Source organism: Strigops habroptila, chromosome 4 (genome assembly GCF_004027225.2).
Source record: "Strigops habroptila isolate Jane chromosome 4, bStrHab1.2.pri, whole genome shotgun sequence".
NCBI lineage: Eukaryota > Metazoa > Chordata > Aves > Psittaciformes > Psittacidae > Strigops > Strigops habroptila.
The window spans coordinates 58,106,792-58,250,970 of NC_046358.1; the positions used below are offsets into that span (position 1 = coordinate 58,106,792).

At 39.3% G+C, this 144,179-nt stretch overlaps 3 protein-coding genes across 14 annotated transcripts; 1 reads left to right on the plus strand and 2 right to left on the minus strand.

Moving 5' to 3' along the window:
• Positions 1 to 22,480: 22,480 nt before the first annotated feature.
• ARNTL (aryl hydrocarbon receptor nuclear translocator like) lies at positions 22,481 to 69,660 on the plus strand. 7 transcript variants are annotated; one of them, XM_030485420.1, is made up of 19 exons: positions 22,481 to 22,497; positions 45,895 to 46,015; positions 46,751 to 46,898; positions 49,913 to 49,933; positions 50,957 to 50,995; positions 51,329 to 51,370; positions 52,307 to 52,464; positions 53,573 to 53,652; positions 54,685 to 54,777; positions 55,710 to 55,827; positions 57,977 to 58,126; positions 59,499 to 59,745; positions 61,467 to 61,573; positions 61,910 to 62,060; positions 62,649 to 62,737; positions 64,754 to 64,862; positions 66,578 to 66,671; positions 68,268 to 68,370; positions 68,950 to 69,660. In XM_030485420.1, exons 3-19 carry the CDS (start codon positions 46,759 to 46,761, stop codon positions 69,108 to 69,110), a joined length of 1,902 nt encoding a protein of 633 aa, XP_030341280.1. In that variant the 5' UTR covers positions 22,481 to 22,497; positions 45,895 to 46,015; positions 46,751 to 46,758; the 3' UTR covers positions 69,111 to 69,660. The 7 variants fall into 7 exon arrangements, with proteins under 7 accessions (XP_030341280.1, XP_030341278.1, XP_030341281.1 ...); XM_030485418.2 differs by having other exon boundaries at positions 22,485 to 22,656; XM_030485419.1 differs by lacking the exon at positions 22,481 to 22,497 and adding an exon at positions 43,779 to 43,980.
• A 289-nt stretch (positions 69,661 to 69,949) lies between these two features.
• On the minus strand, positions 69,950 to 101,569 carry BTBD10 (BTB domain containing 10). 6 transcript variants are annotated; one of them, XM_030485423.1, is made up of 9 exons: positions 101,463 to 101,569; positions 94,077 to 94,235; positions 79,574 to 79,767; positions 78,594 to 78,879; positions 76,212 to 76,314; positions 75,372 to 75,492; positions 74,073 to 74,270; positions 72,512 to 72,622; positions 69,950 to 71,075 (listed from the first exon to the last, which is right to left on the minus strand). In XM_030485423.1, exons 2-9 carry the CDS (start codon positions 94,175 to 94,177, stop codon positions 70,765 to 70,767), a joined length of 1,425 nt encoding a protein of 474 aa, XP_030341283.1. In that variant the 5' UTR covers positions 94,178 to 94,235; positions 101,463 to 101,569; the 3' UTR covers positions 69,950 to 70,764. The 6 variants fall into 6 exon arrangements, with proteins under 6 accessions (XP_030341283.1, XP_030341285.1, XP_030341284.1 ...); XM_030485425.1 differs by having other exon boundaries at positions 94,077 to 94,201; positions 101,463 to 101,562; XM_030485424.1 differs by having other exon boundaries at positions 94,077 to 94,206; positions 101,463 to 101,559.
• A 5,264-nt stretch (positions 101,570 to 106,833) lies between these two features.
• PTH (parathyroid hormone) lies at positions 106,834 to 108,028 on the minus strand. The gene is made up of 2 exons (XM_030485429.1): positions 107,943 to 108,028; positions 106,834 to 107,159 (listed from the first exon to the last, which is right to left on the minus strand). The coding sequence occupies exons 1-2, from the start codon at positions 108,026 to 108,028 to the stop codon at positions 106,886 to 106,888; spliced, it is 360 nt and encodes a 119-aa protein (XP_030341289.1). The 3' UTR covers positions 106,834 to 106,885.
• Positions 108,029 to 144,179: the final 36,151 nt, after the last annotated feature.

Here is a 144,179-nt window from a genome sequence, read left to right on the forward strand (position 1 = left end):
AGTTTGCATCAAAAAGAAAGGAAACAGAAGAAATTGATGACTGTAACGTAACAGCACAAAAATGAGAAGGTTGAAAGGAAATGAAGAGGGAAAATAATTATTCAGAACTGGAGAAAATACACAATGCTATAGTGCCAATTACAGATAGATTTCAGCATTGCTGTGCAGCGTTTGAAAACAAAGTAACTAGCCAGTACTCAGGTGGACAGAGACCAAAATTAAGACATACTGCTAGTAAGCAGCTAGCATAAATATTATTCACAGAAACAACTAGATTAAAAACAAAAAGATTTAGCATCTGTCTGTTGCTTACAAAAAGAACAACAGTTCATGGTTTTTCAAAATTGAAATCAACATTTCATCTACAAGTATTTAGATACTGTTCTGAAATTGAGCACACCAACCAGATTGCAAACTCTTAAGTTACTTCTTCAGAGAATAAACAACAGGGTTAGTCAAGCTGCCAATCCTTTTCCGTAAAGCAGGAATATCTCATGTAAGGCAACATTCTTCCTATAAGCTTTCACTCTTCTCATGCAAGGTTCGGTTTGTCGTTCTACATTTTGTTATCTGGCTTCATGCAGTATCCCAAACATGCTGAAGCAACAGCAGAAGAATGACCGTCAAAGTAGAATTGACCAACTTCAGTTTCACCTTATTTTCCATAAATAATAGAAACAGCATGTTAACAGAATTGCCTCATTTTAGGTTGACATCTCAACATCTCACCCTATTCATAAGCTCTGGCACAGTGGAAACTGATGGACTTGCCCAGAAATGGACAAATACTACAAAGCAGAAGAGAGAGCCTGTGCTAAAAATGAAAGGTGAGGGGGTAGGAGGAGGCAGCAAGAACAGAGAAAGCTGAAGCAAAAGCTAAATGAGGAAGGAAAGAGAGTGAACTCCCTCCCTATGCCTTAGCAGACCAACAGAATTCTCCATCCTGGACTTCACCTCCTTAATGCAAATTAAAAAGGAAACTCAAAAAACCCCTTTGGTTTGGTTTTATTGGGGGTTTTTTTGGGGAGGTTTGTTTTGTTTTTTTTTTTGGTTGGTTGTTTGGGGGTTGGTTGTTTTTTTGTGGGGTTTTTGTGGGGTTTTTTTGGGTTTTTTTTTTTGTTTGTTTTGTGGGGTTTTTTTTGTTTTTTTGTTTTTTGGGGGGGTTTTTTTGTTTTTTGGGTTTTTTTTTTTGTTTTTTGGGGTTTTTTTGGATTTTTTTTTTTTTTTTTGGGTGGGGTTTTTGTTTGTTGTGGGGTTTTTTTTCCCCCAGCTGGTAAAGCATTGCCAGTTGGGCATGATCCTTTCCTTGTGTTTCATAACAAACATCGCAATATCATTTGCCTGCAAAAGCTATATATTCGCTCCTGAACACACATGAAACTAGAGCTGCCCTAAACCAGAAAACCTCTAAGCAGTTTACCCCTCAAAAATGCCAGCTTGGGAAGCAGAATATCTGATCTCAGATGGAGAGAAGGTGTGGCTGAATAGAAACTGTGTGAGACGATATTTCAGTGGGCAAAATTACAGATAGTTATGAACAAAGGATGACAGAAGGTGACATTCTGAAATACCTAAAGGTTTTACAGTTCATTTAAACTGTTAGAAAATCTTTATCATTGCAGCTCTTAACAAGTCAGAAGCTGAACAGGCCATCTTGCCTTTTAAAAGCAAGGCTAAGTACTATCCACAAAATTCACAGGAAAATAAACTCCCATTTCATGTCAAAAATGTAAGACCTGAAGAAGCAAAGTATGAAATTACACAGATTCATAGATACACATTTTTTATTAAGGTTCAGAATAAAATAAGTATGTTCTATAACCCCAAGGGAACAAACTATTGCTTTTAGAAACAGCAGAAATATGCAGGTAGAATTTCAACATGCTGGAAGTTCTGAAACAGGGAGATGCAATAATATTGATCTCTAGCAGTAGGACGTCCATTTGTTTTCAAGATACAAGAATAAAGAGTCCTATTACAGAAACACTCTAATCTTCCAAAAGAAGAAAATAATTGACATTTTCATATGACAAAGGACAAACCAGCTACTATCTGTTGTTCATGTCTTTAAATGAACATTTGAGAAGTCACTTATGGAAATTCATGAAGAAAAATTCACTCTAAGGATAACTCATATTAGGTTTGATGAGGTATACAACAATATCACTGTATTTGAGAATAGACCCTGCAATTTTCACTCATTCAAGAAGCATTTCCAGGTTAAGTTAATTTGAAGAAGTGACTGAAAATTGGATAGGGCATTGATAGTAGCTAGTAATGAAGTTTTGACCCTGGTGGAGAGACCAGGATAGTACAAATTGTAGTACAAATCTTGGGAATTGTGAAAGAAACAGGGTCTCAGCAAGCTAATTTCTCTGAAGTTCATTAGTTTACAAGGCAATTTATCTGACAGAGAAAGACAACATGAGAGGAAATGCTTGAGGCAGTTCATAACGTTTGAAAATTCCAAACAGGTAATATAAAATATGCCAGAATACAGGTGAAAGTAAGTTGAATAAATCAACCATAATTATTAATGGCTTCAAATATTATTCATTCACTAATAATTTACATTAGAAGAACATTTTGAATTAGAATTCATGAACCAAAAAATGTATTTACATAGGGGTAACTTTACTTAGTTATTATGCTACTAAAATTATAGTCAGACTGGAGGAGGCAAACTAAGAAGCAAAGAGAAATTCGTATCTTGTAATTTTCTCACTAAGGAAAGAAAATCTTCTGAAGCAGGATATGAATCATGAACATCTAGTCTGAAATAATGAGAACCTGTCACTGCCACCAAATTTTTGAGACTCAGAAACAAGGTAAGAAAGTAAGTTATGGAAAAAGTACTCTCATCATTCTAGGCTACACGAGGTCTAGAAAGAGCAGAAATCATCTTGTTTCTTTGAAGAAGTCAAAGCTCCCAGGAAGCCACCAATTTCTCCATGTTTGCTAATGTTTTGCTCAACCTTCTTACTATTATTCTGATAATATTGACCACATCTATCATGAGATAAGATCAAGTAATAACTCCATTGTCACTAAATGAGTTTGCACCTCATCTGCAAGGAGTTACAGATCCTAAAAGCAGATAAATCTGAGCAGAAATCATTGCTCAATAATTTTCTATATATAATACCTGACATGAAACACCATTTTTGTAAATCTAAGTACTTTTTCACTACACAGATGACTTGCAAAATAAGCCATGATTTTAATTGAGGGGAAAAACGCGAGCTTTCATAATTGCCAGTTATGGTATGTTTTACTTTCTTTCATACAAACACATGTCACAAAACAGGAACCATATTACTCTAGTATTAAAAGCACCCAGTGAATGAGACTGAAATATAAGAACTCACTTTTGGGCTTGATATATTAATTTTAGCAATTTTTTACTTCAAAAAGTTTAATAATGCACTTTGTATCTAAACCTGTTAAGATCCTTCCAATGAATACACTCACACACAAAGGCAAATACTGTCCTAGGTCTGTAGAAGAAAAGGCTTTTAAAGCATTAATCAGATTCAATTATCAAAATAATGTTTTCAGAAAATTATAGCCTCAGCTTCGTCTGTTCATCTGAATCATCCAGAAAGTTTACACTGAGGAGTAAAGCTTGTGTTTATTTGCATTTCAAAGAACTAAAAATTAGCTCAAGATGCTATATTTATTTGGATCCTATACATAAATTTTAGCATAGTGCTATCTTGGCCTTCAGAATACAACTCCCTGTCGAAAATTTTAAACAGGAAGTTGGAAGTCCTGACAGGTGAATTTGCCAAAGAAGACTTCATATTAGAAGCATTTTTAAACTTTAGCTGGATGCTTTTGCTAAAGTGATTTGAAGTGAAAATGAATATGGGCATAGGAATAGTCTGGTTTGGGTTACCAAATTCACAACTTGAGAACCAAAGGATGATGCCCTTCCCAAACATTGACTTGCAAATGCAAGAACACAAGTTGCACCAATTCAATTCAGGTTCTCCAGATTTGTCCTCTCACATAACACCACCATTAAAGTGACCAGCTGGATCCTGTTGCATGGTTCTACAGGAAAATGTGCATTCTGTGCCTGCACTAGATTATGGATCTTAGTTGTTTCACATCAGACAGGTGTTGGTGTTGCATCTTACAGATACTGACGTGCTGTAATGGGGTTGGTATCAAAATACTACACAACTTTACAAGTTTATCGTGTGAATTTTCAGAACAGAGGTAACATACCCCATAAAAAGTCATTTGCTATTTGAAGGACATGTCACAATCCTAGTAATATTCTTAGTGCTCATGAAAAAATAACTTTAAGGAATTATGGCAGTCATATAATTCCAAATTAGTAGAAACTACATAGTAAAACACCAATACAGTAATAAACAGCTCATACAGATGATATAATACTGGTCCAATAAGCCCAGATGCAAAGATCTGAACTGGCAACACTTTTGCAACAGAGATTCTGGAAGACCAAACTATCTTCCAGTTTGCTGAAGAGACAGCTGTTAGGTTTAGACAGCCCCCATATGATCTGCAAAGCATGTTTCATATCAAAGATTGCATTCCTGATCCACAATTTTAAACAAAAAACAAATAATTCCCTCTTTGCTTAGACAGAGGTCAATATTGACTATTTATCATTCCTAAAATAGCACTTCTACAACATAGCATAACATTGCTATTATTTGCCTCCAGAGGGTTGTTTTGCTTTTACTGTGAGTGATTTAAATACCTCCAGAATCTTTCTCCCTACTCTGCCTGTAGACTGTGAAGGTCACCATTTTAGCCATTTCATTTTGATAATATATTAAGCCAACTATGTTACTCTGTAGATCTCAAGAACTTGCTTAAGCACACTCCTGCTATTTTTTAGAATAAACAGTCACCAAAAGGCTCAAAACCAATACCTGCAGATTTCTTTTACAATAAGGTTTACTACAGCAGAAGCTACTTACCATTGGCGTGAATAATTTTTATTGGAGCATTACTATTAGCACTCTTTGATTATACATTTCAATCTAATTCATAGGAAGAAAAGCAGTAGGCCCTATTGCTAGAAAGAGCCTACAGTAATAAAGAAAAAACCGTATCAAAGCAACCAGTGAATCTCACTGTCTCCCCAGTTGTCCTTCACCCGCTCATTCCCCTCTGCCCCAAGACCTGCTCTGTGTCTGCCAACCCTTCACTTTACTCAAGCTGCAAACTTGGAAGAAGCTCAGCCTTCATTATGAAAACAACTCCACTGGATCAACAGCTCAGTTTAACCAAAGTACATTGGTCAATTTAAATCACTCTTAGTGAATGGCCTTTAAATCAGGTCCAGAAAATAAAAATAACTAACGCATTCCATTCCATCCATTCCATTAAAGTTTTCAAGAGAAATACTGGTTTTAATCTGGTTTATAACAAATGTGGCTAATATTTTATTACATATTAAAAATTACATATTAAAAATGCTTTCATTTTAAACATTTTATTCTAAATCTGAAAAGGGAAAAAAAAAAAAAAAAGACCAAACTAATTGTTTTAGAAACCAAAAGAGAAACCAGACTACAATTAAAAGGGAAAAAGAGGGAGAGGGCAAAAATAAACTAGATTCACAGTAACCTTTAATAGTGAAAATGACAATTCTGTTTCAAGTGTACACTGAATAGGCCGGTTAAATGCTTGAGTTCCCCTAGCAGTGCTATTAAAGCCCAGAAAGCATTTACTTTAGAAATGGTCATTGATAGCATAGCAGCAATGACAGACCTATGTAGAAAATACATATAAGTAGTTTCTGAAAGCTGAGTAATTTATTTTAGGTGAAAATTGAACTACAATTATCACCAAATCTTTTCATAAATCAGTTTTTCACTTATTTCCATTTAACCACACAATATAGATGCCTGCAACTCACGCGCAAGTGACTACACTTAGGCAGTTCTGCCCCCTCCTGGTCTATTCAACATATGCAAGAGATATTACAAACTAATTTCAGAGTACAGCAACAACAAAATATCAAGACTGACCATAAGGTAATTTGCTGGAGGTTACAGGGCACTCAACTGTCTTACAATCACTTCTCTGGATTCTGATATATCACTCCTTAAGTGTTTATGGATAGAAAAGAATCTTTCTAAACACAAGAAAAACACAAGCGAGGAGAGGTTAGAACAAACAAATGTTCTTGTGGGCACCAAAGAACAAAACTCTTCCAATTCAAAATGTAAATATTCTAGTAAAAGGCTTATAAACAACTAAGCAGGTAGTCATATAGTCATATTTACAGTATGGTCAGGAGTTATGCCAAAGAGGGACTTACCCCAAACTGTGAGCAGAGTCAGAAACTTCAAGTCTCACTATCATTTGAATCCCACAGAGAAGGATCAGCTGTGACCTCCCCTAAGAACAGTATCTATCGTTGCTTTTAAAGAAAATAGTCTTTGTCTTATCTTTGTCAGGGCTTTTGCTAGCATAGGCTATGATGGAAATAGAGAGAGGTATTGCTTCTTTCATCTCCTGGAGAATTACAGTTTTAGAAAGTATTTTGCCATAAAGAGAGGCCAAGGATCTTTTCCAGGCAAATAGCAAAGCTACTGCTCTGAGTGGGGAAATTTATATTTATACATATAGATTCACAAGTTACTCACAAGTTCTACTGCAGTCAGATGTAGAACTGAACAATACTAATCACTTTAGAAGCACTTCATACTGATGCAATGAAATGCTAGAAATACTAGAATATCTTAATCAAACATTAGCATATAGTAAGTTTAGAATTAAATCATTTTCAAGATCCATTTAAATTCTAAAGAGATATAATTTTCCCACTCTGGAGCCAGAAGAATCGGTTTCACCATACCCTATTACAGTTTATCATGTCAATTTACAGGATTCCAGAATCATTCCATGCTAACTAATTACACCTACCTTCTACCTTCCTTTTCTGTTTAATCCAGGCAATTACTGACTGGAACATTCTGAGTATCCTGTTTTTACAGGCTGCTGTTCTTACAGATGTACTCAGACTGCTCTGATTTCAGTAAAAATACAGTCACAGAAAAGTGGGGGAACATTTTCACCTCTCTTGTAAGTGCACTACTAGGAGAAAACTCAACAATGAAGGGAGTAGTAGCCACCAACTTTAAGACATGCAACCCTTGGTTAAAAACACCCAAACTTTTTTGAGAAGCAATCTAATACATCCACAGTCGTAAGAACTTTGAACTGGCAGAAACAAAATCTGAGATCCTAGCGATGCCACTTCTTGCCATCCAATTCAACAAAACTAGCTGTTGAAGTCACAGGTGGATCTGAAACATGCTGTTAAAAAGTCCCATCAGTAAACTCTGTTCTTTGCCACTATTACACTCCCTTTCTGAACACTTCATGGCATTTGCAGCATCCTGCCACAACCTAGTCGGTCAGGTTCAGATACCTCAAATCCTGCTCTCTGTACTCGCATCTGAACTGACTGGTCTTGACATTTGCTGTACATTATTATTATTGTTCCACACATGTAAGGAATCACTGCTGCCACCTAAAGCACTAAAGACATGCACACATTATCTAGCAATCTAACATCTGAAGTATACAACAGTTACACTCTTGACCAATGGGGAGTAGTCAGCACAATTATCATGCTAGTTTTATCGTTCCATTTTTACAGTAACTGTTCTTCTCTGTACTTGGACTGTGTTTCTGCTCAAAAGTGTTTAGATACATTGTATAATAACATATGTATCTCCTCTCATACATTGCATCTAAATATAACCACTGTGCACATTCACTCCACTGGGAGTCTGAACATTCATTAATATTCATAATACACTTTGATCATAAGTAATGTGTCAGTACTATTATCTACCTTTTAAATGAATAGGTTGCATATGATACATGCTTTCTGGTCCATTTCTCCCATTAACATACTTCTTTCTCCTATGGCTGTACTATTTAAACAACTAGTTATTTTACAGAATTACTAGTTATTTTACCATGAAAGCAGCTTATGCCCCTACTGGCAACTCAGCAATTTTAATATCTCCAACTAAAAACAAAACCATCAAAAAGAAAGGAAAAAAGGGAGTTTTTTCCTCTTCAGTTAGGAAGATTCTAGTGTATGCATTGATGCAGTAACTCTACATAGGTGATGACAGAGTCTCATTCTCTCTCCCTGGCAGAGCTTTGTTCCACTATTTGGCAGGGTAATTTTTTGCAATTCCTCTCAATGCTTCTAGCGCTGTACAAAACCTTTTTAGTACATAGGATTTTCTCATCCTATTAGAGACTTTTCTCCAGCTTTCTTTTATCACTCCCTCTCACCTCTCTGCCCTCAGCAACTCACTATCTGTTCAGCCCAGGGAAGATCCAGAAACCTCTCCTTGATTCAGAGCTCTCCACTGCAAGAGACTATAACAAAGCACAGCTACATAAGTCTGTTCTTTACAAAAATCCTCAAACTTGTTACTGCTTTAATCTTACCTAAAGAAAGCCTCTCAGAAAAACTCTGCTCCTTCCAGCTGCCTTCTCCTATTAAGCTTCTATAACATCTCTTATCCACTCATAGATAGTGCAACTCTCTGCACTTAATTTATTGGGAAGAATCTAGGCTTTGAGCAGAGATGAGGTCTGAAAGTCAGAAAGGGCTTCCTGTCAATCTTTTGCTAGAAAGAAATACAGCATTTTGAGATCTGAAATTCTTAGCCTGATTTGGATGTGTCTACATTGTCTTATTCTGCAAGTCAGTGTGATTCTTACCTCCATTTTTTCCATCTTTAGTACACATACTATTGATAAATGCTTGCCAGTGATTCATTACAGGATGGGTCTGAACCTGCATTGTTTGCTTTAAATGCACTGCCTTCAAAATCTACTGCAAATTTCAATCAAAATGAAAAGGGAAAGAAAAAAAGATCCTCTGAGTTTCTGAATAGAAACTCATCTTTACAAAATATGTGACATAGTGATAATGATGGCAAAAGACTTGAACACTTTTTGAGTGAATGAAAATGAACTTTAGAAGTTTTTATTGCAATGCTTAAAACAATCTTTCATACATATATATAGTCTAATTTTCTAATTTTATGCATCTTATAACAAAAAAAGACATAATCACTCTGCCTTTCGGGGTTAACAGAAGACTTGTGACTACTTGTAACCATGGAAATATGAAGAGCTAGTCAGAGCCCAACATCAAACTAACAGAGGTGCTGAGAGACAGAAAATAGATACATGATGAATTTGCTACACATGAAAGCCAGCCAAATCTGTAGCAACTGCATTAACAACATAGAAAGCAAAGTCTACAAAGCCTTTTGAATGCTTAAAAGCATGTAGCATTTACTATGGCTTCCCACTGAAAATAAAGGGAAATGCCTTTAAAGGTTTGTTTTTAAAGCACTGAGTGCATCTGAACTAGTTTAAAAGCAAAGACAAAATGAGGCAAAAATGGTTACTATGTGAATAGGAACAGCAACAATATGCATGAAAAGACTAAAAAAGGCCCTGTTGAAGAAGAGTTTTCTTAAGCTAAGATTGTAGTTATGGAGATGATGCAACTAATGGCCAAGTGACATATGAGTTCGCCTGTACCAAACATCATCAAGAATATTTTTTCATTATCTGGAGAAAGCCCCAAATTTAACAGACACAGAAATACTCAAGACAAGCAATCACTCAGCTGATGATTTATTGACCAAACTATTTGCCTTATAACAATAAGGTGTGTGCATTTTTAATTGCCTTCTCTGTGACATGCCAAACCCACAGATCATCACTTAACCAACCACACTTACAAACCTTTGGCATAGCCATCCTCAAAAAGAGACACCTTTGGAGAAAAGGAAAACATATATTCCTTGCTGTATTAGGCAAGCTATGACCAACAGCAGAAGAAAAATCTTTTCAGTAATACATTTCAATAAATTACATCTACTTGGAAAATAGAATTATGAATATACACAGCAAAAAAATACAACACGTGCACAATACTTACATTACACAAGTGTGCGATGACCCAAAAGAGCCAAAATGTGTCAGCATGATCAAGCAGGTACTCTCTCACTCTTACAGCACTAGCATCACTAGACAAACTGATTGGAGCTCCCTCTTTGCCCTTCTTCTTTTCTTTATCCCAGTGATAACTACAGAATCAGAACTCTCTTCCAGTCCCCCTTCTGGCTTCAGGCTCACCTGAAGGCCAAGCTCACCTCCAAGACAGAAGTGTGCCTGAGGCACAGATGATGCAAATGACAATACCACACTTCCTAAAATTAGCTCAGTACAGACGTGTATATAAGCTTAAAATCATGCAATCAAGGCATATTGATCCACAAGGCTCAATATCCTTAAGAAAAACCTGGTTTGCCCTTTCTTTTCTGTAGGCCCATAGAATTCCATACAGCATGTAAGATATGTCTGTCAGCTTTACTTTCCCAGGGACACAAAAAGAAGGATAGATTAATTCTGCAGACTTTTATGATTAACATAATGTTTTTGACTTCTTTGTCCATTTGTCTATTTGTTTTCTAGGGAAGCAAAGCACAGATCCTTAGGTCATAAATATACCGCAGATTTCTGTCAGCATGCCTATGCTCACCAGGGTTGTAAACAGTTGAGATATCAATTTGAATACAATTCTATTGGTAGTTGTACTTGCAAAAAAATATTTATAAAATGCCTTAGATAAGATGCTGGGACTCCCAGACACTGAGTTATAACTCAACACATGATTACGACTAATAGTATGCCAAAAATAAAGAGATCTTCCGGGCCTGTGTTAGCTGAATGAAACACACATTCACCATTTCTCACATGTATGATCTGTTTCACCATACTACTATCTGTTTTCCCGATTTAGTACAATTTTATTTCAAGTCTTCATGAAATTTTTAATTTAGGATCAGGTTAACACCATGAAAAATAAAGATACTATCTGGACAATGTGTTCTAGCAAATTGTCATCTTACTTGAATCTTCAGTTTCAGAGCTGCCTTGCGTACCTTTGCAGATATCTTAGTTAAGGGTATATTAATTACATTATTTATTTTAAATTTGATTATTAAGTCTATGGAAATCTCCAAATCCTATATTAAACCATAATATTTTAACCAAGATGAAGTTTGAAGAAATCCCATTGTTCCATTCTTGAAATGAATTGTACAGATAAAACACTATGCATTATGGGCTTTCAACAAAATGGTGGTTTCCAAGTGCCTAAGGTTTGGGGCTTTTTAAATTGGAATGGGTTCCTATGCTGCTTAAACACTTTCAAAAATATTACTTTTCTATCTACTTTGTTGGTGCAATATCTGGCATACTAGAACCCACTCCTAATAAGAGTTACTACTGCACTATACTAATTCCTGCAATAGAAGTGGTACCTTAGAAATATTACACAAAAATGTGGTTTATTACAAAATCCAAATGGATTCCACAGGGTTACATGAGAGGTAACTTACAGCAGAATGCATTTCTAGTGTTCCAAGAGAACCTCAGCTACACTTCATATTTCTGTTTTGTACATTATGAATTATTATTTTTTTTTTTTTAGCATTTGGGAACTTACTAATTGAATATTCATGAGAAATACCAAATACAAGAGGTAGAAATGTTTGAACAGAGGCCACATAATAGAAGTCTGGTTTTTTTTTCATTAGTGGCAAAACCTTCATATTGGCTAGTTAATATAATTACTGATTATCTTACATTATTATTTGTGGCATTTTAAGCCTTTTATCATCTGGACCTCAAGCTTGTACCTAATATCACAAACAAAAAGGCAACACAAAAAAAGAATTAGGTATACCACAACAGAACCCTGGCACAAAGAGCACGACGACAATTTGCATTTTTATCTCGTATTCCAGTGGAGGATCTTGAAAGAATTTAAAAGCATTTAAAAGGGTGCTTTGAAGCAATGCCCAAAGTAAAGTAATATTAGTCCCATTTAACTACAAGTAAACAAAAGGTCAGAGAACCAGATTCAGAAATGTTTAAGTAAGTAATTCTCTTTGAAAGGAAAGGATTTGGCCTGAAGTAACTTCAAGAGTCTGTGGATCTCTTCTGTGTCATGAGATCACCCTACAACCTTCAGCAGTTGCTACCCCTTAGCATGGGTAGCAAATATTTGTTTACTAAATAGGTATGTCCTACTAAAATACAAGAGGAGCCTAATTGTGCATTGACAAGGTACGAACACGGGCAAACTTTCAGCTCTTTTTGTGGACTGCATTTCATTACTCACTAATAACTTGACCTGCATACTTACTGTCTTTGCTTGAACAACAGTTTTGCATCCAGTTCCCAATATAACACATAACAACCTGAAAGAAACACACAAGAACCTTTCCTTCTTTCACCAGAGACCCGATCCAGACATCACTTAGGGGACTCTTTCAATTGACTTAATGAGATGTAGATCAGATTTCTAAAAAGCAGACATTCGATTCCTGATTTCAGCAAAGTGTAAGCTGCAATGAATATCTTTTATCTATCTTTAGTAGTCCTTTCATGCTTGGCATTTATAAATGCAGTGTATCTTCTTTTTTTCCCCGCAGATTTTGTAGTCATGTAACCAATAGCTGATATTAAACCATAAACAATACATTAGAGAACTGTAATTAAAATCTGGAGTAAAAGGAGCCTAATGAAACTGTACTGTTAGTGGTTATATTATGTTTAAGTAAAATTATACTAGGGATGATATAGGTATTAATTATGACAGGCTTAGCATTTTCCAAGACAAAATTAAAAGAATTACGCAGGAAAAACTGCACAGTACTTTATGCCATCAACATAATTAAGACACAATGTAAGGATTATGGGAGCAAACCCAAAGAATATCAAAATAATTGGCTACCCCAAGCTGTATTTCCAACTTGGAGTTTGAATTAATTAAAAGATCAAGTCTAAAATAACAGTAGAAAACCACACACCTAAAAGGATGATTACTCTCCTAAAAAGTCAGAGAAGACTTCTAGCATAGAATTTCTTTCTATACAAGGAAAGGAGTTACAGGTATCATACCAACTTTGACACAGAGGCAGAAACAGCTTGGTTCAGCTCTCTGACTGAAACAGCCTGCAGGAGGAGCATTTGAAGAACCACCGAATAGCATTTTATTTTGTTGGGTGTTGCAAGTTTGTCTGTCATTAAGTTGTTAAGAGACCCCTTTAATTTCATGCATTGCTTCTCAATCTCTGGTACATACGTTGACCCACAGGACACCTAAAGATGATACAAACCTTTTAAATAAATAAAGACAATTTCTCACTCATCCAAGCAAGCAAAGAAATGCTGGATGAAAATAAACACAGTAAATAAATACGCAAAGTATCTTAAATTCCATTACCTTTAAGTGAAAATCACTGAAGTAATACTTGACAAGAAGTGCAACGGAGCACTGGCATTTTTAATACAAAACATGGCAGGTTTTTGATTGTTTGTTAAAATGTGTTGATTAACATATCTTCAAGAAACCTGTTGTACTCAGAGCAAGCCATAGCCACCTGCTTTGACTGTGCCACCTGCACTGCCCTTGGCCCATGAGGCATTCTCCTGGTCCCTGATTTATCTGGCAACAATGAACATTTTAGTCAGACTCCGTGTTCGAGCTGCAGTATCACACTTTCAAGAAACTTCATCAGGGCTGCCTTAACAACAGGATGAATGTTATCCAGACTAGTCCTGTTCCCGCCTTTGCTTGTCTCCAAACACATGCTTATGGATGAGTGGGTAGATCTATGCTATGTCGAAGATGAACAGTATAACAGGTCATTTTCACGCTCTTTCTGATCCTATAGTGTTGAAGAATATCTTTTTGCTCTTCATGCTGCCTGAGAAATAGTGGGGGGGGGTGGATTCAGAAGTTAAGAGAAAAACATAATTGCTCACAAAGAATAGAAAAGTAACTTATATTAGTAGAAATCATTCTATAAAGGCACTTATTATCGGACTTGTGGCCACCTATGGAAATATGAACATCAGATGTGCAATATGCAATGACAGTTAAAATTTATGCCACTCCCAGTGACATGCACATAAGTAATAATCAGATTTCTGAAGTCACTAAAGTGGGTGTGGAGAAGGTGGGACCTGTATCAGATGTGGTAGTGTTGCTTCAAGTATAAATTTACTGCAATGCAACAAGGTCAGGACTCACAGCAAACTTCATTTCATGTGACTTGCAGACTCAGAAGCGCATACTGCACGCAGTAAAAAGCAGAATGAAGGTGGAACTCCGGGCTCTGTCTTCGACATCACTCAGTCCAGATTGTTTCGGGGCTGTAGATCAGGCAGCTGCAGGAGAAATGAGTGGCTGATGCAAGTCCATCATGAAAAGTGGAGCTGAATGACTGTGTGAATGCACTATGAGTCATATGATGCAGAACCTCCTGGCTATCACTAATGGTGAAGAAGTGGAGATTAAAGTCCCCTTGTTTTCCTTTATTAAATCCCTCCCATTAAAACCTGAGAGATTGTAGCAACAGTCCTGCTGAGAATCTATTTAGTATGACATTGGTGCTTAAGATTTCAACAACCAAGGTCAGCTAAATATATAAAACAAAACGGATGCCAGTTCACTCATGTGTGAAACAAAACGTGCGAAGTAGCTTTCCACATTTCCTAGCCAAGTTTTGCTGCTGAGAAAAGAGTCAATTTACCCTTACAGCACCTGAACTCACCAGTGTGACATCCTGGTACCTCCCAGCTCCAGTTCCCGCTCTTCACATACTCTAGTGCATAGCTACTGAGCATGCAGGTTAGTGAGGACATTGGGGCTCAAGGGCTGGTGAGGACCAGGGATGGTCTGTGAAGATGTGGCAAGACATGGAAAAGCACTGCAAGCTGGCTGGACAGGTAGCTCCACTTCATATTGTGTACAAGGGTCCAATGCCAGCCATACCTCAACAGTGTCTATACTTTGTTCTTTCTTCTCATCAATCTTTTCCCAAGCATTTTCAGGAAGTCTTTAGCTTCTGTCAAGGCTATTTTGTCATTTGTTTAGAGCTGACTGGGATTTAAAATCCACAAAGATGGAAAAGATTTCCTCTCAGCATGAACGGATAGACGAAGTCCTAGGACTTTATGGCAACAGGAAAACCACTTGGTAATTGCTAGATTTTGGGATTAGGTTGCAACTTGGCATCCATTTCGTACTTACATGATGCAAATATTTCCAAGTGAATCCAAATCATATACGTCGCTTATCTTTGTACATAATTAATGAACGTGTACTGTCTTTTCTGTTATTTGTGCTAGTCACTGGAATTTACGCCCAACATATGTTACTAGGACTCCTTTTTGTTGCCTTTTTCAGTCACTGAAACGGCACATCCATTTTATGACATACGCTGTACACACATATATTTTGATCACATCACAGCAAATCGTTATTGTGGTCTAACTTTAATGTTGTAGACACACTGACCTTTTTATTAACATAAAATTCACAGAAAATGTACGTGGGAAAAGACAACGCACTAAGAATATGAGTGACTGAGCGCAACTAGGAGAATAGATTTTACAGGATTATGTTAAGTATCCTTTAGATTGCAAAGATGTCAGCTAAAACTAATGTACCAGCTGCTGTCCAAATAGATCACAAAAGTCCCCATGCTGTGCGGGGCTTAAAATAGAGCAGCTGATGAGTAAGATGGTATCTCTTATATAAAGTTCACATTTCATGCACTACGATTTTTCACTGTCAAATATTCCTGGGGTTGCTATTTTCCATGAAAAATCTGCAAGAGAACAAAAGCATCAAATTCTTCAACTTTTCAGGCTTTAAAATGCAGTTGTTATTTTCATGCCATAGAGAAACTCCCTTCTGGTCTGCTTTGTGATTCATATGTTTGGCTGATTAACTTTCCTGGAACTCAGAACAAGAGGGAAACCTTCCCTAAGTACTTCCTGTCTTTCTACGTGTACTAGTAACAAGACAGAGTCCTCCCACCTTTCCCATATACAGCATGCCAGGCACACCTACTGGCTGATATTCCCACAAGCCTCAGAAACAGTCTGCTTTTGCTCTGTTTTGAAATAGCATGCATTTTCTCTAGGAAAAAAAAAAATTAATATTGTTTGTTAACGTTAATATGTATTGAAGCAACATTAATAGACTACTAAACTGATTGTCTGCTGACAATGGAGAAATCATAGCTCACTGTGAACACAGAAGACTAATTGCTCTTTCTTTTAAAAGATGGTTCTTGTCTATAATTAAACTTAGAAAGCATGTTACCTTAAACACTGTAAGGAGTACAGAAACATGTAATGTTGTGGAGAAGTACACTATGTCACGTGCTTAACCTTGCAGGCCTTACTCCAAATGCCTAATGAAACCAGCATGAAATCAATGCTGAATTTTGACTGTGTAAGAATTAAGTAAAAACTTCACAATAAGGTCTAGTATATTTAAAAGATGAAATGCCAAAAAATAAAATCACTGTCCCACTGTCATATTACAGCCTGCTAATCTGGAAATTGTAAAGGAATGAATCCAAATTATGCCATCTTCTACTAAAGCCATGGATTGTTAAGCTTTTATTAGAGTTATCAGCACTAACTGAACACAGAAATAAGCCCCTAGTGTTTAAATATTTCATCGCTTCTTTTCAGAATATGTGTCCTAAGCATCATGTTTTCCTTGTATTTGGAAAACAGCTAAAATGTTTTCTGTAACCAGAGGTGCTGAGTGGCTTACCAAACTCTTTAGAAGGCTGCTAGTGAGGTACGCCACTTCTAATTGTGGCTTTGCACCTGCCTTAGTATGTGGGTGTAGCCCTGGCCAACTCATTTAATCTCGTGGCCTGTTTTTCCAATCTGTAAAAGGTAGAATATTATACTTACTTAATTAATACAGTCTGTGGCTGGTAATGATTTAAAAAAAAACAGAAATTACTCTTCAAACATTTAACTGACATTTAAAATTCCAGTTATTCCTTTCTGTTCAACTGATTCTGCTTCTTATTTACCCCTTAAAGCAGAAGAAGGCTGGTTGAAAAGCTTTCTCTGTTCATTTCATTACCAAAACGAAAAGTCTTCTTGTTCCCTTTTTCCCTCACTGATTCTTACCCTCATTTCAAGTCAAAGCTGCATAGGCACTGCCTTGCTCTGGCTATTCTGTGAAATTTAGCTTACAGAATTGATAGGTCTTGCCACCATTAAATGAAGCTTTATTCCAGTAACAAATTAAGCTTCACCCTACCACAGTGGAGTGTTGTCACTCTTTGGAAATGCAGCAACTAATGCCTAACATCTTTTTTTCAGTGTACTAAGATTATCCTTCTCATACCACTGTTCAAGTGAAGCTACTACCACTCTTGGAAGGACGCAAGACAGGTACGGAAAAAACAAAACAAAGGGTTATAAAGGCTACAGCTTTCCTTGCTAGTCCCATTCAAAGATGCAGTTGCCAAAGGCCAATACAAAATTGTAACACCCCCTACCAAGAAAAGGCAGTAAAACTCTATTCTGAATCTCAGTACCTGCAACATATCTTGAAGAAACGCAGCCAGCAATTTCAGGAGTGGTTCTGATCTAATCTCTTTCTAACAAAATGGCTTACAGAATTTTAATTTTTTTGTTTTTTGTGATGGGGGGAAGAATCTCATACCAACTAACTCTAGGTTTTTGCACTCTGTATAAAAAATAGAGACATTAAAATGGTGGTGTATCAAAATTACTCCAAGAATTGATACTTTTTTTTTTTTATCAACAAAAATGGTAACTAAAACTTCAGTGAACATTTTAATAAAATTTTTGAAAAATGAAAAAAAAAAAAAAGTAGGAAGAAAGCCGCTGATGGAAAAATGTTATTTGAAAAGGTTGTAGCCTTCAAGATTTTTAATGTAAAATATTTTATTCCCTAAAATTTTATTAACATATTCAAAATTTACCATCTCTCCTTCAAGCTCAGACTTCCAGCCCCTGAAAAATCAATTAAATTACATATATTTTTAATGAAGTAAAAACTCTCAAAGTGCTTTGACCTCCATTAAGTTTGACTCCAGATAAAGATCGAAGTTCTTTGCCCTGAGCCTTCCATAACGGTTGAAAAAATACTGCAGAGAAGTACATAGAATTTGTTAACTCCCTGGCTTTAGCCTCATTTTCCTCATTAGATTCTTCTTCCTGTTTTTGTTATGCTGCCAGATATTGGATTGCCAACTCTTGTGAGTTCCTATTGAGTCTCAGAATATTAATTGGTGTTCTTAGAGACCACAGGGCTGAAATCAATGGATTGTATAAGAATCTTCTCTTTTTGTTTGAAAGAAGCTTCTAGCCCTTGAAATTATGACAAAGGTTGGGAGGAAGAAGAATGGATTTTAGAGAGCTCAGAAGGAAGGAGGCATGTGAAAAAGTCAACATTTATTGCTCTATATTTATGATTTTTAATGCTGGAATTTGGAAATACTGTGGTTGTAGGTACACTCTTCAAAGTAACAAGTGTTTATGCAAACAAAGGCAGAAAAACTCAATACTCTCCTGGCTTAGGGGTTGTAATAACTCAAGAATTTGGAGAACAATGAAAAGAATGAACAAGCAATAGCTCATTAAGACAAAACTTTAGTTTTGGAGGTGCTTCAGCCAGCCACACATGAGCTGTGACAGACTTAGTAAATAGACCACTACTGTGAGGTTTTTTGCATAAATCTGCAAACAGGCCAAGCCATAGCTTCTAGTTTCTTCTGCTCTCGTAACCGGGCTGAACCATGGCACCAGCTTTGTCTAATGCTGAGAAATACGGCTCAGTACGCCTCTGGGTTTATTAAAGTATAGACAGAAAAAGAAATCCAGGTATTCAGGTACAAAGTCTTGCTAGTTTTCTGTGAGCTATAACTTTTCCTGCTGCAGATAAGATCAAAGCTTGCATAACAACAGTCAAATGGAGGAAGAGATTGGATAAAAGTGTAAGACAGGCAAGTTAATATTGCACATCTGAAAACCTATAAACAAAAAGCAGCTGTTTGAAATGCTGTAAAGCAGCTGGATCCACACTTAGGTGTTAAAATACACAGCATATCTTGGACATATTTTGGAAGACATTAAGAAGTAAAGATGTAAAATACTATCTCAAAAATATTTTACAAAAAAATCACGCTCCAAAGACTTAGAGATTTGTGTCCCTCTGTATCTCTAATCGGGGTCATGAATTATGTTTCAGAGAAAATGCAACTAAAACATCAAAGGACTGATTTGGCAGGTTACTTCTGAACATCTGTTACTGTTCCAGAGATATACCAGGGACTGTCTGAAGGCAACCCTTGGCCAAAAAACCCGAACAAACAAACAAACAAAATCCCCTACCAGTTGTTACCATTTGAGAAACTAGATTCCTTTTTGTGGATGTAACTAGATATCTAGATTAAAAAAAAACCCAAACAAATATGAAAAATCACAGATTCTAAAGTGAAACCACTGAGACGTTACCTTATTATACCTTAGGTAGGCTACATTTAATGAAGATGATACCCGTTACCCTTCTTGAAACAAAGTGAAAACCCTAAGATCAGGGAAGTAGTTACTGTAGCATTCAAATGTGAATAAGGTAGAGAAAATATCAGTTGGAACATGGGCTACTTGTTCCAATATTCTATTAATAAAACACAATTTTCAGTAGAATCACCAAATAGCACACTCTGTTCTTGGTTTTAAACCATAATTTTAAGCCAGAAATGACTCCAAATTCTGGTGTTTAAATATGGCGCAACCACTGACTTATTAACAAAGTTAAGGAGGAAGCTAAACTCCTGCTTAAGATCTAAGTTATTACCCGCTTTAAAAGCAGCATAAAATCTGAAAATTAATCAGGTCAGAGTCAGGTTCCTCATCAGGTTAGATGAGGAAATGCTTTTGCTGTTGTATCAGACACGCCTGTGCACAGTGCCCCAAGCAGAGCACACAGCGGAGCCGGTCTTTCCAGCAGGTTCCACAATTTGTGGTGTGATCTCAGGTTCAAGTGCTCCTTCAAGCACTACCCTTGAAGCGAAAGTATTCTACCTTTGCTCAAGCCTTACCTCTTGTGTTTGCTTTTTGTGTTTAAAATGCATGATAGAGGGGTGATGCCAAATCTTTTCTGGCAACAATAGGTGAACTCAGCTCTTACTAAACTTTAAACTATCATGTCTTAGCTCTTTTGCATCCTTAAAATTTTGAAGGATAACAGTCAGTATAACAGATGCCTTACTAACCTGCAGAGAGAAATTCCCTACGCTGAACTTAAATCTATTTTAAAGAAAGTTGCAGATACATCATCATATGCTAAAAATCAGAATTTGATTAACCAGATGTTATTTTCTGTAATATTTCATTAATAGAAACTATGGTATAAAAACAATTCAAAACAATCATTTACTGGGAAATATGACATATGGCCTGTTAAGCTGCTTTCCTACAGAAACAGCTAAAGATCATTACTCCTGGCACCATTCCCTACAACAGTTACTGGCCCCATTAAAACAGACAGTGTGTGATTGAGTCCATAAGGAAGATTATTTCTACAGATGGGTAGAAACAATGACGAAAACTACAAAGAGTTGTGAGAAAGAAGTAGTCAAGGAGACTTCTCCACCTCCATAACTTCTGTGCACTAAACCAAATCAAAAACGTTGGTGTGAAAAAAAGAAAGGATGCATTTCCTCCTCGTTCTTCACGGTACACATTTCCATCTTGGTAATCTATGGCATTTCATTTAACTTGTTCTGCTGAGGGTTCTTCCCTAAGTAGGAATATCCTGATGTGAACAGGAAGTTTGCATCCACCAGGGGCCACTTGTTACCTGTGTTTAGTCCCAATTCAACTAGGTGGAAACCAAACCTTAATGATGTCATAGGCTGAGTTCATGTTCTGCCATAGTGGATTGGAATAACCACAACCATGCTGTGATAACGCTGCAATACAAGCTACTCTGGTGATGTTATACTAGTGAATGTAAACCAAACATTTGTGATGCACATTTCGTGTCCTGTGTGGCATCACAGGACAGGAAATGTTAAGACAATTATAAGGTGGCAATGATAATCTGATGTAGCAATAGTATAATCACATTTAGCAAATGTTTGCATTTGAAAGCAGCTATGCTGTGATTATGTTCTTGCAACACATCCCCTTCACCCGCCAGCACTGTTGCGTGGATTATCTAAATTTAGACTATAACATGGCAACATAGATAGCTTTACTATGTTCCGCCACTGGCCTTTTGCACATGCTGAATAAAATTACTGCTGCATACAACACTGGCATTATATGATCACATTGGGAAATGATGGAGCATTTATAGAATCACAGAACAGTTCGAGTTGGAAGGGACCTTAAAGTTCATCTAGTTCCAACCCCCCGCCACAAGCAGGGACACCTTGCACTGGACCAGGTTGCTCCAAGCCCCGTCCAACCTGGCCTTGAACACTGCCAGGGATGGGGCAGCCACAGCTTCTCTGGGCAACCTGTGCCAGGGCCTCACCACCCGCACAGGGACGAATTTCTTCCTTGTATCTAATCTAAATCTCCCCTCTTTCAGTTTGAAGCTATTCTCTCTTGTCTTGTCACTACAGGCCCTTTTATTTATTATTCAATACTTTATGGTAGTGAAACTAATGGCAGCATCATACGTGCTTCCGAGACATTCTTCAGGTGCAGCAAAGCCATAGTGTGAGGACTCACAAAACAGGGTGTTCAGTGCTGCGTCAACTTACCGACGTGATATTGTGTACAGGCACACACTGTGTGTCCTGTGAGGCAGACACAAGGCTGGATTTGCCAAGGCAGATTGTCAACATCGGGAGCCACACTGCGCGCAGCCACCACAACACGATGGTGACTCCGCAGCAGGGCAAAGTAAGGACGGAGAGCCCATGCCGACAGGACGAGGCCAGGCGACAGGTCCTCCTGGCCGGCGTGAAGCAGCCCCAACGCTCCCTGAGGTGAGCGGGGAGCTTCACCGGGCCGCGGCCCCGCGGCTGCCACAGAGGGGTGAGGCGAGGCCTGGGCACATGCTGCCAGTTACCGCCTACACGGCTGCTACGCTGATGCGAACGCCTCGCACGGTGACGCCACGGCCGACGCCACGGCCGACGCCACGGCCCAAGCCGCTGCCGTACGCCTGCCGCGGAGGCAGGGACGGGAGCGGGAGCGGAAGCGGGAGCGGGAGCGGGAGCGGGAGGGCGCTGCCGGCGGCGCCCTGCCCACCACGGGACACCACAGGCGAACCACCGCCGCCGCCACATCCGGGTCCCGGCCGGGGACTAACGACCCCCCCCCACCGCGCACGCGCCCTGCCCTCAGCCCAATCAGCTCCTCCCTCGGCCGGGAGGCGGGATCAAAACTCCCCAGAAGCCTTTCTGATTGGCTCTGGCTCTAAGAGTGCCCGGGGATTAGCTGCTTTTCAGGAGGGCGGGCGTTGTCCGCTTGCCGGTCGGCTATTGGTCAAGGCCGCCGGAGAGCCGCTCGCCGGTTGGCGGCCGGGCGCGTCCGGTGTGGGTCCGGAGGAGGGTGCCATTGGCTGGAAAGTAGGTTAGTGGTGCGCCGCTGGGTGGCAAGCCAGGCGGAAAGTAGGTCAGGGACGGGGGCTGCCTGCGCCGGGCGCCGCTCCGCGCGTGCCGCGCGCTGCCCAGGCACCGCGACCCCCGGCCCCCGCGGCGCGGCGCGGGGAGGGCGCGCGCGGAGCTCGCGGTGAGCACGGAGCGGGCGGGGGGCGAGCGGGGAGGGGGCGGGGGAGTGAGGGCCGGCCGCGGCCCCGGCTGGGGAGACCGCGGCCCCCGGGAGCCGGGGGGGGGCGGGGGCCGGTGAGTGGCCGCCGCCCTCCGGCAGGCCGCGGGGAGCTGCCTGCCCCGGCAGCGGCTGGGGGCTGCGGCTGCCCCGGCGGGCTGTCTCGGCGGTGTGATAGGACCCGGAGGTGACGGGGCGGACGCGAGTCGCGGCCGTTCGCAGCCGGCCCCGGGCCCGCCGCCGGCGCGGCGGCTCGGCCGGACCCCCAGGGCAGAGCTGGGGCTGGGGGCGCTGCCGTCGGTGCATCCTCGGCTCGGCGGGGTGGGGGCAAGGCGGCGAACCCGGGTGTCCGGGCGGTCGGTGCCAGGCTTGTTCCTCCTGCCGGGTTTGTGGAGGCTGGGGTAAGTCACCGAGCAGAGGTGTTGGTGCCCCTTCCCCTGCACCAGGAGTGGGTCCCTTCGGCCTGTCCCGTAGCTGGTCTGTCAGCAAATCCTGCCCGCTTTAGGGGAGGCCCGTGGACCGTGTGTATTAAACCCCTCAACGATGGTAGCAGTTGGAGATTGCTGTGGGTTTTGAGACTGTTGCCCGGTGGCCTGTCTGCTTGTAGTAACAGGAGCCAACTCGCCAGTCCCACAGCCGTGGGTTCCTTGTAGCCTGGCAGCGCGGCTCGATTGCCTCCTGAAGGCGTTGCGGTGAACCCGGGGGTCCTGAAGCAGCCCTCCGTGGTGCCGCTCGTTCGCGGGCTGCCTCTGACAGCTGCACGGGCATCTCTGCTGCTGTCAAAAGGAGGATGAACGGCTCTCCTCGACAGCAAGCGTACAACAGGGAACGGTAAGGTGCTTCCCAAGATCAGCATTTTGCGCCTGGGGAGGCAGGGAAATCGGTTTGCATCTTTAATTGCTGAGGTTTCTGTTACTCCAGTGCCTCAATTATAACAGTGTTGGAAAGATTTTAGTACTTGAAAATAACGGTGAGGAAACAAGTGGGCGTGTTTTCTTGCTTCTGAAGCAAATATGCTTACAGCAATTTTTAAGTCTTTTCCTAGTTTCTGAGGTTGAAAGGGTCAACTGCAGAAAGCGATCATCTTTTTAAGTGATTTCGAATGTAATCTCTTTACAAAACTCATTCAGTCTTCATGTAGATTTTATTTTTTTTTTTTTTCCGAAAATGCTGGTCCTCAAACATTCAAAATGAAACTACATTTTCTTTTTTCTTAATACATTAGTATTAAAGTACCTGTCCTGCCTGCTTAGTGTATCTTTTATCAAAAAGCCTTTTTAAATGGGACCAACCAATAATAAATACACAGGCTGCTGCTAAGTTTGTAGGGGAAAAAATAAAGGCTGGTTGTTTTAATTAACTATTAATACTGGCCAACAGTCTCTGTACATGGTCTTGTGGAAGGCTGAGGTTAAACTCTGCCCTCAAAACAATGTATGTTTTGTGCGCTGTAGCAACATGCAAATGTAAATAGCTATTTGTAGAGTCAGAAGCTGTAGACCTCTCATCTGAATATTCTAAACCACAGTTGCCTGTTAAGGAGAAAGTCTTTACTACTGGGTTTTGTGGTTTTGTATTTCTCGTGACCATTCATGGGGGTTTTTTATGCCTACTTATAGAAATGGAGTGTGTAAAATAACCGAATAAAACACAGTGGTTATAGATTAATATGTTGGGTTTATCCCATATTCTCTCCCACACTGCTCATTTCCATCGTCTGTCTGCACAACACTTGTGGTGTATGGTGCCGTGTAGACTCCAGGCCTGTAAAAGTAGTGTGTTGGGAGACTGCCTAGAGTGGAAAGAAATACCACGGAGACCCTAAGGGTAGCTGCTTTGTTTTGTTATTCTCTGCAAGGCCGTTTTGGGGGGACACAGGGGTGTCAGTAAACTAACTTAGCTGTAATTGGGATTCCACAAAGCCAGAGCTGAAGATAGGGGACCGTTGCTAAGGATGTATTAGGAAAGTGATGTTTGTAGGGGGAGTTTATTGGAGATTTATTTTTTTTTCCTTCAAATACCTGCTCTCAAGGATTCTTTTGGGAAACCAGTAGTAGGAAGAAGTGAACATTCATTGAATTTATTTGGCAGAGCTTGAAGTTGCAGACAGTTCCTTAACACTATGCAAGACGATGATGGTAAAGCTGAGACCTAATGTGATAAGCTGCAGCCTGGGTGCTTCAGATGAGTAAGACTGTTTTTCAAAATGAATTCATAACAAGGATGCTGGAAATACCAAGAGACATGTAAGTCATTTAGTTTAGACGAATACAGGAGTGCTGTTTTCATGCTCGAATTCCATATTTTAAGCTGCTTTCAGCACAGAGCCAATTGTCTGTGTGGTTACACTTTGACAGGAGGTACAGGGAAACCTGAGGGAATACAGTGTTGTTGAGAAAAACAAGGGACTTTGGTACATCCCTTAGTGACTTTCTTTTTTTAGTTCTGTAACTTGTACAGTTTTCTTTTTTTAACCTTTATCATCAGTTTTATCCATAGTTCTGTTCTTGAAAGAGGGCAGGAAAGTAGTAAAAAGCAGCTGCCTATATCCCCAAGTAATAGACAGTTCTCTGAAGTTAGTTGTCTTCAGTAAAAGATGTCTAAAGGCATATAATATGCAAATGACTGCAAAGAGAAGCCCAAAATAAAAATATTTAAGCTTGTGTAGCTTCCTTGTTTCTCAATAAGTTTACAGAACACAAAGAATATTTAAAGTTTCACTATTTCCTTTAATACATTAAACATGATTTGAAACTTTCTTTTTTGGGTGTTGTCATACTTGGAAGACTTCAGACTAAAACAATTGGTTTTGATAAATGTAGTAGCTGAGTTGATACTGACTGGAATGCAGCATCAACTTTTGCACTTGGTGAAGGCTCTGCTTGATCAGCCTAGACAAATTAGGGTCTATGTTTTGGAGGTGCTTGAAGATGAAAGTAAGGCATTCTATGTCATTTTCAAAAGCAGTGCAAGAGCTTTCAATCTGAGTTTTTTTGTTTTCTTAAGAGTTGCTGTAGATAGATTTTAGATGATGGGCTGATGATGGGCTAAAGTAAAGCAGAGGTATACTCTGCCTGTGGTGTGTGTTTGTGTGTATATAAATATATACACATGTGTATGTATATGTTTGTGTGGTAGTCTTGCACTGGCAGTTGTAAATATGTTCCAGGCTTAGTAGATCAAATACAGACTGGCAACTTTTCCGTGGTCCCATGGTGCTAAGTAGGTGACAGTCAAGACACTTGAAACAGAACAGAAAATGATGCACTTAAAAAATGAGAGTGATTTTCTTTTGAAGAGTTAGTGTATTGAGTTATTTATAAAGCCCATTTAAGTTTTGTTTGCAATTTTATTTTTTTTTTTATTGTGGGAGGAAGAGATCCCAGTTGTAATTATCAAATTATTTTTATCTGGTTTTAATAACTTTGAATATTGTCAGATGACCTGTGGTGTGTATTTAATTGACCTTTACATTCAGTGAGGTGGATATCAAGGTGAATAGCTCACTGGCATGAACAGCATATTGCACCTGCCTTTTTTTACCTCAATTTGTTGGAAAAATGCAGTAAGGCTACTTATCCAAGGCCCAGACTTCATCTCCTTGGAAACCTGATCTTTCACCAGATGTTGAGAAATGTAATTTCTTTTTTAATCCATTCAGCAGAAGAACGCAGATCAAAACAGCATCTTCAGGCTTTGTTAGTCTGGAATATTCATTAACTAAAAAAAAATAGTCTGACATTTCAGTCTTTGTCCCAAAGAAGATCGAATTGATAGTTTCTCTTGCATTTGATATTATTTCAAATTTGTTTTATCTGTTGCTAAAATTACTGTAATGGTTGTATAGTTTAATTCAAGAACTGGCTGATAATGTCATCTTCATGTGTACAGTGCAGGACTGCTTGTGTTCCCTGCCCCTTCTTTGTCTGCAAGGATTCATCTCTCTTCTCTATGTTCAGGTTGTCTTTTCTCCTTTGCAGCTGCAAAAGCTATTTCTTAGCCAGTGCTCACAGGGTTTGTAACCTTTTCAGTCTCTTGCCATTTGAGAAGCTGTTACTCAATGTCTCTGATGTCAGACACACTTCTAGGTCAGCTGCTGGTGTCAGAACAACTTGTGACCCTGAGCTGAAGCCATGCTGTAGTTTAGTAGGTTGGTCTTCTGTGGGAATGGTGCCAGTAGGCTACTTATAGAGCAAGAAATATTGTTGGCAGGATTTTAGAATGGTGAAATAACAAGCCATATTTCTTGTGGTCTGAGATGTTGACGTTCTCTACTGACTTTAAAGAAGCCCATTGATGTGAATGCAAGCAGTTGAGGAAGAGGGTTGTAGTTTTCCTGTTTATTTTGACAGTATTTTCCTTGCAAATGCTAGTAGGCTCTTTTTCCACAGGTACAAGGCAATTTAGAGGCACCTTGTATAAAGACTTTGCTAGAAATTGCTAAATGATGCTGTACGGCAGAATATTAATGGAGTGAAGTGAGAAAGGAAAGTTACTTCCTAGGGGTGGGGAAAAAAAAAAAAGATAAAATAAAACTAATAGACATTGTGTTTTGGGTGTGGGGTGTTTTTTTCTTTGTTTGTTTCTTTGTTTTTGTGGTTTTTGGGGGGTTTTGGTTTTTATTGAGTTATGAATGGATTTGTCTTTATTATCTATGGATTTTTCTTGGAACATTATGAAATTTAGGACTTCTGTTCCAATTTGAAGCAAAACTATATTAAAAAGTAATAAAACTTCTATCCTTTATGTTTCATGTATTCATTGTAGTTGTGAGTGACAGCAAGAGGAAAGGAGTTATGGCAGAATATTTTTGGATTAAGCTGTGTTTGTTTAAGAAATGAAAGATTAATTTTTTTCAAAAATCTACATAAGAAATTGATTAAAAATTTGGTTTTGATACTGATACCCAGAAGCCACAAGAACAAGCAACTTTTTGCTTTCTTCTCTAGAACTGTACAGTGGAGCTTTTAACTATTTTTTTGTGCCAGTTAAAAAAAAAAACAATTCCTTTTGACAACAAGAACGAGCAACTCTGCTACATCTCTGACTCTTTTCCCTTCCTCCTTACTGGTCCGTGTGCTTCTGGGTTTCCAGATAAACAAATATAGAAGTGTTTCAGATATACAGATCTCTCAGGAGCTCATTCACCACCATCACTTGACTGTAGCAGAGCTGAACACTTACACATCCAAGTTGTTGTCAAACTGGTAATTTATTGAAAAATGGCAGAGACCCAGCAATGTCCCCAGTTCCACTTGCCAGGAAATCTGGAGGAAACGGAGTATAGGAAGGAGACTGGAAGGAAGAAGATCTTCTTTTCCACCAAGACAATACACAGTTTGGACTTGAGTCCACTAATTGTCCCCTTTTGGGGAGTTTAAAAAAAAAAAAAAAAAAGAAAAGAAAACTTTAATCTTGGATTACAGTTTAAGAATGATTTCCTAACTTGCATAGGTCTCATCTTGCTGTCAGTTTGTCTGCACACTCTGTGTCCTGGAAGCAAAACTCTCTAAAACCTACTCGGGCTTCCCTTTAGAGAAATATTGGCACCTTAGTTTGTTCTTGGTATTCTTATCAAATAGCCATAGGAGAACTGTTCTCATCTTCTGTGCCATGAAAATCTGTTTTCTGTATGACTGTGATGTGGGCTTTAAAAAAAAAAAAAATATTTAATAAAACTCTTGATCTTAATTTGGAGTATAAATGGAAAGTAGGAAAAGGTTTAAGTTAGCAGGTAAGAGGAGAATTTGTACTTTCTACTTAAAATGAATTATTGGCTTTCCCTAGAGCAGATGAATGCTACTTAGGACCAATTAGTTGCACATCTCAGAAAGAAGCAAGATGAAAAAAAGTCCTCCATGCAATAAATCGAGGAAAAAGTGCCTACTGATATCTCATTAGAGACCTAGATAGTATTGTAGCATATCGACAGCCTTTTGTCTCGAGGTGAACTGGCCATTCAACTTTACAAGACTTTTGAAGTGCCTTGAAATGCGTATGTTAGTTTAAGGGAGTTCTGGGTGCTTTTTAGGCAAAATTAGTATGCCTTTTATAGCAGGATTTGCTCGGACAAGTAGATAAGCCTCCATGGATTCATTCATGATGTGCTATAAAACTTGTGTAATCTACATCCTTTGGCATGGCTTTCAGATGCATACTTATTTTTTAAAACAAATATTTTGTCAATCAACAGATTTGTCCTACAGTTTTAGGATATTTCTGTGGCTTGCTAGTTCCCTGTAGCCCTAAACACATGGGAATGATGGTGTTCCTTGACAAACCTGGAAAAGTACTGGTTTCTGGTTTTTGTCAATGAAGCCTCTTTTTCCTTTTTTCTGCTGAATTTTTTTTTTGGTGACAAAAAAACCTGGTCTCTTAACTGGACTTTGACTTTACTTACACAACTCGAAGTTGCTTGTGTGTGGCTTTCTGTTATCCTTTTGTCTCAGTTCTGTGAGTGCTTTGTTTGCTTTTAGTGTATGTGTGTTCTGTGGCGATGGCGACGTTTTGGAATGATGCTGTGTTGGCAACCAGGTCAGAGGATACGATTGGTGCAAGTTCTCAGGTTTGTGTGTAAGAGCGGCTGGTGAGTGGATTTCAGAGATTTTTGGGAAGCAGAAAAAGGAACTTTCCTGGCCTTCCTGCAGGAATCTTGATGGACTAGCAGGTTTCTACTTAAAGAAAAAACATTAGGGATAAATACAGTTAACTTTAATTGCCCCTTCTAGCAAAACTAATTGCATGTTGTAGTGAAGTACCATAATTTTCCACCTTCAAATACAACACAGCATATCCCCTTTAACTCCTCCCTATGATGTAATTTGGCTGAGTCTTTGTTTGGCAGCAGTACATAAGTTTCTCTTCAATCATTCTTTATGGTGTAGTTCTGTATTTTCCATGCATCCTTCCAAAAGCGTACTCGTCAGAATCATTTCCACATGTGAGCTAATCATTGTCTTCCACTCTTAAAAGGGGCAGTCAGTTCCTGCTGGCTTCCTGTATTGTGTTATGCTTATCTTCCTAGTTTTCACATTCCTACTTTTCAGCCTGTAAACATCAGTCATTTATGTGCCATTCTAATACAGAACAATGTTTTCTTAAACCTAGCTTACCTGGACATTGAATAGCTTTCATACAAGTTCTTTCTTGACTATGCTCCTGTGTATTGGAGATTGATTTAACTCGGGTCTTGATAAAAAAGGCTTCTATAAAAGGAGTAAATTTATTCAAAGCAGCAGCTCACAACATAAATACCACTTGTCAGACAGTTTCTTGAATATTTCTGTTACGCTGGAGGCTTTGTAGGCTTATTCTTGCTGTAATATCCCTGTAGTAGTTAACCTGTGTGTTCTCATGTTCAGGTGTGTGTTTGCTAGGCAAGTTATATATACAGTCACTGTTGAGCTCATCATCCCTCCCCCTCTGTACAATGCTGGTACTCGTTTAACTCCCTGAATCACCTTACTGTCATTTACGCAGATTTGTAGAATCATAGAATCATAGAATGGTTAGGGTTGGAAAGGACCTTAAGATCATCTAGTTCCAACCCCCCTGCCATGGGCAGGGACACCTCGCACTAAACCACGTGGTCCAAGGCTCTGTCCAACCTGGCCTTGAACACCGCCAGGGATGGAGCATCCACAACCTCCCTGAGCAACCCATTCCAGTGCTTCACCACCCTCACTGTAAAGAACTTCTTCCTTATATCTAATCTAAACTTCCCCTGTTTAATTTTGAACCCATTACCCCTTGTCCTACCACTACAGTCCCTAAGGAAGAGTCCTTCCCCAGCATCCTTATAGACCCCTTTCAGATACTGGAAGGCTGCTATGAGGTCTCCACGCAGCCTTCTCTTCTCCAGGCTGAACAGCCCCAACTCTCTCAGCCTGTCTTCATATGGGAGGTGCTCCAGCCCTCTTATCATCCTCGTGGCCCTCCTCTGGACTTGCTCCAACAGCTCCATGTCCTTTTTATGTTGAGGACACCAGAACTGTACGCAGTACTCCAAGTGAGGTCTCATGAGAGCAGAGGGGCAGGATCACCTCCTTTGACCTGCTGGTCACGCTTCTTTTAATGCAGCCCAGGATACGGTTGGCTTTCTGGGCTGCAAGCGCACACTGAAGCCGGCTCATGTTAAGCTTCTTGTCAACCAACACCCCCAAGTCCTTCTCTGCAGGGCTGCTCTGAATCTCTTCTCCGCCCAACCTGTAGCAGTGCCTGGGATTGCCTTGACCCAGGAGGTAGCTTTTTTAAAAAAGATATTTTTTGGTAGGATTCGTTTTAATCTATTTTGGATCTCTGAACAGTTCCCTGTGGGGTTAGGTATGTGCTAGTGCTGTATGGGAGTACACAGCTGCAAGGTGAAGCTAGGAGGTTAACAACTCCTGCAGTAATTCTTCAGTTACAAAGGGTTAATGCTTAGATTTACAACTTCTCATCTTAAAAAAAAAAAAAAAAGAAAAGTAAGAATTGTGTCACACGACTCTCCCAAAAAGAGGTCTGTGCTGCAGTGTAAAAATCCATGCAGCCCCATATTAAATAAACTAGCTAACTGATTCATACAGTTACTGTTTGTTATCTAGGATTAGTCAGTAGTGTTGTTTCTGGCAATTTCCACTTGGCTTTGTCCCTGCTGTTACATGAGTGAGGATCTGTACCTTTTATATGGTGGCAGAAGAAACTCTTGCTGGTGAGAGAGCCAAGTAGTGCAGGTTGGTCTGTAAAGTTATCACTCCAACAGTCTATGTGGCTTGATAACAGCTTTCTTAAGAAATGTATGTGCCACTTCTAAGTAGTTGCCAAACAGTTGTTTATCTGTGTATCAGACAAGATGAAGGTTTGAAGTGACTGAGGGTGGGAGGACTTTATTGACTGGCAGTTCTCAGTGCAGTGTTACAGAGATGAGGACAAATGAATTTTTGGCTTGGGAAACAAGGATATCGAGCTGGATTCAAAGGTAGTTTGATCCATGTGTTAATTATGACACAACTTTAATACTTTCCCAGACTTCATAAAGTGTTAATAGAAAACTGAAAAGAGTTAAAGGAATGAACTATGTTTTGCACACATAACCTTACAGTGTGAGATCAAAGAAACACAACTGAACTTAAAGGAAGAAAAAGCAATTCACTGGATTCATCTTTCAGTTAATGACCTGGTAAGCTTACCTAGTAGGAGAAAATGAAATGAGATTTAGTAGCTGATAGGTGGCCAACTCAAATTCAGACTAGAAAAGTTGGAAGTTTTGAACAAGAGGAGCTAAACTCTGGAACAGAAAAGATAGGTGGGTAAATTCTTGTAACAGATCCGTTCATCCAGGATACCCTTCTAAAATAAACTTTGGCCTGAATTACAGCATATCAGTTTATTGCATAAAATAATAGATGAGGTTGCCTTCTATTGCAGAAGAGATATGAATACAGGATTATATGAGGGAACAAATCTGAATGAATCTGGTATCGGTATTAAGATAAAACGTACTTATCTCTGTGCTACTATGTGCTTAAGTAGAAGGAAGTTGAAGGACATACAGCTTTAACCAGTCTGTGAAGGAGAGGGGGGACTAGAGGGACTTGTAACAGAGAGAGGGCGCATATCTATAAAGACTCTTGCAACCTTTCTTCCAAACAATTTAAAAGGTTAAAAATACTGCTGGGGATTCTCATATTGTTATTCTGTAAGGCATAGATAAAATGCAATACCTAAGAGATTTGTGCAGCAATACTAAAAAGCAAAACAAACCTCGCTTTTGGTCTGTAATCTTGCTAATTAAAAGGAATAAAAGGCAACGTTTCTCTATTTTTGAAATAAGAATATCAGGTTGTTCAGGAACAGAAGTTCAAGCACTGGTACTTGATGGAGGCAGAGGTGGGGGGAAACTTGAGGAGCTATATCTCTATTTAGGAAAACAAAGATGTAGTGATTCAACAGGAAGGTCATGGAAAAGACCTTTAAGATAATCATGTCCATCCTTTACCCCAGGACTTCCAAGCCCACCTCTACACCATGTCACTGAGGGCCTCATCTACATGGTTTTTGAGCACTTCCAAGAACGGTGAGTGATGGAGGCAAAAACTCATACAGAAAGGGTATATATTTCTCTATTAGTCAGAGCAGAATAGTGCATAAGACTCTGGACCATGCTCTGAAGTGAACATTGGAAAAAAAAAAATTAAAAAAAGATGAAAAATGCCAGAAATATTTGTACCTAGTGATTAGCATATGATCTCCTGAAATATGTGATTCTTTCTTTTCTGTTCTAGTCTAAGCATGTTTGTCTGGTTGGGATTTTCCCCATGTGTTACCAGTAACAGTTTCCCTACTTTGCTGGCTCCTTTGGCCTCTTTAAAAGGGAATTGTGAGCCCTACTTGTTGATTTGAAATTTAATTTCATACTATAGGCAAGACTTCAGGTGAGTGGAGAACTAAGACCTTAGCAAGGTGAAGCATGGGACTGCCATTCTGAGTGTTTGATTTAGGTGGTTTGCGCCTGCCAACTTTTACGTGGTTCCCTGCTCAGTGCTATTGTTTCTAAGCATAGAAATTTAGTTACTTAAAATGGGTTTGAAATTCCACTTATGAATGCAGATATCAAGCATGTAAATCTTGTTTCCTATTAGAGGATTTTTTCTGATAAGCTAAGCTTTTACATTTGCCTTGCTAAATTCAGTGCAATGTGTACTGACTGAATTTAATCTTCTACCTGGTATTATATTCAGTGATGGTATGGTGATAACTGCAGTTTCGTTGACTTAAACCAGAGGTAACCTAGAGGATTTTTTTTAGGATGTTCTATACTGTCACTGTGGGTATTCCATGTATGTCATACTTGGAAATAGAAGTTTTCTCTGAATACTAAGAGATAATGTTGTTTTACTAGTACTCAAAGAAGGCAGGAGTGACTGTTACATGCCATAATGAAGACCCAATTCTTGCAGAGTCCCCTCTGGAGCAGTGGCTGTGAGTGGCTGCCTGGTGAAGAGGAAGATTAGGGCAACCATGTGTCCTCTGATACTGGCCTGCAGCTATTTTCAGCTCAGGGACTTTCACAAGCCAGATGTGGTTGGTAACCCTCAGGGCCAATTAATGGAATTCCTTTTCATGAACTGGTCCTACCTCTCTTTGGAAACCACATGAACCTCTAGCCTTCCCAATATTTGGCAGAGAGTTTCCACAGCCTGCTGCCTCTTGTGTGAAGAGCTGTGTTGTTTTCAACCTTTCAGCCAAGCTTTGTTTGATGTCCCTGTGACATTTGATGATTTTCTAAACCTTGGTCCTCTCAATTTTCTAAGCTGAAGAGTACTAGTTTATTTCATTATTCCTTATGCAGAACTCATTGTCTGTCTTGTTCTACTGAGTAAAACTAGAAAGTTTTCCATTTTCTAATAAATTCTTTTGCTGTGGATGTGTTGGGTGATATCCAGGTTGTCCTCTGTACTGTTCAGGAGCTGTAAATAATTATGAGGGTTTGTAAGTGGTAACCAAGGGACTGCGTTGTTATTATTTGGCGCAAGTCTGCTACTTGCGGAAATAAGATCATCTAAAGCTACATAAACTTTTCTGTGGAGGAATGTGAACTGTCTAGTGATCCTTCCTAGGTCCTTTGGGATCAGACTGCGTAGGTCGTGGAATGTTCTCTTTTGGAATAAAACAATGGGTTGGAAGAACTTCTGCTTGCAACTGTTAGTCAGATGTCCCTGTGCTCTGTACTGTATCTACTCTCCATTTGGAGGGGGAAGGGGTTGTTGCATGGGTGGAACTGTGATCCAAGCAAAAGCAATAACTAAAAATCAAAAAATACAGCCTCCAGTTTTACCAATAGTCCTTTTGTGGTGTGTGTGACTGTTTTATTGTATGGTTTGGGGTTTTGTGTTTCTGAACAAGTTTTCTTTTTTGCCCATGTTTAGTCTTGGCAGGATTTTTTTATCTGTCTGTTTTGGGTTTTTTTGGTATGTGTGAATGACACTGTTCTTCTCCACGAGTTGTATTTTGTTTTTGTAACAGTCAAGATGCCTGCATAGTATAGAATTGCTGGTGTTTCCTTATCATTTCTCTGCCTTTATTAAGGGCTGTCATGATTTGGTAATGCGAGTCTTTGTTCTAAATGCAACAGCAATTTTAAAACACTTTTCCAGTTTCAGTTGTAATGTAAAAGTATGCTTTCAAACTTGACTGTTGATTTAAATTAGAAATCATGGGTTTAAATGCCTGTCTGGAAAAATCAAGTCTGAGGCTTGCATCCAGATGTATCTCTGGCAGTTGAATGTCACAGGTTTGGAAATTTGGTGGTTCTCAACATCAGCATTAATGTATATACACACAAAAAATTAATATCTTTCGTCAGCCATTTTTGGAAAGGGCTTTCATATTGCTGTAGGCCTTTCTCAAGAAAATAAGGTATGTATTCCCCCTGAAGCAATGAATACAGAGTGGATAGGAATACTCCTCTACTGTGCCTGTGTATTCATAACTTGTCATTCACAAAATGACGGCCTGATGAATTTGACACGCTGTACAGACAGGACTGTGTAAAGTGTGCTGGAGTACTGAAAGTGAAATCTGGGGGAAGGGTGACAAGGAAGAGAAGAAAAAAGGGCGTGAAGCCATCCCTTTGGTGGCACTAAGATATTTTATCAGCTGTTCTGTGGAACTTTGCTGTGAGATTTGCAACAACATCTCATGCTTACCCTGAGCTAGATAAACGCAACTTTTTCCAACCCATAAAGCTGTTACTGAGGTACTTACCACTCTGGACATGAATGTGAAAGACAGGAAATATTCTGCATAGTTTCTCCCTAAATTATCACTTGATTTGCTCCACCAAGTCTGTCTTTGAATGCTGTGATTTACAAAGCTTCAGAAGCAAAAATTTCCTAGATGCTGGCTTTAGTGAATTGCACATTGTAGGATATTTGGGGCTCACCTTGGAGATGTGTCACATTGCACGGAAATTCCACTTTATCCAAGTAAGACAAAAGGAAACAAAAAGTAGCTAGTGCTGTGGCAGAAGCAGCCAAGAGGATATCACTTACACATTCAGTGTATGTGATGATGGCACATCTAGCTTTACTTCTAATGTATTGTTAAAAGATGAGTTTAAGTCATGCTCTTGGTTGGGTGCTGAATGCGTAGTCTTCAACTATAGCATTCTGCTCAAAAAGCACGTTATCAGTATTACTTCTGGCCATATCAGGGTGTTGGGAACTTGCCCTACTTCTCAGTGTTTGCTGTTGCTGCAATTCCTAACTGCTTCATGTGAATCTCTCTGAGGAGCAGAGCATCGGATAATGCCACAGTATGAGCTGTCAGAACTCTGAAATGCTGCCTTCTCAGTGTAAGCAGCAGATCGCTAATTTAAAAAACCCAGGATTTCAGGAATGCGGGAGGCTATTATATCTGAAGCATTGAACAAGGCTGAAAATGGCATGTGTATCTTTTTTTGATGTTTGTGTCTCTGCATGTTTTACAGAAAATATGCAGGAGCTAAATTGTTGTAGTGTCTCACTTTTCACTAAGTTTGATTTGGATTTAACTGTCAAATAATGTGTGACTTCAGGAAGCCAAACTGCCGAGCTTGTTTATGTTAGTGTTTCTTGTTGCTCCACATATACCAAAAGGATTCTGGGTGCAGAGACAGGTAGCTGAGACTATTTGCATCAGTGTGTGTGTGGAGGGGTTATTTTCTTAAAACTGGACATTTGCAAATAATTCTAAGTTATAAATTTCTCCATTCCCACACATAAACTTTGCTAACTTAACACATAGAGTAGCTATGCCATTATTGTATGCTCTTCTGCAGCCTTTTTTTTTTTTTTTTAGCAGACTACCTACTCATATACTTAACAAAAAGCTGTGATGCCTTCCTATCCAAAAAAACTGTGGTGTAGTGGGAGAACGGAACTTAAGTAGGGCCTCTGATATAGTACTGAAATAGTCTGAAGGAAGAAATATTAATGTTCATGTGGGTGTCATGCATATGCATTTGGCATCTAATTTTGTGTAAAGTTAAGTCCAAAAAAGCTTTTAAGAAACCAGTGGGGAAAAATGAACCTGTCAGGGATACGTGTGCTAGAGGAAACAGTAGAGAGGCAGCCGAGTGGGGAATACCCCAGCTTGGATCCAGACAGGCTGAGAATATCTTCGTTTTCCCAAGGCTTATTTTGGGATCGAAGTGAAACTGACAGGCTGTTGACTTTTCTTTGTCATGCTGGCAGAGTGCTGAGGCCCGGGACGGCTTCTTCCAGCCAGAGATGGAATTTGACAGGACCAGAGGGAGTGCGCAAAAACTGGAAATTAAAGTATAAGGTGTAAGCAGAACCACCTGTGTCTACACTCCTTTTTGTGATATTTTGCCCTTTTGTTTCTATGCTTTTGTTCCCAGAAGATATAAAGTCTTTAATTGTAGTTTGTTTGGCAGTAGATATCCAAACAAAAGGTCTCAAAAATGTCAAATGTGTTTGGGTTTGTTGTAGTAATAATATGACTGGAAAACAGAATCAACTGTAGTCTTAACAGTTAGTCTGACTATGTCTAACAATATTTGGACCAGGTGATTCAACCCAAAGGAAAAGGCAGAAAACTAGGTTTGTCACCTTAATAAATGCACTTTGGAGACTAAAAGTAGTGAATTGTGGTTCAAAGTATTAAAGTGAAAAAATGGCTAACACCCCTGAATGGGTAAACTTTAAAAGTCAAGTGAGGAAATATTACTTGGGTAATATTAGTCATGCCAGAGCCTGAATGTATTGTCTAGTTTTGATGCCCACAAGGCTCCAGTGTGAGGAGGAGAGAAGAAAATGAAAACGACAAAAGCACAGAAGGATTTGATGACTGGAAGCTGGAATAAGTAGTGGAGTACTAAAATAGTGCTTTGCCAGTAGGAAGAGTGGCTTGAGTTAAAGCTTGTTCTCACTTTAAATCTTTAAATCAAGACATCCTATTGCAAGTTACATTAAAGCACAAGCTGTAGTTAAAAGCTTGGAGAAGAAATCCTAGAATGAGTTGCATGGTGTACCAAATGACCACTTGGACTGGATAAGTATTAGTGCAGGATCTGAGTAAGTATTAGTACAGGATCTGACATGCAGCTTCTACCTTTAAAGTAAATGAGGAAGTGTTTTGCTAGACTGGTATTTCATATGGATACCTACTAGAAAACATGTTTCTTTTAGAACTTCCTGTGAGATGATTTTGCCTTCCTGCCATTGAAAGGCAACTTTGGAGTTTCTGAGCTACAGGAACAATCTCTGCCAAATTGTGAAGATACAGGAGCTTCGCTCGGCTGCAGTAAGGAATTTAAACTTGCCTAGAGCATATCACAGTGATAATAATACTTACAATGAACAGTTGGACTTTGGGACATCAATTTGTAAGCTCTAAATTAGATGTATATTTAACTGCATGAAACTTAGCTTGTTCAGTTTGAATAATTGACTAAGATATCCTTAAAACTTGTATCTAAAGCATCTGTCTGCTACAAACTAATGTTCATATTTAGGAGTCAGATGAAATCTGGAAACAGAAAGCTGTTATCTTTTGGACTGCAAGTGCAAGAAATAGGCATTCCTAGTTGTAAGTTAAAGATACACTGATTTGTAAATTCCCACTGTCTATATAAGCATGAGGAGTGATTTAAGTAGCTTACCTGCTTCTTATCTTGTATGTTTCTCCTGCTCTGGAAATGTTGTGTACAGTCCTCTTAAGGAGAAATTCCTAATTTTCTAAAAATTTTTGCTTTGAAGTTGACTCTACAGTGCGGCACATGATAAGACATTTTATTTTGTTTACAGATCAGAAGCAATGTGTACAGGTTGGGAGACTTCACAGAGCCACTAGCCCAATTGAGAGAGTTTTTGTTGTTTTGTCGTTTGGGATTTTTTGGTAGGTTTGGGGTTTTGTTGTTGGTTGGGGTTTTTTTTGTGTGTGTAGTTGGTTGGTTGGTTGGTTTGGAGGTTTTTTAAGGTTTCTGATCAAAGCATGCTGGAAATATATGCTGACATATGCTAAAGTCAGCATTAACTTTGATTAGGTTTTTATCTGAAGCATATTAATGCTGGGTAATTGATTTACCAACATGGTAGGGTGGATTTCCTTCTGCCTTTCACTCACCCCCTTCATCTCCCATTTCCCCGTCCAAATCCTGTGGATGGCTCAGGGCTGATGAACCAAGATGGCATTTGGTGATTGTGAAACCGCACATCCTTCACACATTGGAGGCTGGACCTGGCTTGGAAACTCAGTTAAAGAACTTCAACTAAGTTTATGTTTTAGTAGTTGAGAGAGTAGATTGCTGTTTACTTTAACTGTGTATGAGTCTGTCATTACTGAAAGAATGATTGATTATGGTGTTAAATGAGTAGAATTAGATAGGACTTAGTTTCTGTTGTCTATTAATTTTAAGACTTCCCACCCTCCCCAATGCTGAAAATATCCTACTTTGTTCCTTCCCACACATGCACAAGCTTCTGAAGGACTGGAATAAATGAATATTAAGTACTATGGTTTAACATAGATTTTGTGAACTTAACCAGCATTTAACATTGGTGGACCCTTTTTTAAAACGTAAATTATAATTATTTTGTTCTGTAACTTATTCCGCAGAAATGTCTGTGGCATTGTCTTACAGTAAATTTGTTGATTTGTTTGGGTTGGTTTTTAATAATTAAACCACTTATGATATTGAGCTTAGTCCTTTTCCTACAAGCAGCTGTTCTCAGAATAACTGATTTTTATTCATTTCGGTTGTACCCATTTCCAGTGAAAGCAAACTGTATGTTTTTGATCAGCAGGATCTGTTGTCATAAGGCATCCAAAGTCATGAAGGAGTCTGCTAACTGAGAGTAGATCTTGTATTGATAGTTATATCTGGGTGTAATTTTTAGCGTAATTTTTCTTACTCTGTAGGAGATTGGCTGTTATCCTGCATATTTTGTATGAGCACTATACTTTTTGTAAAAGTCTCCTTGAAATATCCATCTTCTTGACATTCAAGATGAAATCTGAAAATATGATTTATATACCTGTGGGGCTATTGGTGCGTCTGTAAAATGTCTTAAGGCATCCAGTAAAATGTTTGCACAGCTTTGAGACAGAATTCACTGGTTCCTGCTCTGAGTAGAGACGTCTGAACTGGTCAGTCTCCTTCTGGCCACTGCGTCTGAGCTTAGGAATGACTTTAGTACTGGTATTTCTCAGTAGAAACTAGACTCAGTGTCTAGCGACGTGGGGACCAGTACTTGTTGCTTCCAGAAGGCTATGGAGAGGATATAGTTTGCTTCATGTGCAGGTAATAGCCATGTTTGGTAGGTGTGCTGCAGAAGCCCCTTGAAACCTGGTCTTCCAAGAAAGGCATGTCCGTTTTGTTTTCCCTACAGAAGTGGTTTCTGGAAGCCTGGGGTATATGTGTACTAAAGGATTGATTATTGAAGCAGGCCAAGTTCCTTTGGTAATAGCAGCATAGTAGCACTGATTTCAAGAGTGTGCATCATCACCTTTTTTACAAGGGCTTGATTAGTTCCTTTGTTTCCTTTTGATGACTGCCCAAAATGAAACATCCAAAAAAGCCAGCATAAGCTTACCTCAAAGAGTAAGAGCTCAGAGAGTCTAATCTTGTTTGACAAGAAGCTTATGCTAGATGAAGCTTTCGATAATGATTGCAAACTAGCAAGCTTTGTTGAAACACTCTCTTAGCTAACTTTTTTTAATTTACTGTGTCTGAGGATCAGCTGGTTACTCAGGATGCTCTTCTGGTGATGGTACAATCTCCAGACCCAGTGGCTATTCTGTAGAATGGTATGTTAGACTTTTAGCTATATCACCAGACGTTATGTACAAGTCCCCTTCTAGGGAGGGAAATAACTTCATCCATAGCACAGACATATCCCTTTTGGTCTAAACAGGTTTGATTCCTGGAAGAGGCATGGATTGGTTTTGGTTTTATTCCAGTTTTTGTTGTCCATGTCTCCATATATAAGGCCTTTTCATGGGACTGCACCAGCCTTGAAACAAACATTTATCTGCTTCACTGAGAGAAGAACATGGGCTAGGATTTTGAGGGTTGTTAAATCTGTTTGGGTCTCTTTCAAGAGCCAGCCTTTTTTCCTGTCTTTCCATGCCGTTCGAAGCTTCATACTTCAGAGATGCAGACAATATAAAATAGGGAGGAATGGCTGATATGTTGCATAGGTGTGCTACCAATCAGAGGGATCTCCACAGACCAGTAAAAAGGATCGACAAGAACCTTGTAAAGTACCTTTTGAAGTTCAGCTGAGAGAAATCCCAAGTCCTGCACGTGGAGAGGAAAAACACTATGCCCCAGTACAGACGAGGGGCTGACCAGCTGGAAAAGAGCTTGGCAGAGGGTCTGTGAGCCAGCAATGGTGCCCTTGCAGCAAAGGCCAGCAGCCTCCTGGATTGTGCTGGGAGTAGTGTTGCCAGCAGGCTGAGGGAAGTGATCCTTCCTGTTTACTGAGCACTGGTGAGACACTTCTGTGTTCTTGGGTCTAGTTCTGAGCTCTTCCATGCAAGAGAAAGTGATGTTAGTTACCGCTTATTCTTGGTTTTGGAGCAACAGAGAAATCCTTTGTTAAAATAGCTGGAAGTTAAAGTTTTAAGTACTTCCCCTTTTAAGCAAGGAGAGGTGGGATCTGAGGCCCCTCTTGAACTAGAAGTCTAAGTGTTGTGTGAACAAAGTAGAATTCAGAATATTGTCCTGTGGCTCCATTACCACTATGACAGCCTGGAAAACTCCTGTGGGGTCATGCCATGATACGACTCGTTCTATGTTTTCTCAGAGATGCTAGTGATGAACAGACTTGGTTTTGGTAGGGGAATGCATGTGAACAATATATTGATCTGTTGAGAAACTGCCTTTATGTTAACTTCCTAGAGCTGAAAGATGTTCTTTGTGCATGTGGAGTTTTTCTTCTGTTTATTGGAGATTTTTTTTTTCCCCCCATATGTCAAAATGATTCGTCTTGTAGCTTTGTGGCTGGTTTAGTTTCATGGGCTGCTTCCCTCCAGCTACTTTTTCCTTAGGAAAGATGGGGAGCAGCTACGCAACAGTAAGTCTCTTGAGCAATTGAAGTGCCTCTGCCTTCCACAGAGCAGGGGATACTTGTGCCCTGTTGTACGGGGCTGGATAGCAGCAACTGCTAACACGAGAGGTGCAGGAGGATCGCCGTTGCTGTGTGAGTAGTTAAGGATTGGGTCAAAACATGAGCTGCTGCTGTCATTAAGAGCTTGGGTCGGGAAGAGTTCCAAAGCTCAGATGTGGATCGTAGGCTGTCAGGAGTTGGTGAACATGCTGATGAATGAGTGGTACAAGGATGACCAAAACAAGGAAACCAGGGCAAAATCAATTCTTTGCTCCAGAGGGTGCAGCGAGATGCATCTGGATGGGAGAGGAAGCCACAGGGCTTTTTACCTTCTGGGAGTACAGAGTGTTCTTGCAAATAGTATTAGGGAGTTCAAGGAGCACAAATGTGCCATTGAAACAAAACAGTGCCAATGTATTAAGCAAATATGAAGTATTCTGACAGCTGCTTTGTTTGAAAGATCTTCCTTCAATTCCTACCGAGTATTTTGTGATAAAGACTCTGATGTGTGAACTGCTGGTTACTTGCAGCAGCCATGCCCAAGTCTGCCAGTATGTGTATTGAAATAATCATGGGGATGCTTGCAGTCCTTTGCTGAGCAGAAATCTCCCACCATTACTGAGTGCATGCACATCTGGAGTATACATACATCTACAACACCTCTTGAGGAAATACGTAGTGAAGATAAATAATCCTGTTCTGTTTCTTCCTCGTTTGTACTGTAACAGTTAACTTCAAAGATGGAATATTGCTGCGAAGGGAAGCAGATGATTTCCTTTCTGTAGCTGTTTTTGGTTCAGGTATTACGCATAGTGACAATGAGTATCTTTTCAATTACTTGTTAAGGAAACCACAGCAGTTTTCCTCTGTCATTGTGAAATAGTGCTTTTAAGATATGAGACACTTCTGATTCATAAAGCTATAAACTGCTTTTCTTCTAGAATAAGTATGTATGTGTGTTGGAGATAGTCAACTCCTGCCTAAGGGTAACTGGAACTGGTGGTGCTTGTGTAAAGAGGTTTTGACTCCTGGATGGGTGCTTGGCAGACGTAGTTGACCTACTTTAGCTCTGACCTTGATTTGCTCAGAGGTGTTTATGTACTTGTGATCAGCTTTGCTGCATGATTAAGCCAGTCACGTGGCATCTAACTTCTTTTATTTTTTTTTTTTTTTTTTTTTTAAGGGATGAGCAGTAAGATTTGTTTTTACTCTCTCATTGGCCTCGTAATAGGGGGCTGGAGAAAGACTGAATGCAAGAGAGGCGAGTCCTGAAGCAAACTCCCAAACAGCCTGTGGAGACACTGTAATGAGATACAATGACAAAATACCTTTCGATTCTCATGTACAGGAGAACTTAATCAGAGAGGGGACTACGTGGCATTTTTTCAAGTAGGTCCTTGGAGTACTTTGGCAACAGGCTGGGCATCGTAAAGGGAAGATTTGAACTTTGCTGATATGTGGGTAACTTTTGTGTTCCTTCTCGCGGAGGATTTTTTTGAGTCATTGAACAACTAACAGCTGGAGGCTGAAAAGGTAGTAAAATACTCAGTTTTTCAGAACTGTAGGAGTCTTGCAACAAAACATTTCTCTGAACTGTTCACTATTTATTATAGTGGGGCATGCTGATATTTGCTCTCATCGTTAGGTTGACATTTTCTTGACTTTAAACCTCATTTCAAGAGGCATGCTAAAATGTAGGGCTGTGGTTGTTAGAACTGAGATGAGCATTTGGGACATGGTAGAGAAAGAAAAGAAATTGAGAATTCTGTAGTTTAGGTAATTTTGTTCTGCTTAAATGGTCAAAATACTTAAAATAGATGCTTTTTAGCTATCAAACGTAGACACTTAGTTATAATTTAAAATAGCAGCGCAGTTGAATGGAAACTTGATCTCAAGATTTTTTTTCTAGAAAACAGCTTTGAAATTTTTATTTTGAGATGAACTACAAAGCAGTTTTTATTTTATTTTCCCATTTTTATTTTTATTTTATTTTATTAAAGCAAACCGGTGACTTGTGCAGTATTCTGATTATTAACCTAAGATGCTGACTGTTGCAGGTATTCTTAAAGAGAAAGGGCTGTGTTAAACTTACAAACCCTTTTTTTCCCCATTTTTTATTTTAATTCCAGCTCATCACAATCTTCTGTCTGAGTTCATCATAAGTGGTCCGTGAAATTATACTAAGCAGTAAAATGTGAGTTCAACAAGTACACTTACATGTAGAGACATTCAGGAACTTTTGAAAGTTAGTTGTGGGTGGCTGGGACAGAAATTTTAGAAACTACTTGTTTCTAGTATGTGCATTATGGAGCGCTTGGGTTCCAAGGCTGAATCGTGGATGCACAGTAATTGGCATAAAAAAAAGGTATTGTAGGTAGTTTGATGCGACGGACTTATCACTGGATTCATAGGCCTTAGCCACAGGCCACACTAAATTTAGCTGTAACTGATTTCTGCACATCAGATGAGGTTGAAGATAATGTTTTTGTATCTGTATCAAGCAAAGAGAAATGGTCAGGAACTGTGGTTTAACTGGTGGCTTATAAATTAAGCTGCAGTAATCTCATAAACCACAGTAACATAATCGAGTTTATTGTTGTTGGACTACTTTGAGTGAGAGAGACAAAGGAAGCAACTAGGAAAAGGCTGATATAGGAAGAAAGTAAGTGCTGATCTACAAGTAACTTTATTTGTGTGAATTAAAGCCTTGTAAAATAAACTGTGGTTATAGATTCAATGGCAATTTATGATTTAACTTCAACTTGTAATGATTTAGCTTTTGTCAGTGACCTTTTGGTGTCAGCTGGCCTCTTCACTCACGCTTACCAGTATTTCCACACATTTGCAAATAACCTGCCGGCTCTTTCATTTTTGAGAAAGGACCACAGGGAAGGTGTCGGGTGAGATGGACAGTGAGCTGTCAGTAGCAGTTTGGAAGCTCTGCTTCTAGAACAGCGATGACCCTCTGTTGAAAAGTTGGTGGTGTTAAGGCAGTAACTTGCCTGACCTTAGATTTAAGAGCTGTGATCTTGACTGTTACTGTAACAGGACCAGTGATTTAGGTGATTTAGATAATTTAAACTTCTGAAACAAATTCTGAATTTGCTATTCTGGCAGAACCGAAGAAAATGATATCATTGACTTTGGATTTTGTGAGGTTTCTGTTGGCTTATAACTCTTAATGTGATATAATAACTCTATGTATGTGATTCAGTAGAATTGTTTCTAATGTCGTGTTGACAGAATATTGGTTGTTTGACTTGCAAACTTCTGAGAGTGTCATGGGAGCTTGCTCATCTGTGTAGTTGGGAAATGCTGCTGTCATCATAGGTTGGAAAGAGTCATGATGTTCACAGATGCTTTAACCAGTATATCCAAAAAACTTACAAAGCTTTTTGCAGGAGGCAGAGTAAGAACAGTTTTTAAGTCTTGCATAGTAAGTTTTGCTGGAAAACTTGTTTTGTGGTGGAAGTCTGGAAGAGAAGGACATCCACATTCAGATCCGCCACTAAGTTTACAGTGTACTTGGGAGACACAGTTAAGGACTTGAGTTATGGTATAGGGTGTGAATTTTATTTAAAACTTGAAGCCTGCAGAATAATAGAATGGCGTTTAACCCCCTTTCCTTTGAAAATGCCAACTGTGCTTACAAGGGAAAATAAAATAGTAAGCCAAGCCCAAACTGTCTTACAGCTATGTCCACCTTAAAAGTGAGGCAGCTAGGAGTGAAGGGTAAGTCTGTCTTTTGCACTGTGACAGCAGTTTGACTCATTCTGGTAGCATCTGACAATAAATGTGTGCAGATCTAACCATTGCTTGTGAGATGAGGGCTTTTGTGTAAAGACCAAAGAAGGATAAGCATGGCCCAAAAGGAAGTGATGCTGAAGAGGTTCCTTCTGGTCCAAAGTTTAGTCCATGTGAGATGCACATCCCAACATCTAACCCTTTTGATGATGGATAAAGCTTCTACACTTTATAAAGAAACTTAAATTCAATCCTTGACTAGAAAACATTTTTTTGCTGTTGTAAATTGTGTCTAAAACAATTGTTCTAAACAAACTTGTTTTGAAAGTGGTTTTTTAAGCTTGGTGGTTTTCTTCCTATTCAGGTTTTTGGAAGTACTTGGCTAACAGAATATGAGGCATGGAAGAGTTTTAAGGTGATCAGCTGCTTCAGGCTGAACATCATCGTTCCCCCAGAGGATCTAGGCTTCCAAGACAAGCTTTCAGGTAAAAACTCTTCCGTTTGACAGTCGATCCCATTTAGTAATGAATGAACTTCTCACAGGGTTTCTTCCAACTATGTAGTTATTTGCAGTTTAGAGGATTAAAATGTGTATATTTTGGATGAAAAAAGCTAATTAGATTCATATGTACATTTAACTAGTAATCTTAAACCATCATTGGGTTATTTAGTTTTTTATTTGTGGAGTCTGCTGTGGTGGAGGTGTTTATTTAACCTCTTTTTTTAATGGAAATATGAATTCTTTTCCATGAAATTCAGTGGAATTAGAACTCTCAAAGCTTATGAACTTTGATAATATGATCTTCAAATGGAGAGCAACACTAAAGTTAGTGTTCCCAGTCAGCAAAAGACAGACAGAACTTACCCTTTACTTACGTTATGTAGAAGCAGTTGGCTGGCCAGTTAACATAAGAGTAAACCTGGTTTACTTAAAGATCACATTGACAATTCTTTGAAAATAATTTAGTAATGTGTTTTGAGAATGGTAGTGGTTTGTGTGCAATACTCAATACACCAGTAACTGGAAAATTGCGAAAGGAAATAATAGAACTGTGATTTTTAAAGTTTTAAAGAATGCTGATTTTGAGATCTGGGGTTCTTTTTGTTTTTGGTTTGGTTTGGTTTTTTGTTAAAAATATGCAAGCTTCTGCTTCTCTTAATGCAGTGGTGTTTTGGTTGGTGGTTTTCATTTACTTGTTTGTTTGTTTTCCTGATGTTAGACAATCCAATGGCAGACCAAAGGATGGACATATCTTCTACAATTAGTGACTTTATGTCACCAGACCCTGCTGACTTGATCTCCAGTTCCCTTAGCACTTCAGGAATGGATTGTAATAGGAAAAGAAAGGGAAGCTCTACTGATTATCAGTAAGTTGTATTTCTCTTGATTTAACGCTGCTAAAAAGAGGTAGTAACACAACAATAAAGTGGGGGAGATGATAGTAATATTTACAGCAATTTTTAAATAACCTTTTCTTGACAACCTATCATAAAGGTTTTATAAAGAAAAAAGCTACTGTGCACTAAGAGCGAAGTCCATTATTTAATAATAAAAATAAAGTCTTCATCTCGATGCAGCTAGAATTGAGGGCTATCAGATGGGTTAAGGCTGAGGAGAGAAACTTTTGGCTGATGAGTGGGAAAAAAAAACCTAATTCCAATGAAACGTAGAGTGCGAAGGTTGATTATATTGAGCATTTACATAGAAAATAAAATGTCAGAGCAATGGGAAGGAAGCTAATAAATTCACTAAAAAGCAGAACTGGGAATATTTCATTTTCTTCACCTATTTTTTTGTCTTTGTAGTTATCATATCAGTGGGCTGCCAACCTTTGCCTGGTGAAGCTATTTTGGTCGCCCAGTTGAATGTGAATCTGAATAGTCCCTGGTTTGAGGCAGTAGATCTACCTTTCATTTAATCAACTGACTTAATCTTGTATTGGTCAACTGTAGGCTATTATTCCTGACAAAATAAAAACCTGGTTTCTTCTAAATCAGTAGTAGAATATGGTTTTGTTTCAGGAAAGCTACTTCTCTTCAAGAGAAGCTTGCTGATAACAGTGCTTGGAAGCACTGTCCAAGCCATAGGTTCTCTCTTGGGGCAGGTAATTGAAATTGAAAGAAATCACACCAGCTCTGCTTTAGAATAGTAAAGGTTGTAGTAAAGTTTGCCAGATTTTCAAACATGTAATGTCTTCTGCACTAGGTACACCAAGACCAACCTACTTACTCTCAAATCACTGTGTGAACCTCATATGTATTATAACTTTACAAAGTCTAGATGCGGGGTAACTTGTGAATGGGTCCCATCCGTTATTAATACAGCTACCTACTCATTTTTATGTAACTTATCACAAATTTGATCCTTGTGGGCCTTTGGATTGCTGGCAGTTCTTTTTTGCAGGGAGGGGTAGGATTTTCAAACCATGCTGAGAATGACAATTAAGAATTAGGATCCCTGGGCTTAGGACTTCCTTTTAGGAGAACTTATGCATGAAACTTGAAGCACTATTGGAAGACCACAAACATACTGCATATGTACCTTCTCTAACATGCATTTAGTCTTCCTAAAAAGTTCATTGCTCCCTCTAGTTGAATTGACTACTACAAAATTCAGTGAGCATCCTCAATCTTACCAACTTCGTCTTCTTTAGAAAAGATTTCTCCATCTTTATTCTTCTGGGTAGGAGGCATTGCTCAAGCCCTTTTTTTCCAAAAGCAGCTTGCTCTTGTAAGTTATAATTCCACCCTTTAGGTTGTGTATGCCTTTAAAAAAAAAAAAGTGAAAACTCTGTTTCCTTGAATCCCAAGTAAAAGAAGTTTACAACAGCTGTAGTCATAGCATGGTTTGTGTTGTGTTGCAGAGGAAATGGTGACTAGTAAATATTCCTATTTTAAAATAGAACTAAAGGTAGACTTCTGTGATCCCTCCTTCTATATGTATGTGTTGGTAAAAGTTCAGAAATGCTCCTGTTCAGCTTTTGCTGCCCATTAACAAGTGTCCAGTTTTATGCTTCATTTACCAGTGAAGCCAGGTGATAACAAAGGCAGAACCTGACTGGTTTAGTGTGGTTCTTTGTTCACCTCTCAAGTACAAGCAAACATATTGATCAGCTGTGCATTCAGCTCTCCACACCAGCTTCTTTTCAGTTTTTTCTCCTGCCATTCCTCCAGGAAAATTCCTGTACAACCTATTGCTGTCACTTCAGCAAAGGTTGTCCGTTCTCCGCTACGGTCTGTTATAGTCAAGTGCTGGAATCCAAGATTTCATGCACAGGCCTGTAAACAGTTAATTTCTTTTCTTGGGAGTAGTGTTTTCAGTTGAAATAATGCATAAGAAAACTATCCAGAAACATTTGTAGCTTACCTTGTGCCTCTTTGAAATTTTACTTTCTGTGGTTTTTTTCTAAACAAGCGTCCTGTAGCTAAAGGTGGCATCACAAGTGGAAAACTGATGCCTCACTTCTGTTTCTAAGTCCTATTCTAGACCTGCATGCTAGTTCTTCGTGAGCCTCAGAAATGCTTTGAACCGTTAACTAAGACTGTAACTCAAATTTGCAAATTGAGAGATGAAGAAAACTCTTAGCATTATTTGAGCTTCTTTTAAAAGCTAATCACAAAGATAATTGATCTAAAAGTGCAGTGAAGAATGTATGAAAGACTAGCATGTTTATTTTTAAGAAGGTTAATGTCCAGTGTTGAACAGGCATAACTACTGTGTTAATGGCTAATATGAGATTTTTCATAAGGCATTTATGAAACATAGCCTCTTAACATGTTAAAGTTCAGTGGTATTTCAGATCATTTTACAATCTTGAAGTGATGCCAGCAGTTAGCTTGCATGTAGAAATTCTGTTTAATTTCCTTATGATATGATGAAGTCTGTAGAAAGTTCAGAAGAAGGACTTTAGTACTGACTAAAAGAAAATGTTTATCTGTCCTGCTGGGCAGAATCACAACCTGAGAAACTTGGGGTATTTTTCTTAAAAATTGCTTTTAATTTCTGGCCTTAGAGTCCTCTGAAATAAATCCCATTTATGTAACCGCAAGGGAAACGCAGATAAAGCACAGATCTTTCCTTTCTGAAGATGAAATGATATCTCAATGATTTGCATAACATAATTTAGGTTAGTTGTTTTACTAGTTTTTCATGTTAAGTATAATGAACTATGCTATCTTTTCTTGAAAAACAGAATTATTCTTTCAGAAAGTAGATTGATTTGAACTAGCTTATTGCCTTAATACATTCACTGCTATTGTCTTGTTTCATTGTACTTTTCATTTCAAATAGAATATAAATTAGCTTGAGAATTTCAACAGAAAATGTAAGACATAATTCTTATTTCCTATATATGGTGTACTTTATTTTTCTTTCTTTTCAGACTTGATGGCTTTCCTTTTGAGTAAGTATAAATATTTTAATAATTGGTTTCACTTGAAAGAGAGATGCTCAGTGTTTTTTCTTGCCTTTCCCTCCCGTTTACTTAAAATTTGCAGGTAAAAAAATGAAACCAGCATAAGCCAGGCCTCAGAGTGTCCATTTAAGCACAGTTGTACAGATTTAAGTGTATCCAAACAGTCTTTTCCTTATTCTTTTGTCTAACAGTGCTATAATCTTAGGCATTCAAATTTTTTTACCAGATATGGCTGTGAAAACTTATGCTTTCCTCTCATTATTTCTGTACATATGGTTTTAATATTAAAATGTAGTAAGGGGGAATCCTTTTTATTCTACATGCCGCCGCCTTCTTGTTTTGTTTTTTTCACATTGAGACAAAAGTAAGCCATGTATCTACTCTGAAAGTTGAACTAATTTAAAATGTTCGTGGTTAGTTTCATACAGTCCCTCATTCTATTGTGCGTTTGGTCATCTCCAGTGGTTCATTGGTCTAGATTATTGCCATCTCCTATCCCAAAATGAACTACCATAAGGCAAACTAATGTGTAGAACACACAAGCATCTGCACAAAGTAATTAAGGGCAATTTGTGAATTTTATGCTAGGCACTTTGATAACTGCCTCCGGTCGAACTTTTAGCTGTAGTAAATGCAAGTTAGTAGCCCTATTTCAGATGAAGGCATGAAAAATATCTGCTTTGATTTGTCCTTTTTTCCCCTCTAGTTAGCTGAAAAACATTTTTATAACAGATGATGTCTTTGAACTGCAGCATGTTTTACTGTCAAACACATCAAGCTGTGCCATTTTGTTCGCTCGAAAGGAGACACAACTAATTTAAGAAAGTGTTTTAATGTTGTAAAAACCATACAACTTCTTTAGTCCTTCCAAATTCTCACTTTTATATTCTTACTTTTGTATTTGTGATTTAAAGAGGACAGGAATACTTTATTCTCATTTTATGATACTTTGATAACAGTTTTGCTAATCCTGCTTAATTTGTGATATATTGCTTTATTCTGTTTCTGCAGGGAAGGTATGGATACAGATAAAGATGACCAACATGGAAGGTACTATTGATACAGTCGCTAAAATGGTAGTTCCATGGTACTGACATAGGATCCTCTGTAGAGATACCTGTTTTGGGTGTCACTGTGGTCATAGGTCTCAAATGTTTCTTTGCTGGCACAAAGGCTTAAGATCACTGAACAAGTTAAAAAGACAAAAGCCCCCAACACTTTGAGCCACAATATTATAAATAATAATCTTTTCAGAAGAAAGTTTAAATAAATATTCAAAGTTTTTAAAACAGATTTTAATGAGGATCAGTAGGTTATAAGATGCATTAAAAGAATTGGTTTTGGTGGTTTCAATACTATCTTTGTGATACCATTTCTCAACAGATTGGAGTATACAGACCAGCAAGGCAGAATAAAAAATGCAAGGTAATACTTTGAGCAAGTATATAAAGAAGAATTCTCTTGCCTTTTCCTATATGTGAAATATTTGCACGTTTCTTACCCTGAAAATATTTTTTTCTAGCTTTGCCCTTCTCTTCTATTTTCCATATCTTTGCACTGTTAACATTTTTCATGTGTAAACTGCATGTACTAATTTGGTAGGTAACTTGGTTTTAGTTACTTCATTAACATTGAAATTTGAAGTCTGTGTGTTTCTGAGACTGTTACATTCCTTCATCTTGTGTGTTTCAAACTCAATAGTGGTTTGTGAATGTGTTAACAGTGACTCCTTAATATGCGAAAACATAAAACAAAAATTAACTTACTTAGTGTTTATCATAATTCTTCCTGATTAGGAAGCGTTTAGTTCAGAGGTATCTCAAGTACTTGAAGTGGAAAGCTATAGGATGAGTAGAAGACTTATATTGCCACAGCAAAAGGTAGTTTTAAATACCTGGTACATTCATATAGTACAATGATTACAAATTCATAATTGAATGCTTTATTAAATATTTAGATATTTATAAATTTGTTTATCTGTGACCTTTACAATTCCAGTTATGCTTCAGTGTACATGCTAAGAACAGAAATGGTGTACAGCAGTAGAAATCTCCACATAATTTTGTACTGGTTAGGGGGTTGTTTCAGAACAGAGGATTCAGTGTGCTGTATGGCCAACATTATCTCTGTTTTCTGGTAAACTGGAACCATGTGCTGCAGCTTTACCTATTGCTTATAACTGTTACTCACCCAAATAATGAACATAAAATATCTGAAGAATGCTGTATGTGGATGTCCTTTCCGTGAGGATAAGAGGGCGACTTAATTATCAGGAGGAGGTTGTTTTTGTTATACTGGATTTTTTAATATGATTTATTTTCTCATGCTTTTCTGTTTTTCCTCACCACCCTACCTGTTTAGGGAGGCTCACAGTCAAATTGAGAAAAGGCGTAGAGATAAAATGAACAGTTTTATAGATGAACTGGCATCTTTGGTACCAACGTGCAACGCTATGTCTCGGAAGCTAGATAAACTCACTGTATTGAGAATGGCAGTCCAGCATATGAAAACATTACGTGGTAAGTTGATTGGGGTAAAAGGGGGGCATGGACAGGGCTAGGGGAGGATGGCAAAATGGGATTTTCCCCAAAGCATACTTTTTTCTCTCCCTTTCTTGCCCTTTTGCCAAAAGGAGTAAGTTAATACGTTCTGGGACGACTTCTCCCTTTTCTTAGCATTTGATGCTGTATGTTCATTTATATCTTACTGGTATGTGGTCCAATATCCTGATCCAACTGGGAAATTTGTGGATGAGAAAAAGAATAATTTTCTGTCATTTGGCCTGATTGATCACCATTGGTAGATTCAACAAAAGGAAGGCAGCCGAGGCAGGTTGGGGGGAGGAACAAAGGGCTTAAGTGACAGTGCACAGTTGAATCTTGTGTAGCACTAAGCAGCGCTCTTAAGCACGTAGTGTGCGTAGCTTGTTGGATAAAAGTTATATTTTAGATCTAAGGAGTATTCCTTCAGGACTAGTGAGATTTTGTGTTCATACCTTTAGCTGTGTGTGAAAGAATGTAGAGTACTTTGAATATTCAATTTTATTCTTTTTAACCAGTTTGTGTTGCAAGCACCTGAAGGGAAACACACAGGTTTGGAAGAGTTGGGGTCGTTGCAAATTTCTGTATGTCCAGAAGCTCCATATAAGAAATCAGTGATGATCTTGAAAGAGCTTTCAAGAAATACACCCCTGAGAAAACAGCGATGCAGCTAATGTAAAGGAAGAGTCACTGTTCTAGTTTCTAGGAGAGCTGGTGTCTTCCAGGCATATTTATCCTTGCGTTTTGGAAGGTTTAACTTCTGCCACTGTCACTTGATTAGATTAGTACTTCATAGTACAGCATTTGGGTTAAAAAGTATGTCAAGAAATACCTTTATGTCTCAGAAGACATTTAATTTGCATTACTACATAATGCAGTGTCTGTGGTTTAGCAAAAAAGCTTCATCCTTTTTTAAGTTAATAGCAACAGAGCTCATGTTGATAGTAAATCAAAACCAAAAAGCAACTTTCATTTTAAAGAACACCTGTAATGAATAACTGTATAAGAAGGAGCCAAAGGAAGATTGCTCATGTAAGTGTGTGTTGTTAAGTTTGTGATATGGGGATTGTTTGTTTGTTTTCTTTAGGTGCTACGAACCTTTATACAGAAGCAAACTATAAGCCTGCTTTTCTATCAGACGATGAGTTAAAACATCTTATTCTCAGGGTATGTTCAAACTTTTAATGAAGAGATATTAATGGCTGTGAATATAACTCTCCCAAAGCAAAACACCAGTGTTTTTCTGCCTTTTATCTCAGTTTAAGAATGTTCTGGTTATAAAGGATAATGAAGAAACCTGCAAGACTACTGCATAAAGTCAATGGGTTTTAACAATGACTAGCGTCTTTTAATTTAAGCAGAAAGATTTAAGAAGAAGATCTTAGGAAACTCTGGTATTTTGTTGGTAAACATCAGAATCTCGAGTTGCTTCATGGACTGAACCAAAATTACATAAATTGTTTTCTTGCAGACTTTCTGTCATTGGCTATCTTAACATGATTTTCAGTGCACAATGATATAACTAAAACCTTTTTTGAGGTCACTGATGTAACATGATTTAGTATGTTTGGCTGCTCGCTGTATACTTCTTTTACAGCTTGAAGAGTGTCTATCATTTGTCAATAGTTAAGCTGTTCTGGTAGCTTGTGTAATTTGTGCACTTGTGCACTTCAGTGTCCAGATGCAGCATATGCAGAATGTAATTTCTGCAATATTGTGACTCTAAAGCAATAAAATTAGGGCCTAATCCCGCATGCTTGTATGTGACTGAAAGAGTACTGTTGAAATGGGAATTACTTGCTTACAGGCGCATAAGTAAATACCCAGGTTACATTTGGTTTCTAAAAGAGGAACTATAGAATAAATACAATTAAAATAATATTTTAATTTGAAGGAATTATTAAACATAATCATAATATTATTGGACAAGACGTGGATTCTTTCTTCCCATAAAAGTGATTTTACATTCTGGGCATGATGCCCAGAATTATGCAGAAAATGTTTGTAGATGCTAAAAAAACTTTATTGTAATTTTGTATCTTGCCTGTTGACTCAGTTATCTCAAAATGTTAAGACAGCTCTCCTAGTGTAGAAATTTTACTGTATTCAAAGTGGTTTTAAAGGTTATAATGATGCAGTGAGGATGTATAACTTAGTAACTTTCTCCCCAACCCCCGCCCCCCCCCCCCCCCTAATTAGGCAGCGGATGGATTTCTTTTTGTTGTGGGCTGTGACAGAGGGAAAATACTGTTTGTTTCAGAATCTGTCTTCAAGATCCTCAACTACAGTCAGGTATTCTTTTCTATTTTAAGTAATGTTAGGCCTGAAAAGATTGAAAAGCTTTTTTTTTATGATTATGTGTTTATATGGAGGAGTATTTATGTAAATAGTCTGTCTTGAAAGCTGGGACTTGTTGCAAAGAAAGAGGTTTTTCTTTGCAATGTCATTACAGAAGATTGTTTCTGGTTTCCATTCAAGCCAAGGAGGTGAAAAGGAACTAAATTTACCTCACTGATTGATGCATTCTGATCAGGCATTTACCCTCAGGCTTGCAAAAGCATTATCTAATTGGGAGTATAAGCAAATATTGAAAAATCACTGAGGTTCTTCCAGTTGCTTCACGTGAATTTTTTTACTTAGTTTTCTTCTTCTCTGTTCTGGTTTTGCTAGAATACTTACTGGTGGGAAATGGAAAGCAATTATACTAAAGCCAAGTTTTTAATACATGCTTAACGTGAGGCTTAACTTGCACCATATATTATGTAAATAAGATTCTTCATTCTTTCTGTCATCTGCCCTTGTTGCCAAGTTTAAAAACTGTACTAGCTTCAAAAGTTTTCCTGAGGAAGCCTTTAGTTAGGTATATACAAAACACCTATTCACCATGTTAATATTGAAAGAGAACATTTGCAATTATGGGGTTTTTTTTTTTTCCTTCAATTGAAGAAAGGTGGAAGAGAAACTAGAGTATTTGGTGGTGGTGGATTGAGTGTGCTTTTTCTGCAAAGCTCTTACTAAAAATAGTGAAATAAATTGCTATCTAATGTAGTCATAACTTAAATATACAGAGAAACCATAAACATACCTTCCATTAAATCATGAATCTCAGATGTTTAATGTTCCTTTGTTAGACCTATATGTAAAAGGATTGCTTACAATAGGTGCTAAAGTTGAGAAAATACACTGAACAATTACTTTTTTTACTAAATATTCAATCTCTACAGAATGATCTGATTGGTCAAAGTTTATTTGATTACCTTCATCCTAAAGATATTGCCAAAGTCAAGGAGCAGCTCTCTTCTTCTGACACTGCACCACGAGAAAGGCTTATAGATGCAAAAAGTAAGTATTGCCACCTTTTGAAAAACAGTGTTGTGTATCCAGATTCACTGCTGCTGAATATTTGCCTGATGTCAAAAGTGTGTGTATGCTATGCTGTTTGGTTTATGTGTCATGCCAAGGAAGTTTTAGCTATGTAGATGCTAGTAGGTATGGTGTGTGCTGCAGAATAGATGCATTAGTTTAACCGGCTTCACCTGGGAGGTATCCTCTCTTTTTCCAGGCATCAAAGTTTTAATTTTTCCCGTTAAAACTTATGAAGCATTTGTTCTAATCCATCGTTCTCAATGGTTAGAATACACTTCAGTATTATTTTGGATATTTTCAAGATAGAGGATTCTTTTGGTTTGTTTATTTTCTATTGCCACTTCCATCAATGACCTAACCTTTCTCTTAAAAGGTTTTTTAGCCTGGTCCTTGAAATCATTTCCTACTCTGTCTCTTAGCTCTATTCCACTCTGGTATTTTAAAGTTGTTCTGTATCTCTGCTGTTTTTGAGATGAGTGGGTGTTTAATTCACTTTCTTAACAGGAGTCTGCACTGCTTGAGTAGAAGGTGGTATTTTACAACTCCAGATTTCCAGGTCATTAAGTCTCACGCTTGTCAGGAGCACAAACCTCTAGGATGTCATCTCCAAGAAGCCACCAGCTCAACTTGAGAAACTTAAGCCAGAAGAGATCATTACAGGGCAGAAAGCCTGGAGGCTCCAGCTGGATCAGCTGAAGTTTTTCTGGCTCCTGGTTTTGTCTGCTTGTCAAGCATGTATATCCAGTGCTGGCTCCTTTTTTTTTTGTGTGCCTCTGACAAAGTTAAGGCAAAAATAAATACTGTGAATTACAGTCTTCCCATCTGCTATGGTAGACTGATTGGTAGAATTTCAAGAACCCATATTCTTAAAGAGTACTAGTATGTATGTATGTATGTATGTATTTATTTTTATGTTGGCATGAGTGACTCAGGCACAGCTTGTACTCTCACTACTGAACAGCAGTTTAGAGTGCATGTGGTGCAGGACAGTCTGACCTCCTTGTGGTGACCTCACTCAGCTCTAATTTTAAGGGAGGCACACTTTACACTTTAGCATCGTTGTTTTCCTCCTTACGTTAAAAGCCTGCAGGACCCTAGAAGATTTTGTACATGTTTATAGCTGTTTGTTTATACATATCCCCATGCAGAAATGGTTGGAATGGATAGCAAGCTATGAAAAAGTTGCTATGTGATTGAAATCCTCCATCAGCTCTTGGAGCACTGTCCTCTGGAGGTCCAGCTTCATCACTCGTGTTGCTGATACCTGTGTTCCTGATGCATGCCAGGCATCTTCCTGGAGCTCTGTTTGTACCAGCATTCTGCTGTTGGCTCCCAGAGTTGATGTGTGTTTTGGTACTTTGTTTCTCCAGTTACTTCCCACAGAACAGAAGAAAATCGAGGAATCTCCTGCAAGAGTATGGTAAAGGCCAGGACTTATTGTTAGGGCATGGTCATATGCATTTATTGCTTTGAGGCTAGGGAGACTTCAGACACATAACTGGTGGTCTTGGGGATTTGCAGCACCTGTGTATGTCACTGCTGCCTTTTTTCATCCTGCCGTCAGAATGATGAAAACTGATATCTAAAAACACTCCAGGGAAATGGACCTGGAATGCCACTGTGCTCTTTCTGCTCTGTACGTGCATATGTGCTCTCTGAATGGGTGTTGTGATAGAAAAGCCTTCCAGTCTGAAGGGTCAAGGGCCTATTGAGTGACTGTGTATGAAATACTTCTCTGGTTAGGTGTAAATAATCTCTATTTTGATCAGTTGATTGGTGTTCAAAGAAATCACAATTTATTGCAAAACTTGTGTGAGTTTGTACAATCTTTTGCCAATCTTTGCATCTAGAACCCCATGTTCTCCAGCTCGCGTCATTGTTTTCACACTAGAAAGTGTAATCACAGGTTCTAATGTTAATGTGATCAGCTGAGTCCTGCACATACTCACTTCCAGGAAAATCTCCAAGATAGGACTTCTCTTTCTGAAGAAGGATGTAAAAGGACTTCTGTGCAAGTCCCAGCAAAGTTGAAACATTGTACAGTTGAGCAGTATGATATAATCCTTTGTATGGTTAATGTTGTACCTGATGAAGAAAGCTTCCTCACTTCCTCTCTTTGCTACAGCTGGACTCCCAGTTAAAACAGATATAACACCTGGGCCATCACGACTGTGTTCTGGAGCAAGACGGTCCTTCTTTTGTAGGATGAAGTGCAACAGACCTTCTGTGAAAGTAGAAGACAAGGATTTTCCTTCGACCTGTTCAAAGAAGAAAGGTAACAATTATGCATTTTATTGCAAATGTAATGTAATGGCCGTCAGGCTTTTTTTTATACAATTGATCATTTGCAGTGCTTAAATATTTTACAATTACTGAATACAGTCAATGTTTCTTATTAATATATTGAACTATGCCTAGGTCTGTTACTTCTTCATACCCCCCCCACCTCCCAGTAGCTCTTTCACACTGTATTAGCATATAAAGCCAAATTCTCCTCTCTGCTTTCTTGACATTTTTGCAAGCACTTTGTGCTGACAATTCTGGTGTGGTTATTGCATCTTTTTCAGATGTTGATCATATCATATTGAGTCTTGACCTTCTAGCAAATGTCTGCAACAAAGGGGAGCTGTTATTCTATTTCTCTGCTCCATCTTTGACAAGGGGTATTTAGATGGATATTCAACTTAAAAAATCAGTTTATTCTGAGTTTATCAGCAGTTTTGGTACTTCTGAGTACTGGAAACATAGCATATCTGCACCAGAATTATTTGGTCATAACATTATCAAAGTTGGTAATATTTTCTTGCTTTGCAGGAAATTATTCTGGACACGTTGGAATACATGTTTAGGCCAAATTTGAAAGTTTCTTCTTTGAGTGCCTTGAATAATACATTTGGTATTAAGGTGGAAAGTGTCAACTAGAGAACAGAAGTTAATTAGAGTGTTTTGTATCTGGATGTGACAGCTGCCCCAAGAATCTGAACACAGATTCAATCTTGGATCATGCTTTTGTGCTCAACCCTGAGGAAAACACTTTGTGCAGTTAGGCATACACCTTTTACTCTGCCTCTCTAGGAAAGTCTTCTTCTTGCAGTTTTAAGGCCTGCTCAGTGCTGAGGAATATGAGTTCTCCTTTTGTATTTCTTGTCATTGTGAATCTTCATCCTCATCCCTATGTGCAGAACTATCCCCTGTATACCCCAAACAGTGTCTGTTCTGGCAAATAAATTGTTCTTGTTTTTTGTAGGAGCCTCGTGTTAAGTTGAAAGAGGCATCCTATTTATCTAATTAGTATATTAATTTCTTCAAACAATCCTTGAGATTGTTTGCATCCTTTGCTGAAATAATAAAATGTGATACAATTTCTACTTAAAGATTATCAAAACCAACCTTGGTGCAAACTGTGTGGTGTTTCAGTACCAACCATGGTTTTGCAGAGATAAATTGTTTATCACATTATCTCAGATTAGCTGTGTTGAAGCAGGAGTGCTGAAAAATCCTTTAGTGAACAGTATCCCAAATTTCCTGGGTAAGACAGTAGATGCATTATCAGCAGAACTGAGAGGAAGTTCTCCAAAGCAATATCCATGACCTAACTGCTCTTTTTGGGTTTTGTTGTTTTGGTTTTTTCTGTTTTCTTTTTACAGCAGACCGCAAAAGCTTTTGCACTATTCATAGTACAGGATATTTAAAAAGCTGGCCTCCAACAAAAATGGGACTGGATGAAGATAATGAACCAGATAATGAAGGTTGTAATTTAAGCTGTCTCGTTGCAATTGGACGGCTGCATCCTCACGTAGTACCCCAGCCAGTCAACGGTGAGATCAGGGTGAAACCCACAGAGTATGTTTCTCGGCACGCAATAGATGGGAAATTTGTTTTTGTAGATCAGAGGTAAGAACACTTGTAATATCTTCAACAGTAAGTCATTGCCCAACACTGCTTTACTGGCTGCTTTACTTAAAGCAGTGTAAATACTATTGGAAAAAGAAATAACTGTTCTTTTCAGCTTTTTACTAAATCCTCACTGCGGGTTATTTTGGTTTTTGAGACTGAATTCAAAGCTATTACTGTGTGTTTATACAGTATTACTGATTAAATTAAAAAAACAAAACCTCCCAAAATTATGGTTTATTAGAATAATCCAGGGATCATTTCTGCCCATTTGTTAAAGGAATGTATAAATATAATCCTCAGAAGAATCTGCTGTCCTATCTTGAAACAGGACTCTGTGATTACTAGTTTTTTTGTGGTCTGAAAACTTTGGCAAATACTACATAGTTAAGTTATACAGGCTGCATTAGGCTGTGGTAGCATATACATTTAACTATATACTTGGACACATTTTGCTGAATTAATGCTTCTGTATGTGATCCTTTGTATTTCTAAGAAAGCAAGCTTTTTGTAAGCTTTACTTCATGGAAAAGGCTTGAGAACTTGTACCAGTGTAGTACCTTCTTTCAAACATAAGTTTTATATATTATTTAAAAGGCTAATTCTTATCTTTTTCAAAAGAAATTGCTTGAATTTTCTTAAATAGCAGAGAAACACAACATGGGTCTTCCTTCAAAATAGCTGGCATTGTCAAGGAAAAAAAGATGGTTGAAGGATGCTAATGGAGGGGTTATATAGGGTTGGTTGGAAAGGGCTTGTTTAGTGCCCTGCCTGGTCAAGATGGATTGAGACTGCTCGGATGAGGCTGTTTCAGGTTGACTGTGGCTTAAGTTTAGTTGCTTACAGTGTAGAAAAGCCCAGGCTCCAAGCGCTGACAGAATCTGCCTGCGGGGATTTGTTTCAGGAATGTGTCTGGTCTGTCAGCTGATTTTTACGGCCTTTGAGAGGAAATAGAGTAGATAGTCTTGAGAGGAAGCGCAGTAAGGAGAATGTTTCTGAATGCTGTCTGTCTGGGTTTGGGGGGTTTTGATTTTAATTTGAAGGAAAGCTTTTTAACATACCAGCTCTTCAGCAGCAGTGCTTAGAGCTGGTGGTCACTGTGGGAGCTGTGAGAGCATTCCTAGCCTCTCTGTTGCTCAGGGTGTGCTGTTCGGTCATGCCAAGGTATGGCAGTTTATGAACGAGTCTCACTTTTTCAAAAGATCAGATGTATTCTTTGGGTGGATAATTCTGAAGAATTTATAAAATAGTAAGACTCAAAGTGTTGGGTTTAAACACATACACGCGTATTTAATGGTTTTCCAGCTGTTGCTTACATTCCTCAAGAATGACTCTTTCACTTCATGTTAGGCTGTTGTATATAGCTTGTTATCACTTACCTACAGCGCTGCTTTGCCCTTTCCTCTTCAGGTTTAAACTCTCAACATTACAATATACCTCCAAAGCTATTTAGAAAGTCTTACGTCCCTTCCAGTGGGGGTAGGTCAAATGTAATACCTGAGGGCTGTTGGTTTAACGTACTTTTTTGATTACCTGAGAATTAAAAAGAATATAAATGATTTATTTTTTTTTGTTACCTTCTAAGCTGAAAATACCTCTCCACATTACTCGAGTCTTACCCAGTGTCAGTGTGAGTTTTAGTAATCTGCCAGTAATGATGCTGGCAGCTTGAAATGAATTATTTCCTCTTATTTTCTTTTCCTCTCCCTCCTTTCCTCAAGGGCAACAGCCATTTTGGCATACTTACCCCAGGAACTTCTAGGTACTTCGTGTTATGAATATTTTCATCAAGATGACATAGGACATCTTGCAGAATGTCATAGGCAAGGTACGGTTATTAATAGTTCAGTAAAGAAATGTTGTAAAACCTGCCAGGAACAATCGTGTATTTAAGAAAACCAAACTTGAAAAGATGTGGATATCTCTCTGTTTGCAAATGCTTTAGTCAAGAACATTGTGCAGCCTGTGCCAAACAGTAAGATAATCTTCAACTTCCATGGATATTTAGTGCGTATTTGAGGTTCTGGTTGGGAGTGGGGGGTGACTGCAGAAATAGCGTTTTAGTTCAGGAGTGAAAGGAGAGAGTTTTCCCTGATAAGGGCTCCGATCAAGTACTCGTGGTGCCTGTTTGACACAAGGTTACTTACTTTCTGCCTCACTTCAGTTTTGCAGACAAGAGAAAAAATAACGACTAACTGCTACAAGTTCAAAATAAAAGATGGCTCTTTTATTACATTGCGGAGTCGCTGGTTCAGTTTCATGAACCCTTGGACCAAAGAAGTAGAATACATTGTCTCAACAAACACAGTCGTTTCGTAAGTATTCTTCTCTTAGCAGCCGCAGGTGAATGCTGACTGCTTTACCCTGTGTTCAGATGAGCTTTGACCTAAGTATGTGCACATCTTCTGTATAATAATTAGGGATCTTGTCCAGATAACACCCAGAACCACATCCCTGGGGAGAAGACAATTAGTTTAATAATTGCAGTAGTTTGGTATGTGTTTATTTTAAAGCCTGCAGAAATACAAACACTTTCTTTCTTTGGGAAATCCTGGGGTTTCAGTCTTTGTGGGGGCTTACAGGAGGTGCACTTCTTTGCTTTTGTACGGGCTTCGCCTCCCCTTTTTCCTTGAGGGTTCTGTACAGGCTTTGCAGTAGAATAGCTGGTGTAGAGGAACTCTCTTAGGAGAGAAGCAGTTTGGGTTCTGCATTGCACACTTTGAATCATAACATGGTGGTTTATTTTGGTTGTTTATCTAGCCTTGGTGTCAGTCACAATGTTGCTTTCACAGAGGTGATAGTGACTCACAAAGTGCTTAAACCCTCCATTCTGACACGCTGGCAGAGAGACTGTTACACAGGGTTTTTCTACCACTGATTCTTCTAATTCTTGATACCTACAGCGCCAACGTACTTGATAGCGGAGACGCAGCCTTTCCCCAGCTTGCGACTTCTCCACACAGCATGGACAGTGTGCTTCAGGCTGGAGAAGGTAACCACTGTACAGCGAGGAAATCATTGGCAGTCATGCCTTGTTAGCAGCTAATCCTGCATGCACAAATCTGCTGCACTTTTGCGCTGAGAATTTGTTAATATAGAATCATAGAATAGTTAGGGTTGGAAAGAAGCTTAAGATCGTCTAGTTCCAACCCCTCTGCTGTGGGCAGGGACACCTCACACTAAACCATGTCACCCCAGGCTCTGTCCAACCTGGCCTGGAACATCCTAAAAAAAAATAAGTTTTGGGGCAGAAAAATGCAAATGTGGTTCTTATCCTGTTGAACTTAAATGCCAGCTTTGGATGTAAGCTGGTCAGAGAGAAGCGAATGAGCTAATTAGAAGAAACAAGTATAAACAGAGTTGGAGGAGTGACATAGAGGACAAATGTTTGCATCATGGCTTGTGCTATTTGTACGTCGCCCAAGAGTGACTTGAGGTTCCGTGGTCAGTGCAGATGACTACTCTGAGGGTGAATGTATCATAAATACAGGCTGGTCATTTGGCTTATCACCCCTCATCTGCCCTGGATTTGACTTTTTGTCAAGACATGAAGACTGACCTCTGGTAATCACCATGTGCTGGCTATGGATGCTGCGGGTCACTGAACCATCTTGTGTAACAGGTGGTGTGCAGCATAATGCAGAGCACATCTTGATTTAATAATGAAGTGTTACTGGAGCTGGGTGAAAGTGAGGTAGAATGGAAAGATGTGGTGACAGCCTATGGATGAAAGATGGTGATAATACTGAGATTCTTGCCAAAGAGTTGGGACCCATTGCTTTTAGAGAGCCTGTTTGGGAGATAATACTTTTATCAGCTTTGTATACCTTTGTAGCTGTAGAGCAAGGATGTTACACATGTCTGGAATTACGTTGTAAGTTGTATGTGATATACTTAGAAGAGTGCAAGACTTCAGCAAAGCTGGGCTTTTCAGTTACGTTTGTTGTGAAAGATGAGGTTCAGAAAGTGGAACTGTGGAGGAGTAAAGGTGGCAAAGCATGGGACAGCAACAGTGGCAGGAAGAGAAGCTGCTGGTAGGCATGATGGTTAGTAATGGAAGGTAGAGTGATAGCAATAACATCATGTCTGGGCCCTCTGAGAATGGGAAAAAATAGAGAACTGTTCTATAATAGGGTAAGCTTTTTCTTACAACATAGCCGTTGAAAACAGATGCAGAATATTGTCATACTGACAGTTCTTGTCCTAAAAAAGTTAACTGAGTGCAGTTTAATTGCAAGTGGTTCTGGCTCTGCTAAGGATTTGATGACCTTTCAGGTGACCCTTATCACCTTCTGAGGGGTCTGAGCCATAGATACTGAGGGTTGCTGTTGTTAAATATCAGTTTCTAAAAGGCAACAAGTACCCATTATGGATAAGCAATGCTAGGAGCTTTCTTCTCCTTTCAGTACATGATCTTTTCTTTGCTATGCTTTTGAGTATATCAGGCTCCTTCCTCCCTCCCTCTCAAGTGCTGTGCAGGTGTCAAATCACACGAAAGTAGCAGTGTGATTTGCTTCTAACTGTTCAGACCTCATTTTTTTTCCTCCATTGCAGTTACCTTCAGGGGGTTTATTTACGTTCATCGCATAGCTTGGGCTTACCCCATATCGAATGGAATATCTGCTGGCAAGTTCTTTACACAAACAAAGAACAGACATGTTTGGAGGTGAGCCTATTCAGGCACGGAATAAAGCCGGTCTGACAAGCTATTGTGTACCACCTCTGGACAAGAGGTACTACCAGGTGCTTGAAATGCCCAGATTCCAATAAGTCAGGATTTATTGCATGGTATATCCGTGCAGGCGCAGAGGGATGTTTGAGAGACATAGCATAGCTTGGTGTGAGTCGGAGCTTTCCATGCCTTTGAAGGTACTCACCAGTTGGTGGAATTTGTAAATAAATAGGGTTCAGAAGGTCCTGCAGCTTGTCAAAGCACATCTAAATGCAAATGCTTTTTGGAAAAGGTTTGCAAGGTTTTACCTGACCTGAAGATTTCTACTTATTGCAGGTGGCCCAAAAAGGACCCATCCTACTGTGCCCGGAATTCCAGGTGGAACGAGAGCTGGGGCAGGTAAAATAGGGAGGATGATCGCTGAAGAAATCATGGAGATTCACAGGTGAGAGGAAATGGTATGAAGTTAGAGGAAAATGAGTGTTGTTCTTTAGGAGGAAATTGAGGAAGTCTGTCTTGAAGCTGAGTATAGAATGATACAATTGTATTTTATCAGTAGACAGCTACAGGTGCCTGTTCAGAACACCTGGGGCAGTGAAAAAGCCTATAGTGAAAGAATGAAAAAGTTGCAGCCTTCCAGCTTTCTACTGTAACAGACTAATAATGGAACTTTTTTTGCAATGGTAACAATTACCTCTTTACCAGAAACAGTAGTTAAAAAGAACAGCTAAATAGAAACAACTTCCTTTCCAGGCTGTTCTTTTTTGCAATGACTTAAGGGTGTGAGTGGCACAAGCTCCAACTGCCAAAGCTATTGACTCCGTGCCAAAAAAGCACATAGTTTGTTTTCACTTTGCTCAGATGCTTTTAGCGTTGATAGATATGTAGGTTCAGCTTGTGCCGTCCTGTCACAGCCCTTTGAGCAAGGATACAAAGATTAAGCTAGCTCTGCCTTCCCAGGGGTGCTCTGTCTAAGAGTCAAGATGTATGTCTGTGATTTAAACACGTCTGGTAGCACTCTTCAGTAAGGGACTGTAGTAACACAGAGCTGCTTCTCAGAACAGCCACCTCATGGGTGAGAGGTACTTTCAGTGGATATCACTTCATTTCTACTAGCTAACAGTCCCTGTTCTTCATGAACTTCCTCTTTGGAATTGTTCTCTTTCCTGTAAAAGTGGTCTTCTCCAGCAGATGTTTAGTGGCAGTAACTCAGCCATACTGAGCTGCAATTTGGGAAAACATGCACTCCGTTTCCCATAGTTTTGTTTCTCCTGCAGACCAGAGACTACTTACGTCATTGTTTAAGGGAACATTAGAATAGGAAGAAAAAAAAAACCAACAGATACACCAAGGCCAAACCAGTACTTTGAAACTTAACCATCCCTTTCAGTAGCTGTAACACAGTTAGCCTCAAGTGAGTGTAGTAGTATCGCTCACCGCCCATGTTTTCATTTCATTTCAAGACCCTGGGTTAGTTCCAGTCCTTTTTCAGCAGCTGTTACTATTTTCCAAAGCTGCCTTCTGCTCAGCTTTCCCAGGGGAGCTCTGCCAAGGAGAAGATTCCCATTTCCATTGCTTTTCTCCATAACTGCTCCTCCTCCTTGTTGGTTCTACAGCTAATACATTATTCATTAATAACAAAATTATATTTGATCAAGCTATGGAAAATTGAAGTGAAAAATACTGCTTTGGGCAGTTTAATATTAACTCTATCAAACATCCAGTGTATTTCTGCAGCAGTAGCTCACTTAAGGAGCCCAGGTTACTGGGACTGAGGCAGCTCGAATCCTTAGCTGGTCTAAATTGAAGTAAAATACAAAAGATGAGGCTTTCCTCATCTTTTGTACCCAGGACCTTTTCCTTCTGACTCCCTGTTAAGGCTGTACAGGAGCAAGCAAAGGGGGGGAAGAGGTGAAGCTTGCAGAGCAAGGAGCAAGCTGGGCAATTTACACACAGCTTTTCATCGAGCTGCAAATAAAAACATTGCTACTGCTGATTTGAGTGACACTGAAAAAGGGAGAAAGTTACAAAAATGAAGGTAATGCTTTTAACACCTTATGCCACCTGACACTAAAGTCAGCATTCGAAACTCCAGGTCTCTAGTACCCAAGTCTCAAAGTTGCTGGTAAATTCATTCCCTATGTTACCCATATTTTTTAGGATAAGAGGATCATCACCTTCTAGCTGCGGTTCAAGTCCACTGAACATTACCAGCACACCACCACCTGACACATCCTCCCCAGGAGGCAAGAAGGTAAGAACAAGCTTTCCAACCAGTCTTGTGGCAGTGGTGGAAAGCAATACGAGATCATGCGTGTAAAATTACGCGTGGCATTGAACTCCTCCTGGCTGCCTGGCTGAAAAAGCCTAGCAGCAAGTCAGAGTATCCTGGTGGTAGAAATCGCTGTACAGTAGTCCCTGAAGTGCAGAGACTGCTTGTTCTTAAACACCGGCAGCTTTGGAATCTCCTGCTCTCTAGATGTTTATTTTTTAACAGAGCTGCAACAGCTCTCCTCCTGTTTTGATCCTCCAAAAACTCTCTAACACCACGTACTGGCGAACACTGGAAGTGCTGTCCTTTGCGTGCTGTGCTCAGATGAATCACAGCAGTTTTACTGTACTGCTGTAGCACAAAATATGACGATGAGATGCTTTACTGTGCACTGACAGTTTATTTTTAAGTCAATACCGCGTACCATGCCCTATTCTAAGACTGCTTGAGCAACGCTCACATACTATTACCAATACTTAACAACCTGAACGCTTGTACTGGCTGCATTTAAGTCTCACAAATTGCTGTTTATGGTAGTTACATTCAAGGCAAGTAGAGCACTTATCCAGATCCTTATTCTGTGCATTCAAACACTGCCTCAGACTTACTTTTTTCCCCCAGAAGTTAAGACTATACATAGGAATTGCTTGTACTGGAGCATATAACAAAAGCGACTATTTCTGTCTATTCCTGGCTCTCTTTGTTCTTTGAGATAAAACTTGCAGTTGGAACAAACTGAGTTATAATTCTAGGAACAGTTATTCTTCTCCTTCCGCTCTACAGTAATACAATACCTGCATATATAGTAGGGGCTACTGTAATGCAATAAAGGCAAATGCCTATGGAGAGCTGGGTATTTCCAAGAAGGCACCCACCCCCTCCATATTTCTCCTTAGTTAGAAGACTCTATTTGCTAGAAACAACACAAGTTCCATCTGACGCTGCCCTCGGGAGCTCCCAAGTACTTACCTTCCAGTGCACGCACCTCTGAGCAGTCCAAAACTATGGCTCAGGTTCAGCTATTCCCTTATTATTTAAGAATCCCGGAGAAGGTTCTTCTGTTTCTGCTGAACTCTGGTGCTCTGGAGCCAAGCTGCTGCATACCAAAACATGGTTAGATTTGCCAGCCAGGAGCACTGCTCAGCTCATGCAGTCTACGTGGGAGGATTTTACTCCTAAAATTAAGGACCTTAGTTAACAGTACTTCACGTACACCATATTTGTAAATTCTGAAGTGTTTCTGTAGTTAGCTGTAATCACTATCACTTGCAGATGGAACACTTACAAAAATGACCCACAGAAATCCTGAGGGCATTTTCTGTGGCCTTTTCAGAAGTTTAGCATGTAGTACCAACTTGATTTCTTCCTTTCTGGTGGTGATACATTGTCCATCTGATGTCTGCTTGATGGGCATCATACAGAGGAAGTAGCTCCTGGTTTACGACTAGTCTAATTAGCTAGGCTGTAGGTGTTGTGTCAGGAAGCCCAATTTCCCTATATAAAAAATCCAATATAGGGCAATTTAAGACTTAATGCAACATTTCACACTGTTTTGTGGCTTCTGTTTTTCCTTTCAAGATCTTGAACGGTGGCACTCCAGACATTTCTTCAGCTGGGTTACTGTCTGGGCAAATCCATGATAATTCTGGTTACCCATATTCTGACAACTCCTCTATTCTTGGTAAGTGAAAATCATACACTAAGTTGCCTCAATACCAGTGAAACACATAAAAACATGGTGGTTTTTAGCAATAACTTGCTTTTGCTATCTGCACGCTATAGCTGAGGCACAAAGGCCCTAACATACCACTGTTTGCCTGGCAGTCTATTTTGCTGCTTACTTTATATTGTAATTTGGTTTAGACAGTACTTACAAGCCTCTCTTCTCTTGCTGAATCAGTGTGAACTAACTGAACTCCTTCCCTGCTTTTTGTGACTGCTTTTAAACAACTGAAGGCAAGAAGAAAGGCTAGACTGACTCTTGGAGGCTGATCTAGACTGAATTTGGAGGTATAGCTCATGAGGTCATCTGTGTTAGGTGTACTGGTCATTTCTGAGGAGAGACCTAACCTCTGTCCTCTGGCACCCGGTATCAGTGGTATCCCTAAAACTGTGGCAACATGGACATCAAACAGATTAATGCTCCCAATATAGTTGAGCCTGTTCTGATACTCTTACCTCAAGTCATATGGCAAGTGCCTGCAGCAAGCAAAGTGAATAACCCTGAACTTGTGGTAACTTACTGTATTTATGCTTTAAGGGGAGAACTCTCATATAGGCATTGATATGATTGACAATGATCAAGGATCGAGCAGCCCTAGCAATGACGAAGCAGCAATGGCAGTAATCATGAGCCTTCTTGAAGCAGACGCCGGCCTCGGTGGCCCTGTGGACTTCAGCGACTTGCCATGGCCCTTGTAAACGATGCACCTGGCTCCGAAATCCAAATATCAAAGTGCATTTACTGGTGGAGTTCTACAGTCTGTGAAACTTGTTGGACTGAGAAGCTTTTATGTATGAATTTCATAAAAGCTGTATTGGAATGCAACTCATCCTACCATGTGTAACTTCAGACAAAGTGGAATAACCTGCTCCAGTGTTCTGTGTTGATTTGGTTAGCTGTGTATAAGCTTGCAATACTTGTATATTTTGGATTCTGTTGTTTGAAATTTTTTTTAAATCACTGTGCAACTCACTGGCATCAGTGGTAGCTTTTATATGCAAATGACCATTTCAGATGTATGGTGTGTTTTTACACTGCAAAACAGTCCCCATGTGGATATTTCTTATACTAATTGTACCATAAAGCTGTTTATTCTTTCTTGTAAGAATCCTTTACTATAAATATTGTTAAAGTGTAATGTATTAGACAGTTAAATATTTTTAAAATAAATGTTTCCCTTGTTCTAAGATGGAGCATTTACTTTGATAAATAAATTTGATAAAACCCTGCTGAAGGTGCATGCTAGAAGCAGTTGGTATTTATGATTTCTTTAGCCTTGGGGGAAGAAAGACGAAAACCAATGCCTTACATACACTGACACCATTTTGCCATAACAGTAAGTTTCCAGAGAAGCTATTTACTTACTCCTAGGTTCACGTTTGTACTCAGGAAAACACAACAGTAAGGTAGGTTAAGATAGCCTGACATGACCAGATTTCTCCTGAAAAACAAGTATTTAACTTCATACTGACCACCCTTCCCCAAGGAAGGAAAAGCAGCTACTTTCAGAATTCATCTGTATACGTCATCTCAATCACAGGTAATTCAAACCCATTAAAATAATGGAAACTTTATTTGCATGAAAAACTTGTTTACAATCATTAATAAATGAAGAATGAACCATCTGCATTTTCCTATTTCATGACACTTATGAAAAATGTATTAAATAAATATCTGTGAACAGATTAAGGTAAGGCAAAATTTAAGATAAAGCCCCTATCCATTGTTCACACGTTCTGAACATGGCTCACGCTGCAAACAAGTGAAAAAATTCACTGAAGAACTTTGAGTTTAACAAGATGTTACATGGGTAATTGAATCATGTCCTCAATCCAAAAACCCAATAGTAAGTAGTTTTGTGCTCAACCATTTACAATAACTTTAAAAGGGTCAACCTATTCAGAGCAAAACTATTTACAGTTAATACTTTTGATAGAAGCACTTTGTTAGTATTGTGCAACACATTTATAAAAAATGGCTTCAAATTCCATTTATCAACCATTTATAAAGTGCTACTATCAATTCCAATTCCGCATTCTAACCCTGTGTAACAACAGCCACTGGCATCCCATTGCTTCTGATGGGCTTCAGAGTGAGGACAGTCCAGCATACAAATCACCAATGTCACAAACCTACTGGTAAACACATACATGTATGTAACTGTAACCCCAGGATGTTTGATCTGTACTCTTTCAAAAATAATTGGGCACTCCCTTTGGTCTTTTCAAAGGTCCGCACTGCAATATCCTAAACACTGTTACACAATGGAAAAAAACTGGAATTGCAGTGTAGTGTGAGTCAAGTACAGAGTTGCTTTAAAGTAGCATGCTTTTGTTTTATTAAGAGTCTAGATCAGAGCGGTGGGTTTTGTCCCTCAGGATCCATCTCACTGTTACTAGGTGGAGGATGAATAGGCAGAATATCCAGCTCATCTACTTGGGGGGTAGGATGCATTACCACAAGCTGGTCCTGGGGTATATCTGCAGCCGCTGCCGCTAGATTTGTAATAGATTTGCTCTTCACGCACTGGAAGTCAACGTGCCGACTCTTCCCTTCCTCCTTCTCCCATGACATCCGAATGAACGGTCTTTGGACATAGTTGTAAATCACCTCCGGCCTTCCGCCTGGTCGCTTTTTCACCTTCTCTTTGTACGTAGGGTAACCTAAGGAACCGAGCACAGCAGACATTAACATCTCCTGCACTGTGCAGGTCAGGGGGTTCTTTCACAAAAAGGCAGCGTGTGGAGGCACAGTGAAGATGAGCAGTTGTCACCATCACCACCCTGAATGGAAACAGATGCTATGTGTTCTTATCTATGCAAGGAGAACACACAGTCAGCAGTTCAACTACCAAATTGTAAGGAAAGAGGCTACAGTGCTATCGACAGTGAATACATTGTCATCAGGTGACTCTTCCAAACTTCCCAGGCAAAGCTACTTGCTCCTTCCTGGAGCCAAAAGCAGCTGGCTGTTTCTGAAACACTATGACCTGGAAAGCAGGAAATGAGATCTCAGAAGTAGAGACAGCATTACTCCAACTAGTTTAAGTTCCCTAGCACAATCCTAGCACATTCCTCCCAAATGATGGAAATGCATTGTTTTACACCAACTACTGATTCGGGTTATGCTGTCTGTGATCAAGTCATCGCCCTCCTCTGCTTACGCAATAATTTTCATTACATGAAAGTTACACATTATTATGGTGCACTAGCGCTAAAGTTTAGTCAAACACTTGTTCTTTGTCTAAAACAAGGAATGCCAGAAGAAATAATCTGCTAAAACCAGCATTACACATACCACCAGCTCTTTCTCAGCTGAACACCATGTCCGTCTGTTCGAACAAACTTACTTATTTTAGAAATCACAAGTGGTTAAAAGCATTTGCTTTTGGTTGTCAAATCACAAACGTAACTATGACAACTTGGTGAGTGAGTGATAAGAAACCTTGCAAATGGTAAAGGCTGGATTTTAAAATATTTGGGTCAACACTCAGAAGTAAAATGAAACGCAAAGAAACCCAGTTGTTAAAAAAAATAAATCTAAGACTACTTAATGTAGTTGTCTTTTGCAAAGCCAGAGCTGAGATTTTACAGATCAGCCTCCTAATTTACAAGATGTTTATTTCAGATTAGATTTTCTTTGCACTTCAATGATCCGTTTGATAGTTTCACATTTCCTGAAAGAAAATATTTACTTAACACACATTTCCAGCCCCGAAAAGGACACTAGACTAAGAACAGAATATACAGAGCTGTAAAAATGCATCATTACTTCAAATACAGTAGAGGAGATTTTGTGTGAAAACTAAAGGGCAAATGGCAAAAGCTGCAAGCTGTAAGTCAGCAGAAAGCAGTTAAGTCTCTGCAAAAAGCCTAGCAGCTAGGTACATCTTGTAGACCAGTCACAAGCCTGTCATCAGGTTTTCTATAGCTGGACCGGTTGTTACTGGTACCACTCCTCTCTGGACATTTTATCACCTAACTGCAATATTGAGGACAACACCAGCCCTTATTTTTTTCAGCTGCAGAGACAATCAAATCGGAGAAGTGCTGCAGACCATCTTCCTCAAAGAGCTGTGTGCAAGCAATGCCTCTCTTACCTTCAATGCCCAGTCGGATCTTCTTGAGCCCCCTTTCCTTCAGAACTGATTTGGCCACATCTCTATTTTCAATATATTTGAAGAATCTATACAACTTTGTGCTGTAAATAACTAAAAATACATTTTAATGAGAAAAAAAAATGTATTCAAAGATTAAACTTGTAGTTTCAAAACACAAAGGTTTATCTTTTCCACTAGTTTGCTTTACTCTCGTATTTTCTATTCAGCCACTTAAGAAAAATGGCTGAGGACACTGTGAAATGGGTCAGCTGCACAAGTCTTTTCCCCCTATCAATTTAGTCTGGTTTATAGACTTAGGTTTGAGTCGGGTTTTTTTTTTTTGAGGGGTGGGTTTTGATGTTAGATTTCGGAATGCAATAGGACAATTCACAGCAAATCACAGTGGGAGTATTCCCAACCCCGCCTCCACAAAAAGAGACTTCCCCCCCCCCCTTTTTTTTCTGGAATTCCTGCAGACATTAAAAAAACCCCACAAAACAAAACCTTTCCATTCTGCTTGCCATTACCTAAGAGATCTGCAAATCATTTTCAGAAAACCCAGACTTGTGAAGCAGAACAAGAGGGACACCTTTAACACTTAAATTATAGCACCTTAAAAGAAAGGACTGAAAAGTATAAATGTAAGAGGTGCCTAAATAATTACTATGGGTAGGAGGGTTCTTTAATTGCCATCTTTGAGACATAAAAGTCTAGAAACCTGAGCTGATTGTGCTACTACATTAGAAAGCCACATGTGATCGATACTTGCATTGATCCTTCTTTCTTTAGAAAGGGCTGCAGGTTTGTATCCTCCAAAAAATTGGAGGGGTTTTTTTGGTGGTGTTTAAAAAACAAATCCAAAAGCCAAACCCATGCACACACACAAAACACAGAACACAATACAACACTAACAACCACCACCAAAAAAACCCCAAACCCACCCAATAAACAAAACTGTAATATTTTGAAGAGACTTCTAAGAAGATTTTGTACGACTGGAGTACAAAGAATATCTCAAGCTCCCACACGCCCCCACAAAACCTTGAATTTCAAGTTTTCACACTGAAGGCACATTTTCAGCTACAAGGACAGTGCTGATGCAGGACAGGGCACTCCATTAACAGGTGCTTTAACTAATCTCTGTACCAAAATGTTATACTTCCAAAATATTAACAGTTAGCAGACACCTTCCCTTCCCACACCACCCTCAAAACACCCCTCTAGTTGTTCTTCAATGGTAAACATGGCTTCTATCCTTTTCTCTCTTAAAGTTCTGTCTAAAAATATATCTCCTATCCCCTCATTGACTGACAAAGCCTTAATAATAAATATTTGCTTCTCTTTTAATTAAGATTTGAACATTAACACACAACATAGGCCTCTGAAGCAGAATGTTAAGCAGAACTACTTAAACTAAAGGGATTTTTTTGTGTGTGTGTGAGTCATTAGAATGTTGTAAAGACTTTGCTAACAGCACTTGTGTACAAAAAAGTTAAATCAGCACATTTACTGCTACCTCTATCATAGCATGGCTTGGTGGAAACAATGAAAATAAACTTACTTTGTGAATACTCCTCTCCCATTTGTGGGGGATACTCTTCATCCCAGTCAACAACATCATCATCTGTCAGCACAACAATGTGACACTCCCTCTCACCACTTTGGGCACTGGCTACCATTAATGGGAGAATCATTTCTTCTAGATAAAACTCAAATTGTTTGCGAGCACCATCATTCGACAATTCATGCATGAGAGCACCTGGAATGACATTTTAAGCATAGGCACATTTGAAAGCTTGGTAAAAAACTGAAGGCAGGAATAAGAAAGCAGTTCTGTTAATTTTGCACAATTCACTGCAGACTGCTGTAAAGACACTTAGACTATAAGTTTGGATAAGATCAGAACTTTTTTCAAATGTTTACCAGAAGTTCAAACTAATTAGGACTGTCCTGCAGATACTAGCATAATGTTGGGCAGACAGAGGAGTGACTTTGAGTGACCTTTTTCATGTTTTACTACTGCTAAACATTGGTTGATTGTGTCAGACTTCTCCCAGGCTTCCCCGAAGAAACACGATTTAAGCCAGTTGCTGATACAGTAGAGCATGCAACCCACTTTTCATAAGCAGTAGCTTAAAAACAAAGCCTCTCAAAATCCTCACAGCATGAGCTGCTAAATCCTTCTGCTCAGGACAAAGTGCACGGAGCGCATGTCTCTGCAGGCGGCATGCTGCGAGACTGTGGCACCGCGGTGAAGGCACAGGTGCCCTGCACAGATCTTGCGGCTGGAATGCCACAGCTCGGCCCTGGGCTCTGCGCTGCACAAACATGAGATCACTGCAACCAGACACAGGCCGGGCCATTTAAACACTGGCCAAAGCTTCAGCTGTGCTCGGAGCAGGAACTAGCTGAAGAGACACTACGTGCTGGGAACCATGATGCACCCTACACCACCAGCAAAGCTCTGCTGCTTTTGCTGGCAACACAGCTTAACTCTCTGAAGCTGTGAGCTGAATAAATTATCCTGTCACCTGCGAAAAAGATACCACTTAATGTTTCTGTATCTGTACTGAAAATGCATCAGCAGAGTTTAAGTATCCCACAGAGCTGACCACAGCAGAAAAATATCTGAATATCAGATCCTGAAATATCAGAAACATTATTTTTCTAAAGGCATACGCCCACTGTCTCTGGGGCTTTATTGCATAAGAAAGAAAAAAGGATGGATTTTGCTCATGTAGTGTCAGCCATGTTCCTCACCTCAATAAAGGATACAATTCGGAATTAACACCCCCACCTCTGCATATTCGCTTAAGTTAGTCTATAAAATTCAAATTATTTTCATAAATTCTGTACTTACTGAGATCTCTGCATTTAATAGTACTATACTCAAAAGAAATACAGAGATAGTCACATGCTTCTCTCAATTCGGGAATAGATATCCCATCAGGACAGCGTATCACTCCAGTCTTGTAGTAATCCTACAGTAATCAAGCAAACAAAACACAATTCAAAATTCACTGACAAACATTTTGTCATTTCATTTACAATGTTTTCTCCGCAAGCAAGCCCCATAAAATGTAAAGGAGCAACATATGTTAAACTTTGTGAATTATACTGTCCTCAAATGTGTCAGTTTTTTCAGCTGCTTTCAGAGCAATGAGCTCTGGTTAAAATTGTTATTTGACAATTACTAATACTGATCATTTTGGTGCATGTATACTGTCTTATAGCTATAATTCACTCAGCTGTTGCTATCCTGATTCTGCTGACAAAGCACCATAACAGCTCTACTTCTTCTTGTAGACATGAAGTATATACGGGGACATTTTCTTTTAAGACTGAAGTTTGCCTTTTTCCTGTTACCTGCAGTAAATCGACTTCCAGTACTTGCTTAATCTAATTTCAGCACCAAAAGGGCTGAATATATCTGAACTAGATGCATAAGAGAAGATACATTTATGACAGGCAGTAGTTTTCTGGTTCATTTCATGAATGCTTTCTCTCTCCCTGGCTTTCACATGCACATCTCCAGAAAACCTAGGGGTGTTTCTGTATCAAACATCATTTCTGCTCTAGGGAATACAGAAGAACAGTATTTATTCCATCCGCAAAGTCCAGATATGCAAGTACTGCTAAATCAAGAAGTTATACCTCTTAATACTCCTAGTGTTTGTCCTAAACAGTACTGAAAACTCACCAGAATAGCACGAAACACAGTGGAACCAATTCCTTCAGCAACTTCATACTCTCCTTTTTCATTAGGACGTGTAAAGTTATGTTCTCTGCCTGATCCAAACATCCTGCTCAAGAATAAAAGCAATTTGCTTAGATTTCCTTACTAATTTTTTTTTTTTCTCTTTTAATCTGGAAAGTAAAGTCTGAAAAATTGTACTGAAATGGCAGGGAAAACCCAGTCTATTCTAGCTTGTACGTATGTACGCTGCTCAGTTTGGTTTATGTTTAGCAAGACTACTAGAAAAGAGGAAGCAGGATAGGGTAACTCAGGAAACTAGTTTTATTCTTCAATCTTCACTTGCTAATATCCTTTGATCTAAACAAAAGTCAGACCAGGCCATTTCTTGCCAGTGACAAAGGTGAGGGAAACCCAAAACAAGTCATCTTTGGCATTTGTGGGGTAATGTAGCAGGAAAAAGGGCTCTGTTGTTGAATTCTCATTATTTAAAGACATATGAGGAAGTTTAGGAAACAGAACTTAAGTTCAGGTCCACGCAACTCGCTTCAATTTCATTTATAAGATTTAGTTAATTCAAAAGCTAAAATAACATTCTGAAGGAAGATACCAATACTTGATGGTAGCGTGTGTTTCTCCCCACTAGGATGAAAGGGAAGTTACACTAAGGGGAAAACTACAAATATTTCCCCAAAATTTCCCAAACTTCTAAAACACACCTCTGACTCAGAATTACACCATATGCTTACAAAAAGTATTGCCACCTATTCTTTGTTTTATTTACAAATATAGCCCAACGCAGAGCTTTGCTTTCACATACACAACCCAGAGAAACAAGAGTTGGTGTATACTGCATGCATTTATAATGGACAAAGTAACTTTTTTCACCGAATGATTTGACGTGTGTTTTCTGACCGCTCTTCAAGACAAGAAATATTTAGGAAAAAAGCAGTCTATATATAGGCTTAAGGCAAATAATACATCCTTATTATAGTTACTTTTTACCTGCCAGAGTACACTAGCTAAGTTGTTCCTGTTTAGTGTCCTGTGAACTGACATTGGGGGAAAGTGGGTTTATAAATAACTAGCCTTTTAGAACTGTATTTCCATAACTTTATTAACCTACTTTTGAATTAGCAGAAGATAAAATAAGCTTGTTCCTTGAACCAATCCCACAGGGAGAATAACTCAGCATTGCACACACACACACAAAAAAAATGTAGTGCATTAGGCAGCACCATTTACTCTGAGGAAAAGGAAACTATTTCGCTACATAACTTCACTGATACACTCCTAGTGAGGTAGCCTGGCCATTTTCCTATATCGGTGTGCTATATCCATGTAGTAACAAATGCCTCACATCACTGATTTAATTCTACTGATTATTACTTCTATTTATTTCCCTTTACAGTTTACACAGAGAAGCACTTTTTGCTTTCTCTGTAACTCTTGCCTGACTTTTCACAAAATAGGGAACCAAGGTACTATTTATCCCACACAGTGGTGATTTAAACAAAGCAGAAATTGTTTCACCATATTTGTTAACTGTACCTTGGCAAATAGCTTTATATATGTGTATTTTAAATATTATTACATTGTTATGGGCTGAGAAACAGCCACATTTTAATGAAAAAGCCAAATCCAAAGTGACACAGACATAAACCTTCATTTCTTTCTTACCACAAGTTTGCAAGCAGTGCTTTCTACATTTGGACAATGCAAAACCAGCCAGTATTTGGGCAAGTAAATTAAAGAATCTCTTCCCACCAAGTAAACATGTTAAATATGCTGCTCATTACAGTTTCTACAGAACATATTACACATTGTGGACCTTCATTCAACTATCGACCATTTTGAGTGTTAGGTATCTTTGCTGAGAGGTTCTGATCTGTTATACTATTTTGACATTTCCCTGTCCAAAAAACATGTCAGAAGATAAATGTGCTAAGCTTGAGTGTTGTCAGGGTACGCCTATTAAGCAAAACAAATTCCTTCAAGGTTTTTCTCCTCCCTATTTTGAAACTGACTATCTATACCCACTACTTAGTTGTATAAAACAACTAACTTGGAAAACAAGGGATGGAATGAGGCAGACTGAATACAGAAGTAATGCCCAGCAAGGCAGAAGGAAATGAGTACATCATGAAATGTTAATTTACTTATGAACTCTTTTGTCTCTTGGTAACAGACATCTATTGGTATCTCTGCCAAATACGGAGAACTAATATCCGATTTTTACTTAAAGACCTTTGCAAACCGGTAACATTAGGTATTCGCAAATCAGCTGTAGCAATGACTTCAACAGCTATTTAAACAGTGTTATTACCTACAAAGCATTTACGGCTCTCTTCTACAGTTAGAGATCAAAGGTTAAAAAAAGATACAAACCTGCCCAACATTGTATTAGGTTGTGCAGTAAAGATAGAAGGATCTACAACAAATCTGGTGTTATCCACTATGAGCGTTACTCGTTCAGAAGTTCTTAGATTCCGAGCTCCCTCTTTTCCATTTTCATACACAAACACCATTTCCCCACCAGTCTTGCAGCTCCCATCTGAACTTGACTGGCTACTGTTTCGGCTGCTGTTCCCCATGCTAACAACAGAACCGTTAGGGGAAGTCTTCTGAGGACGAGGGCTGCTTGGTTGAGATGAACTGTGATCCTTTTCTCGATCTTCAGTGTGAAAGAGGTGGAAGGAGAAAAAAAAAAAAAACAGGAAATAAAATTATAGATTTATATGAGCTTTATACACTTTACAACTTCCCAGGCACAAAATGTGGCAACTTGGTAAGTACAAGTTCTTTCAATTAAATCTATTCTAGTTAAAGAAACCTTCAAAGATAACTGTCCATATATGAGAACCTGAAGTTTCTACCATTTAGACAAAGCCACCTCACCTCCCCATAGCCATTATGACAAAAAATTAGCATTCTAGCACTGAAAAAGCAACTCAACATTATATAGAAGATATGCATTGCAGTTGGTGTCAGTTCAAAGAAACAAACTAACTTCTGTAAAAAAAAAAAAAAAAAAAAAAAAAAGAAAAAGAAAAAGTGAAGTGCTTCCTGTATTTCCAAACACCTAAACCCTACCCAGTAAAGGGGAAGGGCTTAGTCAATTATCTTCTTAGAAAAACTAGTCTGTTCCTGTGACTTGAACCAAAAGCATCAGGTAGGAATTCATCTACACACTGCAGATGAAGAAAAAATTATGACCTACTAAAGAGGGGTAGTCCCAGCCCAGAGCACACGTAAAAAAATCTCTATGTTGTGTCATTAACAAATAGTGCTCTTCATTCTACTCTTTTAACAAAATAGTAGTCAAGTTTAAGAATTTTAATCCTAAAATGCTATAGATCTGAACACACCAGAATGATATTGTCTTGTTGGTGATGTAACATTCCTGATGCATGGAGTGAGCTGAGATTCTGCTCTTTCATGGGATGAGTCACGAGATCTGTCACTCGATCTGCGTCTGTCCCTTGATCTCTCATGTCCACCACTTGCACCATGGAGGCTCATTTTTGTGTAGTCTATTCCTTTAGCAATACGAGATGAGGTGCTGAAAACATAGAAGAGAAGTGTTCAGCGTTTGAAAATTTTAGAAACATTATACATGAAAATTTTAAGACATTCACACTCCATGTACATGTTTTGAAGATTAATATTATCCACCACCATTTTCTTTGCTGTACTTTTGTTTCTATTTACAAACATGAACAACAATTCGGAACATTAAGTAGCAAGAATTAGTTGTTTATAGCTGTGTGATCTACAGAGACACTGCCTGATCTGTTGAGCCTGCCTGTGAACCTATATCCACAGGAATCTCTTCCACAACTGGCAAATCAAATACAACTGAGCATTTTATTTTGATTCTAATCAAACCATGAAATTAAAAGTTAGGGGTCTTTTTTTCCAATGAAACTCCTTTTGGAAAACCCTTCTCAGAGGACAGGCTTTTAGCACCAACTTGCCTTATTTTGCAACTTGCCCTTTACAGAGGTGGTCAGCCTTAAACTAGTTGATACATCAAGACACCACAGCCAAGGGTTTATTTCTGCATATTCTCTTTTACATTTTCAGTTACTCTTAAGAGGAACAATAGTAAAGCACCACAACCCAGACAGCAAGCATATAAACTATAATACTAAAGTCAGCGCTCAGTAACAATTACGACATTTGTTCTGAATTTGCAAATTTTAATATAACAGTTTCAGATGCTTTCTTTTTTTAGACTGTGTTATGTTACATTGCTTAAATCAAGCTACTGATTACATTTTGTAATGAATTATTAAACCTACCAACATAACCAGGCAGATCCACTGCTCTCAAACTATGTAAAAATTAAATATCAACTTGTAATAGCTACTGCTGAATCTTGCCAAAAATAAATACTTACACCTTTTATTTTTACTCTTTAAAACAGAAAATTTTGATTCAGGACAGCACAGGCATATCTGTGTCCTTGCACCCCCACTGGAATTGCTAAATCAGTTGCTTTGCTATTTGCCTTTCAATGGTGGACATAACAACACTCCTTATTTATGGGTTTAACTGAAGAACTTTCCAAAACCCTCAGGTACCAGATAACTGAGACAGACATCTGCACAGCTACAAGGTCTGACAGACAAAGAGAGGACATAATTTCCCACAGGAGCCTCAATGCCCTACTTGCTTGCAGCTTGCAAATCCCACAGTTTATACCAAGAGACCTTAAATGTGACTGCTAGGGATGCTTTAGGATTCGAGAACACAAAGAGGTAAGAACAATGACCTAAGAAAAGCACAACAAACTTTTAAAACCTGTACAAGCAAGTTGATCAGAATGTCCTCTTTTTGAGTTGCTTAGAAGTAATGAAAAAAGTAAATGAAGACTATTCAGAAAAGTGAACACCTAGCATGCATGATAGATTTCAGCTTCAGGTTTCTGGAACTGATGAGAAGAGGAGCTTAAATCAGAACAAAAAGGCTATGATAGATCTTATGCAGTTTACACTGGCACAAAGTAAATATTAGCACAACGCAAAGAATAAGAAATATACCTCTTAGCTAAGGAGAACAAGCTTCCCTCCACCCCATTTGAATGAGGGAAGGATAGTGTATCCTATAAAGCAGAAGTTTGGTGCAGAGAGAATCTACTGCAATACTGTTTCCTGCCAAGGTTAAAATATACTGCAATAAGACATACATCTTTAGGATGTGAAGTCAGCCAAAGTTCTATGGAATAAGGTCTAAGAACTGCAAGCCTTGCTAATGGCTGGAAATGCTCAGAGTCCAAGAATAAAGATGATCCAACCACTTTCATCAAAAGGAAACCGAATTTTCTTCAGGCCTTACAATGCAGTTGTGAATGTGTTGAGATATACAGCATTTCAGCATGGCTCATGCATCTCCTTATTTGTTTTACTTCTCTATTAGAGAGAGGTAAATTCTGCATAATCAAAGTGAAATATGCAAAAGTTAGCAAGAGTGAGACCTGCAAACCTCCCTTTCAAGAACATCAAAATGTAGGAAAACTTTTTCACCTTTTCTTCCATATATATGCATAAAAACCATAACTGTTTTTCTAGGTACAAAATATGCCTGCAAATTATCAGAAATGTAACGAAGAAATGTGGATTACAGCCTATAATTAAAATCTGACTTGAAGCCAAAGTCTGACCCTGTTTATCCATTATGATATTCATTACTACTATAGCTAAACTTCCCAAGAAATGGTCAAACTTAAAGAAAAAACAAAATAAAACCCCCTCTGTATCTCATCTGTGCATTTATATTTGTGCATTATGGTATAACCATCTATCCTACAGAGGGTAGGTGGGTGGGTGAGTGTGGATGTGTGTGCAGTACTCGCATACTTTGTCACAGGACTGCTACGTATCTCAGCAAATCCTAATAAAGCCCCATGTGATGTGGCCTTTGGTAAAGCAGCACTTTGATCCCAGCCCTGATAATACTTCTAACCATGCTGTGAGAAACCGGAGTTCTGCAGGTGTCACACTTTGTAGTATCGAAATGCATGACTCACTATTTCTCAATAGCTAAAGCACTCTAGTTGCTTTAAATAAGGGAAACACACTAGAAAATGAAAGTGAACCTCTGTAAGGATATGCAGGCTGATCATGCATTTTGCAGAGCAGACATGAAATACATTTTATCAGAGAAGGCAATTAAAATGTGATTCTTAATCCAAAAAAAAAAAAAACATCTGAAGCCACACTACCCTCTAAACAGTGATTCAGAGTTCACATTGAAGTAGGGCAAACACTAGTTAATAATATCTTTACAGGAGTTGAGAAAAACAGGTGCTACAGGAAGTAACACTGACTCAGCTGGCATCATACTTCCTCTTTAATCATGTCTGAATAAAGAACTAAACACGCCAGGCACGACTCTTTCACCTATACCTTCCCAGTATCAGAACTGGGGCTACTTCTGCCTTGGTACGTACAGCCAACATGCCAGGGAGGACAGGGGCAGCGTGCCTCCCACTGCCAGCCATGTCTGTCCCTTTGGAGCATTGACACAATAGCCATCAACTCAGCACATCATGCTACAAGAGAGGCTGAGGATGCCAGTTGGAGGAGGACAGGATCCTGACATATTAAATCAATCTTTTCTGAAGCACAGAGATCAGTAAATAATTTCAAGGAGCTGTTCAGATTGCAGCTGGCCACACCACTCATTTGCTTGCTTTTTGTACTTTCCTCCCTTTGATGTACAGATTAATGCTAACTGTGAGACTGGCACATTATCTTTTAGCCAGAAGATGCAAGACGAAAGCCAAAATGGCAAGATTTCTGAGAATTTGAGCAGTTTGGCTTGAGACAGCACCATCTGAATCATAAATCTTCACTCATCTTAATAACAGTAATCTAAAACGTCAATCTTAAATCTTATCACTGTTGAGTCACAGTGTACCAAAAAAAAAGTTTGTTTGATCTGTTGGATATATACCTGACAAAATCTGAAGTTCCATTCGTTCAATAGCACATGTACTCAGATAAATAACTCCACTGAAATACAACTTTGCTGTGTAATAAACAAGACAACTAAAACGAGTTTAAATCTGAACAAAGAGAAGATGTAGAATCTAGCATGTCAGAAAAGACAGTCGCTGGCTTTACCCTGCAATACTTGAGTAGTAGAACTCTATCACTGAGCTACTCTTCTCACTTAGGCTGAAAAAAGAAGAACTACATCTGTGGCCAGTACATATGAAAGACGACCAGTGGCTTACATTTTCCTGTACAGAGGCTTTAGAAGAAGTTGCAAGTGTTAAAAAAAACCCCAAACAAACAAAACACCAACAAAAATCCCATCAGAACTACCAAATATTTTCACTTTTTTAGCTAGAACTTATTAATAATATTTTTTCCCCTCTAACAAAGCCACTGGGGACAGGCTGTTGTTTCTGCAGGGAAATATAAAAAACCTTTGCTCCATAGCAGCAATGTGTGGAACTACAAACCTGTCCCCAGTGATGCAGACAAGCCAAACCGGCATTCATTAGGGAGTTCCACAGTTGTGTAGACGCACCTACCTACCTACACTGGTGGAAAGGCGACTGACAAAAGCAGAGCTGCCCTATTTGCAAAGACAGGCAAACTGTTAGAGGGTACTGTGGTTCCCAGAAGCATTATACAGACCAGATAAAATGCCAGTACTTCTCAAACAGCAGAGAACTGCTGATAATGAAAAGTGCCCGGAAGCCGCTGGTCTCCTGCGGCACCTAGCTCCCATACTATATTCATCTGTAATTTCAGCCTACAACAGTCAATGGTGCTCTGCACAGTGCATTACCTCAAGCCTCCAAGAAAGTCATTATAGTTTCAGATCTCTATCTCACTCTGAAAAGAAGTATCTGCAATGTCAACTTTCCATTAATTTCCCAGCCCATGACTGCCAGCTGCACACTGTGCTGTGGAAGTCATGGGCACTGACTGGGGCACAACAAGCACAATTTTCGTCCGCATGCTTAATAACACATTGCATTTAATTTAAAACTTTAAGAAAGAAAAAACAAACCCAATATTTTAAACCTACAGCCTCATTTCCTCATTCACTAAAGCTGGAAAAAGCCCCATATATGCAGACCATCTAGTACCCAAGAGTTTATAAAGGAAAGGTAAGTGTCTTGCTTTATCAATTACTTTCCTTCAGGAGGGAAAGACAAAAACAAACCAAAATACAACCCTATGAATACTGGTATATTTAGACAATCTTCATAAATGCAATATGCAGTTTTTCCTGGCTGCAAAGGAACATTAGGACACCAGCACTGCACCCATTCAAGAACTTTAAGCCAGTGACAGAATTAATTCCCCCCCCTCAGTCAGGGATCAAGAAAGCTCTGCCTTTGTAAAGGGAAGAGGCATTTTTTTTAAAAGAAGCTGCCTACAGAGGAAACCAAGTAAGCTCAAGGCTTTATTTAAGCAAAGCTATTTAATGTGATGTAAAGGAGGAAAAAGAGTACTATTCAAAATGGCACACTTGTCATACTGGTATGCTTCCTATTCTTGTGATAAGGGAAGAGCTGTTCCTAAAAAAAACCAAAAAACAAAACAAAAAAAAAAAATGGTAAATGCTCTTCAGTTTAATGATGCTTTGGAGTCATCTGTGGAAGGAGAGCTTCAGTTTGTCTTTATACATAACAACATATTGCTCTGAATAGATTACTAATGATTAAAATAATTAATTCTACTGCCAAAACAATTAGCATGTATTCCAACACAAAAACTTCACATGCATCCTACTGAATAAACATACTGTTTTTATAAAACTAGCTCTTGTTTACGCAGAATTATGGTGCTAAACCAATATACTCCTTACCTCCCAAGACCACCCTAAAACCTGATCTAAATTGAAAGGACGCAGCGGTGGAATATTAACCAAGATTTTTACTCATTTTTTCTCCCTTTATCTTCTAAAACTTCTATTAACTAACTCCTCTTAAAATATAAACTTACATCAAAATCCTTTCCTAGGATGATTCACATAATCAACACTTTGTAGAATAGGGATATAGAGCTTTACCTATACACTAAGTTACAGATACAATGCTATAAGGCTTTAGAAGAAAAGAAATCTGTTCTGCTCATATTGCTAGGACTTATACAATGACAATGCTTATGCCCCTCTTCCTCCCCCCGAAGTCTGTTCTTTGTCAGCAGACATTTCAATTGACCAGTGCACACAAAGGACAGTACTTTTCCTTTTCCTCATTCTTCTCCTGAATAATGCCCACAGATTATTCCTGTTAACAGATACGCACCTTCCTCTTGTATCTATCAGGGAGGAAACACAAAAGCATGGAAATAATTTTGAAATCAGAGCACAAAGGAATTCTGTTCCTTCCAAAAAGGCAGCTTTGAAAGCCAGATCAGCATCCTTTGGCATTACTTAAGTTCAGCATATTTGATATTTCCATCATTTCTTCAGTAGTTCACTGCACCATCAGCGAGCCTTACTTTTTCCTCCATCATCTTCCCTTCAAGATAAGAGATTGTAGCTATATGGTCCATTAAGTGTTCAAAGACGCAAACCCCCTCTAGATATTAATTCAGTTCAATTTCTCACAGTCACTGACTCAGCCATGCGTAGTGCAATACTGACGTCTGACCTCGCAGCCTCCTGTGAGCTGAATTCATACTTGCCGTTTCCCCATCTCTAAGCAGCCATTGGGTACCACAATTGACAGGCAGGGTGGGGAGCGTGCGAGAGCAGAGCTGCTCGCTACCGTGCCAAGTACCATCTGCGAAGCTATTTCTAGTCCTGCCAGCTTGCCGGGTTTCAGCACACAAACACCACATCTGAAAAGGTTATTGCTAACTTTCTCTTGTCACATCTCTCGTTTGTGTTCGTGATCATTCAAGATAGACAAATCCATGCAAGTTTCAAGGGATAGTTAATTCGTTCCTGTAAAGTCTGCCTGGGTTACTATTTAAAATTAATTCACCTTGCACTGAGTTCATAAGCAGGTACAGCAATAGCCTTTTAAGAACAAGGCAGCACAGCCTCAGTTGTTTTGTTTTTTTTAACTACAGACATCCCTTTTCCAGCAAGTCTAAGCCAGGAAAAAATCTACTATGCTTTGTGACAATAAATATCAGAAATCAGTTCACCAAGTCCTGATGTAGTACATGTTCACATCGATAGGTCATCAAATGCTTGACAAGTCAAGCCCACGGAGCACAATGCATGTGTCAGGATGAAATATTCTAAAGGTTTTTTTTCTTTGGAGGAGGATAAGTAAGCATTATGCTACAGCTTTTTTAAAATTATTCTCTTTAGAATGCCTGTAGGCTGTTTTAAGAAGCCACTATACACTGGAGAAATAGCTTAAAAGCTCTTACAACAAATAAAAATCAAGATGTTGTAACTGGTAGAGTGGAAATTAAAATACGATGAAATCTGAAGGAATAAGGGCGATTGTTCAGCAAAAGACTGCTGTTGTAAAAAGGAAGTCAATAAGAGACTTGTGATTAGAAAGGCAGGAGAGCAGTGGCATTCCAGACTGAAGTCAGCTCTTCAGATGCGGAAAGAAAATTTCTGCTCGCACAATTTCAACTACCTGAGCCAATGCATTTTCTCCTATTTTTAGGGTCTTGTGAGGGTTCACACAACCACCCACACCATGCCCTGTGACAGAATAACCATTTGCAGTCTTGAGAGCCTTTTCTTCCCTTCAAAATCAGCTATGGAAGACATGGCTATGATAAGCTATATATAGAAAGCATTCTGGAAAAGCCTTTTTCTCCAGCTTTTTTTCTTCTTGCCTCCAATAGAACAATCCCCCAGCAACAAGAAAAAGTGGAAGCGCACCTAGTTTTTTTCAGCACTGGTTCCCTATACAGGGTCTTTTCTCCGTAGCAGAATAAGAATGTTTTGTTCTCCTTTACTCCTATTTCAGGTACAAATAACATGCCATGGGTGGATTAGCTCCCAATTCCCACAAAACTACCCTCAGGCCAGGACATGCATCCATCAAAATCTTGTAGAACCACAGTCCAGCAGCCATGCTTAACTTGGGCTCCATCTCCATCAAGAAAGCCCTCAGAAAGAATTCTCTGCTTTATTTGGGGAGTGCTACAGATCTTTCCTCAGCTCAATACAGCAACTCTGTGAACACTTTTCTGCTCCAAAATCTTAAATATTCACATAATTCTGGTCTTCAGTGGGTGCTCTGTGCCACGAGTAATATATTTCTTAGTAATTCAGTTCCATTTCAGGAAAGAAACAACAACAACAAAAATCCCATGAGCATTCAGTTGCCAAAGTGATCTTTCAAGCAGCAAGGAATTAACCTCTAGGTAGGTATAGACTCACACCTTATGACTTTTGTCAAGCTACCCAAATACATGTCCCTCCATAAAAGAATATTGGTTGTCTTTATTTATATACAAATTCCTATTTCATTTTCAAAATGGGGTGTTAGGTAAAAATTTAAGAAACTTGGAAGCATATCCTCCTTCAAACTGGAAAATACCTCCAACCTATCAAAAACCAGCTTCAGAAGTTCTAATTCAAAAGAATTGGGTCCAAACACTTACTGAACCTGTATCTAGCCATTAGAGTTTCTACTCCCACAGCAGAAACGAGCAGACAGCAATTCAGAAGAAAGTTGTCCATAAAAATTCTACAGCATAATAGTTCTGAGTATAACTGTTTCACCTCTAAAGTGCTTTGTGTCTTAAAGTCAGGGTTTGATCAAGTTTTGCGTGACGCCTAAGTCCACCACAAATAATATCCAATGATATTTGGAAAAGGTCATTTGTGTGCTGGAGAAATTCAAGGGGATTTAGTGTGGTTTTGCACTGAAAGTCACTAAGTTTTCTTTCTCAGAAGCATTCACGAGTTGCCATTTCAGAAATAAAGGATGTTAAAAAGGAAGGGGGGGGTAAGGGGAGGAACAAAACAAACTATACCATGAAACCCACAACTGTTTAAGACCACTCTTATAAGGTATCCGTGGTATAGTGAGATTGGTAGACTGATGCTTTTGAAAGACATCACTGAGTGCAGCCCATTTTTCTAAATTCCAAGAACACCACTTCCCAGCCCATCTCAGTTTCTTCTGAGGGCTTTACATTCTGGTGCCAATAAAATCTAGATGAAGAGATCTTGATCTGCCAACACCAGATTGTAATTAAGAGCAGCCATGTTTACAGTTAAAGCAGACGATGCACAGTAGTTCACAGACTGTGACCTGAGCCCATGGTGAAAGTATGCCCGATTGTTTTCACATTGTACATTGTGTAGGCCTGCCCCATGCTATAAAATGTTCAACTGCAGAAATCCAACTTATGTGAAGAGAAATAATACCCATCCTGTAGTGGAGAACAGATTATACAGTCTGATATCACTCCAGAGATGAGAAAAGGACCCTTCTGGGGATGCTTCGTGTACATACAAAATGCTGAGGCAAGTGGCACTTCCATTCACAACCCATGAATCATAGAATAGTTAGGGTTGGAAAGGACCTTAAGATCATCTAGTCCAACGCCCCTGGTGTGAATGCGTCCTCTCAGCACACTAAAATATTAAAGGAAAAAAAAAATCTCAGCATTCAGCATCTCCACAATAACTTGTCATCTATGGAAAATTTTTCAAAGAGGAAGATTTTCCAAGATTCAAGAGGTTCAAGAGTCATGACAACAGAATCATAGCACAGCCATGTTTTGTTCATTAACGTAGTAGGGCAGGCAGGGCTTTGAATCTAATACTACCTAAATAGAATGAACAAACAAGAAACTATCAAATGGGACTAAAACAGAAGCAGATTTGGAAAATTAAATCCAGGACAAATCTTCAGGAAGACTAAAATTTAAGTCACAGATTTTTCAGCACAACTCCAGAGAAAGCACTAGTACAGCAGAATTAGAATTAAAGTCTCCCAAAAATGACAAAAAATACAGCACTAAAGAGAAATTACATGTGGGAAGATAGTAACTAATGAAAAATTAAAAATACAAACCAGCAATACCTAATAATGAAAATATGAATTCAGAGACCATTTACTTGAACCTTAGTCACTGTTTAGTCAACATATGGTTCCTAAAAGTTTTCTTCCATCTTATTCGGGTAAGTCAAAGCATCTCAAAGATTTTTTGAAATAGCTTGGACAAACAAAAGCCTTTGTATTGTTATCTACAGTCAGTTTTAACACCATAGAATTCCATTCTGTCAAGCTCTTTACATTTATACCAGGGATCATTTGCGTTGTATTTTTCATCCTTATTTCCTGAATCTCTCCTTTTTGAGTGTTTCATTACATAGCCCATCTCAGAACAAATAAGAAAAATGAGGAGAGAAAACAATGGCACAACTTGCCAGAGGTTTAACAAAATTGGACACTCGCCAAACTAAAAAGATAAAACACTAACCTGTGTTAACTGTTTAATACATACACCCCTTAGAGTTTTGCTACACATCCTTTGCCTCAACCAGACAGCACAGTGAGAGGAGCCAGGTCCTGTGGCTTTCCTTGCTGCCACATAAGCCTTAAATACAGAAGACGGCTCACAGTCCTAGATTATGTTTTCCATGAGTCTAGAAAATTATCTAAGCTATTTTAAGAATGTTAAGGCTGGAGGATTAAACACTTCAAAGCACCAAGAAGTGACAAGCTAAGCATCTATCTTAAACATTACTCTTTTGTTGAGATTTATAATAAAGTTCCTATTTCACCATTACATTTCTCAAACCTGAATATTTTTTTCCTTATGAAAACAAGGCATATTTTGAATGTGTGAGACTAATAAAACTGTAGCACTCAAACCTTTTAACAGAAGAGTTCTGTTCAAGTTGTATCATGAAAAATTGTGTCTCCAAAAGCATTTTCCCTGCCTCACACTGAATTTTTCACACAGATTTTCACTTGTCTGGAGAAAAAGTGTCAAGTCAGAAATGGTAGTAATATGTCTATACTCAGCCACCCAAAATCCAATTTTTTTATTTAGGCCTTTGAATAGAGTATACTATTTTCCAATAATTAGATTCTCTGAAGTAATAAAATATCTCAAAGGAACAAAGTAACAAAATATTTCTCCTTAATTTATTCTTTATTCTATTACGACCTCAGACTATTAGTTGGAGTCTCATTTGCAAAGATTTCCAAAAATGGGTCTACATTATTTGGAAAAAAACGTCAGAATTAAGCTTGAATACTGTATCCCTACCAAGCCCATTAAAGGCTTCCATAAACCACTGGCTGTTCAGCATTTTATTGGAAACACAAACTGAGTTTTGCCAGAAAGATATCCAACTTCACTGCAATAATTTTAGAGGCACAGATTTCATACCTTCTCATGTGCAAACCTTGAATTCAGCTCCCACAAAATGATCGACAGTAGCCTTTCTGAAAGGAATACACCACAGACTTAGAGTTAACTCCTATCTGCATCAAATAATCTTTTCAGAAAGCTGCACAGCTTTTTATTTAAACATTTCCCTCAAACAGGTAATCTACAACAGACCACACATGGTAAGACATGTGCACTGTTTCTCTGGATTGGATTTACTTAGCTTCAGCTTCCAACTACTACACTTTATTACAAATCTCCCTACTGACTAAAGCTCATCATCATAATGCTGTTTCTGCAATGTTCTTTAGATAATCAAGATGTCATTATTTAACCTTTGAGTTTTTCCTGTCTCAAAACATATTTAGTAACTTCTAAATACATCAAGTTAGGCGGCAGTGTTGATCTGCTGGAAGGTAGGAAGACTCTACAGAGGGATCTGGACAGGCTGGATCAGTGGGCTGTGGCCAACAGTATGAGGTTCAACAAGTCTCAATGCTGGGTCCTGCACTTGGGTGACAAAAACCCCTTGCAATGCTCCAGGCTTGGGGAAGAGTGGCTGGAAAGCTGCTCGGCAGAAAAAGACCTGGGGGTGCTGACTGACGGAGCTGAACATGAGCCAGCTTTTGCCCACACAGCCAAGGCAGCCAACAGCATCCTGGCCTGTATCAGCAACAGGGTGGCCAGCAGGGCCAGGGAAGCGATCATCTCCCTGTACTGAGCACCGGTGAGGCTGCACCCCAACTCCTGTGTTCAGTTCTGGGCCCCTCACTACAAGAGAGATATTGTGGTGCTGGAATGGGTCCAGAGAAGGGCAACAAAGCTGATGAAGGGTCTGGAGCACAGGTCTGATGAGGAATGGCTGAGGGAGCTGCGCTTGTTTAGTCTGAAGAAGAGAAGGCTCAGGGAGGACCTTACCGCTCTCTACAACTACCCGAAAGGAAGACAGATTGAGGAGGTGGCTGGTCTCTTCTCCCAGGTAAAAAGTGGTAGGACAAGAGGTAACAGCTTCAAGCTGCACCAGGGGAGGTTTAGACTGGATAAAAATTTCTTCACCAAAAGGTTAGTTAAGCACTGGAACAGGCTTCCTAGGGAAGTGGTGGAATCAACCAGCAGGGCAAAGGCAGTGAACCTGTCCCTCTGCTCTCGTGAGACCTCACTCAGAGTACTGTGCACAGTTTGGTGTCCTCAACATGAGGATATGGAACTGTTGGAACAAGTCCAAGGGCCACAAGGATGATAAAGAGGCTGGAGCACCTCCCATACAAAGAGATACTGAGAAAGTTGGGGCTGTTCAGCCTGGGGAAAAGAAGCTGCGTGGAGACTTCATAGCAGCCTTCGAGTATCTGAGGAGGGCCCAGAAGGATGCTGGAGAGGAACTCTCCACAAGGGACTGTAGTGATAGGACAAGGGGTAATGGGTTTAAACTTAAACAGGGGAAGTTCAGGTTAGATATAAGGAAGAAGTTCTTCACTGTGAGGGTGGTGACGCACTGGAACAGGTTGCCCAAAGAAATGGTAAATGCTCCATCCCTGGCAGTGTTCAAGGCCAGGCTGGACAGAGCCTTGGGCAACATAGTCTAGTGTGAGATGTCCCTGCCCATGGCAGGGGGTTGGAACTAGAAGATCTTAACATCCTTTCCAACCCAAACCATTCTATGATTCTATGAATCCTGGAAGTGTTGGTGGGTCCCTGGAAGCACTCAAAAAATGTGTAGATAAGGACCTTAGTGATATGGTTTAGTGGTGGAATTAGCAGTCCTGGGGTAATAACTGGATGTGATGATCTTCAAGGTCTTTTCCAACCTACTTGACTCTCTGATTCTATGCCTTCAGAATCCCCTCTAATCAAAATTTTCCCTCAACTGCTGATACCAGACTTCCAATAACTCCACCAAACATCCAACAGCTGCATTAGCCCTTTTGACCATACGATGTTACTGGAGACTTAAGTTCAACTGACTACCCATTGAGACAGTGTCCTCTATAGTGCCAAAAATACCAATGATCGAGAGTTGTAGTAGTCTACAAAAAATGGTTTACATTCTTTGCTCCCAAATGTTTAATGTTGTACTTAGTCATATGAAGACTGCATGGTTATTTGCACCCAGTTTACTGAGATCACATGCTATTAACAAGTTCTTTTTTATTATTTAACACTCCCCATAATAGGTCATCTTATCAATATCAGTCTTAGGTTTTACTCTAAACCACCAGTCATGGGAGGTAACGTGGGATCAGAGATGACCTACATGAACTGGACTCAGCAATGAATCACCCACTTACAATCACATTGAGACCCGAGCGTGAGCAGTCCTCAACTCACATATAATGCCCTATTTTATCTATATTGTTCATTTACTGATACTGTGCCAGATTTGGATCCCAAGAAGAACACATCAACCACTTACCAGACACTACCACCTTAATAAAAACATCAATTGTACAAAGCTATATTTCACACACCTACACTGACCAGTAGCACCAGCCACCCTCTTCAATTCTGTGTTAATTGCTCCATTACTCATATCAGACAGGGCTATAATTAAGTGGGCCTCCCTGTAAGCATTTAATTATTGGTGCATTCTTTTTTCCTGCCCTCTTGGATGCCTCACAATTATCCAATATTTAATGACAGGAAAATAACCCACAATATTACTTGTCAGTAGAATACTTTGGGCATCACTTGAGTCCAGTTTATCTGAATCTATGCAATAAAAATGCAAATTAAGTTGCTGTTATTGAACGTGCTCCTTAGCTCTTTTCCTATCATCTTGTGAGTAGGAAATCTTAAATCACTAACAATTTTAGCTTGCTGACAGAGATGGTTTAGTTATATTTAGCACTTCTAAAAGGGCAAAGTACTTGGAAGATATATGCTTATTTGGATGCATATATATATACACACATATATATATATTTCCAGCAACATGCTTCTTCGCATACATTTGCTAGGTGACTAACTGCTTTGCTTAGCTCATTTTAGAACACTGTGTGCTGGAAAAACACTAATTAGCTTCATAATGTCTTCAAATCAAGAAGCATTTAAAGATTCTTACAGTGAGGGATGCAGGCAAAAGCAAGATCTGACACACAGCTTTACAAAGAAAGTGCTATAGAGCGTGATACTTGCATGCAAGCACCTACTGGTTATCACTGTGAACATGTTGCACATACTTTAAATATGCTACTTAAACAGAGAGCACCAACAACTAAGTGATGAACAGAAAGCAACTCCTAGTAAGCACACCCAAAAAACATAAATAAAAATCACATATGTAGTCACTCAGCTGGTGACTTGATATGCACACAAGGTTTTGGTTTGGTTTTGTTTAGTTTTTTTAGAGACCAAAATCCCATCCAACAGCAAAACAAACCTAAGCACAGATTACGGAAGCTGACACATCATTTAGGTTAGAAAGTATCTCTTAAAGGAATTAAGCAGCATTCCTTTTAAGAAGAACTGCAAAATTTATGACAGGACTTGCCACAACCAGATACAGTAGCCTTTAGAATGGACTTTTATTGTAGTTTTTGAGATGCAATAGATTGTACATAGCACCTACCTTGAATGTTTACAAAGTTTACGAGGTCTATTATGCAATTTCCGATCCCAATTCTCTGGATCACTGGAGTTACTGTCATAAGGATGAGGCCGCCCTGCCATTCCACTGCCAGCTTCCTCACACTACTGCTCTGAAAAGCACACATGCAGCACTCACAACCTACATTAAGAGAGCAGTGTTTACCTTTAAATAATGCCACACAGAAAAAGAGAAGAATTAGACATGCAGAATTTAGTGCTGTTAGGTTTTGGGGTTTTTTAATAAAGATTATAGAAAACAGGATACACTGAACCACAACTTCTAAATAGCATGACAATCATACATACATTTTGCCGCTACCTGCACTGAAAGATTATTTTTTAAGAAATACAGTTCTATAAATGATGGCAGACAAGCTCAATTTTGCCACAATTAATTTCACTGTGTCCAAATAAAAAAGTCACTGGTTATGAAACACAAGACAAATACATCATAATTTTCTTTCAAATGTATAAAGTTAATTCAAAGAAAGATCTCAGCTGTAGAAGAAACACCAACAGTTGTACAATTCGAATGGCTGACCAAGAGGAAAACAAAATTAATATTAACAAACAGTTAAGATATCTGAGTCCTTACTCCAAAATGAAACCAACAGCAATCCTTAGAAACACTCAACGTAGTCCAGTTTTACTGACTTTTGCAGTAAAGTCACAAAAAAGTAATAGAAAAATAGATATTACAAGCCTAACCTTCCTTGACTGGGATCCATTATTACATTTAACTCCCACTGAAATTTACTCCAAAATGACTAAAATGACTGTCAATAAAGAGAGCCAAATTTCAGATGACTGGTGTTCAAGTCATACCTATAAGTGACACTTGTGTCAAGAGAGTTGCACAGTTCAGAATGACCTTGTTACAAAAACAAATGACCGGGTTATAAAAACAAATGACCTGGTTACAAAAACGGAAAAGTAGCCCCAAGTGAACAGCTGATGATTGTACAGCATCTGGAAAAAAAAAATACCAAATTACAAGTAAGCCTGCTATGTTTTTCTACAATTTTAAGCTAAATATTTTAGAAACATTGTATCTCCACTCCACCTTTATTATATTTTTATTACATGCAATAAAATTTGTCCTTTTTGGAAATAAGTTCCAAAGGAATTTAAACTTCTCTAAAACAGGTAGCTTCTCAAATAAAATGTCCTTCTAGCGAGGAAAATAGAAAAGCTATTCTGACAAATTTAGATTTTCTTAGCTAAATTTAGACCCCAAAATTTTTATTACGGGGCATGGTAGAGAACAAGCTTCTTGAAAATATTAGTTGCATGCGAGTTTTTCCTTCATGTTCAGTTCTAACAAAGAGAACAGATTTTATACCAAGTATACAATCTCCTCCACAGGGTTGGGGTTTTTTCCTGTTATGGTTTCTATAATTAAGCACACTTTGATTGGAAGATTTGTATGGTCAGATGTCCATATAGAGTCAGGAAAGGAAAAAACATTTTATGTAAAATTACAGGAAATACCCAACTTCGGGGGGCGGGGGAAGAAAAAAAGAAAAAAAGTCCCCTTAAGAGTTTCATTGTGTATTACATGGAAATTCACGTTATCAAAGCACAGTCAATGGGTGACAATACTACACAAACATGGAAAGTTATAGGATTTGCGCACATTAATCAGGTGTGTTTAGATGCTTAACGAGGAAAAACCTACAACCTATTCCAGAACAGAAAAAGTATTATTAAGGAGACACAGGGAAGGAAGCCTGGTTTATAAATCCAGTTGCAAGTTATCTCAGCAGCAGCCATTCAGAATTCAGGTGCAATATGACATACCATTTCTCTACACAAGCAATGCAAAAATGAAGACACCTTTTATCCTGTATTGAAACAAATCGTGTTCATTACATTGAGTCACTTGAGCAAGATACATAGGAGTTTTACTGCTTGTGGCAACAGCACAGTTTAGAAAAAAAAGCAAAGACCAGCAGTCTCCCAGCAGAACACCACAGCTCCCATTCATTCTGCAATTGCTCCCAGCTACTGACCACTGCAGGTCCTGCTTCAACTCTGGCTGAAGCACACCACATTGATGGGCTCATTTAGCACCACATGTTCCTTTTCAAGTTCTTCTTTGTTTCCACACATTCTCTCTTTCTTTTAAAACCACCTGAAACACAGATGAACCTCACCTCTCATGTATGGACCAAAGCAGGTGCCTCATCAGAAACAGGTTGTCAGCCAGCACCCAGTTCTTACTCATTTCATTGAAATACTCTAGGACATCAATATTTGAATTTAGCTTTCACACTGGAAAGACATGTAAAATATTTTGCAAGAACTGCAGCTGAAAGGACAATTTAAAGCCACTTTCTTAAATTGTCTCACACTTTCTGCCTTCTCCCCATCTTTCATTTAACTAAAGCGACAGATTCAACAGAAGGGTATAGGTTCATATACACTTCAAATAAAAGGATTGTTTTAAGTAGATCAGTTCCTCAATCTATTCGGATCAGTTCCTCAATCTGCTTTGCTATGCAGCTACACGTTTAACAATAGATGACACAGAAGGACAGAAACAAACAAATGGAACTGCTCCTCATGAACAGCAGCATTCCCTTTTTCCATCTTGAAGCACACGAGGAACCTCAGTATTGTCACTGATGAAGTACCAGTGGCACGCAACTCAGAACTAGAGCAGTTATGAAAAAAAGGTAAACAATCTGAAAGCATCCAAAGCCACATCTTGTGAAACTTCTAACGCAGTTCCAAACACGTCACACTATGAACTTGTAAACAAGAAACAGCCTTTCCTCCATCCTCCACTCAGCAGGATCTTAAGAAACAACACTTCTCTAAGAAATAATTTGCTGTAATTCAGCTGATTTTTTTCCTTTTTAAGTTTTAACAAACCTATAAACTATAAATAAGGAATATTTTCTGATGATTTTCTCCCTTGAAAAAGGAAAATTTTCAGTTAGTAAATACTGTATAAATTCCTTAAAGTTACTAACTAGTCCTCCTGATTATTTTTAAACACTTCTGCAAATCCATTTTCTTCTGCAACAGAAAAGAATTTGTTTCAACTGTGCTTCAAATTATTTCTTTCCCCCCCCACAGATTCACACTGTGGGCAATAAAGAAAGCACTTTTTGCAGAACATTCTGGCCTTCTGCATAAAGCAAAAAACCTGCAAAAAATACATAGACCTAAGTACTATTCAATGCCTGCCATGAAATCAAGGAACTACATCTGAAACATTAGTAAAGGCAAAAAGGTACTGGGAGCACATGAAATAAAGAATCAAATCCAAACAGCCTTTGTAGATCACAAACCACCGTCATATTGGCCAAAATAATTGCCATTCTAATTTAATTAGCTACTAAGCAATTCTCCAAGTGTAAAGAATGATTTCTCACTCCTCTGCAGAAAGCTAATACTCCAAAGAGATATCCCAGGGAATAACTGGGTAAAATAGGAAACCAGGAAGCAGACTTAAATTTTCAAAGCTTTTAAGACAGACAGCTAGAACACTTCAGATTTGCTAATATCAACTTGAAGCTGGAATCATCACTAATTTATGAAAGTTGTAGACTACTCAAATAGAAGGTAATTGTAAAGACAGACAGTGGGTTTGGGAAGCTAACAGCTGATGTGGTAGAGCCACTCCAGGCATTGCAAAATACACCCATTAACGTGTTTACACCACTACTTGAAGAGCTCATGAAAGGATGTATCAGACACTAACTTGTGACAGCTGTAGAACAGATTATGTTAAATAACACTTAAAGCATATTGAGTTCTGTGTCATGACAAAATACAACGCACAAAAGATGCACAGCAGATTAAGCAATGTTTAGACAACACCAGATGCGGGACAGAAATGGACATATACTTTTGTGAGATGCAGGACTTGCACTCAAGGTATGCAGGTGAGGAGAAAAAGATGATCTTTGGAAATTTGTCAGGAAAGAAGTAAAGCTAATCTCAACCAATATCAGTACATTTCAAGACAGCCAGCCACATTATATTTATTGAGAATACTAGTCAGGATGAAAAGCTCTGGAGTCTTACTAAGCAAGATGACTAAAATAACATGAAATTTTGAAGTAGAGGCCCAAGACGTCACCTTCCAGACATCAACTCATCAGGTGGAACAAAGAACTGATTGCTCCAGCTGTCAGTACAGAAGACAACATTGAGGTAACTAACACGTAATACTTCAGGCAGCTACTTCAGCTTTAAGCCTCGGTCAGACACATTTCCTAAAGTAGGACAGGTTTCAAAAGCTCATCTGCTCTAACCTGCTCTATCAGTGAGATACACTGTAAAGGTGAACCAGGATAACCTGAAAGATCCAATAGACAAGTAACCAGCTAGGACAAAACCTGGCATTAGTGGTGACAGAAACTTCAAGATTCAGATTATTTAGACTTCCTGTGACAGTCTGCTGTTTGCTGCCTCTAGGCATCAAAGCACAAAAGCAACAACAACAAAAACTAACAAGTGAGATTTACTGGGAATGCAAGCACAGTGACATTACATCCTAATTAAGAAATACAGTTCAAACTACACATGCTTATAATGCAAACACTGCATCTCATGGAAATCCACACCTACCAAGTGAGTTTCTTGCAAACTAGCACAGACATCAGTCACAATCCAGCCACATAAAGTAGCTTTAGAAATTACCATCACTGAAATGTTATCAAACTGATGCTGATTAAAGCATACCTGAGAACCATCCCTTGCATTACAGTCTCAACATTAACATAGTAGGTCAGGATTGAAGCTTCTCTTAATGTGTATGAGGGGAAAAAAAATTTTTAAGAAAAACAAGCAGTCATGGGAAGCTGATGATATTCCTATTTTATAGCACCATAAGCAACAGACATCCAGTGATGTAAGCTTTAACTTAATTCTTAAAAGGAACATGACAACAACACTCCTATCTGGTATCAGAAGCCTAAAAAACGCAAGAGGCAGATGATTCCCAACTCCCCCTCTGTATTAGGATTCATTGTGTAAAATCAGCCTAGGTCTACCTGTAAAAAGCTCAGTTGATTGAGCAACTTCTCCCACACAAAGCAGAATCATGGTTGTCACTGCGGGGAAAAAGGAACAGAATCTAACTTCTTGACACTCCTTCCAGCCCCATCCCCTCATGCCCACCAATGTAAAACAGAAAGCAGACAGACACAGGCTTTGGCAACACTCAGCATCAGTGACAAAATGAAACAGTATCAGGTAGGTTTCATGAAGCAACAAGCAAGGTCTACACCCATGGCTGTTACCCAGCAGTAACAGTGTATCTCAGTGAGCAAGAAAATGCCATATGATTTTTCAAATTAATTCTAAGTTAGCCTTTTATTTTATACATATTTTAAAGGAATACATAGTTTTATTGCTAGGAACAGCACTGGGCCAAGATTTAAGCAACACTGCTAAAACAAGCTGTGCTGAAAGAAACTGGCATATAATGAGATTTTGATTTTTGTGAATGCATAAAAGACAAAACAGCCCCAGCCTCAAGCATGCAATCTAGGAAAGCACACAGTTTATAAAAACGTGACAAAAAAAACCACCCCAAAAAACCCCAAAAAACAAAAAAACCCAACAAACCAGCAGTGATGACATTTGTGACTAACTTAATAAGTAGTTATCACCCACACATCAGCTGTTTACCATTTTAAAATGCAATGGCACCTAGAAAGAAACCTGGGCTTTGAGAAAGAATTTAGCATGTGATACTAAAGCTGCTTTAACTTATTGTCCTTCTTAACCCCCAGTTAAAACCAAGTGTGGACAAAAGCACAAATAACAACGTGTGTTGAAAAGCACTCCTAAGAAGTCACCAAGAGCATTATCAGTAGATAGCAACAAGTTTTTGAGACAGAAATGGTACAAATAGAAAGGTAATATGAAAAGACATTCGGCAGATTCCTGAAATTAGAAAATCAAAATTCCTCTGTGATATTTTGCAAGACAGAGTCCCAGTCAAAGACAAATCCACACTGACAGACCTGCAGAACAAACAGAGTGGAACAGTTGTCCTTAACTACAGAGAAATGGTTAAAGAAAAAAAAAAACCCAGCCAGATCCTTTTGACTGTACTTGTGTTCAAGTTATAGGAAAATCAAGGTAACCTACAGAAAATGATGCAAAGACGGATTTTTTTTTTTAGCTGAGATAAAAAAAAATAACAAGTGTGAACTGTAAGGTTATGAACTGTGAGCAGTGTGAAGATGATAATTTGAACTGTATTTATGGATCACCTAACTCAAGCGCAAATTGAAGAGAGTAAGAGAGGGTCTTCCAGGGAAAGGATCACCAAAGCTGAAGCAACAACAGAGATAAGCGCTCTTTAAATGAATCAGTGAAGATGATTCGTGAAGAAAAAACACACACAAAATTAAGAACAGAGAAGACAGCCAAAAGGCTACCATGAAGCCAGGTTTTAAGCGTGTACTCGAACCTGTGACAGGCAGCCAACATGAAGGAAAAAAAAACCCAACATACCAGAACAAAAAGATACAACACTCAACGACTCCTTTGGACAAAGAAGCCAGACAAGTGAGAGAAACACACCTGGAAAAGGTCTATGATGGAGCTGGATTCAAATTCTGAAAGAAGAGAGTTCTAAAGTGATACATTTCATGGGATCAGAGATAAAAAGAAAAAGGACGCAGAAGCTAGAAACAGAAGCAAATTTAAAGGAAAAAAGTAATGACAGGCAACGCTGACACATAATTGTACTACGACTGATTTATCATAAAAGCAATTGTTATTTTCTACAAATAAAATATGGTTACAACGAAAAGTATCATAAAGATATTGAATGCATTATGAAATCATATGAGGAGGTAAATCAGTGCTCAGGGACTACATGATCGCTGTCAGCCAGTCCTAAGCAATAATACTGCTTCTGTACAGCCCTCATAGCAACCGCAGGCTTTACCGACACACAATATGATTAAAACTAGTAATTTAAGCAGTGTTCGGCCCGCTCGTGACACCACACGCAACAGTCATCAAGGCACAGCGGCCGGCTGCGGGTAATCGCTGTACGATGCTTTCAGAGCGTAAAAGCTTCAGCACACGACCCGTCTGAGGCGACGGGAAACCCGCCGCTAGGCCCGCGTGGCGGTGTTCTGCCTCAGGAGGCCGGCTAAGGTGCTCCGAGGCGACGGTGGGTGACACAACCCCGGTCCGGTCCGGTCCTTCGCAGGGCAAGGGGCCGGCAAAGACACGGACGAGCTGCCCTCCCTGAGAGGGACACAGCCCAGGAGCTGAGAGCCGGGCCGCACTGGGCCCGCCGCCGGCGCGGCAGCCCCGGCACACAGCCCCCGCGCGGCCCGGCCAGGGCTCGCTCTCAGTCGCGCCGCCACCGCCCGCCACTCACCCGCGCGGCACCGCTGCCGAACCACCGCCTCCCGCCGACACCGACCGCTGCGCCCAGGCCCGGCAACCGCCGCCGCCGCCAGCTCTCGCGAGAGCCGCCCAACGCGCAACGGAGGAGGAGGCGGCTGCACCGAGATCTCACGAGACTTGCGGAGCAGGGGGCGGGGCGCGGCACCACGCGACGCCGTTGCTAGGGGCTGGCCGGCACCCTGAAGCTGCCGTTGCTATGGCGGGGCCGGCTGGTAGCGAGCCGGGCCGCGCCGGGGCCGCCTGCGGGCCGCCGCCGTGCCCGGTGGGAGGACATCGCGATCCCGCCGCAGGCTGTGAGGTCAAACGGGAGCAGGGTGGAGGCTGCCCGTATGAGAGGCTGAGAGGCTGTGCTGGAGAGCGAGCGCCGCCCGCCGGCGGGAAGAGCGGCTCCCGCCTGCCGCCGCGGAAAGGTGCAGGGAAAGATGGGGCAGGTGAGCCGCAGTTTCTCCTGTGAAGCTACACTGAGGGGAAGACAACCGGGCAGCTGCCTTTCCGCTGGAGCTCTGTCAATGTTTGCACACGGAAGTTGTGAGGAACAACCGTTTACGGTTTTACATAGCCCCATGGAACCCCATCTACCCCGGCCCGGCACAGAAGAAAAACCCAAAGAAAGATGTAATATAGTTTAGCTAGACAAGCTGACATCTCCACCATCTCAACCTGCATCCTAAAATTGATTCCTGATTTAGATTACAACTACAATTTTTAGCTTCGTACAGCCCTATAGGTTATATAGAATCTGTATAATCTGCAATCTGTTTAGGAATACAATTGGTGGATGTGGCTTTCATTCCATAGTACCCCAGCAGAATTATCATGTTCCACGCTGTAGGCAGCTTCCGTGTACTGAAGTGTCACAGTTGTTGAGATGACACTAGGCCCTTTGCACTCCTAGTGGAGTGGAGGAGAATTAACTGATAGCAAGCCCAGACTGTATACAGATCTAAAGACAACCTTTGTCTCTTTTCCAAGATATTCTCTATAGCATCATTATTAAACAGGCAGGGCTTGACTTCTATACCAGGTGAAAGGACTGTAGAACTCTAGACAGTAAGTATATTGAAGCAAATTTGAATTAGTGAAGAGTTTCTGAGGAGGAAAATGAGCAAGTCTTTGCTCAAACTTTTGAATCTTTATCAGTTCTCTTTTGTGCTCTATGGGAAGCCAGTCTGATTGCACACTGGATATTTTGGGGTAGCCTCACTGTGAAGATCAGCCACCATGTATGGGTTCTTCTCAGAGTCTCATAAAACGCTATTTTAAGCCACTGTTGGACCAGACCTCCCAGGGAAAATATGCAGGTAAGAGGGAACATGCTTCTGTATCTTACTGATGAATATATTCACCTTGAGCAGGAGTTTAACCTCTTGTGGAGGAAGTTGGCAAATTTGCTGTCAGGTTCCAGAGACTGGAACTGTATAGCCAATGCCTCTTGTACTTGTTATGGATCTTACAGAGCATTCTTCTCTTTCAGAGACACCTAAGTATTAATCTAAAGATTCAGTGAGTGTACACCTCTGGACATCCCTGGTGCATTATCGGATCTGACTGCTTCAGGCAGGGAATATTAGATAGATGAGTTGTGCACCTTATGCACATTGGGGAGAGAAGGGAAAGAAGGGGGCGAGAGAGCAGGGATTTGTGTCTTTGCTGTACCAAAATGCACCACAAAAGACAGAAGCTTTGCAACATAGAGCAAAACAGGAATCTGATAAATTAATTCTCTTTTCCATCTTTTAACTATGGCCACAGAGATAAACCACACAGTTCCAGAAATCCACCAGTAGAACAATGACAGCCAAGCAGTCCAAACAAAAGCTGTTAGCATGCGCTAACTAGGCAGGGAGTCAGATGTTACATGCCACTTAGCAGGGAGCTGAGCAATATTAAACAGCAGTATTTATGCAGACAAAGTTAGAAGCAGCTAAGAAAGCCAGATCACTTGCAGTTAAATCATCAGCAGTAGGTTTTACCTACAGATCCTACAGTTTATCTAGCTTTTATTACAGTTCTTGTGATTATGGCCTTGTTCATTTTTAATGGGGTGGGTGGTTTTTTTCACATGCTACTATTTTACTTCCCTCAGGATGGATATTGATATTAATGCTTCCTGTTTCAATGAGTCATGAGTGAGAGAAACGGTTATATTTCTTTTCACTGACAATTTTACAAAAAGTAAGTTTGTACAATACATATCCATCTGCACAGGGTAGGTCTTTGAGGACACAGGTCTTAGCAAAAAGCCCTTGCCAGATCTTAAAGCAAGGTTTTCTGCCTTGAAAGGAAGTCTATGCATAGAAACCACATTCTAAAGGGAGGAAAGAGGCCTTCTAGATACACTCCATCTTTGGAAGGCTGACCCTGGGGATGTGAAGGGATGTGGACCTAATATTTTTCTAACTTCATCTCACTCTAACAGGGGACACAGCAAGCCTCCTCTGGCAGTCACATGAATGTCTGTTGTGAAGTACAGACTCACCTAGTATTTACATTATTTACATGCAAATACGCAACCCAGCATAGACTTAAGGTGCATACCAGTGCGAGTGTGGGAAGAGAACTCGAGCATACCCAAAAGTCATGCCACTCCAGTGATGTTGGCTGCAGGTGAGGTTTTGGCTCATGCTAGCTAGAAGCTACTTATTCAGCCATGTGCAAGCTCAGTTCTTTCCCTCTCTTTCCTTGTTCTTTTATAAAGATAGGTAGGCAATATCATTTATCTGTCCATACTGTTTATTTGTCAGATCTTTATCATGCCTCTTTTTATTTATTGCTTTTCTGAGTGCTGCTGTTACGTATGTGAACATATGCTGAAACATATGTGTTTCAGTGGACCTATTATTTCTTACCATCCTCTTTATAGCCCCCTCAATCTGTGGAAGAGAGATGACCAAAATTTCACATTAGTCCAGGGGAAGATAAATCTTTGCAATAGATCATGATATTAAAATATTTTTGATAACATCCTCTACCCTACTCTGATAATTTTGCTGTTTTGACTGCTGCTACACTGATCAGAGGTTTAAGCTGAAAAACTGTAACAAATTTGTTTTCTAGATAATTACAACTGGTAAGTAATTACGTTCAAATTATATCTTTCTTTCTAATGGGCATTACCTAGCACTAACACATCTGCCACTGTGCTGTCTTTAGTCCTTCTGAAGAATCATACTGTATGTAGGCAAAGCAAATATGATTTTATCCATAAACAGGACAGCGCTGAGCACAGTTTGTCTGTGGCCATATTTCCACCTAAGTGATAGTGAGTGGTGTATCCTCTATCTCTGACCCTGAAGCCCTTCATAAGCAACAAGTATTTTTTTGAAGTGTACAGAAAGTTTAAATATTTGTGTATGCATCTTTCATCTACTGGATAGCTGAAGATTAGGAAGAACAAGTTGTTTAGATAATAGAATTCTTTTTTTTAGATAAAAATGAAGGAGTTTATTAGTTTGGTGCTTGAAGGTTATACAGTTTCTGCATGTGTCATTATTGTAAAGGAACAGAAATACACTTGTGCAAGGTAAACACCTTCTCTATAACCATTGATTTTGTGTGTAGGAAAGACAAAAGGAAAAGTAAAAATTGCTTTCATCATTATTTTTATATTTATATTGCTGTAATAAAGCAAAATGGCTTAATAACCTTGCCCCAAATGCTAAATTATATCAGAATAGTTACAGATCAGTCAGTTATTATGCTTTAAAACAATGTCCAAGAGCTTTTGGTCCACTTTATTTGGTAATATGTGAGACATAGGTAGAAAAATGCAATTTTATTTAAGTTAGCACAGATGTCTGATGAAAGAATAAATAGAAAGTGCACTTCAAGGCCTTGATTCTACAAATAGACAAGTAGCATGGAACCTTTGCCTGCGTGTGAGAGGGGCATCGATGTGCACAGATGTACCATCTGCTTGCAGCATCAGGGCCTCTACATTACTAAAGTATAGCCAAGATTATGAACTACACTTTGCTAGTTACAAATACCTTTCTAGCCTCCAGCAGATTGCATTTATATTTGTAACAATTTATGAGTTTTTTACTAGGTTGCCCAAGCTGTGCTAGACATCAAACAAACAAATACAAAGTGATATGGGAACATACCTGCAGACTCTTTGGCTTAGAGCAGCAATTCATCTAGGTTTGAGTTTTGGCAATGGCAACCACCATTTTTCCTACTGAGAAAACATTCTTATTAGTCAGAAATGATTGAGGGTCCTAAGAACACATGTGCATATACCATTCAAAATATTTTTTTATTTGCTACTTTTAAAAATTATTATCAGAATTGATCTTTTTCCATCCCTATTTATGCTGGTTATGTCTGATTCTGGTTCAGTTCTACCAGCTAATGGTTCTTCTCCCAGGTTGATTTCTGGTTCTCATTTTTGGGGATTTGGCAAACTGAATTCCCAATTCTAAAAAAAGTTGCATATGAAAATGAGTTATTTTATTTATGAGAGCCACTGGTCTCACAAACAAAAAATATTTACACAGGAGGCCTAGCACAACGTACAGAAATTCAGATATAGTTTACAGTGAAAATGACGGACAAAAAATACATACTGCAATATTTTTGTTTCAATTGTAATTGTCTGGAATAGAATAATTTGCCAGTTCTATAGTTAGGGGCCATGCTTAAACACATGCTAATTTCTCTGCTCCCACTGTTTCTGCAGTTAATTATAGGTTATCATCTTTTGGAAGAGGGGAAGGCGATGAAGCCTTCCCTTCATTTCAGTATTTTGCAAAATTCTATTCTCCTATTTCGTACAAAATTTGTTTTAATCTTATCCCATTGTACTTTCATCTTAAACTTTACCTTCCTAGTTTATGTTTGCACTCTTTAATCCTAAACACTTAACATTCAGCTTTTGCTATGTAGTTAGTGTTCATCTGATTTTAGGCCTTCTTCAGAAAATAAATGTGGATTTAAGTTTACATATTTTCATTCGTGCAAAGTTAAACAAAATTTAACCTTAGGCAAAATGGTGCCCTATTCTGGAGACAGATTCCACTGCATTTATTCAGTGTGTGTTAACAGTAGGAGTAGGCCTAGTGATTACATACAAATACTGTCCATGCAAGAGCAGTAGAACTGGTCTTACATGACTGCACCTTTCCTGCTGTTTTGGATTTCTTTTTCTTTTTTATGCCAGAAATTTATAAGATACATTAGCCATATAAAAGATACCCAGAAATTATCAGCAATGGTCATCAGTGGACTGTAAATACTTTTTATTACTTGGTTGTGAAATATCTAGCTCAATGGGGCTACAATCTTGAACAGAGCCTTTAATCCTTACTGCAGTTTGAATAAATAATAATAAAATGCCCTACTTGATCAATGATATACAGACATGTGCTTACTTGGACAGACATAATGCTCTGATTATGGCTTTGTTTTAAAGAGTACATCCATGTAAGCTTTGTCCAGATTGATGGATTTCTTCTGCATTGCTGCCCGCAAATGCTCAGGGAGCAGCCTCCGACTTCTTATCTCACCCAGCACAATCTCATCCTTGTTTCGAGGTCTCTGGGTCCTGGCATCCTCGAGGGCACTGTGCACATCCTGCAGTTTCATTTGAAGCCAGTCCTGTCTCTCTACGGTGTGTCGATGTTCTCCAAGATTATGCATTAGTTGCATCTCGCTCACTGATCTTTTTCTGCTTGAAAGGAAAGCAAAGAAAGAGACTCATAGCGGCCCTTCTTGAATTCTAGATCTTCACTCAAAACCCCACATTTGAGAACCTTTTCGAGATATCACAATACAGAGCCATAGGACCTACCTTTCTGATTTGTAAGAGCTAGAATTACATCTTGAGAAGAGAAGGAGGGTGGATGGAGGCTTATTATTGGTAATGGACATATTAGTGAGAAGGCATAAAAAATGGGAAGTAGTACACTTTTGTGATTATATTGTTTGATCATCATTTATTTTAGCTATTGTAGATATGCTTAGGGCTCATACCATAGTAAGTCACTGATTAATAAAACTGTAGTGTTTATTCAGGGGTAGTTTTCTGTGAACACTAGAGCTAAGAAAGAATGATTTCCTGTGGATTTGTATCTCAATGCTGATTGATGTTAATGTCTAAGTGCAAGTTCCAGCTAGATTCTCACACAGTAAAAAAGTGCTCTCCTGTGCAGACCCCCCAAGTGTCTAATGAGATGAAGCTTACCCAATGATATTCCTAGGAGAACACTTACATGATTTTTCTCCCTCTCCTCAGCTGCCTGTTTTCAAAAACTGTTTAAGAACTCAGAGTATCTGAGATCTCTACAGCTATATCTAGAGGGTAGGATTTGGCCAGCTTGGCCAACAGGCTCAAAAGCAGGGACAGAAAGACTTGCATACACATAAACTTACATACAGACAAAGTAATCAGGTTCTCAAGAACACCTCAAGTCATCCTCCAAACTTTGGAAGTGTAAAATAATGTACTTACATCATTGGTCTTCCATCAGAGTTTGTAAAAAAGCATATGGCATATATAATGATTGCAGTCCTCGCCAGATTTTTTATAGAAGTCATTTTGTCTACAAAGATAGAAACGAATACGTGTATAAATCTGTATTTCAAGTAATTCCTGTTAGTTCCAAATAAATTGAGTTTAATAAAAAGTTGAAGGCAGACATCAAAGAAGTGATTTTGAAAAATAGATATTTTTTGTGAAATGAGTTAAAGAAAGGAATGCAAATGAAGAATCTGTTTCTAATACTAATTTTGAGAGCAACTTCATAGGCAAGTCTAAGAACTTTGGTCTTAGCTTTAGTTGCCCTGCATGATCATCACCATCATCATTACCGTCGTCATCATCGTCATCATCATCATCTAGGTACCCGTCCCTTGGATAATTTGGTGAAAAGCACCATGTTCTTCCATTATTATTGTTGCTGTTCTTGTTATTATTATTAAATTCATATTTCATATACTCAAAGTATGTTGAAATAGTTGTATATTAGCTATGCAAGTTAAAAGTTTTGTTTTATCTATTTCTCTTGCATACTCTTTAGAGTTAAGAGGCTGACAATTTTCTTGACAATTCGGCATAGAGGCATAACTCTACTGAGTTATTCGTTCCCCATTTAATTCCATAAGAGAAATCAGAATTGAACACCTCAGTTTTTTCAGTGATAATCCTGCATTGCCAGCATGAATTCCACTCTGGTTTGTACAGCAGCAAAACTGCCACTTGAGATATATTTGAGAAATATCTATTAATGCTGATGCTACAACAGGCAGAAATGACACAGTCCAAATATCAGTTTCCAGTCTGGATTTTCAGTATTGGCAGCCAGAAAAGGCATCTTTTTGTTATAGCTTAAGAAATTTGATACAGAGTAACTGAAATTTTAAAAATATAAAATTCCACAATGCCATTTTTGCAATATTTTATGCAGCTTTACTCTGGATCAGAAAAGCATTTATTAAATGGTATCTTACATGAGAGCCTGAATGTAGTCGCAGCAGTCAGGGTCTGGATTTGCTTCAAGATATTTCTAACTCGCTGCCTCAGATTTTTTTTTTATTTCACAAATCTGGTTCAGATAATAAAACAATTTGATTGTACTAATACTCACTTTATTTTTAAGTTAGGCTGAACAGAAGCTAATCTAAAAATCAGCAAAGAATCAATGCTAACATTCTGTAAGTAAGTCTTCTGGAGCACTTGGAAATAAAATAGAGTATACTTACCAGATAGTGTCTTCCACAGATTTCTGGTTTGGGTATGTCGGCAGATGACTGTCTCTTGATGTCAAGTATATTTAAAGACTACTGAATTGGTTCAGTGGACCCCTTAAATGTAACTTTAAAATAGAGCTTCTAAGTAACTTCGAAGCCCTTTTATTGTCTCAGTTGATGTCACTCTCAACACACACCCTCCTGACCCTCATGTACCCACCCTCAGATGCTTTTGTTAATTTGGCATTTACAGGAAAAAGAAAGGTCTCAGCAAAAATAAAGTATCCTGGGTAGCTGTGAAGAAGTTTGACTTTTAAATTCATATTCCCTATTCCTCATAGATTTGTACCCAAGATAACGTGATCTCTGAAGCTGTTGAAATGATTTGCAAAGAAAACTTTGTTAAATACAGGCAGGTAAAACCTACATTGGGCAGCGAGGTTAGTGATCTGCAAATGCAAGATTATAACAAAATATTGAAAAGCTAACATCTATAATACTTGTGGGAAATAACAATAGTCACTTCAGCTCGGTTACTAGGTTTCTTTGTGAAACAATATACTGGAGAGGAGCAGAAGCCCTGAGATGATAGTGGATCATGTTTTTAATGAGAACCTGGTGGTACTGAAAAGTTGTTAAAATACACTGTTCTATTATACCTATACCAAAGAATATCCCAGCACCTCTCAAATGTGCCTCCTAAAATGGAGGCATTCGAAGAGGCTGTGATGTAAATTAGTACTTTAAAAATTTTGAAAAGAAATACAGAACTCTTTGCCTATATTCTAAGAAGGGAAATGTGTAAACCAGCAATACTTTCCCATACGTTTGAAGAAAGATTATTTTTGGCTGCAAGATATTTTTTCTGCATTAGGTATTTCTTCTGGGTTCCAGCATATTTCTCCAGGAAAATAAAAATTGATAAAAAAGTTTACATCTGCATATTTTAACACACCATTTGAAAGCTATTACTGCTTTTACCATTAATGCTTTTTAGGTTACACTATATATCTGTTGTATTTCACTAAGAGGTAAAAAAGATAGTTTATAATATGGATTTACATAGGTGGTATTCCCATGAGGAAGGGAAGGTTAGAAACAGAAACTCCATAAAGCTCCCTCAGTAAATAGTAAACTGAGAAAGTGAGAAGTAAAGAAATAATCCACTTAAACAAGTTCAAGGAAACAAGGTAGAGAGGCTCCCAACACTATATTGTCAGTTGTCAATAACCTTACACCTACACAAAAAGAAAGCACAAAGGTTTATGGGGACAGTATGTTTTGTATCTGGTGTGGCCACTAGGGATACTAACCTGAAGGCTTTAGTGACTAAAACTGTGCAACAAACATGGCAAGCCAGGAAAGGATTTGAAAAATCTCTACACAGTTAATAATGAAAAGCTCCATTTTTTGGATTTTACTATAACAAACATCTGTAAAACCTTTAAACATGGCAGTATTTTTACAGAGGCCTGGCATTCCTAAGGAACCTCTACCAAAGCCTTAACTAAAGGACAAACATTAGAAAATCTAGTGTCTGTATACAAAAAAAATCATGCTTTCATATAAACTGGCAGCAACTGATAGTAGAAATGGGCAATAAGCCATTAGTAAGAATTGCAAAATGACGGTTTGCAGGCTTGAGTTGCCGACATTATTATTCTAGTTGCAGTTATATCCCTTACAACAGACATGTGAACATGGAAGAGACCCCAGCCTGGAGCTTTGTATAAAACTGAGACACAGAAAACACCAGAGCATGATGGTGTAATTGAAAATACTTAATTCACTTCAGACAACTTACAGTATATTAGTGCTGATGCCCTTAAAGATGTAGTTTTAGCTGGCTTCTTTGCATCACACCTAGTCTTTGAAACAATTCTGAAATAGGATTTTTTATTCAAAGGTACTAAATATGTTGTACCTAAAATCTCAAAGATGTCTAAACTCAATACTTTAAAAATATTTCCATGTGAAAAATGCACAAGACAAATTAGAATTGCACTGTCTCAGATAAGTGAAGATACAAAAATAATAAAAATATGGAATATGTACCCCACTATTTGTAAATAAATAGAACCTGTGGTTGTAAATAAAGAAACTAAATTACAGCTCAAAATGGGCAGAGCTTTTTCTGTATATGCAGAAAAAATAACTTATTTGATTTGGATTATTATCGCTGATATCCAGAAATTACATTATTTGAAAATATTACCCCATGTCATCTATATTTGCTAAACTTGGCATATCAAATGTGGGAATGACAGATAATGGACCAAATGAATGCAGTTCTTTTACATGATACTGGAATCGTGAACATTTTTGTTTGGACACAGTGCTTGCACTGTGAAATGATGAGCTGAAAATGGTATTGAGCTCTTCTGATGTTTCAGAAAGATGAAGATTCATGTTCACATTCAAATTTTTCTCTTTCTTAAGCATCCCTTAAAAAAATTCAGGTCTCTTTGGGTACTACTTAATGGAAAGGCTAAACCCAGGAAGCCAGAGCTGACACCTTCTGAAATGCTGTTCATCAGGAGTCTTAAGACTCCCCAGATTTATGGAGACTTTGGTGAAAAGGAGGTATATAAACTTTTATGCCGAAAAAAAAAATCTCCTCAATGAAAAGGTATTTCATGATCCTTTGTAGGTATAAGAGTGTATATAAATACAATGGCAAAAATGAGTGAACACCCCCCCACCCCCCAGGTTTTTTTAGGAATTTCTAGTGCCTACAGATGAGGAGTGACCTACATGAAAGATTTTTTGCTTCTCTTAGAATAAGAGGAGGGAAAACAGTGGATTCTGAGTTTCCATATTCTGAAAACAGCAGGCTGTGAATGAGCCAGTGCATGAAACTGGGTACAACTGAACAGAGCAGTCAACAAACTGTAAAACGTTAAATGTTTTGGGTATCTATGAGAGAAAGGCACTGATTCAAAAACTGATTGCAAACTATTGGTGTATATGTTGCATTATCAACACTGAAATTTCTTTTCCTTTGGAAGTGGAAGAAGTTAGAGCGGGTAACTTAGGCTGAAATACAATAATGCTTAGTAGATTGTAGTTCAAATTTGTGATTTTTTCTTCAGCAAACTGTTTCAGGTTAGACCTAAGCTTAAACTGAATGTTCTCTTCTATCATCATCTAAAACCATACAATGTTATACTGGAAATGAGACAATATAGCAATATAGAATCATAGAATGAACTAGGTTGGAAAAGAACTCATCAAGTCCAACCTTTACCTCAGCACTGCCAAGGCCACAACTAAACCATATCACTAAGGGCCTCATTTGCACCTTTTTTTTTAACACTTCCAGGGATGGTGATTAATGAGAATGAGATTTCCATTTCACTCTTGGAAATGGAAATAATCTGTAGTCAAAATGGTGCCCTTTATTTCCAGTTTCTTGTTTGATTTAACTCTGGTTTAACACTGTTGTTTTAATGCAAGTGAGGTGTAATAAAATTTAATTAATATGGAATGTGGTAAATATTTTATAGGTGTTTAATATTCTAGCATTTATTACAGTGATGGCTTCTCTGTGCCATGAGGCATTATAGACATGAAACAAGGGCATGGCATTTCTGAAGATGAGGGAGAAGGCTGAAGAACTGAAGATGCTGGAATCACAGTGTGGGAGGGAAGAGCTGACCATAGCCTTTTCCTCTGACAAGGCTTTTTCTTGATCAGTCAGAAAACTACCCTTCTCTGACCTTCCCTTATAGATTGTGCAGATACTTGAATCAACCATGCATGAAAAAAATCTGTGTCACTTTGTTTGCAGGTGGTGTGCCACTTACGTTGAATTTGTTCATTGAATGTAATCAGACTCCAGGGTTGAAAACAAGAGGAAAGCAATTAGGCAGATTTTTCAGCCAGGTAGGTGAACAATGGCCAAATTCTACAAATTCTGAATTTTTTATAATCTACTTCATAAATTCTATTCATTTTGTCGAAGAAAAATATTATACTGCATCTTGAAATTGAACACATACTAAGGTGCATTACTGGAATATGGATAGAAGACACAGCTTTCTACAATTATGTGCTTAAGGGACTAAAGCATATTTGCACAAATCAATTATGTAATCTGGTGTATTAATATTCCTACTGAATTCTTCATCCTCTAGATTTAAGGCTTAAATACTGCAGTGAAATTACTTCTGTACTGTTTACAAAATCTTTTTCCACTTTGCTTGTTCCAGTGGGTAATTCCAGATAAAAAGCTTTATAACTGCAACTGTGGCTAAGAGAATATCAGTAGATCATTGAGCAAGGGAACAAAGTAATTGGTGACACACTGGATGATTGGTGAGGCAACCTTTCTAAATGTGTCCACGGAATGTTTCTGCCTTGACACAATGAAGAGCCAAAGTGACAGTCAGTAAACTCTTTAGAACTTCATTTGATTGACAAGATTTGTGGCTTTTCAAATACCACAGCATCATGTTTGATAATTTATGTAAGCAATGTTGGGTATCTTCAGGTGTTTTTTGGGTTCTTGCAGCTAGATGAAGCTTTGACCACATGCCAGTTTCCAATTAGATAAAAACCAGCACAGATATTTATGTGAAAATCAAAAGATGGGCTATCACAGTTTTAGTTTGTGTCCAATTTGCTTCATACAATGTGTTTTTAGCAGCTACTGGCAAATGTGAATTTGTAAATAATTGCTTGCCAGTATATTTTTCTCTAGTTACATAAAATCTTTCATCTGAGAATCATAATGTTCCTGAATCTCCCTGATTTCTTTCTGAGGGAAGTACATACTGATGATATTTCTAGGTAATGGACATCTAGGCAAAGACATCACTGAGAAAAAGATCAGAGAGAAAACACAAAACAAGGGCTGGTAGATTCTAGTTCTGGTCATCTGACTTTAGGTACGCTTGCTTACCTAGGGAGATAAACTGGACACTGTAATGGTAACTGTGATCCAGATTATTTCTAGAGTTTTCACTGATTAAGTGAAGCACATACAATGTCTGAATGGACACCCCTGTTAGGTCAATGTAACCTAGCCATGTTATCTCACAGAGCTATCTAGTTTATAATGGAATTTCTCTGTTGACCTATCATGGACATGCCAGGCTTTGTCGATATGATCACAAATGTATGAGCGTTTGCTCCCTGCATGCCAACCTATACCATGGCTGCATAGAATTTCGCATAGCATTACATGGCTGTTTTGAAGCCTAAATGGAGAGCCCTGCTTACCTCATTTCTCTGTCATGACAAGAATCTGAAGCTTGATGAAACAGCTCAGAGTAGCCTGGAGGAATGCTAAAATGGCTGTTAAGGAAAGTCATGAAGATGAGGTACCTCTTAGTCTCTACAGAGACATATTTCAGTGGTCAGTAGCAAAAATGTTATTGTGCATCACAAACTATAATTAAAGCTGTGGTTAGTTTCAACACATACATATTGGCACATTTTTTAAGTGCTGTTAGTGAACTGTTAAGTAAATACGAAAGTATTTGTAGAGTTGTGTGTGAAAGCATAGGTTTTACTTGGGATTTAAAAGTTGTAAATTATTTTACAGCAAATAATTAGTGGGATATTAGCCTTCATGACAGTGAAATGCCATGCTGTCACTGCTTTGCTGAATTCATTGCTATAATGAACAGTATAGTACTATATGACCTTTTTCAGTAGGTAGGAAACTAGCACAGTACTCAAAACTACTGTTGGATCATTGGATTTTGGGGATCAATGCCAAATTGAATTATGCATATGCATACACACATATATATAGTCATACATAGGCCAAGGTTTTCATTAGCCTATACTGGCTCCAAGTATTTTGTGCAGGCTTGAGTTCCCTTGTAGTGACACACAGTGTAGTTGGAGCTCTAATGAGGGCTCATGTTCTTTTCTGTCACCCATGAAACCAACATAGCATCCTTGGCAAGCCACACAAGGAGACCAGCTTTGAGAGCACAAGTAATCCCAGAGGAAAATGCAACATTGGAACAGGGCTGAGTCTAAAATCCACCACTCATCTTTCCCAGTCTGAAGCACCTCACTCAAGACTTCAGGGTTCAGGAAACCTCTCTTCTGCATTGCACACACAGGCAAATGCATACACATCCTGTAAAATCATCATTTTAAAATTGATTAAGACATCTACTAAAAATGGTTTAAGTAATTTAATATTGCTGTCCACTTGATCCTGAAAGTGGGAGGTAGAGAGCAGCAGATATCTACAAGTATCAGGTTTGACCTAAAACCATCATAAAAACGAGTGTGCTAGCTCTGCGTGAAATACAAAAAAAAAAAAAGACGACTCAGGATGATACAGAGTGGAACAATGAAGGTCTGCATGTTTTATGCAGGTAGCCACATATTTTTCTATCCTTTTTACTGAAAAAACATTTCAAGCTCATATTCCCATATTTTTTGCAGTCACTGCAGATGAGCAGATAGCATCCAAGTAAGCAATCTGGACCTTGATAAAATCTCATGGGAACGAAGTGTACAATTTACAAATGAATGATGACACTTCAAATCTTTCGTTCGATCCAGTGAATGTCCTGAAAAAAATCATAGTCCATCGTCAGCTGAAACATAGAGAACTTGCAGAAGTCATTGTTTTGTTTGGGGTTTGAAATATTATGCTAGGCGCTATGCAATCACACGAGAAGATGCAGACCCTTTAATAATGGCGTTACTAAGATTAAAAAAAAAGTGCATTTTATACAAAGCTTTTCATTATTTCAGATATTATTTACAGCAAATAAAATGTTCTAAGTCATATATTAAAGACCCTGTCCCAGAAATAAAGTCCTTTCAATGAAAACTTCTATGTACAAGACTTACTGAAGATTAATTCAGTAGTTAAATATTTTGGCCTGAAGTTTCTTCAAGATATTATCTTAATGTGTTTGTACACATATTTATACTATCTTCTAAAAGGTTAATACTTTTACTGTATTTTCCCTTCTTTATTTAATCCATCCTTTTCACTAAATTATTAGCTGGATTACTAATAGTTGTCTAAATCCAATTCTTGAATTAACAATTTTCTTTTATAGAACTCAAAAGACATTTTATATTCACATTATATGTATATTTTAAATCCTTCTATGTTGACCAGTAATTTTCTCAAAACTCATTTTTCTTCTTAGACCTTCATGAAATATCAGCACTAACATTAAATTTTTACAGTAATTCTCAGAATCTAGTTCACCAAGAAGTCTAGCACCTTACATGCATTTGGAGCATCCATCATTTCATCTTCTGCTTTTTACTTTGTTCTTTTTTCTTGTTGGATTTGGCTGTGTGGTCTATGAGAAAATGCACTTTACATTAAGATGTATGGGTCTCAGTGCTTAACAGTTACTTGCTTTGGTTTCTTTGTTTCTCTGTGTTTCAGGCTCCACATTGAGCCAGTGAGATTCAAAAGAATTAAGAATTGGAGTTTGGCTCTACACATCATCACCCTGGCCTCTTCTACTAAGATCTTCAGTAGAGGAGAGCATTATTATTAACTGTAGTGATAGTTCAGTGCATTAGATAGATTCTACTAGTCAGTATGTCTACTCAAGATCTTCTGTGCTGACATGTGTATTTCTCCTCTCTCACACAGCTATACAGACAATTTAATTTTTTTCTTGTTAAACTGCTTAGTTCTCTGCTTAGCTTCTGCTGAAATCTATTCCTAGGCTGTGTCTCTTCTTCCACTTGAAATTCCGACTCTTAATCTTAATTTTCTAGGCTTTTTGTAAAAGGCCTAGATCCCCACTTTGCATTGTACATCGCCGGTTTAATCTCTGCAGTTTGGGCTAGGATAGAAACAAATAAAGATTTTCTTAGTTTACACTGTATGACAATATATAATGCTGAGTAGAGTATAATGCTGATATTTCTGCCCTCATTTTCTGCTACCCTTTTTTTTACATTGTGATCTCCCTATCTCATAGGATAGGCTAGTTAAGGTAAGAATTAACCAATTCTGCCTAAGCAAGTCACTTAATATTCTATGCTTCATAGTCCTTACTAAAATGGCCATCCCTATAGAATCCTGTTACTAACTTTATTTTTTCTGTGGTAACCCCTATGTTAGGAACAGGATTTTCTCCATTGGCCAGATAACTTTCCTTCTCTTGTCTCTTTTGCATTTCGCTTTACTGCCCATTACCAAAACAACTGGCTGTTTCCCAGTATTTAAGAAAAGATAACAATTACTATATATAGGCAAATATTTATATTATTGAAAAGAACCTGTAAGAAGCAGCCCAAACCTACACTATACTGCTACAAACCATTCCTTCCCCTCCTCTAAGTTGTACAATTCTGCATGACCTCAGGACTGTGAACTCTTTGAGTATGGATTGTATTTTTCCACTAATTCTGATGCACAGTTATCATCCTGTAGCAGTAACAATAGGCTTTGTAGTTTTACAGTGATCCTACAATGCATCTCACAAAAGAGCGAATCATGAAAGGGAATATTCTGAGCCATCATCCCTAGCAGCCTGGTAAAATTAAAGATTGGATAATTAAGGCAATTACTGCATTAGTTTTTCCAGGATTAGTGCCCTTTCTCCTCTCTCTGGAGAAACACCTTTAAAAGAAGCCTCTGCATATCTCTGTAACGCAAATTACCTGAAAAACAAAGGCATCGTCAGAAGCTAGTAGGAAATAGGGCATACTAATGCGCAAACAGATGCTGAGGCAAGAGTGGCATCCTAGCCCCCAAAATCTCTTTGTATCTGAGAGAACTACAAACATTTGTGAGAGTATAAATTTACCATGGTGCACAGAGGAGATGGTTTGAGCTAACAGTTTGGTTTTGTTCCATGCTAGCATCTGTGCTGTAACTATAGGAACAGAGCCCATAAATAGGCCAACCCAGTTACCTTTTTGAGAACTTCAGGGATGGCTAATCCCCAAAATAGATGAATTACATAACTCTGTTCTCTAAACATACTCATTCACTCTGCAAATTGGGTTTTTTGCACACCTCTGTAAAATTAGTTCATCCCTCTAGCATGTATTCAGTACTCATTGGAACAGTTGTTCAGTTGACATAGTTGTGCTAACTCAAAGAAACAAGGCTAGTTTTCAGCATCTGAGGATTTGGGCTTTGGCTGCAGATATTTATTAAAGTGCATTTAAAAAGAAGAGCAGATCTGAAATATCAGACTGTGACAATGAATCTCAAGTTTAATTCTGCAGGGTCAAAAAGCCATATTTTTGATGCACTGGGCTGGATGCACATGGCTGAGTTATATGAGGGGGAGCAAATACTGAAACTTAATCGTGCACATTTGCAAGACTGTTCTTGAGCTTAAGGTTACAACAGAAGCTGGAGAACTGTTTCCTCCTCTGGAGAACAATAGTATTTAAGAAGCACCATACAATAAATGGAAGATCTCATCCTGGAGTTCTGAAATCTGTCCTTAAAGGAGCAAATATGCATAAATCTGGACCTAGTGTATAATAAGTGGAAATGCCATTCTTGTATCAAATGTTAACTCTCCAAAACTCTAGGGACTTCTTACAGTGATGTAGAGTATTGGAAATGTTTGCAAACAGAATAGCACAAGGAGTCCTTAATGCATGCAGGTCTATGTCCAGTTACTGCCTTCTCAAACTGAGCAATCATTATGTCACTGCTACAGTGGCCTAGCAGCCTAATCATGTAAAGACAGGACATTGCATTGGAATGGGCAGCTCTGAAGACACACATGCTCCAATATGACCTCAGCACACTAAGGACATACTTAGAGGAATAGTATCCTTCCAGGAAAGAGTGCTGTATGGCTGTATTATCACTAATGCCTGAGCAGGTCTCTTGCTTGTGGTAATTCTTATACCATCTTTGAAGGAAGAGTTATTTCATGCATTTTACAGATGAATGAACAGAAATAGCAAATTTCAAAGCTGGAATCTGCCTAGAATTCTCACCAAAGGCCAGGAAATATCAGCAAATATCACCAAAAGGCCCCTGCATCACTGCGTGCAAGCGAAGATACTTTCCCATAAAAGTGGTCCACACTGTGTAACGTTACAGTGGCAGAGACCTAAAGCTGAATGCATTTGGTATGTGAAGCCCTGCATTCCAGGCAGCAGTGTGGACCACAGGGCTGGGGGGCTATTACTGCTCCATTATGTAATGTTCACAAGCTCTTTGCCACAAGTGATCGAACACCTGCAAGAGGCACATATTTCCCACTCTACTAGGGTTGCAATCTCATCTTGTCTTTCCTGTATTTATCTTCACAGAGGAATTACTCAAAATCTGCAGACTTTCTTTTTAAGCCTCTTGAGTGTCACTAGATTTTCACTCTGTCTCATGTGACACTTGGGTGTCACTAGATGTTTCACTCTATGTCTCATGTTTTGTGCTCTCCAGATATACTTTTTGTTTGTTTGTTTTCCCATCAGCCTTCACTATTTTATCCACCTCTGTTGTGGTTCTCTCCTGCGGTTTTATTCCTAATTTATAATCAGTCACATGGCACACTACCTCCCATATTTCTGAAGAAATATGAATACATATTGTTCTGCTTAATTTATAGCTCTGTTCTTTTGAAGCATGAAGTAAAAGCTCTTTGCAAAAATATGAACACTGAATGGAATGATTGTCATTTTTTGGATTTCTGGGGAGTCTCACACCGACAGCTGTTATTGCTGGTGCCAATCCCACCTCCATGTAATAAAACACTTCTCTGTATTATCTCACTGCACAAGTATGATAAATACTTTGTTACAGGCATTTACTTACATCCTAGTCCTTCTGTGATGGTGAAACACAGGTGTTAATAAGTCACTCAGCTTCTGGGGCTGCATTCTAAACAGCATTAGACTAACCAGGTGATGATATCACATCCGTATTTTGCATTTCCAAAGCAGTATCTTGCATTTTTATTTTTCGAAGTACAGATAATGAAAGATTGCAAAGGTCTTTTCAAATTTCTCAATGTTCAGAAGAGACTACTGTCCATTTAACATTTTTAAGAGCAGGAGCTTTTAACCATCTTCTATTTCGCAGAATCATTTAGATTCTCAGAGGTCCTGTAGTTCAACTGCCTGTTCCAAGCAGGGTCAACAATGAATTCAGACCAGGTTGCTCAGGACTTTATCCAGTTGGGTCGTGAAAATCTGCAAAGACAAAGATCTCAGAAGCTCTCTGGGCGACCTAGTGTTTAATATCCTTTAAGGGGAAACTTTTTTTACCTTCATCAGAATCTCAAATATTTCAATTTGTGGCTGTTATCTCTCATTCTCACACAATGCACCTTGGTAAAAAGCCTGTATCTTGGTAACCTTCTTTGAGGTACAGTAAGGCTGTTATTAGGCTCTCCTAAGCCTTTTCCAGGCTGAATAAGCTTTTCTTAACTGGTCTTCATAGGGCAACTGCTTCAAGCCTCTGACCATCGTGGTGATCCTCTGCTGGACTTGTTCAAGTCAATCATCTTCTCTATACTGGGGGCCCCAAAACTGGACAGAATATTCCAGGTGCAGCCTAGTGTGTGCTGAGTAACAGGGGATAATCAGTTCTCTCAGTCTGCTGGCTGTGCTGCTGTCGATAGAGCCCAGTATGCTGTTAACCTTCTTTGCTGCCAGGGCATACTGCTGAATCATGTTTAGCTCACTGTCCACCAGGGCCCTGAGGTCCTTTTCAGCAGTGTTCTCTTTACCAGTCAGTCCCCCCAGCCTTTACAATTGCAAGGTATTAGTCCATCCCAGGTGCAGAACATAGCATTTGTCCCTGCTGAATTTCATGAGGTTTCCATAAACCCATTCCTCTAACTTCATGCTAGGTCCTTCTGAATGGCAAGTCTGCCTTTGAGCTATCAGCTGAACACTCAGGTTGGTGTCACTGACAGGTTTGCAGAAGATACATTCTGTGTAATCCTCTGGGTCATTGGCAAATTTACGAAAATAGATAGGTCCCAGCATAGATCCCTGAGGAACTGCACTTGTAATCGGCCTTCAGGTGAAGTACAAACCATTAACCACTGTCCTTTGAGCTTGGTGATCCAGGCAGTTTTTCATTCATTTAGTAGTTCATTTGTCTAGACTGAATCCCATTGTAGTACAAGAATACTGTGGAAGATTGTGTCAAAAGCTTTGCTAAATTCAAAGTAAACAACATCCACTTTCCTCATCCCACAGTCATTTCATTATAGCAGGCAATCAGGTTGGCCAGTGCCGTGATGAGTATTCCCTGTCACTTTACTCCTTGTGTGCTCAGAAATGGCTTCCAAGACTCATGCTGTGATTGTACAGGAACAAAAGTGAGGCTGATTGACCTGTAGTTCCCAGGAAAAAATATGGAAGGTATGCAGACTAGTTAGATCACAGTTTTCACCATGTCTCTGCAGCAGTTTCATATGCAAAACAAAAAGCAAGGGAAAAAAAAGACAATATTATATTTAAAGATATACAAAGAGAGGTTGATTGATTGAAAATAATGTTTTAGCTGTACAAAGGAAGCAGAACTAGGCATTTCAAATGTCACTAATTTACAAGGAAAGTGATGTAAGAGCTAGAGAAAGAAACAAGTTATGTAAGGTAGTTAAAGGATCTTCAGTGTTTAGTTTTGTTTACAGTAAGCAGAACATTCAATAGAAATAGCCTGTTCTGGGAGACAGTGAACCAGTTGTATCAGGCTTTGAAAAAGGCTCTTGGAGTGATCTGGTGTATTATACAATAATAAGCTTTATTTAGGTACATTGGTTTCTTTAATAATTAAAATGGAATCACAAAAAAGTTGCAAGATTCAGAAAATAAACAAAGAAGATCCTGCCTCATTTCTCTCAGAATTATTTGACTATGCTAATAAAGTAGTAGGTAAAGAAGACAAAACAGACCTTGACTAAGACCTGATTAAGTAATTTCTGTATTCCTAAGAATATCACATGTCAAGAGATATCATCCACTGGAGCGTGAGTTTCCCACAAGGATTTTGTCCCCTCAGTTTCTGTTTTCATCAGAGAAAGAATCCAGATACTGAAAAATAATTCATGTGAAAGGAAAGAATACTTGTGCATTTTCTTTTAATCAATGTGGTTTACCTCATTCAGGACTTTTGTTGCGCAATATCTTGACCACCAGTTGGCTTTGGCAAATTCCATAGAAAATTATTGCCTCTCAAGCAGTTTCAGCAAGCACTGGCAAAACATTCAAATACAAAAGCTTTTGAAAATCCAATGCATTTGCAGCATCTCAACAGTAAGTATTCCATTATAATTAAAGCTACACCATTAGTCATGAATATTTGTAATCAAGGTCAGATCTGCTGAGATGGATGTACCACAAAGGTCATTCTTTGCCGAGCATGCATTTTCCTTGGCTTGTGTTATCATTACATCTGTACAGCTAATTGATTTCTTCAGATATCTTTCTTAGAACCAGAAAAACAGATCAAAAGCACAATATTATGTGGGAGGAGGTGTCATTTGAACTTATCATACTGTCTAAATCACACAGGCAACAAGAAGAAGCAGCACTTTATAACACTTTTCTGTTCACTCAGTGCATGCACACAAAGTATATTCAATATTTTTGTTTTCCAACACAAAAGAGCTCTGACAACACTTTCAAGAGTTTAGTGGCTTCCTGCCATCCTATATAAATTAGATGGACCAAATTTTCTGAAGTGGCCCTTGAAACCAGACTGCCAGATGTTTCTTTTTATTGGTATAGTTTCACAAGCACAAGACCTCATGCAAGTTTCCTTAGAGAGCACTGGTTTTACAAGCCTAACATTCTCACTGGGGAAACTCCCTTCACTTGTGCCAGTGATTGTAAAAGGAGAATATGGCCTACATATCAAAATTCCCTAGCTCCCAGCTTTCCGTTCTGATAGGACATTCATTAGCAAGGACAGTTCTTTTACCATTGTAAAGGTAGGAATGCACAGCAGGAAGCCTAGTCTCAGTGAAGTCCATTTTGTATTAAATTGTGATATATGATGTCAGTTTATTCATCAATGACTTCTGTTTTATTCAAACCCATACAAGTTTAAGAAAAGGTCTGTAAATTGTGCCCCTGCATAGCTGGTGAAATTTTAGGGAGGTCGGGGGTTTCTAAGAGACTCCCTCCAACTCCTAGCATAGAGATAAGTTCTGGAACTTAGGGTTTAACTGATGTTTGACCTGGGAACCTTCTTGTCTATGGCTGCTTCCTTTGAGGATATCCACAATAAAAGATTCAAGTGTCCCACGTACTACCAGCAAGGACAAGGGTTTACTTGCTGGGGAAATGAAAAAATTGGTAAGAAGCTTGGGGGAAAATTGCTTATCATCTTTACATGGATATTCTTCAATTCTTGCATATATTAGAAAGCTGAGCAAGGTCACTTTGTGTATCAGGGACTAATGGGTATGATATCAAATGTTTTTTCCAGATTTTAGTGCTGCAGGGGACATGATAGCTTTTAAACTATCTATGAAGAGAAAACATTTTCTTCTGTATTTTATTTTAAAGACGTTTCTCTGTAACACGCAAAAGTTGCAGAACAAACAGTTACCTACTGAGTAACAGCTAAAAAAGCAGGTAGCGCAGGCAGGGTGCGGCAGCTGAGTGTGCTGTTGGCAACGCTGCCCTCGCGTGGACAGAATGGAAACGCTTTCTTTAACTTCGGCGTGCGGCCATCCACTTATCAGTAAGAACACAGCGGGTGGCTTTGCTTTTGCTACTGAAACCAAAAATATGGGACGCCTTATTCATATTATTGAGAAACAAATCTTTCAGGTGTGTGAGAAGAACACAGATAGCCAAAAGGCCTACTCCTAAGAAAAAATATATGAACAATTTGCTATGGAAATAACACAGAATATGACAGAACTTTTCCACAGTCACTCCTGTGTCAACATAGAGACACTGAGCCATGTTAACCCTGCAGTAATTCTGATCAAATCAATGAACTGTGGTTGTACAAAGGTTGCATCTGGACTGTGATTTAGCTAATTTCTGTGTTGAATTTAAGTGTTGACAGAGGAACTCTTACAGATTTAGAGAGAATGCTGTAGGATGTTACCACCTTTCCTGTTGACTCCTCCTCCCAGTTAGATGTCACTGCCACAAATACTGAGCTGCATGAATAGACATATCAGCCTTTCTAATGAGCTGCAGAGCAAAGACTGTTGGATTTCTAGCCAGAATAAACCAACATAAACTAGGCCTATATGAATAAAATTTGTAGATATTTCAGATAAATCAGGCATAAGTTACAAGTAGATGTAGTAATAATGATGCCTTTATACAAACGCCCACACTATGGGGAACAAACAAGAGGAATTAGAGATGTGTGCACAGCTACACAGATATGATATCATTGGTATCACAGAAACATGGTGGGATGGCTCGTATGGCTGGAGTGTTGGAATGGAAGGTTACAGGCTCTTTAGAAAAGACAGGCCCGGCAGAAGGGGAGGGCAAGCTGCTATTTATGTCAGTGATAGGCTGGAGAGTATGGAACTCTGTCTGGGGACGGCTGATCAGTCAACAGAGAGTTTGTGGGTCAGGTTCAGAGGGAGAACAGCAATGGGGGACATTACTGTTGGGGATCTGTTACAGACCGCCTGATCAGGAGGACTCTGTGTATGAAGCACTCTACAGACAGATAGGAGCAGCCTCACGCTCGCAGGCCCTTGTCCTCATGGGGGACTTCAACCATCCTGGTATCTGTTGGAGGGACGGTACAGCCCAGCACAAGCAATGCAGGAGGTTCCTCAATTGTGTGGAAGACAACTTCCTCCTGCAAGTAATAGAGGAGCTGACAAGGAGAGGTGCCATGCTGGACCTCGTGCACACGAACAGGGAGGGGCTGGTTGGGAATGTGATGGTCCAGGGCAGCCTTGGCTGTAGTGATCACGAGATGGTTGAGTTTGAGATCCTCAGGACAGTGAGAAGAGCATGCAGCAAGCTCACTGCCCTGGACTTCAAGAAAGCAGACTTTGGCCTCTTCAGGAACCCGCTTAGTAAGCTTCCATGGGATATAGTCCTAGAGGGCAGGGGGGCCCAAGGCTGCTGGTTGATATTCAAGGATCTCTTGCTACAAGCTCAGACGTGTTGTGTCCCGACTAGAAGGAAGTGCTGCAGAAGGGCCAGGAGACCTCCATGGATGGATAAGGAGCTGCTGAGGAAACTTACAGGGAAAAAAGAAGCTTATAAAAGGTAGAAGCGAGGACAGGCAGCCTGGGAAGAATACAGGAACGTTGTCCGGGAAGCTAGGGACCAGGTTAGGAAAGCTAAGGCCCAGATAGAATTAAATCTGGCAAGAGATGTGAAAGATAACAGGAAAGGATTCTATAGGTACGTAGCAAATAAAAGACAGACTAGGGACAATGTGGGCCCTCTCCGGAAGCTATCAGGAGAACTGGCTACCATGGATTTGGAGAAGGCTGAGGTTCTTAATGACTTCTTTGCCCCAGTCTTCACTAGCAAATGCTCTGACCACACCACCCAAGTCTTGGAAAGCAGATGCAGGGACTGTGAGAATGAAGACCTTAGGCCCACTGTAGGAGAGGATCAGGTTCGAGACCATCTTAAGAATCTGAACGTGCACAAGTCCATGGGACCTGATGAAATCCATCCGCGGGTCCTGAAGGAGCTGGTGAATGAAGTTGCTAAGCCACCGTCTGTCCTATTTGAAAAATCATGGCAGTCAGGTGAAGTTCCCGATAACTGGAAGAAGGGTAATATAACCCCCATTTTCAAGAAGGGGAAAATGGAAGACCCAGGGAACTACAGACTGGTCAGCCTCACCTCTGTGCCTGCCAAAATCTTGGAGCAGATTCTCTTGGAAAACATGCTGAGGCACATGAAAAACAACGAGGTGGTTGGTGACAGCCAACATGGCTTCACTGAGGGGAAATCCTGCCTGACCAATTTGGTGGCCTCCTATGATGGGGCTACAGAACTGATGGACAGGGGCAGAGCAGTTGACGTCATCTACCTGGACTTGTGCAAAGTGTTCGACACTGTCCCGCATGACATCCTTGTCTCTAAATTGGAGAGACATCAATTTGATAGATGGACGACTCAGTGGATAAAGAACTGGCTCGATGGCCGCACGCAAAGAGTTGTGGTAAACGGCTCGATGTCCATTTGGAAAACAGTAACAAGTGGTGTCCCTCAGGGATCGGTGTTGGGACCTGTCCTGTTCAACATCTTTGTCGGCGACATGGACAGTGGGATTGAGTGCGTCCTCAGCAAGTTTGCTGACGACACCAAGCTGTGTGGATCGGTTGATACACTGGAGGGAAAGGATGCCATCCAGAGGGACCTTGACACACTTGTGAGGTGGGCCGATGCCAACCTTAAGAAGTTTAACCAAGCCAAGTGCAAGGTCCTACACCTGGGTCGGGGCAATCCCAGGCACAGCTACAGGTTGGGCGGAGAAGAGATTCAGAGCAGCCCTGCAGAAAAGGACTTGGGGGTGTTGGTTGACAAGAAGCTTAACATGAGCCAGCTTCAGTGTGCACTTGCAGCCCAGAAAGCCAACCGTATCCTGGGCTGCATCAAAAGAAGCGTGACCAGCAGGTCAAAGGAGGTGATCCTGCCCCTCTACTCTGCTCTCATGAGACCTCACTTGGAGTATTGCGTACAGTTCTGGTGTCCTCAACATAAAAAGGACATGGAGCTGTTGGAGCGAGTCCAGAGGAGGCCACGAGGATGATCAAGAGGCTGGAGCACCTCCCGTATGAAGACAGGCTGAGGAAGTTGGGGCTGTTCAGCTTGGAGAAGAGAAGCTGCATGGAGACGTGATAGCAGCCTTCCAGTATCTGAAGGAGGCCTACAAGGATGCTGGAGAGGGGCTTTTCATCAGGGGCTGTAGTGATAGGACAAGGGGTAACGAGTTTAAACCAAAACAGGAGAAGTTTAGGTTAGATGTAAGGAAGAAGTTCTTTACAGTGAGGGTGATGAGGCATGGGAATGGGTTGCCCAAAGAAATGGTAAATGCCCCACCCCTGGCAGTGTTCAAGGCCAGGTTGGACAGAGCCTTGGGCAACATGGTTTAGTGCAATGTGTCCCTGCCCATGGCAGGGGGGTTAGAACTAGATGATCTTAAGGTCCTTTCCAACCCTAACTATTCTATGATTCTATGATTCACACAGTATCTTATTCACACAGTAGCACTCACACCAGTGTTCCAATGCAGTAATATAATCTTAACCTCCAAAATCCTATATCTCCACATATTTGTTCATTACAAGATTGGACTGTGTTAAATTTTTCCTCATTCGTATTTGTCTCATGGTTTTAATGGAAATAAAACTTTAAATACTTTAAAAACATGTAATTAAAAAGCTTTTGAAAATGTTTATCTTTCACTTTTTTTAGGACTTGGGCTATATCATGTGATCCAATGTATAAGAGTTGAAAACCATTGATCTATGTTACAGTAATTTGCTCACTCCTTACTTAGTTTCTCCAGTAAAAAAAACCCAAAAACCTCCCCAAACCCAAACATACAGAAACCAAATACCCTGTCATGAGAATAACGTTTTACTTGTTTTCCAATGAGAATAACATTTTACTTGTATATCTTTCATGCTGATTTCCTTGTGGGGATTCACATATATCCTGAAGGATATAGTTTGATCCTTAGAATATCTTTCGTTTCAGTTATCTTCTGGTATTATAAAACCTGGAATTATTCTTCAAATTGCTTTCAACTGCAATCCCAGAAAATTCTTTACTCTCCTCCAACATTCAAAGCTAAATTTGTCCTCTGCTAGCCTTACAAGGAGTGGACACAACTGCATTTTGTGACATTTTGTCAAGTGCCATTTTGTCCTAGCACAGGAAATGAAATCCAATCAAGCTGCAGAGAACATATGTCACAGGTGCTATGTCCGAAACACATGACTTCCAGACATAAACCTAAAAAGAAAAAGAAATCCCTGACCTGTTAGATTTTATTCTCTTTAGCAAATACTTAGGAAGCATTAAAAGTATAAAGTGTAGAAAGTATTTTAATAATAAAATTAAGACCTTATCTACTCTCGGCAACTTCATGATGACAGAAAAGGAGACAGTGGCATCCCAAAAAAAGTAAGAGGCTGAAAAATTTAAGCAAATTTTCCATTAAAAAGTCAAAAGGAAATAGTTGCTTGAGATTTGACATCTCATTACCCATGTGTACAGTGCATGATCAAGAAAAGGGGACACAACTGTCTCTAGGAAGAGATTGAGCAAAACCTGACAAGCTTGGTGAAATTAAATGAGGGGAGAAGGAGGAATGTGGGAGGAGAAAGGAACTCTTTCATTTGGAAAAAAGATAGCCTTTTGTTTTTCCTTTAGCCAATGTAAAGAAAAAAAAAACAATAATTACGAGCCACTTCTAAATGTCCCTTACAGTAATTTACCCCAATTTAAGTATAGAGAGGTAGAAGTGAATGGAGCTACAAGAAGAGAAAGAGTACTAAGTGGAAAGTAAAAGGGCTGCAGAATCAGGGGACTCTGTCACCCTGGATTAGAGGAATCCTCATAACCACTGAGTATTACTGTGGTATCAGTGGGATTTATAAAGTAGACTGTAATGTCTATCTATCTAGAGTGTATCTGCACAGCTAGGTGAAGTTGCAAAAGCAATGAGGATAGACACATTCAATCTCTTCGTAATTCAGCTACTTAATATAGCAAGCGTAATGATGGCCTGGTGGCATGAGTTTCACCATGATGTGGCAGCCCAAAACCAAGCTCTCTGAAGATGTTGTTATTGATGCTAGTGTAGCTTGAGCTACTGATAATACAGCTGGTGTGGATGTACCTATCAGTCTAAAATGACCCCTTCTCTGGGCTGGATAGGCATAGGTAATTGGTTAACTGCAAATCTCAACAGGATTGATTGAGAGTGTTTGTTAATTTGGGAATGTTATTAAAAGCATGTTGAACATGACTCTGAAAGCACTTAGAATAGAATTCTGAAAGAAAAAAAGAATTACCCAAGGAATTGGTATGTATACTTAAGCTAAATATGTATTATTAAGTAATAGCTATTTTATGAGGATTTTTTCCAGGGTTTTTTATGATATCTGAGCTTTTTGCATTTCCTCCATACCTGAAAAAGAGTAGTTTTGTGAAAATATCCTAGATCTAGCAGGTCAGGTATGCAGAGCTGAATGCAAACATGACTTTTCCATGATGGAGATGTAGTTATAGAATCATAGAATCATAGAATAGCCAGGGTTGGAAAGGACCTTAAGATCATCTAGTTCCAATCCCCCTGCCATGGGCAGGGACACCACACACTAGACCATGTCACTCAAGGCTCTGTCCAACCTGGCCTTGAACACCGCCAGGGATGGAGCATTTATTTATCACTTCTTTGGGCAACCTGTTACAGTGTCTCACCACTCTCACTGTAAAGAACTTCTTCCTTACATCTAACCTGAACTTCCCTTGTTTTAAGTTTGAACCCATTACCCCTTGTCCTATCGCTACAGTCCCTAAAGAAGAGTCATTATTATTATGGTACATTTGTATGTGTTCTAGCAAGTTCTTTTCCTTGCTCTTTTGAGAGGGTTAATGTTTATTTTGAGAGAATTATGAAAGTTATAATGAAAAAGCTAATGGAACTCTTTAATCTCCACGTGAGATTATACCTTGTAATACTACACAGCCCATAGCAATTTAGGGATTTTTTCATCCTTCTGATGCCTTCAGAAACCATATAGTTAGTATTATTGCCCCTGTCGAATTGGTCTTTCCATGACAGTTGTGCATACTTTGGAATTAATTCAGAATCTTACGGATGCAACCAATAGCTGTTAAGACAGCACTCTCACATGTCTATCACATTAACCAAAAGTATGTAGACACAATTTTCCACTCACTTATACAGACTGTAGCATCTTGTTATTCTTTTCACAAAGTGCAGATTACCCAAGATGTCTCACAGTGAAACATACCCAAGTCTTCCTAAATACAAAGTTAAGGATGCAGGAGGCTTGCTCTATTTCTAATTCATTGCAGGTTAAACCAAGGTACTCTAGTGAGATTACAACCGTAATTTTGTCTATGCAAAAGAGCTGTCAAGACATGTAATACCTAGCAACACCAACAATCCTCTATCAGATATTAACTAGATAAAACACAACCTTACAAGTTATCAAAATGGAAACAAATGGGGCTTACCGCGTGCAGAAGGATGTCTAAATGCACTCAGGTGGAGGCTAATGGTGGAGTACTAGTATGGATTGTTGCTTGTAGAAATCCTTGTGTTAACACCTGTCTCAGACGGGGGCACCCAAATGTTTCAGCATGTAAAGCAACTGTAATCATGCTTCCAGAGAACTGGAAGAAAGACTGCATCATTCTTCAGCCATGGATGTCACAAAATGTTCATACTTTTTTGGCAGTTGATTTCTCGCATCCTTCTCTCTGCAAAAATCACTGGAGATTTCATACCAGTTTATTATTTGCAATAATAAACAGTGTAGGAGAAAAAATATCCCTCAATATGGAGAAGTTTGAGATAATTTTCTCTAAGCATTCTCATATTCAAAGTTTGTCAGTTTATTGTGATCTTGGGTGCGCTTAGCCTGGTACGGGGCAGGTTATTTGCCTCTAGATGGTGCTCTCACGTTGAGATTAAAGAATTTCATTAGCTTTTTCATTACAACTTTCATAATTCTCTCAAAATCAACATAAACCCTCTCAAAACAGCAAGGAAAAGAACTTGCTAGAACGCATACAAATGTACCATATGTCAGTTTCAGATAACTGATATCTCCCAGATTGTATAAGAAAGTGATTTTAATTCTAGGAAAATCAGCACTGAAACTACGTAATACTCTTCTATGATACTGACTTGGTTTAAGCTCAGCAACTCAGCACCACACAGCTGTTCACTCACGCCTTCCACACCCCCTCCAGGTGGGATGGGGAGGAGAATCGAAAGAATGTAAACCCTGCAGGTTGAGAATAAGAACAGTCCGGTAACTAAAGTATAATACAAAACTACTACTACTACTAAGGGAAATAACAAGGGGAGGGAATATAAAACTAAAAGGGGAAAGGAAAAAAACAAACACAAGCGACGCAGGACACAGTTGCTCACTACCTGCTGACCAACACCCAGCCCAACCCAAGCAGCGATCTCTTGCCCCAGTGCAGCAGCCCAGATGGGTTTACCTCTGCATTGCCAGTTACTCTGCTTCCATTGCTGCAACCACCCCTACAGGTATTTTCCACCATCCATGAGTCAGTATAGAGATAAAGTATTGGCAATTTTTCTCATTCAGCAATGTCCAAGGCCAGCTGGATGGCTTTCACCTCTGCAAACTGACTCGATTCACCCTCTTCTTCAGCAGTTTCTGCAACTTGTCATAAGGGACTCCATACAGCTGCCTTCCATCTCCGATGCTTTCCCACAATACGGCAGGACCCATCAGTAAACAAGGCATATTGCTTGGGGCACAAAGGGTTGAGATAATGACAGATCTGACCAGAGTGTGTCAAAACGAATTTGTTCTAAGCATTCGTTAGTTTGGATTAATAGTCACTCGTCACAATGTTGATTTATATGCTCTCGAAGTTGTTGTGCTTAGTCTCAGAGTTTCAGCATGTCACACCTTACTTGCAGCCAGTATTTGCTGGTTTAGTGTTTATTGGCTTTGGGGACTGCGTTAAGGTTCTCGTTTCATTATACTTTATGAATGGCTTGTGACACATTAGAATTATTGATCATGAAACTGATCTGGTACGCATTCTCAGTGTGGCCATCACCTCTATACTTTGGGAGCCATGTAATGGGAATTGTTAACAATTATACCTCTTTTTTGCCCCCCTCGGAGGGCCAACCTGTGAAGGAGACATCCTCATGCACCTTCTGCTCCCCCACAAGGCTATTTACAGCAGCATCATTTCAGAATTTTAAAGATTTTGAATATCCTTTGTGTACCCTTGAAACCAGCCTGTTCCTTTTTCTGGGAACCATCATTTTGTTGAATATGGGTCAGGTCTTGTTCAAGGTTAGACAACTATCCAAGAATACCACCAGGAGATCTTCCCTGAGGCTGGACAGTTATGAGTGGCAGGGTGTGTGGGATAGTATGGGCAAGTACTTAGGCTAGTGGGCCCCTCCAGTGCTTTGGAACTTCACCCCTGAGCAAGTGTGAAATCTGGAAAAACTAGTAAAATATTTGGAAAAATTATGCTGTCGTCCTAGCAATACCAGAGAGGGACAAATCACTGCAATGTGCTGGGGCTTCAGCTTTGCCTACAGACCCCTGATCAACACTATTCAGTACCCTCAAGGGGAAAAAGATGTTCTGGATCTGATGGCAAAGCAACACATAATGTGGCTACTCTGTCCCCGCCCATAAGCACAGCAACTACCCCAACTCCAGTGGCAAGCACAGCAGCTACTCCAACTCCGACAACAGACACTGCAGCCACTCCAATGCCAGTGAAAGACACTGCAGCCACTCCAACACTAGTCACAGGCACTGCAGCTGACCCAAAGGACTGATCCATTCTGCTATCAGTTGCCCCTATATGCAAGAGGAAATGGAAATGAAAATCAACTCGTGTAGTGAAGGAAGATGAAGAAGGATCGATGCCAGAACTAGAGGGGGCAACACCAGAATGAGAGGAATCAGCACAAGAAACAGAGGAAGAGGCAGAACAAGATCTTCTCGATCTTGTTCTTGTAACTTCTTGATCCCTGTCCTTGACTGAGCTGAGGAATATGCGAAAAGATTTCACCCGTCTTCCAGGGGAGCACATCGTCACCTGGATGCTCCAATGCTGGGACAATGGAGCCGACGGTCACGAACTAGAAGGTAGGGAAGCCAAGCAGCTGGGATCACTTGCTAGGGAAGGAGGAATTGACAAAGCGATTTCAAAAGAGAAACAAGCCCTCAGCCTTTGGAGGCGGCTCTTGGCAGCTGTGAAGGAAAGGTTTCCCTACAAGGACAATGTTATGAGTCGCTTAGGCAAGTAGACCATGATAGAGAAAGGCCTCCAGTACCTGAGGGAATCAGCCATTCTAAAGATGATCTATTGAAGGCCGGATGCTGGGAATACACTCATAGATCCAGATGAAGTTGAATGTACACAATCCATGTGGCAGAAATTTACATGGAGTGTGCCATCATCATACGCAAGCTCATTGGCATCAATGAGCTGGAGGCATGCAGTGGCACCAACAGTGGATGAAGGGAGTCATCAGCTCTGCGTTTTGGAGACAATCTCGCCCCTTCCATCATTTCAGCTGTGGAAAAACTCCTGTCCCAGGAGAGATGATCTATCCAGCTCCCCACGTGTACAGACCAGCATCTCAGCTATTAACACTAAGTACCCTGTTGCTCAAGAGGGTAGATATAGGAGGTATGCACCACAGGGCACCCTATGGTTTTACATGCAGGATCATGGAGAAGACATGAGAAAGTGGGATGGAAAACCCATCTCAGTTCTGGAGGAATGAGTATGTGAATTGCAAAGAAAAACAGCAGTGAATGGGGATCATCCCAAGAAAGTTGCTGCTCCAGTCTCTTGTGGGCAGTTTCCCAGATGGAGTGGAAGAGCTGATTTTACAGCGATTCCTATGAAAAGGAATCCTAATCCCTTTGTACAAGAAGTAAGTGGAGAATCTTATTAGCACTATTAGAGGGGCCCTGCCACCAGCCAGGTAGAGGAGAGGAACAATAGGATTTACTGGACTGTGTGGATCAAATGGCCTGGCACATCAGTACCCCAGGAGTATAAGGTTCTAGTAGATACTGGTGCACAGTGTACTCTGATGCCATCAAGCTATTGGGGACGGAACCTATTTGTATTTCTGGAGTGACAGGAGGATCCCAAGAGTTGACTGCACTGGAGGCTAAAATCAGCCTAACTGGGAGGAGTGGCAAAAGCACCCTATTGTGACTGATCCAGAGGCTCCATGCATCCTTGGCATAGACTATCTCAGGAGAGGGTACTTCAAAGACCCAAAAGGGTATAGATGGGCTTTTGGTATCGCTGCCTTGGAGACAGAGGAAATTAAGCAGCTGTCCACCTTACCCGGTCTCTCAGAGGATCCTTCTGTTGTGGGGTTGCTGAAGCTCAAAGAACAACAAGTAGCAATCGCAACCACAACAGTGCACCGGTGGCAATATCGCATCAACTGAGACTCCCTGATTCCCATCCATAAGCTGATCCGCAGACCGGAGAGCCAAGGAGTGATCAGCAGGATCCGCTCACCCTTTAATAGCCCCATATGGCCAGTGCGAAACTCTAATGAAGAGACTATCGTGGCCTGAATGAAGTCACACCACCATTGAGTGCTGCCGTACCAGACATGCTAGAACTTCAATATGAACTGGAGTCAAAGGCAGCCAAGTGGTATGCCACAATTGACATTGCCAATGCATTTTTCTCAATCCCTTTGGCAGCAGAGTGCAGGCCACAATTCACTTTTACTTGGAGGGGCGTCCAGCACACTTGGAACCAACTGCCCCAGGGGTGGAAACACAGCCCTACCATCTGCCATGGATTGATCCAGACTGCACTGGAACAGGGGCAAGCTCCAGAACACCTGCAATACATTGATGACATCATTGTGTGGGGTGATACAGCGGAAGAAGTTTTTGAGAAAGGGAAGAAAATAATCCACATCCTCCTGAAAGGCATAAAACACAGTAAGGTCAAGGGAACTACACAGGAGATTCAGTTTTTGGGAATAAAATGGCAAGATGGATGTCACAAGACCCCCACAGATGTGATCAACAAGATAAGAGCAATGTCTCCACCAACTAATAAGAAAGAAACACAAGCTTTCTTAGGTGTTGTGAGAATGCACATCCCTAATTACAGTCTGACTGTAAGCCCTCTCTATCACATGACACGGAAGAAGAATGATTTCAAATGGGGCCCTGAGCAACAACAAGCCTTTGAACAAATTAAACAAGAAATAGTTCATGCAGTAGTCCTTGTACCAGCCCATGCCAGGCCAGATGTGAAAAATGTGCTCTATACTGCAGCCGGGGAGAACGGTCCTACCTGAAGCCTCTGGCAGAAAGCTCCAGGGGAGCCTCGAGGTCAACCCCTCGGCTTTTGGAGTGGGGGATATAAAGGATCTGAGGCCAGCTATACTCCCACTGAAAAAGAGATACTGGCAGCCTACGGAGTGGTTCGAGCTGCTTCGGAAGTGACTGGCACTGAAGCACAGCTCCTCCTGGTACCCCAGTTGTCCGGGGCTGGGCTGGATGTTCAAAGGCAGGGTCTCTACATATCATGCAACTGATGCTACATGGAGTAAGTGGCATTCATCAGTAAAAGGCTCTCTTGGTCCCACTATTTGCTTCCTGTTTCTTCTGCCATGTGCAGCTGTGACACACGGGAACATTTTGGTTAAAAATGAAACAAAAGAAGATTTTGGAAACCAGCACTGTCTTGCTGATAAATCTGAAATCTAGGTTTACTCTTGGAGAATGAGTAGCTTTGACTACTACTTTTTGCAGTAACTTAATATCTATCCTAACATTTTTTTCTGTCTTCTCTGCCCTGTAGTGACAACTATGCAGGGTCTATCTTGTCCCTTTCATTCTAGACTCACATTAGAGTAAGATCTATTGTGACACAGAATCATAGAATGGTTTGGGTTATAAGGGACCTGAAAGATCAGTCTTTATCCCTTCCCTTCCTTTTCATAAGGTGAAGTATCTGTTCATATAAGCTCTTCCAGTTCTAGGTAAAGTGGAACACCCAATTATTTATGATGAACATCAGGATGTCAAATTCTTTTTCAGCAGAGTCAGTGTTCCCACAAGAGTCTATTTCTTTTCAGACAGAACAAGATCAGAGCTGTAAAGTACCTGAAGCTGGTGTTTAGTGTGCCCTTTACCTTTAACATCCAAATGCATTGAACAAAAGGAGCTGAGACTCTAATTTGTGCTAACCCTTGTTAGCAAAGAAAAGAAAGCTGAAACTTGGAGATTGCAACGTGAGAGATTCTAGAAAGTACTGTCTGAGGTATTGTTTTATGAAAGGAATGATTCAACAGCTGCTTTTCTAGCTTTTCTAGCTAATAGGGAATAAAGCTATGCAGAGACAATGCTCAAGAATATTTGTTCACTGTGCTTCGAGTATTAGATTTTTTTTCCTATAAGACCTGATATTAGAAATAACTTAGCTTCTGTTCTCTAGGATCTGCTCCATTAGCCACTTTTAAAACAGATTACTTTTGCTCTAAGTTTTTTTGCCTGCAATAATTTAAGATACTAAATCATTTAAACATAGTAAAATTGTAAAAGCAATCTCAGCAAAGTCCCAGACAAAGTTACTGCTGCATTAAAAGGTGTATGCTTCTTATCAGCGTGACAGACATCTCCTTAATTCTCCAGACACAAATCTTTTTCATCTTTCAGGATTCAAACATGTCAGGAAGTCAGTGCACAGAGAATCGTGAAAGTCCATGCTCCAATATCAATATTTCTTCCAGCAATGACTTTGATGTCAGAGGAGCTATTACCCTGAATTCTTTGTTTGAAAAGAAATATCAAATGAAGGCAGAAATCTATTGAAGTATTTCCACCACTCATAGTTTTATCTGTAGAATTACATATTTCATTAACAAAGAAGTCTTTTTTAGAAAACATCATTATGAGAAAGGGCTACAGATTAGATTATTTTTAACAGTAATGCCTTCAGCATAACATCAATCTATTGCAGTATCCTCCATAACAGTAATTTTATTAATCATCTTTCCAAAATACTTTCATAGTTTTCTCTACATGAAAAACTAAGATGGCAGATACCACTTACATGATTGAAATGTTGATGCCACTTCCTCTCCATGCTGCTTCCCAGATTTGCCTCTAAACTGCTCCTCAGAATACTATCCCAGGGTATTAACTTGCATAGCTGTTCTTGTGTTCCAGGCTGGAATTTGTCCAAAATTATGGCTTCTCTAATGGTGGTTTCTATTTTATTAACCCTCTGTTTTCCCTGTCCTCATATTCTCTCTGTCCTCTCTGTCCTCATAGCTGCAGGAGAGAATCACACAGACATCATGCAGTGAAAGGGTTAGATGTCAGTCACATATTCCAATCTAGCAAGTAGGCTGTGTGCAGAGGGAGCAAGTAGGAAGAAAGGGAGTAGAGGTGAGAAGAAAAATGATACCAGAAGACTGACTGTGTACAGCTGTACTTGCACACACCATCAAAAGTGGTAGGTCAGAGCCCATCACAGAGCAGCTGTAATCCATTTCCCTAGCTGGGAAAGAGAGCACAGGTCTGAAGCCATTATAAAGTTCATATATATAACCCAGATGTAAAGAGGCAAATTAATGACTTCAGGGTTTAAATTACAGCAAAGACTCCTTGCATCCCTCTGCCCACATACAGACAAAATGCATTAATGAGTAAACTTCACGCTAGAGTTGCTCCTCTAGCTTCTTGCCTTAAGGTATCACATTGTGCAATAAATTTATGTTTATCAAGGTAAAGGCAGTGTGGTTCATGTTGTCAGTGATAGTTTCTTGCAGTTAACTGCTGTTAGGCTAACAAGTTAATTTAAAGTCAGTGGGAAAGAAGGAGCTGAGGCCTATAAATCATGTTAAATGTTGCATGAACACGCTTTATGATATGCATAGCCTTTTTCTGAGTCATAATTGTGAATGGAAAGACATTACTTTTCTCCCTTCTAAGAAAGAGGTTCGTAATTTCCTTGAGAAATATAACATTAGTACTCGGTATTTAGCATGACTCATACAGACATTCAGGTAGCCATTTCATTGGATTCTATTTTCCTATGATCAGTACATAGTACAGAGCATCATTTATTTTCATTAGTATTGAGTTTTGCCATCAGTAACAATCCAAGCATGATAATGGGAGAGGATCTGGAGATTTACTTTGGAAGTACATGCCTAGTCTGAGGTAAAATGCTAATGTAGCTGTACCCTATTTTATCACAACTCCTACTGCTTCTAAATGAACATATGAAGGCTGAGCTGAACAAGATTTGTTTTGACCTACACTCTCCAGAGGAAACCTAAATGTCACATGCCATCATACTTCAAGTTATAAAATTATGTCCTCAGCTCTTAATATGAAAATAGGCTTCCAGATATCAGAAAGGTAAACGCTGAGATCTAGCATACAATAAGCAAGTCTTACTCAGTGCGGTTCCAAATATGCAGTTGTCTTTCTCTGTTCAGTCTGGACTCTGGAACATGGCTTTGGATATGGCGCATCATTCTGAATCAGTTTTGGTATTTATTTTTTTCCTCCTGGCAGAAATAGTCAGTTTACTCTTACTTTCTTACATTTTTAGCCTGCCAGGAAAAATGAGAATCTAAGTCCTCCCTAACTTTGTCACTTCTTCCACCACAGAAGGATTTAGACTTTTGTTAAAGAGGAAACATTCTGTGAACCAAATCCTCATGCAAGAACTTGAATATCTAAGAAAATAAGTTCCATCAACTTTCTAGGCTCTTTTATTGTTTAGAGCTTGCTGTATCACCTGTTCTCCACAGGGTACTCTGTACCAAAGCTCTTGTGTATACCTTCCATTCGGAACTGGCAATACTGAGAATTTCTCTGTGAGGGTGAAATTTTCTTCCATTCATCTAGAATCAACCTTAACTTCTTTATACTTCCCTCAATGTGGATTATGCAAATTCCATCACAATGCCATTAGCAAGAAAATATATACTGACTTGTGACAATTTTCTAACTTGCCTTAATGAAAAGCTCCATGGATTTTACAAGAAAATTAGACCAAGTGTTTTATTGAGCAACTTTTTGGTAAGAATTAGTAGAAAACTGTTTTCCTTCTAGATAACTCCATTCAGCAGTGATCAATCTTTTTCTGTGTTTTATGAGGGATTTCTGTAAACACAATATTATGTCTTTAATATTTACCAAAATTTTGGCAAGTAACAGCTTTCTGAGAGATCTGTCACTCTTAACAATATCCCCTATTTCAAGGGAGGAGTGTTTTATTTAACATGAACAGCCACCTGAAGTATTCCAATGATACTCATATATTTTCAAATGAAATATTCATTATTATTTTCAAAACACAGCATTTTCTTTTATCATGTTCATTTGACACAGGTGAGCCATCACTGTGAAAGTTTTAAAAGAAGCCATCGGATTAAATATGATTCAGATGTGTGTTTTCTAAACACAGGATTTAACAAATGGGAAAATCAGTATAAATGCTTCTTTAATGTGTTTTAAAATGTCCATGGGAACAAATGAATATTTTATTACTTGAAACATGAACTCTTCAGCATTCAACTGGGATTATACAACTTTAAATTGCATCTGAGCAAAAGTCTTCCACTACTGTCTAGGCAGTAGAAATAGCCTAATTTGGGAATAAAAAAGGCAGACCCTAAATCCCAGAACCACTGTATTGCCTGTCACAAGGAAACCACAATCAAAAGGGTTCAGGAGATGCAAATGAAGTGGCTTTATAAACAATAAAGTATTCTGGCGAAAGCTCTAGGGTATGGTAAATGTGTCTGAAGAACTAGAGGAGTATGCCTGGAATAATCATCCTGCAGCACTTATTAAAAGAGAGTATGTAAGAAGCTTTGACATTCAGACAGAAAGACACAATTCCTAAATAATACAACATCCTGGAGAAACTGAAGATAGCAGCTCAGGCAAGGACAGAGGATGCTAATGCGCATGGCAAGATTCCTCCAGAATCTGGAGTAAATGAAAGTGTAAGGCTTGGTAATTTGGGTAATCTGGCTAGTTTTGAAAAGTGAGGCTGACCTACTAAAGGATAAGAGTGAACAAATCAAATATGGTAGCCTCGACTACACTGAGAACTGCAATATAAAAAGCTAGCCACTAATGCACGAGGGACTAACAAAAAGGATTATTACAGCTAGGACAAGCAAAGCAGTCCTTGTAAAATGGATACGCTGCTATAGGATAAATTCTCGCAGAACCCCAAAACCAAATGCATTTGAAGAAGAACTAGGATATGGCCCTAGACATAAATTACAGGCAAGATTAGCCTGTCAAAAAGCAGAAAGCCATGGAGACTGTTTCAGAAGTCTATATTGAAGATGTGCACTGTGGTGAACCTCAGAGTCCTGTACCTTAACTGCATAGATAGAGAAGTTAATGGGTGCTGCAGACTCTTTCTAATGCATAGCTCCCAATTTTACTCCCATGTACACCAAGACATGAGAGAAAAAGAGAGAAGTGATGAAGCACAGCCAAGTCACACCCTGATGTGGAATCAGGCATATAGAGCTCACAAAGGCATTCTCAGACCATCAATCTACAGACAGATAGGGCTGAAAATCAGCCAAACCTTCTGTATGTCCAGAAGGCAGCAAGTTTGATCAGTTGGGAAAGCCTAGCACCATTTCTTAGTTGCAGTATGACTAAATGGCTAATTCTGTCATCTAATTTTTTCCAGATTATGTCATATTGAAAAGAATATGCAGCTTTGTCCAGAACATAGGGGTTTGGGATTATAACTCTTCACTATTTCTGCTGCAGCATTTACAACTAGAAGATTGCACAAAGTGATCAGTTTTTTTCAGAATTTCAGATAAAAGGTATTCCTTCAACTGAGTTAAAAATTGTGAAGGGAAATAATTAGGCCAGTGTCCCTTATGAGGTAACTATACGTGTGTCTGTTCCAGACTACTGAGATATCAGGTAGCCCTGTGCTGTGCTGTGCTGAGCTGACCTCAGAACTGGAATCAGTATCCCTGCATCCTCATGGCACTACACTCAAACTAATTAGCTGGGCAATGAGAGACAGGGCTTTTTCAGCTTGCCATGTGTTTTATAATATATCCTAGCTTAAGCTAAATATGTCCACTCTGCTTGCTCCTGGAACATGTGTCTCTCTTAGCCTGCTGGGAGTTTGCTTAGGGGTCTTTGCATGCTGCCTCCTGTGGGGTGCAGTCAGGCCCTAAGCAGACAACCCTGGGCAATTGGGTAGGGCCTTGGAATGGAAAAAGGCCTCTAAAAGAGAGTGCAAGAAGAGCACAAGGTTGCCTGCACCTTCAACTGGAGGCATAGCTCCATTTCATGACATATCTAAGGGAAAGAAGGAGGTATTGATCTGCCTGTAGCTCTCAGCATAGCTGGCTACTGTCTCCTAACTCACTGACAAGCATCTGATCTTGGTAATAAAGCCACCAGGACAGTGCTGTTGCTATGCTTTGAGAACTGTCTGCATCCTTATCTTCCCCGTCAGTGATGTAACAGACAAGCAGAGGCATTTCATGCTGCTACATGAAATTTAACCGGAGATCACAAACCCTAAAATGTCTTTACCTGCCACTCCCATCATTTTTGCCTGGTATCACCACAGAGTGCCACAGCTGCATTGCTCTACCCTGACATAGTTTGATTTTCTTTTCAACATAACTTTTGTTCTGAACTTTCTTGTTCTGTAATACTTGGATTGAGTATTAATTTCAAGATCTCTGTAGTGTATTTTGTCATAGACTACTGCTGGGTGCATTTACCTGCATTATAATATAGGGTTTGGAAATTATAGAGCCCCACAGTGGTGTGTTTATACATGATCCTTTGTTCACAGATTCATGGCAGAACTCACCACCTACACACTATGGCAAAGAACAAAATGAAACACCCAAGCACTATGCTTATAGTGTGTCTAGATTAATTTTAACCCAAGTACAGCTCCTTTACGTGCATTTATAAACAACAGAGATCAGATCAGTGTAAATTAGAGTAACAGAAAGAGGAGGGGTGTTGCAGCCAGAGAAGAGAGATTTATCTTTGAAGTTGTTCAAGCCTTGAATTTGGCTCTGCTTTGAGTTGGGGGTTGGACCACATGAGGTCCCTTCCAACTGAAATTTTTCTGTGATTCTAAGAGATTCCAAGAGATTGTAGCACCCAGTCAAGTAAGGTGAGGAGGAAATAAGGGAGTGAGGAAATAAGAATGGGAAATGGAGGAAAGGAAAGAACAGGTTAGCTTCTTCAAGACAATAGGGAAGCTTGATTTATTTCAAATTCTGTCTACTAAATGAATTGCTATAGTTCAGGCAAAATTAGTAACCAAGTGTTATAGTTCTCATTCTAATGAAATACCAAGGAATATGAAGGTGTTTAGCTAGTGGAAATAGTTAAGCTAAATGCAGTTGATATAACATCAGGGAAACCAGGATTCTATAGAACAAACTCACAGTAAAAACCAGTATTTTATGCCATAATAATTTGTCAAAAACCTCTCCCACATCAAGCAGGAGAAAAACAAAGAAGAAAAAAGATTTAAATTCCAGCTGCTCCCCAAATGTCACATCCAGAGTGTAGCCAAAGACCAGTCAAAGAAGAGCAGCTATTAAAATGTCTCACGTAAGAAAAAATACTCACTTTGATTTCTTCTACTCTTGAACCTCAAAGTTCACCAAATCAATGACTTTTAGGCATCTGACTGCTTCAGCTTCTAATTGGAAGCCCTGGCTCTCTAAGCAATGCATTCAAGTCTAATCCCACTAGTTGGTCCTGACAAGAGCAGAGATAAATGTAATTACACCCCAAATGACAAAAAGCTGCTTCTCTCCTTAGGAGAGTGGGATCAGTTTTCCCGCTTAGGAGCATCTTTTGGAGGAGGGATGTATTTTCTAATCCACATTCTGTCTCTCATTCACTTCCCTCTTCTGAGGAATCTATTACTTAAAGTGAAACAGCACAAGTAGGAGATTTCAGAACACTGACACCCAGGGCGTACAGCAGCCTGCTGCAAGGTCATTCTCATGGACTGTGGGAGAATGAATTAACAGTAAAGTTACTAATCAAGCAGAGTGAGGACTGAAATCAGGTCTGTCAACACCAGAATGGGTGCCTTAATTGCCAGATTACTGGATCTTTAGACTTCTTCAAAATGAGATCTCAGCTCAGAATTACTTCTGAGTCCTTCTGTTGGTGTAAAGACTACACCATTTGGACTGATATTCTTAGGTTCTTCTGTCTCTGCCTGGACAGAAGTACATATACATCCATTTAGCACTTCAACAGTGAGCCTGACACATTTGGGCTGCAGTAGACCACCTCTACCTATTCTTCATGGGCAAGCAAGGCATTTAACTCCAACAAACATGGAGTTTGCTGGATTTGTTGGGCATTTGCAAACCATCGCTACAGTACATGCGCATTAGGTCTCAATCTTCTGGGAAGTGCTGTAACTACCATGTGTTTATTACAGGGTTTGGGATTTCTGAACATCCTGCTGTCTGCTTAGGACTGAATGGTGGGACAACCAGAATACCTTGACTACTGTCCAATATCCTTAAATTCTGCCCAGGCAAAATATCTTTAGAATCATCTGCAAAAAAAAGGCTGTATCCTTGGGAGCCTGAAGACCTGATTATTCTGCTATAAGAGTCAAGTCCTGATGGAGATTGCAGCAATATTGTAGCAATATTACAGCTGCAATTAAAACTAAAGTATAGATTAAATTAAATTAGATTACAAATTCAAGTGTCTCAAAAAAAAAAAAAATTCATGGCAGCAAGTGTTACAACAGTACATTTGGTGGAGTTTAAGTTTTCTGTGTTGCCAGGAATATAATATTATGGCATAATATTAATAATAATCTTAACATGAAGATTAGGCAGCTCTGTAGTATGTGGCTCAACTGACTATAACTTACCTGAACAAAGCATTTTTCTGTGTTAGAATTCATAAAGTTCATTGCTTGATGAGAAATTAATCTTAACAGAGGTGTCTCATCACCAGTGGCATCTTGCAATTGTTCCATAAGCTTAGATCACATTGTTCACAGCTGTAAATCTGCCTAGTGGATATTAGTGAAGATAATGACTGCCAAACTGAGCCAATATTGTCTTTTCTCAATGTTACCCTAAGCAGGGCCAATAGCAGACACTTAAGCAAACAGAGCATAAAAAACAAACGCAGGGTATTTCTCTCCTTGTAGCATCTTAATCCATATAAGGTCCCTGGTTTGTACAACTGATAGCACAAATTCATAAATAAAGTAAAATTCAGACAAAAGAATATGCCACAGATGAGTTAATTGCAAATACTAATCTCACACTCAGTGTTCACAGGCCCTCACTATCTTT

Bases quoted from the DNA above. Each gene is read 5' to 3' on its own strand.
- ARNTL (XM_030485420.1), top strand. From the start codon at position 46,759: ATGGCAGACCAAAGGATGGACATATCTTCTACAATTAGTGACTTTATG. The intron at 50,996-51,328 runs GTACTATTGATA...ATTTCTCAACAG, and splicing joins AAAGATGACCAACATGGAAG to ATTGGAGTATACAGACCAGC. The intron at 53,653-54,684 runs GTATGTTCAAAC...CCCCCTAATTAG, and splicing joins TAAAACATCTTATTCTCAGG to GCAGCGGATGGATTTCTTTT.
- BTBD10 (XM_030485422.1), bottom strand. From the start codon at position 85,607: ATGCCAAAGGATGCTGATCTGGCTTTCAAAGCTGCCTTTTTGGAAGGA. The intron at 76,315-78,593 runs GTTTGTATCTTT...ATTCTTGAGCAG, and splicing joins CCTAATACAATGTTGGGCAG to GATGTTTGGATCAGGCAGAG. The intron at 71,076-72,511 runs GTAAGAGAGGCA...TCGGTTCCTTAG, and splicing joins GATCCGACTGGGCATTGAAG to GTTACCCTACGTACAAAGAG.
- PTH (XM_030485429.1), bottom strand. From the start codon at position 108,028: ATGACTTCTATAAAAAATCTGGCGAGGACTGCAATCATTATATATGCC. The intron at 107,160-107,942 runs GTAAGTACATTA...CCTTTCAAGCAG, and splicing joins TCTGATGGAAGACCAATGAT to AAAAAGATCAGTGAGCGAGA.